The sequence below is a fragment of the Podarcis liolepis genome (assembly GCF_965112155.1).
Source record: "Podarcis liolepis genome assembly, chromosome: 2".
NCBI lineage: Eukaryota > Metazoa > Chordata > Lepidosauria > Squamata > Lacertidae > Podarcis > Podarcis liolepis.
The window spans coordinates 77,358,633-77,494,735 of NC_139555.1; the positions used below are offsets into that span (position 1 = coordinate 77,358,633).

Genomic DNA, 136,103 nt, shown 5'->3' on the forward strand with positions numbered 1-136,103 from the left:
GCTGTTTTTTCAGGGGTTTGGGAAGTGGGGAGCAAATGCCTTTTAATTGTACAAGCTAAATTTACTGCTGTATGTTAGAATTCCATCCATTAAATAGTGACAGTGGGGAAGCAATCTAAGCAGAAGACCCGAGATAATTAATAATGCTGAATTGGTGCCTGGTTCTCTTTGTATGCCACATAAATAAAGGAGGGTAGTAAATAGAGAAAAATAATTAAATCACTACTGTAGTAGAGGGCATATTTTTAAAATTCTACTATAGGCCAGGAAGGTTGTTGTTACACTTTCACTGCAGTCTGTTCCGCAATTGCCCCCCCTCCCCCAGTCTAAAACTTTGAGTACTTCACTTTTTACTCTCTCCCTCTGTGTGCAGCCTAGCTGAATTAGGATATCACAGCTGGAGACCTTTCTCTTCCAAAGTGCTACAATATGCAGTCTAAAGGAAATTATAGGGTAAGAAGTCCCAGCTGATTTCCCCCCTCTTCCTTCTGCTAGCTTTCACAAGGAGGAACACCACTGGAAGCCAGTGAAATTTAAAATAGACTGCAACTTTTCCTTCTTCGGTTTTGCGCTTTGGGGGACAGTTTCTGAAAAATACAATTTGAAGTACGCAGCAGCAAACTCTCTTTCTTCTGCCACCTATGCCACATTGGGAGGTAGGCTGCCAATTGAACTTCCTGCTCCTTTTGAAGCACATCACTGCTACGCTTGTATCAACTCCATCATTTGCTCCTGTTGTACACAGTGCTGTCTCCTCATGGGAGTGTCAGTGTCAGTGAAGAGAGGTAAAACGAGCTATTGGATCACACCAAAAGTCCTTCAAAATTCCACAGAATTTGGTGAGCAAAGAATATAATTGTTAGAAGAAGTCAGACAGATATTAGCAAGATACTTGTATGCAGGAAGAAAAGAGAAGGAAATTCTAGTTTTAAATTACAGCATGATAAAACTGCTTTAACAAAATATGGGTACATACAGTTTTAAAGCATTTGGGGTGCAATCCTAGACACGCTTACCAGGGAGTAATCCCCATTGAACCCAATGTTCAATGGATATACTTAGAATGGTCCTCTTAATATAGTCTTTTTGCCTTCATCTTCAGCCTAAGCTGAGAAAAAGTTCACATTTTAGGGTTTTCTGACAATACCTGGTGTGAGCCTCTGGTCCTAATATAACTACATGTTCGGGTTCATTGAACACATTATACCCTATGTCTTATTTTGTGCATTTGGTCATAAATTTAGCTAAGCCTTGGCAATGCCAATACAAATCTAAAGAAGTGGGGGTATGTTTTTGTAAAAGCTGGATTTGATGGCATTTTTATTACTACTTTATTTAAATGACAGACATGCTAACAAGAACAGAAGCTTCCAAACTAATCACTGAAGTAAATCATATTTGGTTCTCCTTGCAGTGGAAATAAAGTACTGTATTTTTCGCCCTATAGGATGTACTTTTTCCCCTCCAAAAATGAAGGGGAAATCTGGGTGTGTCCTATGGGGCGAATGCAGGCTTTCGCTGAAGCCTGGAGAGCGAGAGGGGTTTAGGGGGTTTGGGGAGAAAGGGCCTGCAACCAATTCCCAGGCAAAAAACTAGAGATGCTTAAAACTGCCCTCCAAACAGGCACAAATTCTGAGTGGTGATTGGACTTTTGTCATCTTGCCAAGAGAGTATTGCTCTGACACCCTTGGCGAACTGCTGTAACAACTTTGCAAGGGCACTTTAGGGACAAAACCACTCAGATGCAGACAGAGCTGGATGCAGCAATTAGAGAAAACCCAATAGAGGTGTCTAGAGCACTGTCTGTTCCATCTATACTGGATCAGTTTAGATTATTGTTGCCTAAGGATGTGAACAAGCTGATTGAAGAAGTACAGCCAACCACCTGCCCCCTTGACCATTGCCCATCTTGGCTTCTTAGAGTTAGCCATAAAGAGTTGATGGGGTGGGTCCTGGAAATGACCAGTGCTTCATTGTAGGAGGGGGAATACCACCTGCTTTGAAGGAGGTGGCAAGGTGTTCCCTCCTGGCCCAAGACACATTACGAAACTATTGTCCAATGGCAAATATCGCCTTTAGGGGCAAGATACCTGAGAAGGTGGTAGCAGTGCAGCTTCAGGGATGCTTGGAAACTAATTACCTGGATCCATTCTAGTCCTGCTTCAGACTTGTCCATGGCACTGTAACTACTTTTGGTCACCCTGGTAGAAAACATTTTAGCAAAATGTGACCCTGCTCATTTCTCCTTGATCTCTCAGCAGCTTTCAATACAGTTGACCGTAGTATTGTTCTGACATACGATAATTTAGATCTCATATAACCCATGTTTTAAAACAGCTGCACTGGTTGCAAATTTGTTTTCAGGCTTAATTTAAGGTGCTTAAAGTAATCAATGATCGAGGCCCAAATGTTTGAAAGACCACTTCCATACCTACAGACCCCCATGTGTGTTATGATCAGCAGAGGGGGCTTTCTTGGTACTTTTGTTGCCCTCAAAAGCTTGGGTGATGGCGCTGGCCAGGGAGAGGGCATTATCTGTGGCAGCTGGTAACAATACAGTTTTGGGCATATGTTGGAGACACACATCTTTACCTGGGCCTTTGACAACTGAGATGCATATTTTCAGGACAAATTCCCCCCCCCCCATTTTTGTGATTACATTTTTGTAATGATAAGGTTTACTATTTTTAAGAAACCTATTTTTAACATTGTATTTTAAATTGCAACCCACCCTGGGACCTTAGAGTGAAGCATGGGTAATAAATTAAAATAACAGTAATAGTAATACTCAGAAGTAAGCCCTAATGCATTCTTCCAAGTATGTAAAGTTAGGGTTGTAGATTATGTGTCTCATAAATATTACAGTATAACCTTATTAACTATTTTGTTGCTGACCAGGGCAATAAGTATCCAAGCTAAGCTCTTGTCAATTGAGCCCTGTTTTTTTGCCATTACACTTGCCTAGATTTGCAAGGCACATGAATTGTGCTCAGATCCAGAGCTCTTTCTTTTTCAGATGAAAATACCCTTCTCATCTTGCATCACTTGCTATGAAGGAGTTGTGTAGGTTCCCTTCAAAGCATGGTGCCATACTGAGACTATGGAGTCAGCATAAAATAAATTGACTTTGACACTCAAATAAATTAAATGAAAGGAACTATGTTTCATTGTACTTCATTGTACTAATTTTCTTATCTAGGCATTTCAGCTGAGCTCTGTGAAGTTTATTACGAATTTTCTCATGCTAGTACAAGACAGACGGAAAGATCATCCTCACCACTTTGCACATTTAGCAAGATTCTGGTAAAATGCACATTTAAAAATAAATATCAGAATTTAAAAAGAGCTCTGAACAGCTGCCTAGGGGAATAAATTGTAGCTCTATTCCTAGAAGAATAAGCAGAATTAGTAGAATAAGGCCTGCTATAGATTTATGAACTAATTCTTAATAGTTTTGGTATTTTAGTACTACAATAAGTTCATGAAAATGTATAATCTGTTTTATTTGTTTTATTATGCTGGACAAATTCTCTTAAATTACTTAGAGCAAAATTGTCTACTTCCTGATGTCATCCATTCTTATGATTGCATTCCCCCTCATTTCTGTTGTTGTTGTTGTTGGCATGTGGTCCAAAGGAAAGCAGAGCTATACATTTGGCAACAACTTGGCTGCAGGGGTTGCCAGCAGAAGACCTATAATATGTCATCCAACTGTCTTAGGGACCCCATTCCAGATATGTTTACTCCTTAACCTCCTTAGAAGAAGAAGAAGAAGAGTTTGGATTTGATATCCCGCCTTTCACTCCCTTTAAGGAGTCTCAAAGCGGCTAACATTCTCCTTTCCCTTCCTCCCCCACAACAAACACTCTGTGAGGCGAGTGGGGCTGAGAGACTTCAAAGAAGTGTGACTGGCCCAAGGTCACCCAGCAGCTGCATGTGGAGGAGCGGAGACGCGAACCCGGTTCCCCAGATTACGAGACTACCGCTCTTAACCACTACACCACACTGGCAGGGGGTATGGATTATTCCTCGGGGTTTACTGCTGAAGCTTTCTCACAAATGATAGCATGCGCGTGCACACACATTCACCACACCTACACACACATGCAGACAGACAGCTGCATATTCAGACAGCCCTTCCACTAGACTACCAATCAGCAGAAGGAGTAGAATTATTCCCCATCACAGCACTTTGGTGGGGTGGAAACAAAGGGCGGAAAGAGAAGCCTTCTTCTCACTCTGGACACTGGCATTGCAAGAAGGTCTTAGGAATCAGGAAGGGGCCCTCATTCCTGTTTCCTGAGTTTTAAAATCCTGTAGTAGTGATAGCTCTTTTAAAACACTAAGAAGAGATGGCCAATTTGGACGCTGAATGCATTTTAGAAACCCCAAAATGCCTTAAAAAACTAGAAAAAAATTGCATGGACAAGGAGCAAATGGAAAAGGGGTTTGTTTGGTTTTAAATTAAAGACATTTTTCTATTTTGGAGAGGTGTGTCTTTGAGGCAACCCAAATGACCTATGGTTATGGACTGTGAACCAGTTTAGCCACCCCTGAACAACCGCAATTCCAGTCTTCCTTCTCAGATGTGAGTCCAATTAAATAACATTATTTTTTGACTTTTTGAAATAAAGTCAAGAATCCCAGTAGAGTGGGTTTTTTTTAAAGTGTATTTCAGTATTAATTGTTTTAATTGTTCAGCTAGTATTGTTTCTAAGAAATTCTAGGATGTAAAATATGATGGAATGTTATGAATGTACATTTATGCTATAGAAACTGCTGTAATGATCTCATTAATTTGTTTGTTAATCTCTTATTAAGGCTAAATCCTGACTTGCATTCAGCCCATTATGGCTAGACTCCAGTGCCATATTCATTTGGACACTAATCCAAACGTCCATCAGAGTCCTCAATTAGGTCTTCTTTTCTATCTAAAAATATTACTCAGTGCCTAGTAAAGCCAAAATTCTGCTCCAGCCAGGCTTTACTTTTGCAAAAGTTTCTGCAACTTCTGGTAAAAAGACAGTCATAGCAGCATCAGCCCAGTATCCTCAGAATCACCCTGAAGTTTCACCCTTTGCTTGATGTTACCTTTATAAATTTATTACCAGGAAACATGGAGTGGATACAGAGGATCATTTTACCACATGTGCTATACAACATTTGGCCCCATGTTTGCACATGAAGCATAGTAATACATCCTTAGCACTTGGCACGAGGAGACAGATTATCAAGTTATCCTGGAGTGTAAAAGACAGTGGATAATGTCATCATACCTACATGGGATTCCTGCCTAACCCTTATGTAGGAAAACATTGCATTGTGCACCTGAGGGTTTGAAAGGTACTTATTCATCGAATTTATACTTCATTTTTTAATCTAGCTGTCGTAAATATATGTCTTATATCATCTATATCTTATACTATTTTCTAAAAATGAAGCTGATGCCAGATCTCAAATACCTTGATGTTTAATACTAAAGGCAAAATAAAGTTAACTCTTCTTACCAGAGAGCCATGGTTCAAAACTTGGCAGAGGAGGGGTTATACAGCAACAAGGAATTTGCACTCTAACATTAATAGAAAAACTAAACATCCCAGTTCAAAAACAAAACTGATTTGCTATAAAGCCTTTTCTTTAAGTATTATAATTTATGTATATTATTACTTCTGAAGTGGCAAGACAAACTTCAATGGTGACCTATATTCATCATTTCTTAATCATAAGGAAATTAATCACAAAATAAATAGTGTCTTATCTCTAGGGATCCCCAAACCTTTTTTTTAAAAAAAATAATTCAGGCCAAATGCTGCCTTTCATTATATTCTACCAAATGCCAAATTAAAAATTACCCAAAAACACACAAACTAAGTTTTTGCTTCGTGTTACTATGATGCATCAGCATTTAGGCAGTAGTGTATGAGATAATTCTGGGTTACAGTATGTCCCACCCTGAATAAAAATGGATGCTGCTTAGGAAATGACTGCAAATACTCTTATTGTGCAACTTTATTTATGTGTCAAGAACTATCTGATCACACTGAAAGTTAGGGGAATTATCCTTGGATTCTTCAACAATGCCTTGGTGCCTTGAGGGTAAGCCTGCAATCCTATATACCAGAGGTGAGACATCTTTGGCACTTCAGAGGTTGTTGGACTCGCATCTACCACAGCAGCATGGCTAATGGTCATGGATGATGGAAGCTGTAGTACAACAACATCTGGAGGGTTTCCTAGTTCTGTTGTGAACCATATATATTCTACATGAATAAAGCTTAATGTTCTGAGTAGACCAATATATGATTGGATTATTAAATGATGCACACTGTGCTCTGTTTGGGGCTGCCTGTGGAAACTCTAGCTACTCTAGAATGTGGCAGACATATTATTAATAAGATCTGGTCCAATGATATCAGGAAAGATGTTGATTTGATCTTTAAAGGCCTGTAGGACCTCAATAAGTGCCTCATCCCAAATGTGCCCTTTCTCCAAATTGTGAGATTTTCAGATGAAGTGATGCTCTCTGGGCACTACTGCCAGCAAAGATAATGAGTAGTGTGCCTTCTATACAATGGTATACATCCTCATGGTTGCATTCCTATTTAGTAATTGGCCCATATGACCAATTCATAGGGGATATTTTAAAATGTTGTTAGCTGCCACAAAACCTATATTTTTGGCCAGTTAATGAGAATAAACAAGCGTCAGGTATGCTGCACACAAGACAATTTCCTACACATATACCTATTCCATGTGGGAAACATGTTTTATTTGTTTAATACATTTATATACCCTACCTTGCATCCATGGAACTCAAGGTGACATATAGGAGCATAAATATAGTGTTGAACTTCTCCCAGTACACTGCAAACATGAAATTGCTCTTGAATGTCATAAAAGTGTGGCAAGCTTTTAAGATCTCCAGAATTTGTCACTAGGCTGACAAGATGTTATTTAAAAAAATGGGGTGAGCGGTAAGAGGAAGAATTAAAAAACAACAACAACTAGAGCACCTAGGGATGATGGGAGTTGAAGTCCCAAAACATCTGGAGGGCCGAGTTTGCCTGTGCCTGAATTAGACTGAAACAGCAGCCATGAGTTCAGTTTGTAGACTCAGTTCCAGGATGGAGATTTCAGGTTAAGATCCTTGCAGGTGCTACAGATAACAGGTTACACACCTAGGACTCTGAGATGAAAGCACAATGACTTACCTACACCATCAGATGTTCAAACAAGCTGGAAGTATACAACACATGTTCTTTTTTCCTTATCAACTTAGAACAGCTAGGCTGGTATTATCTCTCTTATATGAACACATGCACCTGCCTGTGAAGGGTCAAGGACAATGCATACACCTCCTCTAGCAACTAGTTATGTCTCATTAGGAAGGCATTAACAATTTTGTGAGCCATTGCATTAATTTTTAGCACCCAAAACACTTTGTGCTTTGTAAATGGCAATGACCTCACAGTACAATCTCAAAAAAAGGGTTGCCATTCACTAAATGATAGCTCCTCAAAATGGACAGAACATGGTCCATTACTATTTATCAGTCTGGGGGACAACAGAATTTTTTGGCGGATTATGTATTGCATCACATGCCCTTACCTTCTGAAATCTATGAAATTGGATATGCAAATATGATGTCTATAACCCAAGGTACTATTTTGGCTAGTGGAACAGAACATATTCCTCTGAAATCTCAAATGATGACCAGCACAAATTATGATCATGCTTATAAGGACCATTTAGTGTTTACTAAAGCAACCTTCTCAGGGTTAAGTTGGTTACTAATCTTATGACTAATTATCAAAAGCTGTAACACCAATTCTGTCCATAGTGCTATCTTCTGACGGACTGTAATGGTTTGGAGTGATAATGCAGGCCAGCTTCATGGATAATCTGTGTCTGTATTGTTTGAGAACTGTGTTAGAAAACTGATTTTGTAGCCAGCAGTACTGAATGCTATGAAAAGCTGGTGTGAATGTAATGACATCAATTGTGCCAACACATATCAAAGCAAGTATTAATATTTGCTTTACACTTAATGCAACAGCTGACTTTTTGCCTCCAGGCCTCCAAAAAGCAGCCTGTTTTTAGATTGTTCACTTGGATATCACATATCTTGAATGTAACAAAAGTGTCAGCCAAAAACGAATTTCTCTGACATATTTCCTTCCTCTTACCTCTTTGGCATAAAAAGGAGTAAAGCTTTAAAATGAACATATGATTATACAACACATGCTCATTCATTTTCCAGTTTGAATGCCAATTTACCATGAGCAGCGTTCACAATTTAGAGGTCCAGTGTTCAAGCAGATAGGTATTCAGTCCATATTTTCAGCAATGGGAAAAGCACAGGCAGTCAATGTTGGGTTTGGGGTACAGCAATTTCTGCATCCAGGAAGATGCAGGTCTGGGTGGATGTCATAAGGCAAGGCATCTTAACTGTGTTGAAACTTAGGCTGTGGTTCATGTGCCTGTTAACTCTGCATCTAATGTGCTCCCCTGCTGGTTTAGGAAGTGGTGTACACATGACGTTAACCAAAATCCACATATATTCTATTATGTGTCTATCCTGTCATTTCATATGAAATGCCGCATTTTGATGCATTTCTCCCCAACCTAGTTTCTGTATCAACTGAGAACAAGAACAAATAAATAAAAGCCATGGGTGGTATCTTTACACTGTTGCTATAATGGAAAAGGAGGGGAGGAGATTATTGCCAATTTGGGGAAAGCCATGCGCTTAAAAGCATGGTATATATGCAGACATTTACTTGGAAATAGGTCACAGTGAATTCAATGGAACTTCCTCAGCTAAAGGTTGCAGCTTTAGACTAAGAGTAAGTCCCACAGTTCTTCTACGCAGGATTTATGTTTTGTTTGAATGATTGGGTTGCAATATAGGCAGCCCTATCAAACACAGTAGGAAGTAAGCTTCTAGTAAACAAGCAGTTATTTTTTAAAAAATATCATCCTCAGCACTTCACTGCCTAGAAACTGTGCCCAGGGAAGAGATGGGAGTACCAGCCACAACCTCTTCTTCCCTGCTATATTTGACCAGGCACAATCAAAAGGACTGGGCAAGAAATGGTTGCAAGGAGAGGCCACTGCTGCTTCTGATTGCTCACTTGCCACCTTGTTGGCAGAAGCTCTCTCTGCTCATTTACCCTTTCTCTTTCCACGGCATGGGTAGGAACGACTGGGACCCGAGTGAGTGAATGAGCGGGTGGGTGAGCAAAAACTTGCCACCATCTCAACTGGCCTTCTGTCCCTCTCTGGGTGGGAAGGATTTGCTGTGCACAGAGGAAGAGTGCAGGAGGCAACTAAATGTAATGCTTGCTCCTTGCGCAAGCAGCTGCCTTTACTTACTTGTACACCTGTTTTCTCCCTGTGGACAGAAGTGGCCAATGTGATGCCCTCAGCATCCTTCTTGGGGGCTTCGCATTGCTTGGCCACTGCAGGAACAGGGTACATGGGCCTTTGGCCTGATCCAGCAGGGTTCTTCTGATGTTCTGATGTCCTCCAGAGGTTGATGAATTTCAGCTCCCATGGAATGACTCAGTTGGTAGAGCACTAGTCTGAGGGTTGAGGGTTCGAGCCCCACATTGGACCAAAAGATTCCTGCAGTGCAGGGATTTGGTCCTCACAGTCCTTTCCAACTCCATAATTCGATGATTTGAAGACCATTGGCCATGCTGACTGCTGCCAAAAGAAACTGGAGTCCATGTTAGCCAGGCCCAACCTTCTCTCCAAGCTACCCAGAGAAACAGCAAGAAATCAGCTGATGTCTGCCCACTGCCTCACCTCTTTCTTGGTAGCACTGTGAGGTGAGCTGTCCTAGCTGGAGAGCATGGAGAAACTTTCTGGCCAAAGCATTTATTTATTTTTTGAGGGCGCAAAATGGCCTAGGAGTCCCTTCCCTCAGGTTGACTCATGGCCAACCTTCTCTCCCGCCTAAAACACTCCTTGTCATTGGCGTCGCCTGGCTGCACAGGAAGCTGCCTCAGAAAGAGGAGGGGCGGCCGGGGCAGGTCCTCAGCCAAGCGCCGCGTGCCAGACTTTCCACGCCGCTTCCCCGACCAGGGTCAGCAGCACCACCAGCACCGCTAGCGCCGCCCAGCTCTCTCTCGGCGGCTGGACGCGGCGGGCTCGGCTGCGCCTTAACTTTACCCCGGCGCGGGGCGGGCTTTGGCTACTTTGGCGGGAGAGGCGGAGTGGGGGGTACGGAGCCGCCCGGCGGCAGGTGCGGGTCTCTTCTGGCGGGGGCGGGGCCGCTTCGCCGGGCTCCTCGGAGCGGGCTCGCGAGCGCCTTTGTGTTGTGAGGGGAGAAAGGAAGAAGCCAGAGCCGGGAGACTACAGCGGAGCAGCAGCCACTGAGCAGCGGGCGCCGAGCTTTAAATGAGCATTCACACCGCGCGGGGAGAGCAGCGCGGGCTGGCTCGGACGGAGCGCGTGTGGAGGCAGCGAGCACGTCCCCTCGGCTCCAGCAGGTAGGTCGGGCGCCAGGAGGAACGCGAGGCTGGGGGAGAAGCAGCAGCAGCAGAAGAAGAAGAAGAAGAGGAAGGGGCAAAGCGGGAGGTTGTCTGAAGCAAGACAGCGAAGAAGAAAGGCTCTTTGGCGGGCAAGGGAGGAGGGGGGAGGCTCCGAAGAGCCAAAGGGAAATGCTGCTAGCGGGACAAGGCGACAAGGAAAGGAGGACACGGAGCCGAAGGGACCGCTATGGGAGTTGCTCGGAGGCTTGGGGAGATGAGGGTCCAGCCTGGGATGTCAGTGGTCAGGGTAGAATGAGAGGAACCAGAGGGGCTGGATCGAGCGCCAAATGGTGATTCTGATCTGGAATCCTCTGTTTAGTGTGCTCTGGACCATGTTTTGGAAAGGGTGGTTCTGCCGTGGTCACTATTTTGCATTGCCCCCTCCCCATCCACACCGTTTCTAATTTTCCACAGAGGGGGTGGAGAATACTAATGATTTGGTTTGCGTTGATGGTGCGCGTCTTTGGCGCCTCGAAAGGATGGGCAGGTAAACCCAGGCGCGCAGCTGTGGACACTTTCGTCCAAACGGAAGCAAGCGTTTTGCTGCCCATCCATATTTTTGTTTTATCTAGGTCGCCGTCTTTCTACCTGTGGAATCTACCTGTCCTGGACAGATAACACTGTGCTGTGCTTTAGTGTGCAAAGACTATCTCAGCAGCTCACAGTTCTGAACTTAATGATGTAAACTGAACTAGATGCCACAATTCCACGTTGTGGAAATGTGTGTGGTGAAATAACCATTGGTGTCTACTGGCACAGTTTGATACTGTGTACATAGAGCTTTCTGAAACAGCAACAAAATGATGTTTGAGGTTGTGTGTGTGTGTTTTTAAAAAAGTCTTGCACGAAACATTCACATTTGTATAGTTTGAGCAGATGGAAAAGCCTGATTAATACAAGAGGCTATATAATGTGAAGAAGGTGGATAATATGCACAGGTACCCAAGTGTAGGCTGTTAAAGCGTAGTAAGACTGTTGTAAACCATGTCTGCAATCCTATACACATTGTCCAGATAGTAAGCCCTATGGAACTGAATGGCGCACACTCTTGAGTAGAACCTATGGAATTGTACTATAGATGGAGCCAGCCTTTTCACAATATAATTGGATCTGGCATAAACCTTCATCAAATACCATTTTGATGACTATGTCTTAAGTTTAAACAAAATTAGGTTTTCTTAGCATGCAAAACTCTTATATTCTTGTGCTTGCCCTAGTATAAAAAATTATCAGACACACACTGAGACAATATTGTGTTGCCAGCTGTGCCCAAAGATTTGCCTTTTCTCTGTGCTGATTGTTGGCCACTTTGTGTTTGCTTCTCATTTGCACCCTGTCATGTTGCCTTCTGCACAGTGATATCAGCAGTGACACAGAATGCTTGAGATGCTCCTGAAAGCCAAGAGCTTTGGTAATGAAGGTCACTGAGCAGGCATTTACCTAATGTCAGCAGAGTCATTCTTGTTCCCAACTTATCCCTAGAGGCAGAGTTCTTTAAGGTACTGATCTCCAGCCTAACCTAAATTTACCTGTAGATTACTGAATTGCAGAACTCTCTGGACATAAACATACAAGCCCCTCAGCGGAACTGATGTACTGCATTTCCCCCTTTTCGTATAGGCTGCATTTATTCAATAGTCCCATGCTTAGTTGGGGCTACCTATCTAATTAAATTCAGTGAGAGTTCAGTGAGTAAACATGCAAAGAATTGCAGTGCATCGCAACTAAATAAAGCATTTTAAAAAACATTTAGATTGAAACCTTTCTGTTCTGTTGAAGTAGCCAGTCTGGGCAGATAAAAGCAACATTAATAAAATGGCAGCGTCAACTGGAACCATTAAATTTATATTCGAATGAGTTGATAAATGCATTTTAATGAACCTAGTCAATAAATCATTATAAACATCTGGCAATGATTCAGACAGCTCCACATTATTTCTGTTTGAATTTGGGACAGAAGAATGAGATAAGAAGTCAATGAAAATGTAATTACCAGTGGCATTAATATTTTTCTTAAATGGAATGTCAGGAATGTTAAAACGTTTTATGCGTTGATTCAGAAATTATCAGTGAAACAATAATGGATGTTGCATTGCATTTGTAAATGGAGTGGTATGTGTTTCTTTCATTCAGTGGAATATATTCATTATTTTTTCCCATTGATGTTGCCAGTCTTCCAAAATAAATGGAAATTTCAAATAGAATTGAATAAAAACAGTCAAATTTAGAACTTACATTAACAACCTTTGCTTTTATGTAATGTCTAATTGAAATAAGCAACTAATTTCAATTTCAACAGTGAAAGGACAGTGGAATTTGCCTCTCAGTAGACATGCATAGGATTGTATTGCCAATAGGTGAAGCATCACATATATTACCAACGTAACAAATGTTATAGGGAGTACAGAGACCTTTATTCCAATCTTTTCTGATAATTTTTCATTACAGCAGTCCATGTCATCTTCACCAATGAAGGCTTAAATAGGATGATGTGAAATTTAAAAATAACTTTTTCAAATAATTGAGATGTTTCAAACCAACATGGTTGAAGTTTGATGCAGAATTAGAATTCTGAATGATAAAATAAATATATAAAGCATTTATAAACCAGTTCATATTGTAGTTAAGAAGCTATATTTTTCTGTTCACTTTACATATTTGCTCTGCTGCAGTGAAATTTATTTAAACATCCTCATACGATGCAAGCAAACTTTAAAGGAAACCAGGTCAGGAATAGATTGCGGGCATACAATCTATGCAATTTATGTCCAGAAATAGCTACCAGATACAATATGACAAACTTCTTTTTCATGCACAGATCAGTTTTCTTTAGGGAAATATATCTTTAAATTTTGCTGTTGCAAGAGTCAATTGCAATATGGTTTGGGACCATTTTATATGAGAGTATATAGCTGTCTAGAGACCAATATTGATCTAGCCAGAGTTGAGCACTTTTGAATTCCACTTATTTCAGTGGCAGAGATTTAGGAAGGCATACTTTTAATTAATGGATCTTAAAACTGCTTAACTGTAGATTGATCGTGCTAATAGCTCATTAATTTTATAAGGCTTATTTCCAGTACAGAGCTCATATGTGAGTGAAAATATGATCCTGAGCTCAGATTGGTGCTTAAATAATACTGACTTCTGGATTCAAGCATACTGTTGACGGGATTACAACCAAAACAGTTTAGAAGATTAGTTTTTGGCAAATAAATCTATTGCTGATTTTATCATAGACAGCGAAGTAACTTGCCTTTGGATTGAAATGACATACAAAACAAATATCTGCAACTGCATAATAAACTTCAATGAGATATTCATTGAAAATTTTGAATAAGACCATGGTATGTCTTCAAAGACTGGAAAAAGACAAAAGATCTGAAAGAAATCTTTACCATAAAGTTAATAAGAACAGAACCTTTTCCCCTGGCTTTCTTTTATTCTTATTGGGTGGCTTCTGATAGCTAGAGGCAATGAATTACTAATCTTAAAGCAGATGATGTCATCACATTCTTCCACTTGATTGATCATCAAAATAGGACAATAATGGGTTCTGAAGTATATGCCCCATCCCCTTAAAATTACTCATTCCTTGCAGGGACTGCCTGTCCTGTAGTGCTAAATTTCAAGTAAAAAAGTCAACCTAATATGTACATAAATGTGTACATTCCTACATTTAAGAATAAAAGACACAATGGGATTTAAATGGACAGAAAACTGCATGACCGTTCCCCTATGTGTGTGTGCGTGTGTGCGTGCTGTAGATATGGCTTTCGGAGAATGAATTTTAAGTTCTAATTGAAAGAGGTATGAATGCATTGGGCATTCTCGTTACATTTTGAACCTATTTTTCAATAAATTATTTTAAACTGGTAGTTTTCACAAATGGTAAGCAATTCATTCTTGATCTTGTTAGCGCACCTAGGCTAACAGGAGATGACTCATTTTCTTATTGACAAAGCTAAATTAGTTTACAAAAATGATACATAGTCTTCAGAAAGGTTGAATGGTGAGCTGAATTAACATCCAATTACAATTATAAATAATATAAAATTACAAGAGATGTTACATCAGTTGTCTATTATGACATCTATAATTTCAAAAATAATGTTAATAATATTTTAGGCTGTGGCCTTAACCCATTTTGCTTTCTTGGGTGTAGATTTTAGCAAAAACTAGTGCTGGGTGATGATAACATTTTAAGTGTTATATTATGGGAGAATTAAAATGAGCCTTATTTTACGGATACAATATTAATTTGCAGAGCTTACAATGCATGGCAGCTGTTGATCTGATCCTTCCATATTGAAACAGTATCAGCAAATGTGGGATTATTCTGGAATGGAAAGAGAAAGGAAGGAGACTCAAAGTACGTAAGAGAGAAATTTTAAAGGCTCATTAGAAAATTATATTGTGGCGGTAGACTCTATTCTGGCCTGTCTATGAAATGCCTGGGACAGATTTGGTCTTTGCAATTCTCCATTTGAACTTTCTTGTTTTAATTTAATTTTTCATACTTTATGAGGATTCTGTTGTACAGCAAAACAGAAGATTATCAGGGGTTCATTTACCAAAATAAGCATAATGTGTAGACAATGATTGTAATGTAAATATTACCTTTTGAACTCAAGGAGGGTATATGAGAAGGAGGAGTCTATGAGAGAGAGAATAATGAGGAGGGTGTACTATAGACTCCTCCCACAGGCAATGGTCACAGTGACCAATAAATAGGTTTTTACTAAAGTAATACACATAGGCCTCTTTTCAGTTCAGTCATTTTTAGCAGAGATCATTGAAACACATGACGTCTCCAATGATCATTTGATGTTGTATGCACAAAGATAGCAGATTAGATGCAAGTTAAAGACATCTTAAATTGGAACTGACACACTATAAACAACTAGTACAGACATGTTCTTAGGCTCTGCTCTCGATGCTCTCTGCAACATCACCTCAGTTCACTTCACTGGAACTTGTGTTGAAGAGGGCTATGCATTTACACTGAAACAGGTTGACAACCTAGCACCCAGATTCAAAGCACTACGCATTGCACAAAGCAATTCTGAAATATGAACCTATTTTTGTACGACATTTTCCTTTGAGTCGAATTGGTAGCAAAAGGTCATTGTATTTCAGAACGGAATGATAAGCCAATAGCTTCAGAGTATTTTTTGAGATACGTCTTCCAGATAGATGACTATTTTAACACAGATCAGCATTTAAATCATTTTATGTCTTAGCAGACCTTGTTTGTTTAGAGGAATCCTTCAAAATCATAGAAAAGCAAAATACTTTTTTCCCCAGACTATTTTAGTAATGATAATTATTCAGTTATGAACATTAATAATATTAGAGAATTAAAATGGTTTGAAGGTGTGATCATTAAAGCTTGTGAATATTTTCGTATGGTAAATAGATAAGACTTTTTAGATTTTATTTGATTCATTCATTTAGAGACAGAAAACTCAGATGGCATAAAACTGGTACAAGCACCATTTGCAGAAAGGAGGATTGGTGTTCACATCCAATAAGATCAAGGTTAGGGTCAATATTTTGCATTCTTTAAATCTGATAAATGGCATGGTTTGTTGACGCAACATTTTAATTGAAGCCAATAATTTGAACCCTGTAGAGATTTACAGAAGAGATAGTCAGCTGAACTGAGAGCGTTGTCTCTTGTAATGTTAGTAGGTTCCTCAATCTGTAATTGTTATAATCTAGGAGAATTTAACAGGCACGCTTAACAAGCAATGGGTAATAGTGATACATGCTTAACCCTATACATGTAAACACTGACAAGTTGCACATAGTAAATTCTTAGTATAGTAATATTAAAGCCCCTCTGGAGCTAAAATTTGTATGCCATCATATATACTCTAAAACATAATTCTTCATGGAAAAAATCTCTTAAATATTGAATTAAATATTTAATTCAAATGCTCATTTAATATTTTTCCCTTGGAGTTATTTTTTTGTTCAGTTATTGAATTTAATAAGTGGTATAATTTTCTGGCTCTTGTCTGCATAATGCATTATGAAAATGCAAGTTGAAGGCAAAATGTGAATTTGAGTTCTGGGCCTTCTGGTGAATTTTAGGCAAGCACCAATGATATTGCTATAGTTAGTTATTCCTCGGTCACATAGGCATATCTGGTTGAATTTTAGAATCCCTAGTATGGTGAGAGTAATTCTGAGCCTGATTAATAAGCATTAATTCAGTTGTGGCTTCTTGACCTGGCAATGACTGCTTGAAGAATGACAATGAAAAAGTCATTATTGTGACAGAATTCATTTTGGAAAGACAAGGTCAGTTGTAGCCATGATTTAAGAAGCCAAAAGATGAGGTAATAATATCTTGTGGCACTGTAGTGATCTAATGATGGGAGACAAGACACACTGCTATTATATTATATAAACCTTTCAATATTCTAAGGAAGGCATACATGCAAAACTTGCTACAACTTTTTAGCCAAAAGAATACAACCTGTATCAGTAGATACTGGGGGGAGGGAATGTCCAAACCGTCTTAAATGTATGCTTCTGCCATACAATTACGAAAGCAAGAGATAAAACGAATCTAATTTCAGGCTAGTTGAGTAGGCTGAATGTCAAAATACAACTAAAATAAGTTAATAGGTCACCTAACATCTAGGGAAATGCTTATTATATCAGAATTCATTGCATTGGGTAAATAATTCCAAGCTATTTATGATCTATTGCTTTTCTGTTGATTTAATTTAAATGAAAACTTGCAGTTTCAAAGTGTTAGGTGTTTTTAAAGTCTTGATAAATCAAATAAGCATTTATTTCATTGGAAATCAGAAGCAAAAGTATATAATGGCTACGAGTAAAGTTGTATCCAGAGCCAGGAATGCCTTGAGTTAGTATAGTAAATTTCAGCTCCATACTATTAACTAATGTCATGTTAATTTCCTTTTTAAATATATGTACGTCAAACATAAGGTTAATTAAAGTTAATGGAGTTTTAATACTTACTTTTATGGGCCACTAATTTAACATGAATGCAAATATATTTATAAGTAGACGGGGGGGGGGGTGTCTATATACTGCAACAAACCATGGGGACCAAGAGCTGTCAGAAGCTACTCTGCGGAGTAGTGGCATCAGGTGGAGGCTATTTTGGAAATACTAAATTTAAGGATAAACTATAGACATTCATTTTTATGCTACATGCTTGATTATACTACAAACTTATAATCTCTTAATGGGGAGCATGTTCTGTTGAACTTAATTGTATTACTTTGGAGTAAAAAACTGAAGTACGCATACTTTAATGTCCTTCCCACTGATATTGTAAAATAACATTTTTCTTTATTAAGGTATGGTCTTTCCTCTTGATACTTTTTGATTTTAATTACCAGCTTTTGATATGAAGGGAAGTGCTGGTGTTCAATATGCACCAACACTGTTGAGAACAGATATGGTGCATTATTTCCTCGGACAGCTCTACTGGCAGTATCTGTTGAGAGAAATATTTTTGTTTTCCTTAGCAATTTAAGATGCTGAGAAGGCCTCCATTCATATGTAGAATGAACATGAAACACTATATACCTTTGTCGCTTTTATTGACAAATGCATTTTTCAGCTTTGCAGCTGAATTTTACTTTCACTAACAGTTTCATAATTTTAGTCCAAACTAAGTTTTCTTAATGTATTTTCATTTTCTCTACAGCTGTAAAAATAGAAAAACTAAAAAACAAAGAAAATAAAACTCAAAAGGACTTGAAATTCATTCTTATAGAAATTCAAACATGCTATTCTCTTTATATTTAATTTTTATAATAAAAAGGATAAATGTATAAAAGTGTTTTATAATATGTGCATTTATATGTAATAGAATATTTTAAAGAGGAGAAAAAACATGAGTTTTCCCTTTAAAGTGGCCAGTATGTTTTTGCTCTGGCAATGCTAATGTCTTCTTCGTAGTCTTTTCAAATGAAAATGTAGCAGGATTGGTGTATCTGTTCCATGCTTTTTCAGTTGATAATAATGCGAAGTTGCTAGTTTGTGAAATCACAGAAGTCTATTGCAATTTTAATGCTGAAATATAAGAACAGATTGAGGAGCATATTTTAAAGCAGTCACAAGTATGCAGTGACTTCCTTGCTAGTCCATCATTTTTTCAATTATAATACACCAACTCAATTTTCTTTCGACACAACTTGCAAACAAGCATGTAATGAGTAGATATTGTTGTTTTTATTACCAGAATAGTCTCCATTTGATTGAATGCAATTTTGCCACCAGTTTACTTTATCGTCTTTCCTTGCCCATCAAGTGAGGCTGAGAATAAAATGTTGTTACTCAGAACATGCTTGAATTGGTATTTTGATGGGTTTATATAGCAAAGGGACACCCTCTAACATTTCTGCTTCTCCTGAGTTCTTTAAGTCATTTTGAGATATTTTTGGGTGACACCATATTCTTCTGGATCCACTACTGTCACGTGAGGCAGAGATGGCATCAGTAGTACAGAGTGCTTTTCAGCAGTTGGTGGCCCAACTACAACCCTATCTGGACTGGGATAACTTGGCTACTCTAACCTATGCTCTGGAAACCTCAGTACTGAACTATGGCAATGCACTTTACCCAGCTGCCTTTGAAAATAGGTTGGGAACTTTAATTAATGCGGAAAGCAGCTGCCCAGCTGTTGACAGGTTTGAGACAAATAGATCACCAATTCTGTTCCCGTTACACAGGCTGCCCCTGTTCTTCTGAGCCCAGTTCAAAGTCCTGGATAGCTCAGGACCCCAGTATCTTATGGGATGCCTCTTCCAATATGAATCTATCCAGATCCTTAGATTGGCATTTGAGACTCTGCTGCTCCTCTGAATGAGGCTTGGAGGGTGATGACAAGGGAGAGGGTCTTTTCCATTGTGGTCTTGTCTGTGAAATGCTCTTCAGAGCTTGGGCTGCCTACTACCTTCCCAGGCTTTTGAAAGACAAAAGAGTGGAGTTTGTATCATTGTTAGTGTGTTGTGAAAGTTTCCTATTGCTGTTATGGGGACGATGTGTGCTTTTTTATGTTGTATATGGTATATTATATTTATGTCTATCTTTTTACATGTAAATTGCTTAGAGACTTTTAGGTAACAAGTAACTATTAAATAGATAATCATAATATTGTTCCAGTGTTGTGTGAGGAAGAAGTGGATAAAACACAACAACCATTTATCCATGTATTACGTAAATATCATCAAAAGATAGATGTTGCTTCAGTATTTTGAAATGATCATGAGGTTTGCTTTGCTGAAGAGGCTAGTACCAAATGAACTTTAAATTATATAAATGGTTTGAGTTACTGGAAGAACAATGAGCAAGTATGCATTTTTTATAATATTGTGCATTCCTCCTTTCCAGTTGCTCATAATTGTTGTTTTCCTGTTGTTATAAATACGTATCTGCATTTTCCTGTGTTCTGTTCATAATGCACAGTGGAGGGCTCCCATTGTACACCCTGACACTGTGGTAAATTAAAATCATCATCAAAATGAACGACAAAGAGTTATATATTCAAAAAGAAATGTAAATAGTAAAAACATTCCCTCTTTGTCTGCAAGGCTGATACATTTAATGGGTTCTTTTCAAATGGTTCAGCGTTACAAAGAGCACACTACTGCGAAGGAACTGGATTTGAACCAGATGCTATTCCCCCCCCCCCCAAAAAAAAGGTGCTTCACAATCTATGATGTTCTTTCCTCTGTGTTCTTTCTAGGAATACAAATTAATTCTCCTTTGTTCAGGTGCCCACTTAATCTGATTGGTTTGGCAGACAAAGGAAGTGGAGGTGTTGCCATTTCTTCAAGATCCTTAGTGGGATTCTCAGCCTCAACTGGGAACAGGGACAAAAAGAGAGAGGCTCAAAGCCTTCCCTTGTGTAGAGCAACTGGATTTTCCCTTTCACATTCTCTCTTCTTCTCTGTTCTTTCACATAAAGATCAAGGACATGTGTATCCGAATGTTCATGAGGCCCAGTTCTTGATACATTGATTTAAACAGAGAGAGAAGCTTGGCAAGATACAATGTTGAAAAACAGGGTCAAAATCTGAAGTGACTTACTGCTTCTATTTTTAAATAACTCAGTACACTTAAGTTCATGTGAGATAAGAAGTAAGATCCACATTTTCAGAAAACAACCTCCACTTGATCCACTTGGTGCTTAAAATGCATGCCATTTGGTCAGTTGTGCTCAAGAGTGCCATGATATTCAGCATTTCACGGATGAAAACATGGACACTGATATGACCCACTCCCATCCTCACACCAAGGATCACCGCCTATGGCAGCCCTCTCCTCCATACTGAAGGCTTTCCCCCATCAACTATATATTGTATTTATCTATCCCCCACAAGCTCCTGAAGGAGGTATTTTACTAATTTGGTCATAACACTTTCCCTTTACTATCAGAGTAGCCATTAGAAGGAGAACAACAGAATGGCAGTTCACATACTTTTAGATTGCTCTACACACGTGAGAATGAGGTGACAGAATTCTAAATCACTAGGTTACTCCAGGAAGTAGTTGGAATGTAGAATTTTCAAATGCCCTCCCCTACATAAACATTTGCTGCGAGAAAAGAACAAGCATACCAGCAAGAAAGTCTACAGAGCCCAAATCTCTGCCTGTTATTCTTGTTTCTGCTTACAAGAAGCTTTTGGGTCGAATTCAGCATCACACATTGCAGTTTGCCAGAGAAAACAATTCCCCTTCTCCTCCCATGTACTGTACTAGGGTTCTTTCAACCCCCCACAGAGCCAATTTGTTGTGCAAGTGGAAGCCGTCACAGAGTGCTTGTGCTGACAGGAATCATTAGGTGAATCCCACCCTTGGTTTCTTTATTTTCATTTTTTTAAAAAAAAAAAAGGTAATCCCCCACCCCCCACCCTCTGAAGCGGTACTGGCCATCTTCCCACTTCATTCTGTTGCATGGGGCATCGTATATTCATTTCACCCTCTCCCTAGATGTAATTTCCCCAGAAATGTGGCAAAGCAGGGCTGAAACCTAAGAAACTCTTAGTGCATGTATATGCACACCAATGACATTTTTAAAAGGTATCCCCAACATCTCCCCCAAAAGGCAAAATTGAGAAAAAAATGGGTAAGGGGACTAGAGAGAGGTACCAGAAATTGAGGATGGTTGCAGAGCGTGTTACACTAACATTTTAATAATTTGAGAAATAGTACAAATTACGTTTGCACATGGTTGTTGATTTGAAAAAAAGATCATGTGTGCAATTACTGCCAACATGGCATGAGCATATAAAATGTGAAACTTGAGGGCTTCTTTACACAATATGGCTGTGAATGCCAAACCTTATCAGTAACACATTTTTTTCATAGCATAGGGACAAAAGTTCTTTGGGGTTGTGGATGTGTAAGAATTAGAACAAGTCGAGCAAGTTCACGGCATGTGGCTTGAACTGCTGCCTTTATATAGCAGCTGTATCAGATGAAGCAGCCCTGAGGATGAGTTTGTAACCCATTCATAGCAGTTGCAACAGCTGATACTCTTTGATGAATTTACCTTTGCATGGCCACTTCGAATTTTATCTCCATTGTTTCTGAGGCTACGCAGGGCCTACTGGATTCAAGGGCAAAACACTGGTGTTTTGGAACTGTGTATGCTTCATAGGATAATCCAATACACATAAATTCTAGTGGGTTGGATCCAGACTTAGCAACAGTTAAAGAAGACCTAGTGAAATGACTTAAGTTATAATAACTAACCTGAACGGTCTATTTCAATGGCTCAATGCTAAGTATGCAATCCACAACCCGACTAGGTAGTGGGGTTCTTAACAGCAGTGGGGCCACACCAGTTGTCTTGCTGGTCAAGCTGTAATGGAATTGGGATAACTGTTGGACCCAGTGCCGTCATGTGAAAGCAAGAGCTAGCTTGGGTCAGCTTAGCTCCTTGTCCTACCTGCTGAGTTCAGTGAGGCTTGCTTCTAGGGAAATGGATATGCAGTTAAAGTAGAGTTGAAGTACCAGAGTACCCATACTATAGCAGCTTAGGTATGTTTTGGAAACAGACATTTGAAATGTGACATTTTGAATTTTATACATTTATTGACAATTTTTAAATGTTCAAGGGATAATATAATACTTTTTGGTTCCACCCCACCTCTCACTTGATTCTTTCCTATCCATACTGTGATAGCATTTCACTGGATAACTGTGAGAATGCCATGGAGTCTAGCAGCAGCTGCATACCAGCAAGAGTGCTATCACACAGAAATGGCCCAGGCATTTTTAATATCGGGCACTGCTGCTGGATTTGCTGTTGCTAAAACACAGTATGGGGAAATTCTAACATACCTCTTCCCATCTCAGTCATTCACATCCTAGACGGTTATTTCACAATGCAATTAGATCCTCCAAGACATTATCCACCTTCCCCCACCTCTCCGAGAGAAGAGGCAGAGATTTTGCAACATGCAATGGCATGTTGCTGTCAGCCTTATTGAATTCCATAATGGATTGAGGGTGGTGGCCTTGAAAAGTATTCCAAAATCATGTTTTCAAAAAAGGTTAAATTGGGTGTTTGGACCCAATGTCACTACAACATTGGGTTCAGCCATGGCCACCAACACTTACTGTGAGCCATTAATCTACTCCAAGCTGGACTAGCACTTTACGCAGCATAGGAGTACCACACAAACCCTTGCACAGCAAAGAAGCACCGTGCAGGGGGGCTTTCTTCAAGGTCGGGGGAAATTAGAGAGGACAGGGGGGATGCTGTTAGTTCTGAGCCTCATCCTTAAGGCTTACTGAGTAGGCTGAACTGCACAAGGTGGTGCTCAGAATGGCAGCTGCTGCTGTGCAAGCTTTTATTGTACCACAAAGCACCAGGAGTGGGCTGTTAGTTCCTAAATCCTGTTTAGTGTACAAAAATTGTTTTCCTTATAAAACATCCATCATTCTGCCTTCCCCATAACACTGAGTGCACTTGCAAGTGCGAGGATAAATCTAGTTCAGAAACCACTGGATGATTTGTCAACGGGTGCTTTTAAAAAAATAAATTGCACTATTTATTTTCTGCTTGAAATTCCCTAGTTGGTGGCTAAAGGAAATTCTCTGTTGATCCATATGGTGCATAATGAGTTTGTTGTAGTGCTTTGATGTGTGAATGCTTAGATATAACAGAAGGATATGGGCACTTACTGACTGGGAAAGCTTTCCGCAAATGTTAAAAGGATGGCTTGTGTCAGACAAATACAGATTGGATTGTAATGATTTTTAATTTAATAATGGCAACATCCACTTTCACAATTTGAGAGATAACATTGAAAAGGTAGAAATCTATCATTTCCTAGTTGTATCCTTTATGAATATATTCATCATTTACCTCTCAGAAAATACAATCTGATAGCTGCAGCAGTGGCTAATTAATTTTTCACTGCAATAGGTGTGCGATGAGATTTTTTCTTCCAGATAATTAGTAAGTACTGTAGCCCTGCTCTGCTATTAGATTCACTCAGACAGTTATTCATCACAGGAACTCAAGGTCTGCAGTGAACTGTCACTACACTTATCTGGCTTAATAAAGATAGTTATATAACAGTTGCTTCCCTCTAGCTGATTGAATTTAATTTCCCAAGCCGCCACTGGCTTATAATGCTGAGTGTCGATCTGCAAAAGTGTTTCTCCCCTCTCCTCTGTGCTTTTCTACTTGCATCTGTATTTGAGGGTTATTAGCACAAACCAGCTCAGAGTGATGGCTTGGACACCAGAGAGTCTAAAAGCCTCTAATAGCCATAATAATAGAGTTGGTTGAAGGATACTGGTTGCCTTGGCAACTGTGCACGTGCCATACAAGATAATATAACTGCGCTGGTAGCGAAATCTGCACTGCATTTCTATTCCAGGAGTTTTCTGCCATGTTGTGTTTTACACAGCATCCTAAATTTCTGAGCAGACAAATAATGTAGTTAGCTAAGTTAACAGATTCCTTTTTACATAAACAAGAAGCCTTGTGTTGTTTTCCTGAGTCCATAATGTTTGCCAGTGTGGCGCACAATCCAAAAGCTCACATCTGTCTCTGCTTATGTGTCAGGAGAAGTTTCTTATTTTTCACCATAGCGTCCACAACTCAATCCACTAAACAAGGTGTTTTTAAAGCTCCCTAAATATTAGGCATGGGACTAAGAGAAATGGTGTTGTGTCAAGCGCGCGCACACACACACACACACACACATGTGTGACGTGCAATCTGTTTGTGCATGCAAATGAATTTGCTGAATTGTGGCCTCTAGATCTCATAGATTCCTGTTAAAATTATATTCTGTATAGGTCACAGCTTTGGCACAAAGTCACAGAGACAAATAAGAATGGTAAAATTCTTCATACACCAGAAATGGTTTTAAAAAAAGTATTAAAGTTCCTGTTTAAATAATAGCAATAATAAACACTCAGTGCCTTTTGAATGCTCAAATTGCATATTACAATAATCTTTGAAATATGACTCTATAAAAAGGGGTGCCAACTCTTTCCTGCCTGTGGGTACGTTTGCATTCCAGAGAAATCATCATGTTCCCCTGATGTGTTCTGCAAATCTCCTGTCTCCAGCTGTAACCCCATGCACTTTGATTTGGCTTGGGAGAAAGTATTTTATTGCCTTCTTCTCTCAAGACTAATGTCAGTGGTGGGGGCAGGACACTCAAGGAAAGGCCTCTGTGTGCAGTAATCCATTGGTGCCGTGTGCTCTGTAAGGTAGTATTTATTTGAAGATGATGGGAGAATTAAGGTAAAGAGATAGTGGCTTGCCAAAGGCAAAATTGTGACTTTGTCACTCAGGTGAGTTTTGAAGTAGTTACTTCACGGCTCACTCTCTTAACCACATTACAACAACTCTGTTCACAGCCTTAAAAATGATCTTAGATGCTACTTCACAACAACTCTATAAGACAGTTTAAAGACTGTGAGCTTAAAGACAGTGACTTGAAAGGCCGGTTATGGCTGTTTTCCGTCCTCCTGGTGAGCGGCGGTTGCGGCCTGACGCGGCACCTCCTCTTTTGCCCGGACGCGCCACCCCATCTTACCCGTTCCCCTTGGCCACCACAGAGGCTCACAGGTTCCCGCCAAACCCATCCATTCAAATAGACCAATCCGTGGCAGCTCCCCCCCCCCAGGGGGGGTGCTGACAGAATTCGAATCTGGATATCATTGCTGACATCAAAATCCAGCATTTCAGTGACTGTATAATTTGCTTGTTGGACATTTCTATCTGTACCAAGATAACAGAATTATGAGACTGTATAGCTACAAGTGCAGTGTAGGTGATGTGATAGACTGAAGTTGGCATGTGCATCCTCTATACCCCAAACAGATGCCTGGATCATACCCATAGCTGAGGTATCTCAAGGAAAAATAATAGGCATATGTTTTAAACAAGTCAACAGAGTCTCTGAGGCTGCACACCTTAAAAGTTGGTGATAATGTAAGAGCAGAATTGGTGATTACCTAGTTCTTAGTTCACACACTTACAGCCACAATGCTTTCATTCTGATGGTATGCTTTGATGGAGCACCTTTCTTTTTTAGAGCAACATTACAGTCCCATCTCTGTAATCACTCTTCAGCCATCCTCACTACGGTGTATGGGAGCTGAATTACTCCCATTTCAAAGGACCAACACAGCTGCCTTTCTGTACGCACCAGTAGTTCCCTTCTGCTGTTCTTATTTCCATGTGCTTGATTTGCTGATTATATTGTCCCTTTTCCCCTCAAGACTATATCATCAACACCATTATCCTCCTCCTCCTCATTATATGCATGCACTCTTTTTCTGTGTGTTGAGATTCCTGCATTGCAGGGGGTTGTACTAGATGACCCTAAGGATCCATTCCAACTCTACAATTCTATGACGGTGGCAATGGCACTCAGACTAAACTCTGCGTGGAATATCTTTATCTATCACCCCATGAAACATATATGACTTATTTGGCACTACAGAAAGGATGATGTGCGTCCACCAGCTAAGGCCTCATGATTTTTGATGCAAACTGATTCGTATATGTATATATTATTTAAAAGCAGCCACACTCCTTAGTTAGTGGCACATTTTCCATGCTTCCTTGGTGCTGCCCACATCTTCCATTCCTTCTCTAGAAGGAGAAATGTAGGGGAATTGCAGTGGTTTGGACTTCAGTAGAGAATATGACTCTTCCTATCATTTCCAGATGAATAGCAAAGTTTCATAATATGCTTAGTAACAGATTAAAAGCAACTGAGCATTGGTTTGGATCCTGACCAAGTTAGTTGAACTTAATTCCCATTAAAATCAAGTAATTGCTAAGTTGTCTCATGATTGCAGTGGGGACAGAGTTCAACTAACTTAATTTATATTCAACCCACTGGATTTATATATGGTTGCTGACTGCAGATGCCAATTTTTTGGGTTTAGCCACTGCACATGTTACTTGATTCTCAAACATTTGGTGAAGGATGAGCAAAAAAAGGCAATCTGTGAATCAGCAGGTGTATCTGCTTAGCTTCAAAATGTTGATAAATAGCAATGCCTCGCATGCTTTTCAAGTTCAGTTTTCAGATATATTTTATGCCACTTTTTAACTCTCAGGTTAAGAAGAATTGGAAACAGCAACACGGAAAAATGGGCTGAGAATAAAACTTCACTGAGGGAGTGTCACAGTCTTACAATGCGCTTGTTTATCCCCATTCTGTTCTGGGGTCCATGGTTTCCCAGGGCAGCCACTAGTTGAGCAGGAAGTAGGAAGTAGGCCACTGTCCAGTTCACAGCATGCTTGACAATGCATTGCAAACCATGACGAGGGGGATAAAAGAAACACTAGCTGCTGCCAGTTCTCCAGAGGAGACAACTGCTTACTATTTTGAAGGTCTCTAACATACTTCTGGCATTTCAGAACCTGTGTTTCCATGTCAAAATCTGGAATGGAATTCGTATTATCCTGTAAAGTATCAATCTAGCATTGGTTTGTGTATGTCTTGTTTGTGAGATGTTTCCTGCTGAAGATGAACGCTTATGAAAGGAAAGATTTAGAAATGCTTGTTCCTAACATTGTTATCTTCAGTGATTACCTGCAGGTTTCTTTTACTCTAGTCATCAGCTGTGGGTAATTTGGAATGCCATTTTCATATTCCCAGTGAGTTCTGTTTTTCTTCAACTTATTATCTTTCTTAAATCATCTTGTTGCAATTCAGAAAAGCATCTGGTTAATTTAATGGCAATCCATAACTCCCTTATATTATAACTTCCTTTTGGCTGCCCTGTCTCTTGATATCATTATTTTTTTATTTTATTTTTTGCATCCTTGGAGAGGAGGGTGTGTTTCATTCTGGCTGACTAAAGCTAATTGGGGGAAATAGTTGTAAGGTCTCCTTTCATTCAGAAACAAACTCATTTTCCATTAAAAAAAATCTTACTGAAGGAGCTGTTATTTGAGCCTGTGTGGTGCTGTATTACTTTTATGAGAATTTTAGTTTTCTTCAAGCTTCTATGGTGAATGGTACTAGTGAATTTTTATCTTTTTTATTGTGGAATTTACAACCCTAAAATTAGGAGTGTTAAGCACCCTGCTAGGCATGCTCATCCCTTTGATGCCCTTACACAGGGTCCAGTTTTAGCAGCCTGACAACTAAGCATATTACCTGAATATGTCCCATTATTTTAACAGACAGTGCTACCACACCAATTCAGGTGCTTACTGTGGATCATGGTATAAAGCACATTACAGAAAAATTGTGCCAGAATATAAGTGCTTAGGACTGAATGTGCCACTAGTGCCTTACCATAACCTGGCCTTCCATTTTCTGATATTTTTCTTCCACTGTGAAAGAAGCTTCTGTTTTTCTTCCTCATTCTTAGGGCATTTTAGAATTTCTTTATAATTTCAGTGGATTTGGAACTTACTTTCATCATGATGAGATGGCTGAGGGTGGTGTGTATGTTTTGCTTTCTATTAAAAATTGATCCAGTACTGAGTTGCCTTCCTAGCTACCCATGCTTCCTCATCTGGAGGCCCCATGGGAGGAGTAATGGCATGATGTCATCTCCTAGGCTTTAGCTGAAGCACTGGACACCCTGGGAGGCTGCAGAATACACACCAGAGATGTGGTTTGTAGAATGAAAGGACGCAGACGGCCATTTATTTTAGCATGCCCTCTTTACTATTCCACAGTACTGTCTGACTCCATCAGTAACTTAGAGAACTACAAGGACAGAACCAGTAGATAAAGACTGCTTATCCTTGGTGACAGCAGCGGTTTCAGCCTGGCATGGCCTTGGGTGAGCTGGGAGGAGAGAAAGCCTCTCATGCAGTTGGCTGGCTGGCGTTATCAGCCCAGCCAGCCATGGGGAGTATGGGGCTTCCCTACCTTAAACAGGCCAATTAGAGGCCAGGCAGCAGGATGGGAATTTGGAGACAGACCTGGGTAAACCTGTCTTCTCAGGTCCACCTCCAAAATTCAAAAGCAGGCTGTGCCACCTTCCTGCATTCCATCCACCACCCTGGTAGATATTTGGCCCTGCCTGAAGGTAAGCAAGCAGTGCATCCATATGTCCTTGCCGTGGAGTGAATCCGTCGCTGTATTTGGGGCCAGGGAAGAATTTTCTTTGCAGACCAATCGGGCCGGTCTGGGTTTTTTGCCTACCTTGCAGCAATTGTCACATCTTTTTGTCACAAAAAGGCATTGGGCTGGATCCTTTTTATAATCGGGGTGGGGGGCAGGAAGGAACCTTATTTCCCCTATCCTATGGATGAAAGTATCAGGATACCCTGGTAAGGGGGTCCCAAGGGGAAGGGTTATGTCCACATGGCCAGATGGAGGCTAATGGGCCATAGAACTTCCAAACTTGTCCTGGAGGGATTGTCCGTATCTGATGTGTGTCAAATGGGAAGCCCAACTGGCTGGTTCAGAGCAATAAACGGGGAGGAAAAAATCCCGAAGGGGTAGCAACCTGCATCCTATCAAACACAAATCCTCCTGAAGGGATTTGGGTCATCTTTAAAATTTCATAGAGCTTTATCAGCTCCCAGTGAAAGCTCTGAAATGGTGCTGCCTAGCTCTGCCTCATTGAGATCCTAGTTCAAGTTTTCACACATTGCCCAGTATGGGCTGGGGGAGTCTGTGAAATTTGAAGGGGCTTGCATGCTGTTGCTTGGGGGGGATTGGCATCCCACTTAACCCCCCACTTAACTTCAGCACCAACAAGCCTCCTTGGATCTTTACCTTACAGGGAGAAACTCTTTTTCTTCTTCCGCCATAAGGAGATACACCTCCCATGAAAGAGAAAATATGAAAGAGAAGGAGAGAACTTTCTGACCTTCTGTGCCATTTTTTCAAGAAGAGAAGGCATTTTATTTTTGAAAACCTCCATGCTGTGTGTGTTGCGGAGAGCGGTCTCTTCCTTTTCTCTTCATCTACCACTCCCCACGAGTGAGGCATCATCTTGTGAATGGAGGAAGAAAAAATAAACACTTCTTAGCTCACTTTTATTCTTCCCTGAAATGAGCTGGGGAGGAAATTTAGGGATTTTCTTTTTCAAATTTGTAGACTTTCATCCTCAAAATAAATTAAAAAACTAGGCTGATGATGGGGGAGACCCCAAAAAGGCTGCCACTTATCTAAAATAGGCACTTAATAATTTTAATTTTGTTACTTTTTGTTTTCTAGGTATTTTGAGCTCCCTTGTTTATTTATTTTACAAAGTGTTCACCAGTATCATACAGAACATTTTTATATGTGGCTAAACTACAAAGGGTTCAAATGCAAGGGACAAATTAAGGAAATCAGCAAAAACAAGGTTTATAATTAGAAAATGGGGTACCTTGGAATACAAAACATAAATATAAGATGCATTTCTAAAACAATCTGTATCCCATGGGAGTAGGGCATATAATTTATTGAGCTATCATTCTAAGATCAAAAATCCATTTTCCAAAGGTTGTGATGACGTTGACATATTGGCCATGACCAATAAAACAAAACAAAACAAAACAAAACCCAGAACTCACCGGTACTCAGTTCTGGCACCTCTCAGGTAGGCATCATTTCCATTCTAAGAGAACAAGGGAGTCATCACAACCTAGGATCATAATATTTTGCAGGTTTCAATTTGTACTTGCAAAATTAATTGTCACAAAATGATTAAAACCTAACACAGTAAACCACAATTTCAGGAAAAGAAAACTATTCAGTAGAAAAGCATGTTAATATATAGTGGGCCAGCTGAAGGTATTATTGGATGATGTAGACCGGGGGTCGGCAACCTGCGGCTCCAGAGCCGCATGCGGCTCTTTAAAGCCTTTGCTGCGGCTCCGGGGCGGTGGCGAGGGGAGGAGGCGAGGGGCGGAGGTGACCAGCCTGCCGCCCGGCGGGCGGGGCGCCCTAAAGCAGAGCGCCCCCCTCGCCAGGCAGACATCTGCAGCGTGGGGAGCCTTGCCGGAGGTCCCGGCAAGGCTCCCCACGCTGCGGATAGCAGCCTGCCGCCCGGCGGGCGGGGCGCCATAAAGAAGAGCGCCCCCCTCGCCAGGCAGACATCCGCAGCGTGGGGAGCCTTGCCGGAGGTCCCGGCAAGGCTCCCCATGCTGCGGATAGCAGCCTGCCGCCCGGCGGGTGGGGCGCCGTAAAGAAGAGCGCCCCCCTCGCCAGGCAGACATCCGCAGCGTGGGAACCTTGCTGGAGGTCCCGGCAAGGCTTCCCACGCTGCGGATAGCAGCCTGCTGCCCGGCGGGTGGGGCGCCGTAAAGCAGAGCGCCCCCCTTGCCAGGCAGACATCCGCAGCGTGGGGAGCCTTGCCGGACTTCCCGGCAAGGCTCCCCACGCTGCGGATAGCAGCCTGCCGCCCCACAGGCATCGGCCAGCCCCACAAGCTCGGGGGACAGCAGGGAGGCGAAGCGCCGCCATCCCGCTGTTCCTCGACCTGGTTCAGTTTCCCCGACCTGCTTTTGGGGGGGAAATAAAGGGAAATTTTTTTCCCTTTATTTCCCCCCCAAAAAACTAGGTGCATCCTATGGGACGGAGCGTCCTATGGGGCGAAAAATATGGTATTTTTATAATGACGAATGCCTCATTATTAATTATTATTTACATCAGGCACTGATTATGATTTATGGTACACTGGGGCCCTGATTAATTTTCTATGGCATTTTGGGGCATTGATTATTGGGCATAGCAAGTCGCGGTCGCGTGGAATTTGTGCTTTGTGACCGTTTGAAGTGGGGTTTTTTTCTTGGGAGGCTGGGCGGCACGAAGAGAGGGATTATTTTTATAATGATGAGGATGACATTGGGCCCTCATTATTAATTATTATTTACATCAGGCACTGATTATGATTTATGGTTCACTGGGGCCCTGGTTAATTTTCTTTGGCATTTTGTGGCATTGATTATGCAGTCGCGGTCGCGTGGAATTCCACGTGGAGTTAGTTGCCTGAAGCCCCTTTTTAGTTGCTTGAAGCCCCTTTTTAAACTTAAGCAGGTGAAAGTTTGGTGAATTGCTGCCAAGGAGTGTGGTGGAGTCTCCTTCTTTGGAGGTCTTTAAGCAGAGGCTTGACAACCATATGTCAGGAGTGCTTTGATGGTGTTTCCTGCTTGGCAGGGGGTTGGACTCGATGGCCCTTGTGGTCTCTTCCACATATGTATGTGAGCAGGTCTTCTCCAACATGAACTATATTAAAAACAAGCACCGATCACGCCTCACAGATGACAGCTTGCAAGCCTGTGTGAAAATGAAGGTGACGTCTTACAGCCCTGATGTGCAGACACTGAGCACTGAGGTTCAGGAGCAAAAGTCCCATTAACCTGGTTACCTGGTTGTAAATTAAATATTTTAATTAGCTATTAATTTGTCCTTTTTTCTTGAGATTGACAGCTGACTGCACGATCCTGTATATATAGCATTAAGGCCAGAAACAATATATGTAGTGTTATATTTGTTTTAAATATTGCAATGTTTTTGCGGCTCCCAGTTGTTGTTGTTTTTTCGGAAACGGGTCCAAGTGGCTCTTTTTGTCTTAAAGGTTGCAGACCCCTGATGTAGACTATCTGAACCCGTTCTAATCTGAGTTTAGGCATGACTGCCAAAGTCAATTATTGGCCTTGGTTGCCCTGATGGGTAGCCTTTACTGAGAGCGGGACAAGTGTGACCTTGCTCCTGCTTCTTATCTCTCAGCTGCTTTTGACCATGGTATCCTCCTGCTCTATGGGATGGGAATTGGGGGCCCTGTGCTAATGCAGTTTCAGTCCTATCTACATGGCCAAATTCAGAGAGTAGCATTTGGAGAGTTATACTATGGGGTGCCTCTGTGCACTTGTTGTATCCTCAGTTCTGTTATTCTATAAGAATAATATAAGAATAATGTTATATCTATAAGAAGCTGCTTGGAGCAGTCATTAGGTGATTTGAGGCAAAGCACCAAGGGTATTACAGCACTCAGCTCTATTACTGCATAGCATCTGCATCCGGTGAGGGCCTCCAAGCCCTGGACTGTTGTCAGGATGAAGAGTGGGAGGGATGAGGGAAAATAGGCTGAGCTTGAATCCAAGGAAGTCAGAGGGGCTGTGGGTGAGTAGTTCCCATTTCTGAGAAATTAGACAGGATGAAGTTCTGGACAGGATGTGGTTTGGGAGTTCTTCAGGATCCAAATTTGTCACTGATAGGAGAGCATAAGCACAGCAGTGCGGGTATTAGTGACTTCCAAGATTGTCTGGAAACTGCAGTTAGTGCAGAAATTTTCAGCATGGTTGTTGACAGGGATGAGATCCTTCCAGCACATAACACCACTGTTTAAAGGTCTGCACTGGCTACCAATTCATCACTGGCCAAGTTCAAGGTGTTAGGATTAGTACATAAAGCCTTTCGCATCTTGGGACCAGTTTACTTGCAGGATTGCCTTAGCCAATATATGCCCACTCAACCACTTTGTTTTATGGAACTTACACTTTTGCAGGTGCCATGCAATGCACATTCTGCATTTGTAAGGATCCAGTATTTTAGTGAGGCAGCTCCTACACTCTGGAACTCCCTGCCCATTGACATTAGGTAGGAGGTTTCACTGTATCCTTTTTCACATCTGCTAACACCTTTTTGTTGTTGTTGTTTAGGCAAGCCTACCCAGGCACCTATGTTTGATATGTATTTTAATATGTAATTTTAGCATACAATGCATGCATTTAATAGTTGGTTTTATTCATTTTGCTTTTTAAACCTTTTATATTCTTCCTAATCCACTTAGATGTTTTATTTGCAGTTGAGGCGCATACAAATTTTGTTAAATAAATAAATAAATGCTAGTTCACAACCCAAATTTCAGCTTAAAGAGGAAAATGTTCACATGCCTTCTAAGGACAAAGAGTCAGGCCTCAACTGCAAGAAAATTCCAGAGGGTAGAAGCCCTGATGGAAAAGGCTTTTCCCTGTGCTCCATCAAGCTTACATCATGGAAACATGAAATTCAAAGCCGCACCTCCTTTATGATCTAAAATGGGATCTGATGTGTGTATCTAAAGGATACACTCTTCTCCAGGCTGGTGTAAGGCTTTGTAGTTAACAATCAGGCTAAAACAGACACATGTGATAATTAATGTCACATATTTATGGGCTGTGTGCTCTTATTAGTATTTTGCCCTAGCTGTAACTTTTGGAGACTTGTCAAGGGCAGCCCACAATACACTCCGTGTCCTGGTGAGCTAGGCGATGCTAATTAAAGACAATAAAGGTAATGGGACCCCTGACCATTAGGTCCAGTCGTGGCCGACTCTGGGGTTGCGGTGCTCATCTCACTTTATTGGCCGAGGGAGTCGGCGCACAGCTTCCAGGTCATGTGGCCAGTATGACTAAGCCGCTTCTGGCGAACCAGAGCAGCACACGGAAACGCCGTTTACCTTCCCACCGGAGCGATACCTATTTATCTACTTGCACTTTGATGTGCTTTGAACTGCTAGGTTGGCGGGAGCAGGGACCGAGCAATGGGAGCTCACCCCGTCGCGGGGATTCAAACCGCCGACCTTCTGATCGGCAAGTCCTAGGCTCTGTGGTTTAACCCACAGCACCACCCATGTCCCATTAAAGACATTACAGTTCTTAGAATACAACAGTTAAGCTAGGCTGAAGCCAGGAGCACCCTCAGGTTAATAATAATATTCTAATAATAATTTATTATTTATACCCCGCCCATCTGTCTGGGTTTCTCCAACCACTCTGGGCGGCTCCCAACAGAATATTTAAAAAGCGATAAAATATCAAACATTAAAAACTTCCCAAAACAGGGCTGCCTTCAGATTTCTTCTAAAAGTCAGATAGTTGTTTACTTCCTTGACATCTGATGGGGGGGCATTCCACAGGGTAGGCGCCACCACCAAGAAGGCCCTCTGCCTGGTTCCCTGTAACTTGGCTTCTCGCAGTAAGGGAACTGCCAGAAGGCCCTCGGTGCTAGATCTCAGTGTCCGGGCTGAATGATGGGGGTGGAGACGCTCCTTCAGGTATACTGGGCCAAGGCAATTTAGGGCTTTAAAGGTCAGCACAAACACTTTCATTTATGCTGTGAAACGTACTGGGAGCCAAAAAAAACCCCAAAACAAACTCTTCATATTCATATTTGTTGCTTCATTTAGGTAGGTTCTTTATCTTGGTACTTCGGTGGCATATCTTGCTTTATTTTCTTCCCAATTCCTAGGGCCACTTTTATTTTTATTTTTAAAGGAAAAGCTTTATTTGCATTTCTCATTGATTTAAATGAGGAAGTCACAATGTACCCATCATGGTTACTTTTCTTCCCCAACAGAAGTGCATGAAATTTGCAAAAAATCCTGAAGAGATGAAGCTGGCTGAATGTCAGATAGGCACCTATAAAGCTGTTGGAGGTTTAAACCTGCTACCTTTTTTGTAGCAACAGTAGTCTCTCCCCCCTGACATGGATCCAGAAAATGGACCCCACCAGTTTCTACACTCTACTCTGTTATCTTTGCATTTAAAAAATAAAAAAAAAAATCGGTTGGTTAAGAGAAACAAAGAGATTGTTACTGTACGTAATGTTTCTTTGTATACAGATTGTCATTTCCGGAAATAATACACATTGTAACAGAATTGGTTACTATATGTATTCACACAACCCATATTGTTCTCTGCAGCTTAAAACTTTGCTGATAATTATATAACCAGCTGAGTCCCCTATGGGAGTCTGTATGTAGTAGGTAATCAGTCTTTCCTTCTATTAGTCCTTAGGTGCTTATTTATGCAAACACTGTTTTACAGACAATATCCTATGTTTCCTCGTTATTCCGCAATTTGGGTTTTTTGCACATGGTTGCTTATCGATGAAATATAATCAAACTGATAAAATAATCTCCCGGGCTTAATAGGCAAGATACAGCAACTAAGTGCTCAGCGAGAAGTAAATTCGCTAACTGTGCCTAAGGCCTTTAAGTGTGTATAGTTGTAATTCTATAATGCAGTGGTACCTCGGGTTAAGAACTTAATTCGTTCTGGAGGTCCGTTCTTAACCTGAAACTGTTCTTAACCTGAGGTACCACTTTAGCTAATGGGGCCTCCCGCTGCCGCCACGCCGCTGTCGTGCAATTTCTGTTCTCAGCCTGAAGCAAAGTTCTTAACCAGAGGTACTACTTCCGGGTTAGCGGAGTCTGTAACCTGAAGCGTCTGTAACCTGAAGCGTCTGTAACCTGAGGTACCACTGTATTGATTATTATAATGCATTTAATAATTACCGTATATCCCACCCTTCCGTGAATGATGCCCAAGGCGGCTCACAACAACAATACAATTAAAATAATTAAAACAGAAATACATCAAATTTAAAACAAAAAGACGAATAAATAAGTGGGGGTTAAACATGATAAAAGGGCAGTCAAATTACAGTAGCTATAACATAGAGCCTGTGTGGTGGGGTGACTTGAGTGGTGGGCTAGGGCCTGGGAGACCGTGGTTCAAAGCCCCACTCACCCATGAAGCTCACTGGGTGGGTGGCCAGTCACTCACTCTCAGCCTAACCTACCTCACAGTCCTGGTGTGAGGATGAAATGGGGAGGAGGAGAACTATCTATGCCAATGAATGAATGAATCTTTATTTGCGTCAGCCATAGCAATGAAACAAAAATACAGTGGTACCTCTGGTGATGTACTTAATTTGTTCCGGAGGTCCATTCTTAACCTAAAACTGTTCTTAACCTGAAGCACCACTTTAGCTAATGGGACCTCCCGCTGCTGCCGTGCCGCCGCCGCGCAATTTCTGTTCTCATCCTGAAGCAACGATGTATTATTTCTGGGTTAGCAGAGTCTGTAACCTGAAGCGTATGTAACCCGAGGTACCACTGTACAATATACAAAGAACAGAAATAAAAAGTCAGTTATATAAAGTACATTTTAGGGTTTTGAAACAATAGTCAAATGGTGGATCTTATTCTGAACTGCCCCAGCTAAAAACCTTGCAACCTTTGCTGTCCCCTGCTCATCTTGATCTGCCAAGAGAAAGGACACTGTGGCAGTGGTGGGGTGACGCAGAATGGACAGTAAAAGAGGGGTGATAATCTCATTCTTCAAGTCTTTATAAAGAGTGCAAGCCAAGTGGCCATCTATGCCACTTTGAGCTCTTTGGATGAAAGGTGGGATATAAATGTGTAAAGAGGATGGAGTAAATGGGGCAGCTGGCTTTTTGGATATCCCATGCCCATTTAGCTTCTCCATGCCCATTTCTGTACCACGTAAAAGTTTTGAACAGGCAGGATGTTGCCAGTAGAGTAACATTAACACATGCTGCTATCCTCCTGCTGGGTTGGACTTGATGGGTCACATCCACACCACAGATTTAAAACTATTTTAAAGCACATGACTTCTCTCCCCCAAATTCCTGAGAACTGTCATTTGTTAAGGGCGCCGGGAATTAAAGCTCTGTGGTGGGTAAACTACAGTTCCCAAGGTTCTTTGGGGGAAGTCATGCACTTTAAATGTATGATGTGGTTTGCACTGAGTCCTCTTTGCTTATTTGGCTGCACAGTGCCTCATTTACATCAAATCATAAGCTTTTTACTACTTTAGTTATTTGTTACATTTATATCCTGCTTTTTCCAGAAGGAGCCTCTGAGCAGTCTTTTTAGCTTTAAGACAGCCACATGTAAGAACTGAGAGATAGTGCTTTCACAAAGCCACCTAAGTCAGTTTAACATCTACTGTCAATGTAACAATGATATACTTGCGATAATTTAGGAAATACAAGAGGCTGCTGGGGAAGGGATCTGATCTATCTAGGAACATGTTGGGAAGCATTAAAATTTTAAATCAGAAAGTGCCACAGATCCAACAATGTTACTCACATGTGGGGAAAATCTGAGGATGTAGCCCTTTTTGCTTCCAAACTAAATTAAGTATTGGAAATTTCTTAGAAAATAAATCACTGAATAGTCCACTTTGAATATCTGGTACTGGGATTTGCTGTACAAAGGTTAAACCAGGTGTCCCATCTCAGACAAGGTCTCTGAGTTCAGGACAGCAATTTTATCTCTATCTAGCAAAACACTGAATGTTTACTTCTTGCTTCATTGCTTAAAAGCAATCTCTTTTTTTATTCCAATCAATTTCATATTCAGCTAGCAATGTATCTTATTGAATTGTTTCCTTTAATAATACTTAACTGACTATTCAATAAAATTACATCTCTTTCTATAACAGATAAGCAAATTTGATCCAGTCTACTGCTGAGATGACTGCTCCTCACCAGAGGATTTTCTTTTGAAACATTTCTACAGTTTGGCACCAGGTGTAAACATTTTTCATAATTCTATAATGGAGTCCACTGTTTATTTCATCCTTTAAGTTTTGTATCATTCCTTGGATCACGCTCCATTATATATATCCCCCGATGATGATCAGATCCAGTCAAGCAAGCAAATACCGCTTCACAAATAAGCTACTAAAGAATTAAGTAAATAAATAGTTAGGGAGGATAAAGCAGTTTGTGGCTACCTCTTTTGGGCTGTTGACATTGACTGGTTCTGTATTTTCACCTCTCTTTGTAAGCTGGTATCCCTGAATTTAAACCAGGCATAGGCAAACTCGGCCCTCCAGATGTTTTGAGACTACAATTCCCATCATCCCTGACCACTGGTCCTGTTAGCTAGGCATCATGGGAGTTGTGGACCCAAAACATCTGGAGGGCTGAGTTTGACTATGCCTGATTTAAACCCTATATCCTCATCCTGTGGTGCTTGGTTTTTCCATCTCCTGCACTTCATGACTTAATTTCAGTTTATGCCCAGGGTCTCTTAAGGATCATTACCTTCTGCCATTGTTGAAAGGGCTTGTTTCATGTCCAGCCACTAGGCCCACTGGCAGGAGGACCCCCAACACTACCTCCTTGCTGCTCCTGCTCATCTTCCCCTCCTGCCATGATACCACAGCACTATACCTTTCCTCTCCTTTTTGCATGTGAGGGGGCTCCTTTTCACCTGTCTGTCCACCAATAACAGACCTCTATAAAGGGGAAGTACCGGAGAATAAGAGAAGAGCTGGGATTTTGGTAATTTATCATGGGAAGGATAAACGGAAAGATTTGTTGGGGTGGAGGCTTAGTGGTGGCCAGGACAGTTTCAGTCCTTTATCTTAAAACACAGTTGTGTTGAGATTTAGAGCTCCTCTTGGCAGCCACTGGCTGACAGCTACATTTTCCTCTTTTCACAATGCCACATACATAGCTTTTTTTTCCTAAGGCATTTTTGGAAGGGGGAAGGGCAGTCACCACAATTTTTTTGTGGTAGGTGCCATTTTCTCCCAAAACGCCTCCAGTATTGCTACATCCAGGGCATTCATGGGAAAGAAAAGTCAGAAGCCAAACAGATGTTGGCAAGAGGAGTTCTGCTACTCCCTCCAGCAGCAGAGCTATTATTATTATTATTATTATTATTATTATTATTATTATTATTATTGAAAAAGTGAAAGAATGCGCATCTTTTTTCAATTGTTAGCAAATATGTGTGCCTGTACATACATACTTGCAAACCTGAATCTTCTTACACATGTGCTCATGGACCTGTTGTTATGGGGATCTTGACTAGGCTCAAGTATACATCACAGAGGTTGTCAGGCTATCAGGTCTCAGGCCTTTCTATGGATGCCCCAGCTGTGTGATGTGAAAGGGGCTTCTCAGTAGTGGCCTCACACTTGCTTGGCTCCTGTATAAATGTCAGTTCAGCATCAGACAAGCACCTTTTAAATTTCCCCCAATTATGGAGTGATTCTAAAATTTGCTTTAACACAGTGGGTTTTACTGTACTGTTCTGCTCTCTCACACATTAGTTTTGTCCTGCACACATACTTCTTGCTTTTTAGGGATGCATTTTGATCACTTGTGTGTTCTTCTTTAATTTGTTGACTTATATTGTTGCTGTAATTTTTGCTCTAGGGAACTTGTTCTTAGGCGGACATAAATGAATAAATAAATTTTGCAGTAAACTATAAATGGCTGAAAGCCGGAAATAAAACAAAGTGAGTAGTTTCAGTAGTTCGGTCCTAAAACCATTGGTTGCCAAGCTATTGCAGGCATAGGCAAACTTGGCCCTCTAGATGTTTTGAGACTACAATTCCAATCATCCCTGACCACTGGTCCTGTTAGCTAGGGATCATGAGAGTTGTAGTCCCAAAACATCTGGAGGGCCGAGTTTGCCTATGCCTGAGCTATTGACTGTCAAGCTATTTACAAGGAGGAAAGCAAGGGACTTATGTAGGCATTCTCATATGGCCCTGGACAGTTCTCTGAACGGAGAAGTATAGAACGTGGAGTCCCCTAAGGGGCCTGTGTTTTTTTTTACTTTTAACTTATAAACACTCCAGAATTAGGGATGAGCAGTGAAGTGGCCAGGTTTGCTCATTAAAATACACAGATATTTTGAAGGGCTTGAAAAGGACCTCTTCAGATTCAGTTGAATGAGCAATAAAATGCTAAATTCAGTTGAAACATAAAGTGATGCATGTCATGGAAAAATAATCTGAATCACACATTTACAATCATGGGGTCTAAACTAGCTGCGACTGACCACAGGTGAAATATTGGGGTCATAGTGGGTAGCTTGATGAAATGTTGTCCCTGTGTGCAGCAGCTGTGAAAAAGACAAATTCCATGCTAGAAATCATTAGCAAAGGAGTTGAAAATAAAACTACTGATATCATAACGTTGTTACGCAAATCTACGATGCAGCCACATTTGGAATACTGTGTACAGTTTTGGTTGCCTCACCTCAAAAAAAGGTTATTGTAGAGTTGAAAAGGGTTCAGAAAAGGGTATCCAAAAGGATAAGGGGATGGGAAAACTCCCCTATGAGGAAAGGTTACAGCATTTGGGACTTTTTAGTTAGAGAAAAAGTGAGAGGAGGCCTGGCAGAAGTTCATAGCATAGAGGAAGTATAGAAAACCTCCCCCCCCCAATAACACTAGAATTCATGGACATTTAGTGAAGCTGAATGTGGAAATATTCAAGACAGACAAAAGGAAGCAATTCTTCATGCACCACGTTGTTGAACTATGGAACTCACTGCCACAGGATGCACTGATGGCCACCAAGTTAGATGGCTTTAAAAGATGATTAGACAAATTCATGGAGGGCGATGCTATCTATCTCTGTTATACATGATGGCTATGCTCTGCCTTCACAATCACAGGCAGTTGCCAGACACTGCCATGCTGTTGTGCCCAGGCCCTGCTTGCGGGTTTTCCACAGGCATCAGCTTGGCCACTGTTGGAACAGGATGTTGTTGGACTAGATGGGCCACTGGCCTTCTCCAGCAGGCTCTCCTCAAATTCTTAGAACAATTTAGCTTTGCTAAAACATTTGTTACCATCTGAAATAAATTTGTGCATGCTGATGTTCCCTTAATATTATTGGCTGCTAATGTGTTAATATACAGGTGCCATAACGCGTTGGGTCTTTACTGCTGTAGTGAAAATGGATTTGACTACTTATCTGGCTGCAGTGCACCTACTGCTAAAGGAAGCTACGTCTGCTTATTCTTAGTGACATGTATGCAGGGCCAGGCAATTTAAAGAAAATAACCTCTTATTAGCCAAAGAGGAACTGTCTTCAAGCTACAATAAAGCATTTTTTTCTTTTAAAAGCAAAGCAATAGCAGTTTGTCTTTAAAAAGTGAGCTGTAACTCTAGGGTAATCACAGGTTTGAAAGCCAGAAGAAGAATGCAATTCATACAAAAATCTGAAAGGTAATTATATGGTTGTAGGCAATGGATGGATATAACACACCAATTCCGCTTCACTAAGTCCTGGAGGAGGTCATTCTACTCCAACCAGAAAAAAGAGAGTGGGTGGACCCAGAATGGCTTTTACTGCCCATTTCAGACATGCCCACAGAAGCTTAACATGGCTGAGCATCTCTGTACACCACAAAGCCATTAAGTTAAAAAGTGGTTAAAATATTGGCCCCTTGCGGTATTGAGGAAGGCCATGAGGAAGTGATATGGGGACCTAGTCCCACATTCTGATAGTCTGGTATACAAGAAGAGTGTGCTATTCTTACAGACCCCTTGCCAGGATCCAAAGCCCTAGTGTTAAGACACATCATCCCAGCCCCATGGCATCTGATGTGGAAAGGGTACATGGATACAGCAAAGATATCACACCTGGGAGCACGGGGGCGCATTAATCTAAATTTTCTAATTGCACAAACTCCCCATCAGATATCCCACACTGAAAAATTAAGCCAAATGAACACAAAGCATGCTTTGCTTCTTGCTTGCGCCCAGTATAAGCAGCAGTTTCTCCATAACTCAGTCGGATTTTTTTATCTACTAACAAGATAATCAATGTAAATCCCAAGTCAATGACACTTACACTGGTGCAACAGCCACTGGATCATCCCAAGAGAGCCAGTGTGGTGTAGTGGTTAAGAGCGGTAGTCATGTAATCTGGGAAACCGGGTTCGTGTCTCCGCTCCTCCACATGCAGCTGCTGGGTGACCTTGGGCCAGTCACACTTCTGTGAAGTCTCTCAGCCCCACTCACCTCACAGAGTGTTTGTTGTGGGGGAGGAAGGGAAAGGAGAATGTTAGCCGCTTTGAGACTCCTGAAGGGGAGTGAAAGGCGGGATATCAAACCCAAACTCTTCTTCTTCTCCTTCTCTATCTATTCCTGTTGCCTCATCAAACTTGTGCTGGCACAGCTAGTACCTCTCAAACACTGGGCTTCTCCCTTTCTCACTAAGATTGCCTGTTCAGCACAACTCAGCTGGTGGCTTAGACTGATCCATTTATGGTGGAGAGAAGGTTTGGCATGGTGCCACACAGCATCATCATTATTCAGCTACTATTCCAGAATAATATACTTGAAAAGCCACATTTTCATCTACTGCAAAAAATTAACTTTCGTAAAAGATCTGGAATGGATCCTCAGCATCTTAATTTGTGTGATATGTGCACCATCCAAGTTTCTGAGTGGAAGGGTTGGAGGTTGGTGGGTGAGGTTTAGGAGAAGTCTCTTTTATGCCACTTCCTTCTGACTGCCTATGACAGCAATCATTAGCTGCAGACAAAATTTCATCGCAATAACCAGGTTTTCCATAGCTCAGGCAGACACGTAGTTCCTCTTCTAATTTGCTTCACACCCACAACGTCAACATTTCAGAATATTAGGCTTTAAATAGAAGAAAAGCTGCAAAAGGGCTATCCCTGTGCACATGCTAATAACTCCGACAATTACTTGATGGAGGAGCACAAGTGTCTGTAAGCGGTGTGACTACAATCACATAACTTTTCTTAATTTGGGCATAAACCATCATTAGTGTGGAAAGGAAATTGTACATCTGTGATGTTAAGTATCCTTAAAAAACTATTGTTCCCAAGATTTGGGGGGGGGGACGCCTTGATTGTAGGGAAAATGTATGCTATGGGTGTGATCTATGATACTTAGCCAAGCAAGAGATATATTTTTTTTATGCTGTACAAGAAATATGCTCCCAAAAGATGGTAATTTGCTCCAAGGCAGCAGTGGGCAACTGTGGCTTTGGCCTAATTTCATGCTGTTGGCAGAGTACCTGGAGGGAAAGAAGGGCGGAAGAAGACAAATGAAGAAGAACCAAAACAGATAGAACATAGGAGGGAGGAGGTGGGAAGCCCTCTGCAAGTCATCAGTTCAGACCTTTGGCAAGAGTGATATGTCCCTCCCACAACAGAGAGGAAAGACAGACAGAACCAGAAAGAAAGGACCCAACATTTAGCTCTGACCCCACCTACCACAAGCTTTAGTCCAGCCCCAGCTACTGCAGCTACACACCTCCTGCTGGATTACGCCTCTGTAGGATGCAGCTCTCTACAGAGAAAGAGAGTTCTTCACCTATGCATTAAGGAGAAGAAAGCCATGCAAAGTCAGAGAAGACTAGAAGAGAACGGGAAAGCAAGTCACAACTAGGATAGAGAACAACTATGGGCAGTTCCTCACTATACATTTAAAGCACATTCAATGTACACTTAGAGCACATGACTCTCCCCCCAAGAAACCCAAGAGCTAGTTTTCCCCTCTACAGAGCTACAGTTCCCAGCACCCGTAGCAAGTTACATTTGTATTCCTCTATTTTGAAGACTCCCCTCCATTTATTTTTGGATTTCTGCAAATGTGGGGATTTCACCAAACCCTCTGATACCTGCCTCTTGTGCCATTTTGTTTATGAGCAAAGATGCCTAAAGACTGAAAATAAGAGGAAATGTGTAAATCCTTGAGTTCCATCTGTAGAAGGCCTTTCACATAACCCTTAAATGTCATTTGTGGAGGTCCGGGGGGGGGGGCAACACAAGAACAGGTCTTTTCTGCAGTGGCTCCCCACTTGTGGAATGCTCTACCCAGGGAGTCTTGCCTGGCACCATCATTATATTTGTTTAGACTCCAGGCAAAAGCTTTCCTCTGTAGCCAGGCTTTTGGCCTTTTAACTATCTGGGGCCTTTTAGAAGTGGGTGGGATGTTCTCTTTCCTCTTGGTTTTAATATACCTATGTGGTGCGGGGTGTGTGTGGTTTGTGTTTTTTGTCTGTTTATTTGTTTGGTTGTTTGTAAGCTGCTTTGGGTTGCCCTGGGCAAGATAAAACAACTAACAAATTTAGTAAATAATAAATGATAATATATATTGTAAACTTCTACCATGAAAGTTATTTAGCTGTCATAACAGGGAAAGCAAAGCTAAAGGTATTTGATAGACAGCATACATGCTACAATTCACCTAAAAACATGAAACATTTTATTTATTAAATGTGTTAGTCACTTTTTATCTAAAAGGTGTCTTACGTTTAAAAACATAGACACAAATTCATTGTGCTATAGAGGGGGGAAAAAATCATATAAACATTAGCATTTCATGGACCAAAGTGTTATGGGCAAAAGTCCAAAGCTGGATGACAAAGAGGTTCATATTTTTTTTAAAAAAATACAGAAAGCATTTATAAAACAAAAATATCAACAACAGCAACAGTAAACCACTTTCATAATTCAAAAGATTTAAACTCTGATAGGTTAATAACCTATTAATGCTTATGTCCTTAGATAATCCTCTACCCTCTCTATCAACTAACGTTTTCACCTCCCAACATAACCATGAAAGACACTCACCCAGCTTTCTTAAAAATCTTCAGTGATTGAGGTTCCAAAATTTTCTCTGGCTTTACATTTAGAAGATTAAGCTGCTTGCTAAAGAAGCTTACCTTTGGTGGGAGAAAGTACATCTAAAATTAGTCCACCTTAGGCTATTGAGCTCCAGTGAATGTTTTTATAAGTGGAAAAAATCACAAAATCCATGACCAGCCACGGCAGCATTTCCTCCCCCCCTTTTAAAGCCCCAGACTTTTAATGCATGGTAGTTTTGTAGGATCAGAATGGAGAGCATTTATTTATTTATTTGTAGTTCCAGGTTTGGGCAGACATGGGGCAAATTGCGACCTTTCTGGTTTGGTTTTCAACATTGGCTGATGCCCTGACATATAGGCCAGCATCAGTCCCCCATAGCTGGCAGAACACAATGGATTGTGAAGTTGTGATGCTGCAAGCATCACATACCTTTGGGCAAAAGAATGTTGGGTCAAAGGACTAGTCACAAGGTTCAAGCTTTGTGAAATTTCTTTGAATTATACTATACAGAAGCCCAGTCAGAGCTCAGATTGGAAAACGGTACCAACACAATGAAACAACAACAGAGCAATAAAGTACTTGTGTGTAGGAAAAATTATATTAGGTCTGAACCAACAGGTTTTCACCTGAGAACCCTTAGCAAAATGGGACCTAAAATTGCAGTGGTGAAAGTTTGTAGGGATGATTTACCAAGTGTGCGGCAATGTACTTCCTCCGTGGTTACTTAAACGGGGTGGAGTGATACTGCATTTGTGGCACTGTTGAAGGCAATACCTTTTCCTGGCTATACTCCATGTTTACTTTTCCATAATACCCCTGGAATAGCACTGCATCACAGCAAAGGGACAGTTTCAAGGAGCATTATTGGGAATTGGGGAAGTGAAAGCATTTTTAAAAAAACAAAAACCAGAATATCCCTCAGAATGTTGCATTGTGATGTTCATTCCAGGGACATGGTGCCCAACTGACTCCATAAACCCACTACTACCAAAGGTCAGTCTAAAAAGCCAAGGTTCTACCAATAGTCAAGAAGTAACCTGTGCTTGATAACACCTCCAAGCACAATGGTCTTGGGAGGCCAACACCAGGTACATATACTTGAAACTGACTGGGAAAGGATACTTGGAAAATGAGATGCTCAAAAGCCATCTATTGCCAACATGGCAAACAAGGTACACTGAGATGGGAGAAATGTAAGGCAGCTCTGAGCTACTTAATTCTACTTCCTCTCATAGACTCCCAATGCAATATTTCCCACCCAAACACATGACAAACAAAAAACACACACTAAAAGTAAACATCAAAATGTTTCTACAAATATATATATATATATGAAAATGTGTTTTTCAGGGGCTACATACTTGCTATTTTACAGTCCAACCCATGCTTTTACCATAAATCTGGATATTTTCCCATATAGCTTAGAAATTAGGAGCTAAATAACTCAGGGCAAGATCTTGGCTCTAGAGATGATTACCATGAACTCCACCCTCGTCTTGGCAATGGATGCCAAGGATGCTATCACTCTCTTCTGCCCCAGAATAAAGCCCAGCCAGCTCTTGCATCATGGCCTTGCAATTCTCTTTTCCCAGCATATTGATTTAAATGTTAGGCTCTTGTCAAAATGTTTAGCAGGTTGGTCCACTCAAAGGTTCCATATAATTTGAGAATCTTCCATATTTCAGGTTTCTGTCTTGTTTTTAAAGAAAGTGTGTTCAGTTACTTTGCTGTTCAGATGTTCTTTGTTTTAGAAGGTCTATATTTAAAAAATAATAATTAATTAGACACTAAATGTTTTTAAGATTTTAAGCTCTCTTATGATCCTATACTGATTTATGGAATAAACATAGAAGCAAACGCTGTGCCATTTGGTTTATATGTTGCTAACTCTAGACTGTCCTTTAATTTCTTCATGACATCCCATTTGCTTTATTTTGGACAGTTCCTTTAAGGTGGAATGCAAGGAATGGTATCCTTAATTGCCATTTAATCAGGGAGCCTAATTAAGTCTTAGCACAAAACATTTCCATGGGAAAGCATCTACATATGGTTAATTGCAGCTGGAATAGCAATTATAGGCAGTCACTGCACAAACATGAATAGTTCATAAAAATTAGGAATGCTGAAAAAGAGAGCTCAGTTTTCTCAAAGCTCAGAAATTTCTGAAAAATTATCCTTAGTATGAACATAACATTGCTATGTGACTTTCCTGGCTGATGATTAATTGTAAATAGTTTATGAAATTATTTTTTAAAAACCTGGTTTTTCACTAGATTTTGTTTTTGATATTTTAATAAGTTAGATTGATATACGGTGTGATCATTTACCAAATACTGCTCATCTTTCAGTAGGATCAATGTGTAACTATTGAAGGCATATTATTATACTATACCGGAAATTTGGATAAATATTGCATGATAAGGCACAAACCACAAAGGACTTTTCCCCATGCTAATGTGCAAAAAAATTTTATATCCTAGGTTTAGGAATGGAGGAGGAATAATAATAATATTATAATAATTTATTATTTATACCCCACCCATCTGGCTGAGTTTCCCCAGACACTCTGGGCGGCTCCCAATCAAGTGTTAAAAACAATACAGCATTAAATATTAAAAACTTCCCTAAACAGGGCTGCCTTCAGATGTCTTTTGAAAATAGGATAGCTGCTTATTTCCTTGACTTCTGATGGGAGGGCGTTCCACAGCGCGGGCGCCACTACCGAGAAGGCCCTCTATCTGGTTCCCTGTAACCTCACTTCTCACAATGAGGGAACCGCCAGAAGGCCCTCAGCGCTGGATCTCAGTGTCTGGGCTGAATGATGGGGGTGGAGACGCTCCTTCAGGTATACAGGACCGAGGCCGTTTAGGTTGTTTAAACATCAGCACCAACACTTTGAATTGTGCTCGGAAATTTTAAACAGATTTATACCCTGAATTTGGCAGTTCTAACCCAATTGACGCTGGCCTGCATCTGACCACATCTTGTCTCAAGTTTGACCAAGCCATTCATGCATTGCTGAGTTCTCTTTTTTAAAATGTTGAACTAATTATACACAAGATTATGTGTACATATGTGTACATTTAATATACATTTAAAATGTATAAAAGAATCAAGATGAGTATTTTATGCAGTTATATGCATTGGTGCAGGTATCTGTTTATGTGCTGATTCCTTTGAGAAACATGGGGTATAATATCTGTATAATACATGTAATATACAAGAAGAGTTTTTAGAGGAACAGGTAAAAAATGACAGAATTGGGGGGGTGGATCATAGAGTTGGAAGAGACCACAAGGGCCATCGAGTCCAACCCCCCTGCCAAGCAGGAAACACCATCAGAGCACTCCTGACATATGGTTGTCAAGCCTCTGCTTAAAGACCTCCAAAGAAGGAGACTCCACCACACTCCTTGGCAGCAAATTCCACTGTCAAACAGCTCTTACTGTCAGGAAGTTCTTCCTAATGTTTAGGTGGAATCTTCTTTCTTGTAGTTTGGATCCATTCAAAAAATCCCTATCTAGAATCACAGAATTCTAGGGTGGGAAGTATACTGAAACATATTTTACTATGTTCTATATATGCTGCAACCTGCCCAGAGTGGCTGGCAAAACCCAGTCAGATGGGTGGTGTATAAATATTATCAATTAATTAATTAATCCCAATCCACAAGCCTGGAATGACCATCATCCAATCTTCCTCACTTCTAATAGATTATATATTTGTATTGCACCACAAAGAGAGAATATGAGGCATGGGGAGAAGCATTGCATAGACCAAAAATTGGGAGGTGCAAACCAAAGCAGTAATACTTTTAAGATAAAGAGCAAAGTTTAATTAGGACTGGAATAATCAAAGCAACTGGTCATTTAGTTATATGCTGGGGTATATGTTTCCCATTGCAGTTCTGATTTTCAAGTTGGAATTAGATGCATTTATTCACAGGCTAATTTATTATGCTAATTAGTTCATTCACAATTACTGCACCATAACAACCAAAGGCAACTGTCCTCCTCCAGAGAAAGCGCAAAATAATCCCTTTTTGAAAAATGCATTCAGTAATTTTCCGTGTGAATTTCTAGAGTGTAGGGAAAGGGCATGGATGAAAAAGGGTGAAAGGGATTAGAAAAAATATTATGCAAGTCCATTCTACCAAAGCTGGCCAAGTAATGTTCAGAAATACTGTGGAAGACTCCGAAAATAGTCAGAGTTGGAGAGTCTAGTAAAAATTCCTCTGATTTAAGATCTTGTCATCTTCAAAGTATCCTTTCTCTAGCCCAGTGTTAATTAATTCAGTGGAGCATACTCCCATTGAAGTGGGTATAGGATTGCTGCGTATTTCTGGCCTGTCTCTGTATTGCATGTGTTAATTGAAAAATCCTTCCTAATGCCATGTTAAACCCTAGGCTGTTGTTGTTGTTGTTGTTGTTTTAAATGTATCTTTAAATTCATATTTTACCCCCAAAATACATATTCAGTGTGTATTTTATATCAACATACACATCTCTAAACATATTTTACCCTAAAATTGTGAAAGCTTTTGCATGTTCTTGTACTGTTTTTGAGCCAAGAACTTTATTACAAAATTCGAAGAAGTGCAAAATCCTAAGGAAAATTACATGTGAATTAGGGCAGTAAATTAGTTCAGGAGGTGTAAATTAGGTTAAACCACTTAAAATGAGATTCTTCTCCGTGTCTACTAACAGCACCGTCTTAGACATATCTGTTCAGAATGGGGTTTATTCCAAGATAACCCTAAATGCATGTATATTAAAGAAAGAGTGAGTGTTGGGAGGACACAATCTAGATGAAGTTAAATGCTTTTAAACCCAGGGCAGTCCAACATTTCATACCAAATGGGCTGCAAGAGCACACAGAACCCAAGGGCTGCACACAACTTTGTTGCATGGGAGGTAGAGTGAGAGCAAAGTTTGACACACACACACACACACAAGCCCTTCACGCTGCCTTCCCAAAGCTGGCTAAGCTTTGAGTAGGAGCTGCAAGCATCTGGCAGAGCCCTAGAGCCTTCCTATTTCCTTTCCAAAGCTGGGAAAGTGCTAACTAGATTTGTGGAAGAAGACAGGAGACAGGAGGCCTTTAGGACCTTATCAGAGCCCTCATACCTCCTTCCCAAAGCCCAGCACCTTGCTTACCAGCACAAGGGCTGCAGGGAGCATCAAATCTTGTCGAGAACCACCAAAATAGGTCTTGAGAGTCACATGTCGCCATTGGACCACGTGCTGGACCACTCTGCTTTTGAATCCATTGATTCCAATGTAAGACGTTCAAATACAGGTATATGCTTAATGCTTCTGTAGAAATCAGTGGGACTTACAGTATTTTAAATCTGGAGTGGCATTCAAGTATTTCCATTATGCACAGAGAACCAACAACAAATAAACTCTGCCCTCTGTCTGTTGTTTGTTTTCACTAAAATTGAGAGTAGGAAAACATCATATAGACTGGTTTTGAACCAACATAAGGGCTGTGCAGCATTCCAACCATAGGAATGCAGAATCTACTGCATATGAAGGAAAATAATGATAACACCTTAGGGCTCACCTGTGAATCTCCAAATAAAATTCAGTGCAAGACATGATCCCAAGGAGAATGCACTGAAATTATCTGTAAGGTGCGCCAACCTTACAGATGTGAATAGTTAATTGCAGAAAGTATCAGCTGCTTGCTAGCATTAGCTACACCATCAAAGCTTTTATTTTTAAGTTTTACTTAAATAATCAGAATTGTTCTAAACATACTGGTAATAGCTTCCCTTCTAGTTAGTGGCCTATGGAGCTTGTGTTTTCTGTAGCGACTTCTCTGCTATCAAATGGTAGAATACAGCCTTACCTCTAGTATTGTCTTATTCATTTCAACACGGTTATTTTGGAGAAAGGCGTTTCAGAACTGCCATATTCAGTAATATATGTTTTATTTAAAATACCCTTTTATTACAGCAGCTTCATGGAGAAATTGTGGCAGCTGAAAGCTCTGTGAAAAATGGACGTAGTGTTGAAATAAATGGAGAAAAAAGGAACGTGTGTTGCTTTGTCAATATATTAATGAAATTCAATCAGCATGCAAAGCAAAAGAAGGCCAGTTTTCACCTATTGACCTCTTGCAAAATATATAAAAACTTATCTTGAGCTCCTACTTTTTGAAGTGAGATGAAAGGCACTGCTTCGGTTTATCTCTTACCTTCAGAGCAAGCTTACTGATTGTTTGTCCTTATCACTTCAAGCCAGAAACTTACCAAGATTGCTAGACACTTCAGCAGCACACAGTTTTAAATTCCCAATTTGGCAGGAGGTGGAGATTTCTTGTTTCCATTTAAACTGCTTTCATTTCAAAATGAAATCCCATTTAAACCCAAAGGTTTGGATTGAAGCCTGAGGATCAAAAGAAAAGGGGAGGAAAAAAAGAAATTTGGGTTTAACTTGAATTGGTAGCTGAAAAGGTAACAGTCACATTCAATTGCTTTTCAGCTCCAATTTCTTGCACTCAGGCCAAACAAAATCGTCCTCCCTCCCCTGTGTTTATAATAGGACTGTCATATGTTTTTAATTTATTGTCATAGCCTTGAGCCATCATAAAAGATTATACAAAACATATGAACAGACCACTCCCCGCCAGAAAATTGGATCGTATTAGTCCAATGTATCAAATAACAATCACAATCATTATGAAATTGTTGGTCTTACCTTAGCAGCTAGAAAAGGGATATAACATATAGTATATTGTTATGAGTTCAGGGATGCCAAACCCCTCTCAACTCTAGAATCCAGTAAGCGTTAGGATTTAATCAAGACTTGGGGTGTTAACCAGAGTGCTAGATACATCTAATCTCTGGAGCCAGCAAGTGTTAAAAGATAACCAAGTCAGGTTAGCCTCCTGGCAAAGTGTAAGGAGTAAGGAGAACAAAGGAATCAGCTCTGTGGGAGATGCAAATGGGGGGTTCCCTTCTCCCTCCCTCTACTTGCAGCTAGTGAGAAGGACCAAAACCAGAGTTTATAGCTGAAAGTGTGTGTAGTGTGACCTAGAAGGGGGGAAAGCAGCAAACTGGAGAAAGTGTCAGGGAACAATATTTGAGTATGTGACACAATGAGTCAGTTTGTCTGGCTGTTAACCAGTAGGTTGGTGGTTCAAACCTGCCCAGGGATCGCTGTGGGCAGAATTCCTGCATTGCAGGGCATTGGACTATATGAAATAGCCAAAAGAAACTTCTGCCAAATATTTGCAAATTTATCTGGAGTCACCATTTTTAGATAGCTCTTATTAGTTATGAGGGTCAAGAGGTCATGAGATCATGAGTGTGTGTGTCTGTGTCTGTATGTCTGTCCTTTTTATGGCATATATATATATCAAACCCTATTTCCAGAATGATAGTAATATGTTACATCCCCAAAGCATATGGCAAATGCCCTCTCCTGTAGCAGCAATTGTGGCAAGAGGCTAGGCCTTGAGTACACAAGCAGGCTGGTGTCCAATGCATTTGAAATATTTATTTGTTTGATTAACTTAAGTCTGGGACCCAGAGGAAACCTTCCCTGCAAACAATGCAGCCTTCCATTTGAGTGGCTGCATAAGCAAAGGGAGCTCTCCATTCTCTTGCTACCTAGGATGATCTAATGCAGGCTTTCTCAACCTCAGCCCTCCAGATGTTTTTGGCCTACAACTCCCATGATCCCTAGGCGGCAGGACCAGTGGTCAGGGATGATGGGAATTGTGGTCTCAAAACATCTGGAGGGCCGAGGTTGAGGAAGCCTGCATCACACAAGCACTAGCAAATATATTGGTAGCCGTGTTGGTCTGCCATAGTCAAAATAAAAAAATTCCTTCCAGTAGCACCTTAAAGACCAAGAACTAACTTAGTTGGTCTTTAAGGTGCTACTGGAAGGAATTTTTTTATTTTAGCAAATATATTGTTGAACATATATGGTTTTCAATGGTTCAAAGAAACGGGGGGGGGGGGATGACCCCAAACCAAAGGCAGCCGCTATTTCCAAGCATCTGTGCCAAATTAAGTCATGCTGCTTTTGCACCACTGCATATATTGCCACACTGCCAAACCAGTCTCATTCTGTAATTCAGCAAAGAGCTTAAAGGGCAAGACTTCTACTCTCTGTCCTGGAGCAGAGATATCTTTGCTGAAATGGCATTAGTCTCCTCTGACTAATCATAAACACTCCTATATCTGCTTAACAAGGGCCCAATTGCATGTTATGTTAGACACAACTATTAAAAACCATGTTTACGCTGGTCACTTTTATTTGGAAAAGAAGTCAGCTATGCATCTGGATCACACTCCCAGGCAAGACTGGGGGGCTCACACCCATTTTCCATCCCAAAACTATAGCTCTTATTTTACCCTGAAGGGTGCTGTACAAAATAAAACTGGCCAACTTAATCATGTCTTTTTTTGAAAAGGATGGTTAATTTAGCATGTAGTTTGGCTCCTAGTACAAGCTTTCCCTTAAAGTATGAACAGAAAGTTTCTGCTCTCAACCCTCCTGATCAGACTGGAACATATTTTGCAAGTGTGAGAAGTGATCTACATTCTTCCAAGGTTTAGTTTTTTTCATGCCTCAGAGTCTGAACTTAGATTTCAGCATTGGCAGTGCTGCTCCAAAAGCAGTTCTCAAAACTAAGGTGTCACTCTTCTAGTGGCTAGAAATGGAGCACAGCATCACAGTGCAGACAGGATAGCATGACTTCCCCAAATAGCAACTGCTAGCAGCAAAGCTAGATATGCTACAGTCTCCCCACTGTCAGAAGCAAAACATTTTGGTCTCTCTCCTTCGTATCTCTTCAGTAATTATTACTTATTGGATACTCACTCAGTTCAAAGTGTTAATTGACTTCGGTAGACTTGAAGACAATCAGTTATATGCTAGAAATCAGAGAATTCAGTGATTAAAGAGCATTGTAAAATGTATAAATTTACACTCATGCACATCCCTTAATCTTGAATATACAACCCACCACAACAGATTTTTCAGTACATTTTCTCCTCATACTCAACTTAAGCCGAATTTTCCAGATAAAACATTATTTCTTTTATCTGGAAAATTCAACTTAAGTTGAGACATGGGTCATCAGTTGACTAGCAACACAATCTCATTACCCAGAATCTTGCTGACACCAAGGCATCTATGAAAAGCGTCATCTTCAATAGGCATCTTGATCCTCATCCCACTATCTCCCTCGGTTTTCAGAACCATGGCGTAATGGATAGAGAGAACCCCTTAATCTTCACTCAACCACCCACACTTGGAAGTCAATGTTAAATATTCATTCCTTTCTTGGGTATAAGGTAGCTGAAGAGTTAGTTGGCCAAGGGCAGTATGTTCAGTGGTAGATAGGAGCACTACAGCTGGAAAACTATTTGAGAGATGGAAATTAAAAGGAGGAAATGTGTATTTTCAGGATCCCTAAGCATTAAATATTAATGCTGTTTGCTAAATAACTGTATATGAAACAAACTATCATTTCTGTGCTATAGAAGAATATTTGGCCCATTAATTCTCAGAAGAACCTGCAGTTTACAATCTGAGCATGTACTTTAACAGCATGTGGATCATTTGGCAGGTCAAAAAAAATTGAATTCTTTTGTATAATTAGCTTTCATTACCCCTTTTTACAAGGCAACTTCAGTTAAATCTCCTGAATTCTCATGTATCCATTTAAATCTCTGTACAACACCAGATTGTAATTCTGGAAGTCGTCTTCTTCTTCTTCTTCTTCTTCTTCTTCTTCTTCTTCTTCTTCTTCTTCTTCTTCTGTTGTATTCTGCAAAGGATTGCTGACACAAAATGAATGCATTCACATCTGAATGCTGGGTAGATTGTATGTGCACTTTGGGACCACTTAGCAAGCACTTGCCAGCCTGATAGCTCAGCTTGTGTTTAAAGCACTGTTCATAGCATCCAGCAAGCAACATCTGCAGAGTGCCTTGCAAGTTATACTGTCATCTGCATATAAATTAAACTGAGAATTTAAAGTGGAATGTTAGAAACTTCCTTAGGATACAGGCAGGGACTAATGGCAATCAAAGGTTCACACAGATTTCAAATTCAAAGTTCCTTCTCTGATGCAATTAAATGAAGCTGATTAGTAATTATCAGGGAAATAATTCACATTAAATATGATATTTATGCTCAAGCTGATAGCTAGATTTCACTCTCCACTTGCCATATCATTATTAATAGGATATGTATTATCAACATGGAAAATATACGGAAGATGCCCCAAATCAATATATATTATACAGTGGTACCTCGGGTTACAGACGCTTCAGGTTACAGACTCCGCTAACCCAGAAATAGTACCTCGAGTTAAGAATTTTGCTTCAGGATGAGAACAGAAATTGTGTAGCAGTGGCACGGTGGCACAAGAAGGCCCCATTAGCTAAATTGGTGCTTCAGGTTAAGAACAGTTTCAGGTTAAGAACGGAGCTCCAGAATGAATTAAGTTCTTAACCCGAGGTACCACTGTATAGGGATATACACAGGAAGCTTTGAACCTTTCTTCAGTCTCTAAGAAGCATGGGTAGCATTCAACTAAGTTTTACTCAGACTAGGTCTACTGATATAGGTTCATTAATTTCAGTGTGTCTTCTCTGAATAAAACTTAGTTGAATACTGCCACATGTAGAAGAAGGAGAGAAGGAAACAGAGTCAGAAGAAGAAAACATGTTCTGCTTGCTTGCTTCCGGTGGTAACATCACACAACAAAGTTGGGTGAGGATCGTTATATTCATTCAAGTTGTTTATATCCTGTTTTTCAGGTGAACATTCTAAAGCAGTTTACACAGAACTTCATATATGAAAACTATAATAAAAAGGCAGGAGACAAGCTACAGGGGGGGGAAAGGCCTTTTGAAAACTGTTCCCCTCAGGCAAAGATGGTTTGTGAGTAAACCTGTGATGGCAATTTAGGGTGCCAATAAAAAGTTGGCCATAGAAAGAGGAGGGATGGCTGGGCCAGGCCACTATTTAGGAGCTAAATAATGGGCTGCCTGTTCTGTCTTCTCTCTCTCATTCGTCAGGGCAATATTAGGTAGCTCTGTGGTGGCAGCTGGGAGAGGAGAAACATCCCATCTGAAACACAGGGAGCTAAAGGGTGGGCAGCTGTTCAAGCTTGTAAGATCTTTCCCCCTCAAAAACACGCCTGTTGCTGTTGCAGTTCAAGCTGGTGTGCATCAGGAGCCCTGTACAGTATTAAGGACACAAAACTCTTCTTAGCACTGCAAATTCTCTTTGCCCTCCTATAACCCAGACTGGGCCAAAGGGCAACCGTTAGGCAGGCTCCATCCACATGCTGCAAGCCTGTCCCCATTTTACATCTGCCAGACTCTGCAGGCTGCTGCATCCCTGCAGCCATAAAAGAGAGGAAGTTATCTTTTTAGTGCTTTGTACTCACCAGAGGGGATGCTCTGTACTATGGTCTAATTTTATTACGGCAATGTTGCCTCTGGAAGTACTGACTTTCTAACATGCTGTTAGGCTACAGGGTGCCATGTCTTGATACAACTTCTTTTTTGGGGGGGGGGAAGCCTAAGGTTTTGTCTTCCTCTTATAGGTGGTCAGCCAAGAATGAGCAGCTGTTTTATGACTCATTAATTCTCTCTTATCTCTCCTGTGTATTGGAGGGACAGAAATTATAAGTTCTGGTTTCCTCTTACTTCAGTAGAACAGTCCATCTGTGATTCCAGGCACTGTACATACATTATTGGCAATGGAGCTCTGCATCTTGGATGCCCATATGGGTGAGCCAGGGTCCTTCAAGGAACCACCCTGGGGAAAACAGTTCTTAATCCCCATCTTCCAGCAGTCACTAGTCATGAAATACAAGCTAAGCAATGTCTCTGTTGAGCTAGCCTTGTAAAAGCTGAATAAGAAAGCATCTAAAGACATACTAAAATATTATTATTGTTATTTAAATTTGTTAGTCATTTCTCCCCCACAAAACTGATCCAAGAGAACTAAGTGTTGGAGGGGCATTAAATCCAAGCATAATTAAAAGGGACCTGACTCATTGTTGACAGATAAAGTTGTTCCTCTGTAATCTCCTGTTTTCCTAACACAGGGAGGATGTGTAACTGGATTGAATGATGGGGAGGGTGGAAGAAACTGTAACCACCATCCTTTGGGGTGGGGGCAGGACATTAAACTAAAGGAAGGTTCTTTGGGCTGCAAGCTGGCAATCCTAAACAGACTGAGGGTAGAAAGAGTCACTTACGGTAATTTTAAAGGCAATGAATGCCTTTGTATCTCTAACTTACGAAGTGTTTCCTCCATATTTGTGAGAGACTGGACTAGCAATTCCCATTTAAAAGGACAGGGCAATATTAATCTAATACTGACAATAGTATTCCTCTGCAGATGCAAAGATGACCTTAATATGAAGAAAACATACAGGCTTTGACTCTCCGTCTTTATGCAAAGTCTTTGCCATTGCTCCTTCCGACCGTGCCTTTAGGCACCAGCTAGCCCAGCTGCAGCTAATATAAAGAGTCACTCGTGTAGCAGTAAAGCAGCCAACGGGAGTGGAAGCAGTAATTGAATTGCTGTAGAGAGACATGACAGTGAAGCCTGGGGTTTATTTCTGCTAGGAGCTGGAGAGAATCAGGGCAGTCTGAGACAAAGCGTTCATGTAGCCTCGGGAACTAAAGGCCTAGTTTTTCATGGTTCTCAAGACATGCAAAGGTAAAGACCATGTACATTTTTCTAATTCAGGATCTTCCTCATTTCCAACCTAAGATATTAAAAAAATATATATCTCATGGCTGTCACTAAAGTCTGAAATAGAATCATTTGTAGTTCTTTTTAATCAGTTCCTAGCACCTTGAGTGCTTCAGGTGGCCTCAAGCTTTTATGTTTGACTTGACTAATAAAAGAGTTCAGCTTTCAATGGAATTCCAAAACCAAATAATACCATTTAAGAAGCCAGTGTTTTGAGTATCTTCCACTTCTGTGCAATGTGCTGCAGTTATTAGAAATTTTAGTAATTCCTTAAATTTCACTTCCGAATTGTTACCTTCAAACACTTTTCTAAGAAGCAACTGAGGGGTAAATTAATTCACTTAAGATTGTCAGCATTTCTGGTCCAGCATTTCTTGTGTTAACAATCAAGCACTCCCTCCAAATATATACATGAGTTCTCCTACTCCTGCAATTTCTTCAATTTCTTGATAAATGCCTGCTTCCATATAACTAAGCTGTACTAGGTTTCTGAACTACCACGGCATTCTTTTAAGAGCATGGACCCTGACATGTGGACATGTTTGTTTCAGTGGTGCAAGTCTTTTCCCAAGCATTTTCATCTAATGTATGACCTAAGTCTGTCTCTCAATGCATCTAATGTTTCCATAGAAAGTCCTAGCAACCTAATGAGTATATTCAACACCATGTCTATATGACACTGTTCTGTGTCCAAAATTATGTGTTTGAAGGCTGTTGGATATGAGGGGAGACCACAGAAGATGAAACAACTGGTCTTCTGTAATCAACACAACAGGGAAGCAATTTCCATGCAGCTGAGGAAGTGTATGAAAGCTGACTCTGTTGTATAGTAACATCTTTGCTTATACTGGTCAACAGTAAACTACTATTTTAGTTACATTTTCCATCTTACCTTGACTTTTCATCATATTATAGACAGGGTTGTTTTAAGGTTTGGCAGCAGTGAATTTCTCAATTTTGTCGCCAATGTAGTTTAAGGTTATTTCACTTCCTGCACACTGGGTTGCTGGTTATTATTTATAAATGATTATTAACACATATTGTGCCAACAAAGGCCCATATAGGAGACAGCATCTTAAAAAGCAGAGGCATCACCTTGCCGACAAAGGTCCGTATAGTTAAGGCTATAGTTTTCCCAGTAGTGGTGTATGGAAGTGAGAGCTGGACCATAAAGAAGGCTGATCGCCGAAGAATTGATGCTTTTGAATTATGATGCTGGAGGAGACTCTTGAGAGTCCCATGGACTGCAAGAAGATCAAACCTATCCATTCTGAAGGAAATCAGCCCTGAGGGCTCACTGGAAGGACAGATCCTGAAGCTGAGGCTCCAATACTTTGGCCACCTCATGAGAAGAGAAGACTCCCTGGAAAAGACCCTGATGTTGGGAAAGATGGAGGGCACAAGGAGAAGGGGACGACAGAGGACGAGATGGTTGGACAGTGTTCTCGAAGCTACAAGCATGAGTTTGACCAAACTGCGGGAGGCAGTGGACGACAGGAGTGCCTGGCGTGCTCTGGTCCATGGGGGCATGAAGAGTTGGACACGACTAAACGACTAAACGACAACAACATTAACACATATATTACCAAATGTGTTTCCAGGGTGCCTCAAATAATAAAATAAATAAATAAATACCAAAAAACATGAAAATAGTACAGTTTAGAAGAGCAGCATAAAGCAGTAGAAGGGCATATTAAATGTTTTTATTTTTTTAATGGAGCTAAGTTCATAAATGCTAATCTATTATTTGGCTGTGCCTGCCTCTTAAATACATGAATGTGATGGCATAATTTATTTATTAAAGTTTCCCCTAACCTTGACAGGATTGTATGCCATTCATTCTTCCTTTTTAGAGCTTTCTGGTGCTTATTTCTCAAGCCCAGTGTTATTTTAACATTGCATATAGGGCTGAGTCAATACTAAATGTCCTGTTTTAGTTCTTTCTAGTTGTTGAAAAAGCTTGTGTTGTGTATGTCAACAACTCTAACCAAAATTTCACTGTTTTTGTCTAAATCCTGAATACAAAGTGCTACTCACAGGAACTGTGGTGGAAGCCCCAATAAATAACATCTTGGTTTGGTTAAAGATTTTGGTAATAGTGCCATTCTGGAACTAGAGCTTTATGCAAAGGAGTTGGACAAAGTTATGCAAAGGTTTTTGCATAATTCTCATACCTAATCAATTAAAAATATGATTTTGCATACTAAAAAATGTGATTTGGGAGATCTGAGCAAATATTGCACTTATATTGCACTTATTTTATACTGGAAAACAAAACTGGAAATCTTGATAACAATGTACTGATAAAAAGAAGAAACACCTCATTTGTCCTTCTAATTTTCATCAGTAGGTGGTGCTAGAAATTTGTGCACTGGCTATTTCAGGCACATTTCTATTATTCAATGATGCCATCAATCTTTCTCCCAGATAAAGAAACTCACATTCATTGTGGGTATTTTTTGCAGGTGTCTCAATATTCTGCACACACAAATCTACACTCCTTTTTGAATTAGATTGTTAGGTTAAAAAAATGAATTGGGGGCAGGACAGAATATTCTGAACTCAAATTTGAAAGAAAGGCCCTTAGGATGAATTTGGGAATGCAAATAATGTGTCATTGCCCCCGAGAATAGGGTAATGCTATTAGCAAATGTTGGTGCTCATGTGGATTCTGAGTACTATAACCCCTTTCCAACAACCCCTCTTTTTTAACATTTACAATTACAATAAAAAAAGTTAAGGAAGGTTATCTTCCCATGTCCTTTACTTCATCAGCAGACATAGGGAAATATAACAGTTCCCAAAGAACCGATTCCAACTTGAACTTGTGAATCAGCAATGTTTACGAACCCAGATGACTGCAAGACAAGTGATGCTCTTTAGAATGAAAAAAGAAAGAAATTCTTCCATTTCATCAGCTCATCTTTTCCTTTTCATCTTAATTGGCTCATCCTTCCATTTTTCTTTTTTGCCTGCTGTGTGATCAAATGAAATAAAGGCAAGAAATATCAATTTTTACAAGACAATAAAATAAAATGGAAGTTAGCCACAGTAAAGTGAAAATTTAATCTAGTGTGGATTATGATGAGCAAAGGAAGCCCAACACATTGAGGACTACAGAGACCCATGAAAATCTCGTAAAAATTTGAGCTGGTCCCAGTAAAATGCATGACTTGTCTTTACAAAGTCTTACTCTACCAGATTCTGTGTATAAAATGGATTTGATTGTGTAATATAATCACAACAAGCAGAGGGGCTTGTACTTCAAATGGAGGTACACACATTTCTAAAAATGCTGGATGCCAGTGACTGAATGCAGTGGTGGACAAAGTGCAGGCACGCTAAATTGTTCTTTACCCAGCAGATTCAAAAATATTGGTCTAAATGCAATGCTGCTTCTCTGAGATGCAACTGTAGAATAAAGGGGAGAACAGTTTAGCTAAGAATTTATAGAAAAGAGTTCTGATTACTGACATTTTGATTGGAAATAATGGCCAGAAGGCTGTAATTGAAAAGCTAATATATTTGGATTATAATTTATCACTGATGGGTTCCTCATCAGTCATACTGACAGTGCAACAATTGTCCATTAGGCATTCACTGAGCTATTTTTTTAAACCAAAGCTTGCATTCATTATATGCTTAATACTAAATATTCATTTTATCTTCTAGTTCTTTCAAACAATGAAAGTTGAAATGCATGGGTCCACTCAGAGTAGACCCATGCTGGTCCACTCAGAGTAGACCCATTGAAATTAATGGACAGAACTAACTTAAGTCTATTAAGTCCAACAGGGCTACTTTGAGTAGAGCTTAGTTGGATACTATCCTATGGATCCATGTTCTATTTAAAAAAGTTTTAGTTTCATTGCTATAAGCATAGGCAGCTACTGTGCAGTCCATTGTAAAATATAAATATTTGGTGGTTTGGTGTGTGTTGTTGTTGTTTTTTTTTTTTGCATGGGAGTTATCTGAAAGGGCAACAAAGTAAAATACCTTGGGAGGACTCTCCTTTGATGGAGGTTTCTAAGCAGACATTAGATGGTTATCTGCCAGGGATGCTTTAGTTGAGATTACTGCATTGTATGAGGTTGGACTAGATGACCCTTGGGCTCCCTTCCAACTCAACGATTCTGTGATTCCATTAGTACACAGTGTGACAAAGGTATCATAAAAATAATGTGATCATTATAAACCACTAGCTGAAATGATCACAACATTTGTGATCATTTCAGCTTCTGATTATGATGGTTCTCTCTGCCTTGTCTTGGTTCATTTACCTGAAATGTGTACTACAAAAGCAATTATTACTGCCATTAAACAATATTGTATTATCGTAACCATACTTGTATAATATACAACAAGTATACTTGTTGGCTTGCATATTGCCTGTTTGTTTTTCTTCAAAGAAATCCAGCAGCGATCGAGGGAAGTTAAGGTGCAAAGTTAGACCTGAATCCTAAGAAGGTTTCCCTTTGTTTCTTATGTTGTACAAGTAAGAATAGCATTATGACCAATTTGCAGAGCAAAATAATTGCACCCTGCATTCAGATACTTGAGACACACCTGAATGGTGTCCTAGCGGTATGGGAGCAGCTTTCCAGGGAGCGGTTCCCACAACCCCACAAGGAGACCAGTCATAGTTCAGTGGCAGAGCACAAGCTCTGCATACAAAGGATCCCAGGCTCAGTCCTTGGCATCTTCAGGTAGGCCCAAGAAAGACTCGATTTAAATCCTATTGAGCCACTGTCATTCATAGTAGATAATACTGATCTAAATCGGTCAAAGTTCTGACTCAGTATAAGACAGCTTCCTATGTTTAAATGCCTTAAACAGACCATAAAGTGTAATGATTTGCTAACCCTTTAAAATCCAACCTTTGAGAAAAGATTAAAGGTTTTATTGTTTATTTATTTGATTTATCAAGTATTTGATTTATTTTTTGTTTATATGGTTAAACCACCTAATTCATAAGAAAGCTATTGTGATGGTGGTGGTGGGCACCAAAAAAGTACAACCACTATTGATAAAATCATAACTAGAACCAAATGACTAACAATAAACAGAATTAATTATCTAAAACATTTGAGAAATTAAAATGTTTTCAACGGATGACAAAACATCAGAATTGTAGGTGTCCATCTAATTTCAATAAGATCAGTGCCACTACGCTGAAACCCTTGAATCAAGTAGAAGATAAAGGAATATGTGGCTTCTCTAGATGATCACAGTGATCTGGCTGGTGTATAAGGCAGTCTTTCAGGTAACCTGTTCCTTTAAACACAAATAATAATACCTTGAGCTTAGCCATTGCAGTTTCCAGTAATATGCTGATGCAGAGCTGTTCCAGGGTGCAGCATTCAGCAGCATCTGTAATTTCTGAACCAGCCTCAAGGGTAGGTCCATGTCGAGCACACAACAGTAGTCCCATCTAGAGGTTACTAAGGCCTGCAACACTATGGCCAAACTCTCCCTGCCCAGAAACAGCCAATGCTGGAAGGAAGCATTCCTGACCACTGAGGATACGTCTACCTCCCAAGCTATGTACATGCTCCTTCAGGAAGGGAGCAACCCCATTAAGAACAGGCAACTGGTCTATTTCCTGAACCTGGGAGCTCCTCACCCACAAGGCTTCTTCCTCTCGTCTTCATTTTATGATTGCTACTTCCTCGTGTATTTTTTTTTAATAACTTAAAAAAACCCTGAGTGTAATTTTGAAAAACATGGTGTTGTGCATTTATCCGTGCATCATTTGTTTTGTGAATTGTTGGGTGTTGACAAATGTCATGAGTTAAACTCCCACTCATTCTAAGAAGGACTCGTGTATTTAGATAAAAAGTACACTTTCATGGCTGGTTGTGATCAAGGGCACAATCTGAAAATACAAGTTACTGAAAGGATTTGAATTTAACTGTGATCGTTTCTGTGTAAGGCCCAATTTAAAAAATCTCCTGGTCTTGTTTTGCAGATCAATACGGACACCTATTACAAGATACCTGTTTGGATTTTAACACTCTCAAGCATCACCTCCACTGCTATTTTAACAATCCCATCAAGCTTTGGTTGGGTAGTCAACAGCCGCAAAGCTGCTGTCCACGTGGACTGGTGCTGACATTTCTCGTCCAGCTGCGAGAGCCTCTCCATCTAAACCTAGAGACATGGCAACAAATGGAACAAAAGTAGCTGATGGACAAATCTCCACAGAACTCAGTGATGCCTCAATCACCAATGACAAGCCTAAGACACTCGTGGTCAAGGTGCAGAAGAAAAAAGGAGATATTCCAGACAGAGACACCTGGAAGGGGAAATTTGACTTTCTTATGTCCTGTGTTGGCTATGCGATTGGCTTAGGAAATGTTTGGCGGTTTCCATACCTTTGTGGAAAAAATGGAGGAGGTACTTATTTCAGTTTATGTAATTAAGTGCTAAATATTTTTTATCAGAATCCACTACTTCCTGTTAAGCAGAGAAGGGAGAGCAGGCTGAAGTTCTTAACACAGGTCTTTCAAACTGCATGATAATGCTTTTTGGAAAGGCACGCTAAACAGATTTTACTACTTGCACACTGGATTCCTTGGCCATGATAGCCGATCACTTCAGTGAAGGATGACAATCGATGTATTTTGAGTTCCCATCTGGTTGGTTTGGAAGGCAGCAGAACACTTTCCCTATTCTTCATTTGGAGGAGAGCAAAGAGGCTCACAGGGACTGCTCTGCTGATTCTTTGCCTCGTCCCATTCAGAGTGCCACCATGATATACTATTATATTTGGCGACAGCCACAGCAGCTAGGTTTTAGGAAAAGGATATGCCTTGTGTACTATGAGAACATCTGCTTTTGCCTTTATCAGGAAAGCAGTCTCTTCCAGACTAATATGGCACCAAAAAGCCAGGTTCTGCAGCCAGGTCAAGGTTATGTCAGGGTGCTCAGTAGCAAGAGTAACTCATTCTTGCTGTGACACAAAGCAAGACCTTCGTGGTGGTATTAATTGCTGGTGAAGGCTGTCTGCTCCTATAATAAAAAAAGAGCAGAAACTCATCTGCAAACATTCTTTGTAACATGTGACTCAGCTCACACTGCAAAACAGCAAAGCATATCCCTAACCATGCATATGATTAGGGCAATAGTATCAGAGGAGACCTAGAGCAACTAGGTCACAAATAGTGTTCATTTGCTTTCTGCTGCATTTAAAGGAAAAAAATGAATGTTGAATTCTTGCTTAATGATACATATGTTGGTTTTCAGTATAATTGCTCATTTTTTGTATCCTTTCAGGAGCATTCCTGATTCCATATTTCCTTACTTTAATTTTTGCTGGAGTTCCCCTGTTTCTTTTGGAATGTTCACTTGGGCAATACACATCCATAGGAGGTCTTGGAGTTTGGAAGCTTGCTCCAATGTTCAAAGGTACAGTGTTGAGTTAAATACAATGCTATTAATACCATAGTAGGTGTTAACATTCAGGTCATTCTTTTACCAATTTAATATTGGCCCACTTTTTCTGGACTAAGAATTCAAAGTTATTTAAGTATATTAAAAGATGCACCAAACCAATAAATATTTATTGCAAAAGAAATAATAAAATGATAACATAACTCTGAAATTGCACTTTTACAACAAGCCAGTATAAACACTGTCTATATGAGAAAAATAGACCGAATAACCAGATAGTTCTGCAATTTAATCCCAGGCATCTCCACCTTTTATCCTATTTTTCTTTCCATACACATCTCTTGACTATGGCCAGTGTTGCAATGTGTTATCCTCAGTCTCAATTTCTCAGTATATTGTTTCCAGCTGTAGGCTGGCTAAACATTCAGAACCCTTATTTCATTTGGCAACAGAACACTGCTTTCTAATGAGGCACTCTCTTTCCTTTGCCCAACAACCCTAATTTGCTTACTTGTACAGTGGTGCCCCACAAGACGAAATTAATTCGTTCCGCAATTTTTGTTGTCTAGCGAATTTTTCGTCTTGCGAATCACGAAATCCCATAGGAATGCATTGAAAATCAATTAATGCGTTCCTATGGTCAAAAAAAGTCCAAACAAAGCCAAATTTGGTACAACAACAGTTTATTAACTGCTCTTTAAAGTCACACATACTGTAAAGAGCAGTTCAAAAATTTAAGGGAAAATAAATTAACTTTATAAACAAAACATGTCTTTGTTTTTAGACAAAGAAAAAAAAGTCGCGAGACGTTTTCGTCTTGCGAAGCAAGCCCATAGGGAAATTCGTCTTGCGAGGCAAATCGAAAAAGGAAAAACCTTTCGTCTAGCGAGTTTTTTGTCTTGCGAGGCATTCGTCTTGCAAGGTACCACTGTAGTGTACATTTCTTGTGATATCTCTTCCCCCTTCACGTGGTTGCTCCCTGCCCATAGCAAAAGGGTTATCTGACTTTGTAGAAACATAAACTGAAAGTGTAGTTTTTTTGTGTTACTCTTCAACCCTCATTAAGAAGACTGATACCTCAAACTGCAGTTCACGTAACCACTACTTTCTCATAACCATTTTCATCTTAGTATAAGTGCGCAAAAACACATAGCAATTTTGTCTTATTTAGGTTTACATCCCTCCAAATGTACTTATTATTGTTATATTCTGAAACTCTACTGCTAAGAATATGAGTCCTAAAATGCTCTGATATGCTTTTCTCCCTATAGGTGTGGGATTAGCTGCTGCTGTCCTGTCCTTCTGGCTTAATATTTACTACATTGTGATTATTTCCTGGGCCATATATTACTTATACAACTCTTTCACCACAGTAAGTGATCTTTCTTCTCATGTTTAAAAAACCCTCACTCCTCTCATCAATCCCTCACCAACTTCTTCACAAGTTACTTTACTTACCTAATGGACAAATCATTTCAGCTTCTCCTTTCTGTTGCATAGGGAAATGATTTAAATTGGATGAACTTGAAAACTGGAGAACAACAGTTGTGTATGGACATAGATTAGGACCTAATAGCGTTGCTAGGAAGTCATGCTGATTCCTTGACCACTAAAAGTTCCACCCATAGCATTTTGAGATTCTATTATTCCAACAGGTATTATAATGTTTTGGTCCATAAAACACATCATGGCAACATACTGGCGTAATATATAGCTTTAATTTCCAGAGGCAGCCAGAAGTTCATATAGCAATGGCCTTCCTCTATTCCACAGGTCCATATATTTATTTTTAACTATTTCTTTACTGTCTCTCACATCAACCTTGAGGTGGAATACATCTATTTCAAAACTTTAGGGCATGTTCACGTATAACCAACCACTCCACCCTGCCTACCGAATGATGGTGGCAAAGAAAGCTTACTTCTCCACTACCATTACATCTGCAAGTAGTCACCCAAAAGAGTTTTTTCAAGTGGTGAATGGTGTTGTGGTTTTTTTGTGTGTGTGTGGTTTTTTTGCTTAATCTGGACAAGCTTCTTGAAGAACTGCCCCCTTGACTCTTGCACATCTTATCTTCTTTGAGTGAGCCATAGAAGGTTAATTAGGTGGGCCTAGGGAGTGATTAATGCTTTACTGAAAGAGGCATTGGTTGGGTCCCTCCTTAAGAAGACCTCCCTGCACCCAGGGACCATACCCTTGATATGCTTGAGAAGGTAGTGGTGGTCCAACTTCAGGGATGCTAGGAGGAAACCGATTCCTTGGATCCATTCCAATCTGGCCTCAGGCCTAACCATGGCACTATAACTGCCTCGGTTGCCCTAGTTGATCACATTTTTGGAGAGAAAGATAGAGGGTGTGTGACCCTGCTAATTCTTAATCTTTTAGCAGCTTTTGATACTGTTGGCCACAGTATCACTCTGGAGCATCTCAGGGAGGTTGGGGGCACTGTACTTCAGTGGTTCCACTTCTACCTCCAGGACCATTTCCAGAAAGTCATTATGAGAGGCTACTATTTGGTGTCATGGAAGTTTTCTGTCGTTTCCCACAGGGTCCCATCTTGTCTCCCATGTTATTTAATGTCTACATGAAGTCTCTGGGAGTTGTCATCAGGAGATTTGGAGTGAAGTGTCCTTAATGTGTAGATGACACCCAGCACTATCTCTTTGTTCCAACTGAATCAGGAGAGACAGTTGAGATGTTAAACCTGTGCTTGGAGACAGTGACAGGCTGGATGTAATCCAATAAATTGAAGCTGAATTCAGAAAATACAGAGCTGTTATGCATCCTGAGTTCTCACATCCAGGAGCTGAGAAGGACAGCCTGTTCTGGATGGGTTGCACTTCCATGGAAGGAGCAGGTCCACAGTTTAAGGGTTCTTCTGGATTCTGCTTGTCAATGGAGGCTCAACTGGCCTAAGAGGCTAGGAGTGCCTTTTTACAGCTCTGGCTGGACCACAAGCTGCAGCTCCTTTTGGACAGAGATGATGATTTGGCTATGATATTCCAGGTTCTGGTAATTTTCAAACAAGGAACTCTTTATGCGACTGCCTTTGAAGATGGCTTGGAAACTTCAATTGGTCCAAAAATGCAACAGCCAGATGGCTGGCTGGGGTTCCATTTAGATTTCACACAACCCATGTTTTTAAACAGCTGCATAAGCCCAGTACAGCCATAGCCCAGCTGCATGGGCAGCAGGAATGGATGTGTCGGTCTTCTTAATTTATCTTTTGCATGTGTTCACCAATACATGTATTCTATCCAGTATCTGTGTGCATTTCCCCCTGCACAGATTTAATATTTTTACAATAAAAAGTGCCTCAAGTGCTGGCTTTAACACATTTTCTCCCTCTTTCTTTTTTAAACAGGTACTAGCTGTCTGCAGCAGCTAGAAAGCATAGCTGCTGCCATACCCATTGAAAATGTGGTCAGAGCTGTCCCTGGGATTGACAGCACATGATTGATGGCTTCCTCCATGGGTTCATAGGGGCAGCCATACATTTTTCATATGAAGTCCCTGGAATGGATGACACATAATCACATCCTGTCAGCCCAAGGGGCTTTTCTGACCCCCATCTTCAATGCAAGTGGTGTGAGTTGTGCTTTCTAGAGGCTCCAGGTGGCTAGCAGGCTAGCACCTGCTGTTATAAAGTGTGTTAAAGTCAGGCCTCAATCAACCTCACACAAATTGGTTGTGGTGCAGAATTCCTACAGAGACCTGCAATCTGATTGTTTCAGAATGCACTTGCCTAGGAATTCACAACCAACACATTTCTTATGGACCCATAAAGTGGTAGAGCTCTTTTTAGCAGGCTCCACCAGAATAACGTACAAAATGGGTCTGAGAGAAAAGGCTAGTAGGAAAAGAAACACTCAACTCAAGTTAAATTTTTGTTTCAGCTTTAAAAAAGAAAAAGAAAGCATGTTTAGTTCTTCCTAATTGTGAAGAGTAAATCAGAAATGCTGGGAAAAGATTAGATCAGTGCCACTCTTCATGTCCAATAATGTACTGTGTGTCTTCAGAAGTATGCATATATAATAATGTAAGTCAAGAACATTTAAGAGACAAAAGTTACAACAGAATATTGACAGGCATGAACTCTGTGGAAGCTTAATGCCCTGAAAAATTGGAACCAGCTTAGTTTTAACATTGGCTATCATTTCTAAGCGAGCATGATATACTAGCTGTTAGCTCTTAAGATGACTTTAAAACACTGATGTTTTTATCTTCTCTCCCCATTCTTTATCCTTGCCTTTTTAATTAGAATCTTCCATGGAGACACTGTAACAACCCCTGGAACACAGACCACTGTTTCTCAAATTATAGTATAGCAAATACCACCAACATGACAAGTGCTGTTTTGGAATTCTGGGAGTAAGTTGAGAAAAATCTTTTCCTCATCCTAATGAATATGCTCAGTTAATTTCTTACTAGATGTATAAGGTCAGCTAAGTTCAAGAAATTTATACATTTCCTCTTTGATTTTAGACGTAACATGCACCAAATGACAGATGGATTGGAAAAACCAGGCCAGATCCGTTGGCCATTAGCAATTACTCTAGCAATTGCCTGGGTTTTAGTGTATTTCTGCATCTGGAAGGGGGTAGGCTGGACAGGAAAGGTAAGAATATGTTCTAAAAGCCTGTACATTGTAATCAGAGTCAGCATAGAATTCTAAAGCTTCGAAATAGACTAGTCTTGCTGATACATCCTTCCATGAGATGTGAATGTTAATGCTCTTTTTTAAACTCTTTGGATACCCCTGTAAATTACTAGAGGGATAGTGGTGCTAGTCTGTTGCAGCAAAAAACATAAAGACTCTTCCAACACCATAAATATTAACAAATTTTATTATGGCACAAACTTTCATAAACTTGGATAAAACATGCAAGCTTTAAAGGCGCCACAAGATTATTGTTATCTGCTGTAAGTTGTATTTCAAGCATGCATATATATATTCCATTACTGTACAAATTGAACTTTTAAGTTTTTAAAAGTGAGTAGTAGGTAAAGGACCCCTGGACGGTTAAGCCCAGTCTATAGGGTTGTGGCACTCATGTCGCTTTCAGGCCGAGGGAGCCAGCATTTGTCCACAGACAGCTTTCTGGGTCATGTGGCCAGCATGACTAAAATGCTTCTGGTGCAACAGTACACCGTGACGTAAGCCAGAGCACATGGAAACACTGTTTACCTTCCCGCCAACCTAGCAGTTCAAAAGCACACCACTGCAAGTAGATAAATAGGTACTGCTGTGGCGGTAAAAGTGAGTAAGAGCAGACTTAACTATAAAAGGTGGAGGACGGCAATCCGTACAAGAGAACCAAGCATGGGCATGTCTAGCAAGGAGGGGATTGTGTAGCCCTGTGCTTAACATGCAATAAGAAAGAGCACCTGTCTCAGACGAGGGGCAGTGGAAACGTTTTCAGTTTGAGGGCCACATTTCCTTCTTAGTAACCTTTTTGGGGGGTGGCCACATGCTAATCGTGGGTGAGGCCAGAGGCAAAAGTAGGCAGAGCAACTAATATGAATTTTAACTTCTCTCAGTAAGCTAGTTTCTACACACACTGTTGCACACCTCTTCTGTCCTCCATCCAGGCAAGCAGTAAGTATTGCAGCCAGGCAAAAACACTCAAGGAGGGTGCAAAGCAGGGCTTACAAGAGGAGTGGCTGGGATGGGGTGTGTGGCCTAGGAAGAGTCATGAGGGCCTAGTATGAAAGTCTGAAGGACGGCACTTGGTCCCTAGGCCTGAACTTCCCATCCCTAGTCTTAGATTCAGATGTGTACAGCATCACCACATTTATTTCCCCTGTATTTCTTAAACCTCAGTGTTAAACTCATTGCTTCTAACACTACACACCCCATTCTTTGTTTCAGGTAGTGTACTTCTCTGCCACGTATCCATACGTCATGTTGATTATCTTGTTCTTCCGTGGAGTAACATTACCAGGAGCAAGAGAAGGCATTTTATTCTATGTAACTCCTAAGTTTGAGAAGCTCTCTGACTCTGAGGTAAGCATTCAGGCCTGGTAACCTAATAATCCTATGGGGAGGAGTTCAAGTGATGCACTCTTCTGATCATTCTGTTGGAGCAAGTGTTTCTGCATTCCAGATTAAATCAAACCCCCTCTGCTCTCCCCTCCATGTGGTGTTCTGGGGTTTCTCCAGTCCTACCAGGCATGTTGCACTAGCAGGAGCCCTTGTACTGATTTCTGGGCCATTTGTAGTAGTATTGCTCATATTGTCATTGCACGCTCATTATTTATTATCACCTGTTTGCAACTATATATAAACTACCAATCATAGCCATGTGGCCCTGTCTTTGTCCTTTATGACTAGGTATGGCTGGATGCTGCCACACAGATCTTTTTCTCCTATGGTCTGGGTCTTGGCTCATTGATTGCTCTTGGAAGTTACAACCCTTTCAACAACAACGTTTACAGGTAAAGCAGTTACCATTCTTTAGTAGCCTAGATTCCTAGATGCTGCAGATAGGGAATATTTGATACAATTCACAGGGCACAAACATAATCCCTCAGAAGCTGAAAGGGAACGATTCTCTCCTACTGCACACAGAGCACATGGTGTTTCCAGATTCCTCCCATACTGGAGGAGCAGCTGTATTGTTCAAGGAGAGATCCTCATGAGATGCAAAGTGGGCAACATCATTCCTTCTAATACGTCATTTGGATGCTTTGGTCCCTATCTGTTTTGGCAGCAAAATGGAGCCATTCAAAAGTACTAGTAGTGGTTTCCACCTTTTTAAAAAAGGTTCTCAGCAAGGACCTACATTCAGTGTGGCTTCCACCAAGACCTATGCTTCATTTGGGGTTAGAGAGGAATATGAAGAAATATCTTATGGAGACCCTAAATTGATCTGCTTCCAGCTCTCAGCATTTCTATGAGAGGATGACTAAACTATGTAACAATAAAGCAATGCAGATGGATCTGGCAACTTTTAGCATTATATAGAATAGCAGGGAGAGATTTCAGGTGAATAAGATAGATTTAAAGTATCTCTTTTCCTCCCCCCCCCCATCCTGACATCTTCCCTTCTTTCTGTCAATCCTGAATTGCTCAAACTCTGAACAGGAACACTTTTGTTAGGCGCTGCAACATATTGCTGCAGAGCCCCACTTTTAATGTCAGAATATCAAACTTCCCCTCTTTGCAGGCTCTTGGGGACTAGGATGGCTAGGGCAGTAAGGCTACCTTTGCATGTCCCAATATTCCCGAGCAAAAATCATTCAGCCAGCTCATATCAGTGTAATGTGAATTAGTACTTTCCCCTGCAAAACAGACACAGTGCTTAATAAGAGACGGACCAACGAAAGGCTTCTTTATCAAATGAAGAAAACTAGCTAGAGTGCACTGATAATTTTTGTATTTAAAAAGTTGGTCCTACATATACAGAGTTATAATCCAGTATCATAAGCCTTAAACAATTTTCCCTGTCAACAGGAATGTTGCTTGAAAGCCTGACTTTGGACAGTATTACTACCCTCTTCTCTCTCTGTCTCTTTTTTCAGGGATTCCATCATAGTGTGCTGCATAAATTCTTGCACAAGCATGTTTGCTGGTTTTGTTATCTTCTCCATTGTTGGATTCATGGCTCATGTCACCAAACGTCCTATTGAAGAAGTTGCAAAATCAGGTGTGCAACATCTTAACAGTTTGCAGTGTCTTATTGTTTCAGAAGATAGCAGGGAAGACAAGTTACACTATAATTGGGGAATCTGCACTTGAGAGAACACCCCCCAAAAGTTCATTAGTCCTAATGGCTGTCTAGGAAAATAGAGCGGCAGTCACTTGCATAAACGAGGCACTAATATGCTTGTGAGATCAGTAGCCATTACCCCAAAGTAATCTGAGAACTGCCTGCAAGCCTAGTGACCAACACACCTCACGCCAAAGGTTCAAGAATCAATGTAGACATGCATAAACAAGTAACTACCAGCACAGTTACTTGTTGGAAATACAACATAGCAGCTTCATATGTTTATACAGTGGTGCATCGCAAAACGAAAAGAATCCGTTCTGTGATTCTCTTCGTCTAGCGGTTTTTTCGTCTTGCGAAGCAAGCCCATTGACGGATTAGCGGATTAGTGCTATTAGCGGCTTTTAGCGGCTTTTAGCGGCTTATCAGCTTATCGGATCAACTGATAAGCGGCTTAGAAAAAGGGGGGGAGAAAGGGAAAAAAACCCGCAGGAACTCGCAAGACATTTTCGTCTTGCGAAGCAAGCCCATAGGAGATTCGTTTTGCGAAGCACCTCCAAAACGGAAAACTCTTTCGTCTAGCGAGTTTTCCATCTTGCGAGGCATTCGTCTTGCGGGGCACCACTGTACGAGATAACTTCATAATGCTTTAAGAGTTCAGAAGCTATTGTGTATATAGAAAAATATATTGTAATTGTTTTTCACAAAAATATAATTGTTTCTATATCCATAGATATATAGAGATAGATATTCATGTGCATATTTAAACCTACTTTCTAAGCTCCATTTCGTGTCTGTCTCAGTTTTTCCAGCTTTGTTATTATACAGTAGTATGAAATGAGATATTAGTACAGTAAAATGACTAAATTAGTTTATAATTAATAAATTGAGCTGCTAGATATTGCATTCATGGTAAGTGACAATAAATACATTTCCCCCATTACCAGGTCCTGGGCTTGCATTTTTAGCCTATCCAGAAGCAGTAACACAACTTCCTGTCTCACCTTTGTGGGCAATACTGTTCTTCTCCATGTTGCTTATGCTTGGAATTGACAGTCAGGTAAAACAAAGTGTTATTGTCGTTTTTTAAAACGCTATTACTGAAGACAAATGTCCAACAGTTCATTATATGTTTCTATCAATGCTAGCTGTATCTCTGTATCAGTCTTCACTGATACTAGCCAACTTCATGAACCACAGTTCAAAGCTGGCTTGTTTCTCTAAAAAAAATAATAATAATTAAGACCAGCCCATTTCTTGAGTTTCAAGCATAATACTGAACAAGTTAGTTTAAAAGGAAGTAAAGACTCCTGATCTCCTGGTTGTAGATGCAGAGGAGAAAAGGGAGGAGAGCACACAGGTCCAAGGCTCATTATGTCAGAATGAGGTCTATGGCTGAACTGGGCCATTAACACTAGTGAACATAATGGGTGGCTATTTAAATTTGTATGACACCTTTCGTCCAGTGATTCTAGGGTAGTTTACAGACAATAAAACAATACAAAAGAACCCAACTAATAAAACAGTAGATTGCAGAACTTTAACAAGTATTTAAATTAGCAAAATGTTAAATAATATACCTAGAATTTTTAAAATGTTTGCCTGGTTTCAAAAGCATTACATCAAAGAAGTTTCTTTGGAGAAGGCTTACCAGAGATGGGCCACCGCAGCCAATTAAATTTTTCTTTAAAATATGTCTGTGCACTGTGGCTTAGAATATGGAATCCGATAAAGTGAGCGTCCCCATTGTCTTGGTCCCTATAAGTGCCCTTGGTTCATGAAAGCAGCAGCCTTTGCTGATCTTTTTCTCAGTCACCGAGAGCAGGACTGAAGGTTCTCCACTCCTTGTGTCAAAGGAGCATTGGCAGAAGCATGCTAAACTATGCATTAAAAATGCCTCGTAAAACATTTTCCTATAATGTTTAATTCTAACTTTTGTGCATTTGTGAATTTGTGATTGTGTGTGTGTACAACTCACTTTCAGTACAATTTAGCCCCCCAAACAATTGTGCCTATTTTCTTAAACTAAGCAGCCAATTATTATCCTGTCTCATGAGATGATGCCTTTATAGTAGCATAAATTTCCTCACTCTAACTACTTTCAGGATATTGATCTTGCCCAACATTGTGAAGGCTTGACCCCCATGTCCCCCATTTACTGTTTCCTCAGAGGACACATTCCTGGTTTGGCTACATCCCTTGAGTGCCCTGGGTTCTCTCCCCCAATGTCCTATGCAAGAAGGGAAGGTACTCACCACATCATCAGCATCAGTTCCATTGGTCTACAGAGTCCTCACTCCTCCCTATTAGTAGTTCAGGTACTGGGCCCATTACATGGATGTTCCCTCAAGCCAGGCTATTATTGACAAGGCAGCTTCTATACTAGTGGAAGCTCGGCTACCATCTTTGGGTCCACGACCAAGTGTTTCCACTTCTCCAGTTCACTCTGGAATAAGCTTTTGGAGGGGATGCCAGCGTGTTGTCAGGATGTCCATGTGCCAGCACCAGTGACAGACCACTTTACTTCTGCCTGGGCAATTCACAAAATGGAGCCCCTGTACCCTATTGCTACAGCTCCAAACAAACAAGATTTCCATGCTTTTATAGAGTATTAAAATAATTTAGAGTGCCATTTTGTTTACACAAGGCTGACATGAAGACCTTTATTAGCATTGAACCAATGAAGCCAGAGCTGTTGCATTTTGAATGGGGGAGGCCCAATTTCATTTAACAGACAGTTCAGCCATGAAATTCAATGGGTGGCCTTAGAGCTAACCTGCATCATTGAGGCAGAATATAAAATATAGAACTGTAAATCCCCTTTACTCACTAATTCACCAAACAAGGTAAAGGTAAAGGGACCCCTGACCATTAGGTCCAGTCGTGACCGACTCTGGGGTTGTGGAGCTCATCTCGCTTTACTGGCCAAGGGAGCCGGCGTACAGCTTCCAGGTCATGTGGCCAGCATGAATAAGCCACTTCTCACAAACCAGAGCAGCGCACGGAAACGCTGTTTACCTTCCCGCTGGAGCGGTACCTGTTTATCTACTTGCACTTTGACGTGCTTTCGAACTGCTAGGTTGGCAGGAGCAGGGACTGAGCAACGGGAATTCACCCGGTCACAGGGATTCGAACCACTGACCTTCTGATCAGCAAGCCCTAGGCTCTGTGGTTTAACCCACAGTGCCACCCGTGTAAACAAACACAGTGGAATGTATGTACATACATGTCAACAAACCTTATTTTCCATAGTGCACCTTACTTTAACTTTTGGTGAAAGTACATACACAGTACATTAGCAACAGCAATAGCTATTCCATAATGGGATGGAAATAATGAAGAGTCCTTATTCATGAAGCCTAAAGTTCTTTTATAAAAGAAAATCAGCAAAATTAATAATTCATTTTGAAGAAACTGCTGTTAATTTAATTGAGTCAAACATATCCTTAACTAAGTTTAGCTTTAGGCTACTGAAATATAAAAAGTAGCCTAATATTCCCCCCACATCAAAAAAAAAACACAAAAAACTAGGCCTGTGTGTAAGAGCTTTCGGGCTTTCTTATTTTAGTTTTCTTTAACTTCTTCAACTTCTTCATCTGTAGTATAATATGAAATAGTTCCACTCTACTGTCACAACACAGATACCACCAAAAATGGCTCCTTGTCTCATATTATCCTTAGTCAATCTATAGTATGTTAAAACATTTACCATTGTGTCTTAACACACTTCTCAGTGGCTGTCAGAAATGTACACACTCATAGCTTGAGGGGAGAATGTCATGTGCTTAGTAGTTCTTTTGGCAGGTCAGCAAAAGTAATATTTGCTTACTGGAAAAAAAAATGTTTACTATGGCCTTAAGAAGAAACTTATATATCACTTTAAGCATGTACAGGAGCTCTGCATGTGCATCAAAATGCACAAAGCGATCTAAGTCAGTTTGACTATCTATTATGTTTCTAAACTGAGGTCTAGAGTCTCAGCAGGAACAAGTTAGCTTAATTATGATTAGTCCAGACAACCTGTCCCACATTTTGCCAGATTTTAAAAAGCATGAGTTTCCTATTTTTAATTTCCGGTATATTTTAATAGGTTCAGAAATGTTACCCTATAAATAACCCACCTGTGCTTTAACATGATTGCAGAAGCTGCACCACAACTCATGAAATGAGTCAACATTAGTCTGATCAAAGTATATCAGAACTGGGCATATTGGTTTGCCCTGTTCCAGATGTATCTTGACTATTGATCTGCATCACAACAGAATAGTTTGGGAGAAGAGAAATCGGAGAAGAGATAGGATAAAGCTGGATGTTGCTTTATCTCAAATCTAATGTTGCTAGTTTGGTTTGTGTGTAACCTCTCATTCCACTTTCAGTTCTGTACTGTTGAAGGATTCATAACAGCACTAGTGGATGAATTTCCAAGACTGTTACGCAGTCGGAGAGAAATCTTTATTGCTGGTGTGTGTGTCGTTTCCTATCTGATAGGACTGTCGAATATTACTCAGGTAAATACTATATTGGGAACTTTTTATCTCTAATTTGCTGTGGTCACATTTTCTACTAAACAGAATTATGAAGTAAGAGTCCTCTGTGGATTGCCTGTTAATTTAAGAAGGTGGGGAGACAGGAGAGATTCAGCTTTTCCTAAACCTTCAAATGTCAATATCCTCTAAGGATTTGAGATTAGTATAATGCATATATAATATATAATACCTATATTTACTGGCATGTTGTCAGGCTTAATGCTACTCTTAAAATCTTCAGCTTGTTCTATTAAATTGATTTACAACCACTGAGGATTCCATCTGTTTTGGTAACTCTTAGAAACCCTTGGATAGAAAAAAACACATAAAGGGTTGGTTATCATCAGCCAATGACATTGCTGCATTCAGGAACAATATTTGATGTAGTATGGAATGTAAGTAACACCAAAAAGCCATGGCAACATTTAAAACCAATACACAAATGGTATATTTAAGGAATCTTTCTTTGTACAAGAGCAAGACATTGACGTATTTATTATTCCTTCCCTATCCTATTGTGAGTCTGCTTTGAATTACAGAATTGTAGAATTGCAACTAACCCAACCCCCTGCAATGCAGGAATCTCAATTAAAGCATCCCTGAGAGATGGTCACCCAACCTCTGCTTAAAAAGCTCCAAGGAAGGAGAGTCCACCACCTTACAAGGGAGTTCATTCCACTGTCAAACAGCTCTTACCATCAGAATATTCTTCCTGATGCTAAGTTGGAATCTCCTTTCTTGTAACTTGACTCCACTGGTTCAGGTCCTACCCTCTGGAACTGGAGAACATCTTCCATGTGACAGAACCTCGAGCTCAACTATTTACTCTTATCAATAAATATGGAATTATCCCTATACCACCTGTGAGGGTTTGATTAGCTGCTTGTGCGTGAAAACGTGCTCCCTCAGAGTTTGTGCGACCCCACAAACCTCCGTGTGTGACGGAGCTCCTCAGACATGTCTGCTCTAGTCACTAGTAGAGTCCGACAGTGGCTGTCTGCGGAAACGTTTCCAGCAAAGAAGTTCCTTAACGGAAACGCGTCTCCTGGACTCACGGCGTGACAGTTTCCTGCGAGGTGTGGGTCTCCCTATGGGAGACTCCGATACCTCCCCACTGTTCTCGCTGGAAGCCTCCCTGAGCCCTCCCTCCTGCTCGCATTCCCTCAGAGACCCACTCCTCCCCCTGCTGGTCCCTGCTTCAGCAGTTGAGTCTCTTTCATCCTGCCTGAGTCCCTCCACCACCTGATGCTCTGATGGCAGTTCCCTGACATCCATCTCCCCTCCAGGGCCCCCCTCACCCCCTCCCAATTCCTCCCCCCTGGGAGGTGAAGGGCTAAAACCCCGAAACGAATCTTCCTCATCTTCTGACGTCTCGAACAATTCTCTCCATCGATCGTCGTCCTGGCCAGCTGAATCCTCCTCCTCTTCAGAATCTGGGAACCCCTCCAACTCCTCTTCCTCGTCGGTGGTGGCAAAGTATTCCCTTCGGAACCTCGCTACAGGCTGAGGTTTACGTGGGAACCTCTGATGAAAAGTCTCTATTAAAACCTCGTCATTGACATCCTCTGCCCTAACCCAGGTGTTTTCCGACTCCGGTTCCCCTTCCCACATTACCAAATACTCTACTTGATCTCCCTTCCACCTGGAATCGAGGATCTCCGCTACATGGTAGCTGTGTTCCTTCTCCTCCATTGCTGGTCCCCTAGTGACCCTCCCCTCACTGTCTCCTCTATACGGTGACAGCAACGACCTGTGAAAAACTGGGTGCAGCTTCATGTGGTTCGGTAACCGGAGCCTGAAAGCCACTGGATTGACCTGCTGTATGACTTCAAACGGACCCAGCCTTTTGGGTCTTAATTTCTTACACCCTCCTTTGAATGGCAACCCTTGGGTTGACAGCCACACCTGGTCCCCCACCCTGATGCTTTCACCTTCCCTTCTGTTTTTGTCTGCCTGCCTCTTATATTCCTCCTTAGCCCTGTTTAAATTGAGTTGGAGCTGGCGATGGATCGCTTCCATTTCTTCCACGAACTGTTCTGCAGCTGGAACGCTCCAGTTCTCCCCCTCCCCCCCTGGGAAGGCTCTGGGATGGCACCCGTGATTAGCCAAAAAGGGGCTCATCCCCGTGGACACGTTCTCTGCATTGTTGTAGGCAAATTCTGCCAACGCCAACTTCTCCACCCAATCATTCTCTCTGTCATTAACATAACACCTCAAATATTGTTGGAGAACCCCATTTGCTCTTTCCGCCTGCCCGTTGGTTTCAGGATGACGGGCCGTCGAGAAATTAACCTCTACATGCAGTAAGCTCATGAGCTTCCTCCAGAACCTGGAAGTAAATTGTTTCCCTCGGTCTGAAACCACCCTCAAGGGGGCGCCATGCAACCTAAACACATTCTCTACAAACAATTTGGCGGTTTCTTCTGCTGTAACCGCATGTGAGCAGGCTATGAAGTGGGCCATTTTAGTTAACAGGTCTACTACAACCATGATGGCTGTTTTCCCTCTAGACCTTGGCAGATCAGTCATGAAATCTATTGCCACTGCTTCCCACGGTCTCTCAGGTGTGGGCAGTGGTTCTAATAAACCAGCCGGCGCCTGCCTCTCCCCCTTGGCTCTTTGGCATTGTTCACACCCTCTCACATACTCCCGCACATCTTCCCTGACCTTGGGCCACCAAAATTCCCTGGTAACCAGCCACATGGTTTTGTGTTGCCCAAAGTGCCCTGCTGTGGGGCTATCGTGCAGCTGCTTGAGTACCTTCTCCCTCAATTCCCCTTCAGGTATATATAACGCTCCCTTATAATACAATGCCCCATTTCTCTCCTCAAAACCACCGGATTTGTCTTCCTCCCCTCTGAGATCCCTGAGTTTCCCCTGGGCGTATGCATCCTGCACCGTACCCTCTACCAATTCCCTTTGCCCCACCAAAGTCGCCCCACACACCCAGCGGTCCTCTGGAATGATATGGGTTTCTTCGGGTGCTCCCTCCCCCTCCAAATATTCAGGTTTGCGTGAGAGAGCGTCCGCCCTAACATTCTCTGGGCCTGGCACATAACAAATCTCAAAGTTAAATTTGGAGAACTCTTGGGCCCATCTCAACTGCCTTTGGTTGAGCACTCGCGCCGTTCTCCAGTACTCTAGATTTTTATGGTCCGTGCACACCTGCACTTTATGTTGTGCACCAACTAGCAGATGCCTCCATCTCCGGAACGCCTCATGAATAGCAAGCAGTTCTCGGTCGTACACCGTGTAGTTCCTCTCGGATTTGTTCAGCTTCCGCGAGAAGAAGGCACACGGACGCCACTCTGACTCCTCCTTCCCCGGCTGCAGAAGAAGCACCGCCCCTATGGCTCTGTCAGATGCGTCTGTTTCAACCCTTAGCTTCTTTCGTAAATCCACATGCAGAAGTTGTTCTTCAGAGGCGAAGGCCCTTTTCAGTTCCTCAAACGCTCGCTCCGCCTCCGCCGTCCATACAAACTTCTTTTTACTGCTGAGACAGTCAGTGATGGGCGCCGTCAGATGGGCGAAGTTGCGGATGAACTTACGATAAAAGTTTCCAAACCCTAGGAACCTCTGCACATCCTTCTTGGTTTTGGGTGTTTTCCATTCCAGCACTGCCTGTACCTTGCCGGGATCCATGGCCAATCCCTTGTCTGACAGGCGGTACCCCAGGAATTCCACCTCCTTGGTATGGAACCGACACTTCTCCAGTTTGACCCACAGCCTGTTGGCTTGCAGTCTGCTCAACACTTCTCTGACGTCTCTCACATGTTGCTCCTCATTCTCAGAATACACCAACACATCATCTAGAAAGGCAACGCAATTCTTGTAGAGCAAAGGGCCCAGCACGTGGTTCATAAAAGATTGAAAACACGCGGAGCCTGCTTGTAATCCAAATGGCATAACGAGGTATTCAAACGCCCCCAAAGGGGTAAACATGGTGGTTTTCCATTCATCCCCTTTCCTTATGCGTATCAGGTTGTACGCCCCCCTTAGATCCAGCTTTGTGAAAATCTTTCCCTTCCTCACCCTGGTCAAAATATCATCAATTCTGGGCATAGGGAACGCCACCGGTTCAGTCACTGCATTCAGCCGCCTAAAATCACATACAAGTCTCGGCTTGTCCGCATTTTTTTTGTCCACAAAGAACACTGGGCTCCCCCCTGCTGCTTTGGACTCTCTGATGAAGCCTCTCTTCAGGTTCTTGTCAATGAACCCTCGCAACTCCTGCATTTCCCTGTCTGACATGGCATACAACTTGCCCACGGGAAGCTGTGCTCCTGGGAGTAAATTGATCTGACAATCAAAGGGTCTATGAGGTGGTAGTTGGTCAGCTTCCTTCTCGCTGAACACGTCGCTGAGATCTGCATACTGTGGTGGTACCTTCACCTTCCCCATTACTTCAGTCCCTGCTAGGGTGGCTTGGGCCCCTGCTGAACCCTTCTCCCCTTTGCAGTGTTCTAGGCAATGTGCTGAACCAAAGGACACCACTCTTTGATGCCAGCCAACCAGCGGATCATGTAGAGCTAGCCAGCTCATTCCCAAAATAATGGGAGCGCCTCCCAGGGTGGCCACATTAAACGCTATCAGTTCTGTGTGCCTTGCCACCCTCATTATCATTGGGGCAGTCTGCAAGCGGACTCCTCCTCCCAACAACTCCCTGCCATCAATCGTGGTCACCTGCAGGGGGTTGCTTAAAGGGATGGTCTGTATCTGGTGTTCAGCAGCAAACTCCTTGCTCATAAAATTGCAGGAGCTGCCTGAGTCCAATAGCGCCTTTATTTTTAGGGGGTGCCCATTCTGCAGCTCTAGCGACACTTCAATCACTAGAGCAGGTCGAGGAGCTTCTGGCACGGGCACTTTCACTGCTCTTTGGCCTGGCTGCAGTGCCCCAATTGTGGCAACCAGGCGTTGGCTTTTACCTGCTCCGCTCCCCCTTCTTCTCCCCCCTCAACAGCTCCCACCATCCCTTGCCATTCCTTCCTCTGGGGGCAGACTCTGGCAAAGTGGCCTGGCTGTTGGCAGAGATAGCATTTCCGGGGGCCCTTTCCCTCCTTCTTAGCTCCCTCGCTGGTTTTTGAAAATGCGCGCGCGCGCGCTGTTCCGATTTCCATCGGCTCTGCCGGCGGGAAAGCTGGCTCAGGAATGTCTGGAATGCGGAACTCCTTCCAACGTTCCCCTCTTCCTTCCCGCCTCTCCAAGGCTCTTGCCTCCTGCCGCGCTCCTATGGTCAGCGCAGATTTGGTCAGCTGATCCTGGGGCTCCGTGCCAGCTCGTCTTTCACCCCCGAAGAAAGACCTTCTTCAAATAGCATTTGAACGGGTGCCGCCGATAAATCCCAACTCAGTCTGTGAATCAGCATGGTAAACTCAGTCCAATATTCACGGACAGATCGACTTCCCTGCTTACAAGCCATTAGCTGTCTGCGCACCACCCCTTCCTCAATATCGCTGGAAAACATGATATCCATTGCACGAAAGAACTTCATTGTGTCCTTTAGTATGTCATTGTGCGTTGCCATTAGGGGTCGAACCCAGTCTCTAGCCCCTTTCTCAAGATGCCCAATTACAAAAGCAACTCGCGATTCCTCATCAGGGAACTCATCGAACTGCACATTAAGGGCATATTGCATCTCTGTCCTAAAAGCATGGTAGTCCTTGGGGTCCCCCCCAAATTTCTGCACCAATCCTGGTACCTTTCTGGGGAATTGCGTGGCTCTCCCCTTCTTGTCTGCATCCTGAGCCCTTCTCTCCTCCAACCTCGCCGTCTGCAGGGCCAGTTGAACCTCCAACGCTCGGCATCTATCTTCCAAGCTTGGACCAGCTCCAGCCCCTGCTCCTCCGGTTCCGGTTGGTTCGCTCATGATGCCTTCTCTTGCACAGGCAGCGTACAAAGACTGTCGGACTGCTGTGAGGGTTTGATTAGCTGCTTGTGCGTGAAAACGTGCTCCCTCAGAGTTTGTGCGACCCCACAAACCTCCGTGTGTGACGGAGCTCCTCAGACATGTCTGCTCTAGTCACTAGTAGAGTCCGACAGTGGCTGTCTGCGGAAACGTTTCCAGCAAAGAAGTTCCTTAACGGAAACGCGTCTCCTGGACTCACGGCGTGACAGTTTCCTGCGAGGTGTGGGTCTCCCTATGGGAGACTCCGATACCTCCCCACTGTTCTCGCTGGAAGCCTCCCTGAGCCCTCCCTCCTGCTCGCATTCCCTCAGAGACCCACTCCTCCCCCTGCTGGTCCCTGCTTCAGCAGTTGAGTCTCTTTCATCCTGCCTGAGTCCCTCCACCACCTGATGCTCTGATGGCAGTTCCCTGACACCACCCTTCATCTGTGGATCACAGGGCAGTTTACAAAATAAAAATATTACACACCAAATTTATTGATACTGATACATAGCTGGGCAATTCACTGATTATTTTCAGTTGTATGGTCCAAAGGTCACAGTTATCCAGGGTAAGTGATCAATGAATAGTTATAAACCTAGAGAATCTTTCCAAGTAATAAAAACAGAACTGAAATAGGAAAGTAAAGCTAATATAAAAGTTAAACAAAACAGGAAAGAAAATCTCAGAAGTGTGATGAACTTAACACATTTTATATATTGCAGGGTGGACTATATGTGTTCAAGCTTTTCGACTATTATTCTGCAAGTGGAATGAGTCTCTTGTTTCTTGTGTTCTTTGAGTGTATCTCCATATCCTGGTGCTACGGTATGTGATGCTATAGTATTTTGAAATTTATGAAAACAAGCCAAAAGAATGTAAAATTTTTGTAAAGCAGTCCCCAGATGAAACAAAGTAATAATTTGAAATGTTATGTGTACTTAAAACTGAAATTGTTTTCTATAATTGCCACATTTATCTTAACAAAGTAATGCCATACCTAGAGGTAATTTGAGGCCATCCGAACTGTTTAAGTGAGGGAGATATGCTAGCTCACCATATGTATATTGCACTTAGGTGGGAGGAGAGAATTGGGGTTGTTTGATAGCATGTTAACATTTTCAACTGGAATTTAAGCATTTTTAGAAAAAGTAAGTAAGAACTGTAAGAACTCTAGCACTCGTCAAAGTACTACCATTCATATACGGTGCTATGGAAGAACTTTTCCTTGATTTGTTTTGTTTTAAACGTTTTATGAGCACTGCATTGCTTATGAAAAGCAGTATCACTTTATAAATGTACAAATAAATGTACAAATCCTTGAAAACACTTAAAATATCAACAAAATGATGGCTTGTCATTTGTGATGTTTCTGGCACTATCCAATAGGTGCTTAAAATATCAATGTAAGTACATTCCTCATGGTATTTCCAATCTCCATAGATGTGCTAGCTGGCAGAAGGCTTTAGAAAAGTTTACATCACATAATGCAGTCAGGAAATTTCCATGCCTAGAAAGGGTATGTTGCATTTGCAAAGTAAAGGAAGGATTGGACCCTGATTAAAAATCAAGACACGAGGCTTTGACCAGCAAGGCTCTCGGAGAAAAGTGCGCAAACCACACCCCTCGCCAGGCCATTTTATTAGCAAAAGAATCTTTTACACAGTGCTCGTAAGAACCAATCATATTTCCTCTGAGCATTTCCTCAAACCCCACGTGGGGAAAAAGTTACACTACAACACTAATTAGCATGCATATATTTTGGGGTAAATATGTTGAGAACTACAAAGAGGTAGTAAATAACTTGAGAACTACAAAGGTGTGGTAAATAAGTTGAGAACTACAAAGGGGTGCATCTGGCAACCCTAGAGCTGAGAAATAAACATGATAAGAAGGATGGCCAGAAAGCAGTGGCGTAGCGTGGGGGGTGCAGGGGGGGCCAGTCGCACCGGGTGCAACATCTGGGGGTTAGGGTTAGGGGGCGCAAATCCACGGGTTAGGAGGCGCAAATTACTTGCCTTGCCCCGGGTGCTGACAACCCACGCTACGCCACTGCCAGAAAGACCAGATCACTACCACCTTCATGTGAGATCTGTTTCCTGGCTCCAAGATTAACATCCTAAGATTAATATACATTAGAGAGCTACTTCAAATAAGCTTGCTCACTATCTTTATGGCCCAGGATGCCTGCCGGGCGAAGCAACTGCTGTGTACGTGACTTCAGGCAAGGAGAAATGGACAGTAGAGGCAAAAGGGCATGGAAAGGGCATGAATGTAGAATCTTATGGGATTTAATCAGAAATTATCGTCAATATATCAAACCCAGTCAACACAATGTCTTCATCGTGGACACGATGGCTTGATGTATATTTTATAATTCCTCATGGTAATCCCATCTGATCCCTACAGGGTATAAGGCCTAGAAAAAGACCAATAGAGTGAAATCATAGGCACAAAACATTTAGTGAAGATTAGATTCCCATTTTACCATTATTTTGCGGATCAGAAATGTTTCACCTATGCAAAGGGGGGGGGGAGGAATAAGTTTCTATCCAGGAAGTTAACAGAATTTGAAGATGCAATCAAACTACCAACGAAAAATACATTTTCCAGATTATAAATGAATAACATAATACCTATATATTTAGGATGAACTAGAACCATGGTTGCAGTCCTGTACACGAAACACTTAAATCCTATTAATGCAGCTTAGCTGTGCACACAAATTGCAACCCAAATAATAATAATGGATTGCTTAGTAGACTACAAAGAGGCAATATATTAGTCGAGATTCTATGGGATGCCCCTCAGATCCGGAGTTCCTATACACACGTATTGCAGCTCCCTAACTTAATGCTTTCAAATGAGCTTTTTCACACTAACCCTATAAGACCTTAATAAATCTCTTACATTTTAATGACTCTTTTGTTGACTTCTCTGATTTATTCTCTTCTTTGTTGAAGCATCTTACTGTAGATTATCGATTATATAAATCTAAGCATAAATTACTTCAACTTCACATGCTAGAATCTAGGCTTTTCCCTTAGGGGATTGCCATTTTCCTTCCTCTGTGCATTGTTTCTGCACAAGGAATGCAAATCTGGTAACAGTGCCTACTGCTAATGGTCCTGTTCCTGGGAAGTTACATTTCCCTGCACTCAACCCATAATGTTGAAAGAGCTTTCTCATGATGTGTGGTGTAGTGGTTAAGAGCGGTGGACTTGTAATCTGGTGAACCGAGTTCGCTTCCCACACAGAGTGTTTGTTGTGGGGGAGGAAGGGAAAGGAGAATGTGAGCCGCTTTGAGACTCCTGAAGGGGAGTGAAAGGCGGGATATCAAATCCAAACTTTTCTTCTTCTTGTAACCAGAACTAATGATGTATTGGCTGTTGTTTGGATTGTTGTTCATTTCCTCCCTTCCCCGTAGGCTGTGGGCTCCATTTTTCCAGCACTAAAACCTCCCCCACTCGGGTCTGATTATTTCCCTGCAGCTAGGCTAGTCCCTGGCTTCAAGGCCTTTTTGGAGCCACCAGTTCTGTAGAATCCAACACTGGCTTGTTAATGGGTTTGGTAGGTTATCTGGCAAGACTCTCTGATATATTTAAAAGCTTTTCTCTCTACTACCCATTCATTATTGGTTTCAACCAACTAACAATTTGTTTGTTTGTTTAGGTGTGAACAGATTTTACGACAATATCCAGGAGATGGTTGGCTATAGGCCCTGCATCTGGTGGAAGCTCTGCTGGTCTTTCTTTACTCCAATCATTGTGGCAGTAAGAAACAAAAATGTTAAAGATGTTAAATGCAATTAATGCAAGTCTACATTTTTTTTAAAGTTGAAATGAGCACAAATAATCAAGAATGCACAGTGATAAGGATGTCCAGTAAGGCTCTAAAACGCTGCAACTACACTTGGCCGTTTGATCATGCACACACACATTTGTGCTTTATTTTGATATAATAATGTACAATAATTTATAGAACTTACAATTCAAGCAAAATATTCACAAACTTTTTAAAAGACTACAATGCAAGCTGTGTTTTCTTCTGTTCTCTAAATACTTTGGTCTACTTCCATGCCTTCTGGAGAAATAGTAACTAAAATAATTTTAATTAAAGTATACTTAATGAAATTCTAATCTTCCAATAGTTAATGGAAGGACCATAACAACTGCTGACTCACCTCGAGACACATTATTTTAGAGAATCCAGTGTTTATTTTTAGTGCACAGGTGATGATAATCTAATATAAAAGCTGCCATCTTCTATTTTCTTCTTTCCAAAAACTTTCTACTTTTGTCTTTCTTAGCTGATTCCACTAGCAAAAATAGCTTTGGGCTATTTCTAGCAAAGGGCTAGAGCAATGGTCATAGTGGTGAATGCACATATCATTTTATGATACTGAGAAGCAAAAAGAAAACCACGTAAAGCAGGTTCAAACCTCAGTATAAATATTTGTTTTATTCTGTATATGAAAAATAAAATGTTTGAAAGGAGAAGCAACATAAGAAAATTAAAAATCTATGAAACTGTATGATTTCAAAATTTATAAATATATATGGTTCAAAATATCCTTTTGTATATCAAAATGCATGTCACACTGTTTAGGGCTTTTGCCAATTCAATTACAAGACAGGTCAGATGATTTAACATGCAGTTAGAGTTTACGAGCCAAATCTTGCAGGGCTCTTGGAAACAGACGCAAGAAGTTGGGGGCCTATGAGGAATCATAGTGTTATAGGAATAAATTAATGAGAAATGCTCGCATCCCCATCTCACAATACTAGGATACCAATAAGCTCTAGGCTGGCTTCCATAAACATCCAGTCCTGAACCAGCATTTTGGAACTATTGCATTAGCACATAACACTCACATTGCCACAGAATTAAGCAAGGAATAATAAAAAACACAAATACAAATTAGCTCGCAGAACTTTGGAGGAAAGAAAGGAAAAATGACACCATCTTCAATCATTCTTCTGAAGCCTTCCTCTGTTGCTATATAACACTAAAGGGCTATGCATCCAGCAGATGGGGAAATGTCTTTTAGAAAAAGGGGAAAGGAAGGTTGTTCTTTCTTCCCACCTGAAAACTCCATACACAGTGGAGAGAAAGGAGATTTTCAACTTCATGTTGGACATCTCGCTCACCTTAATCACCACTGCTAAGAACCCCACCTTTAAGATTCTTTAAACCTCTAGGAGCTTAAGCAAGCCTGTCTCCTCCCTACCCCCTGCTCCAATTTCCTCCACAACCCTTTGAACTGTCGCCAACATGTTGTGGCTCCTGGTGGGCAGGATGGATACTGAATCTTTGCATTGCATTGTTTTGTACAAAAGTTGTGCATTCCAGAGAATCTCCTGAGTATGCAGAAATTACTCCTTTGTCTATGAGGGGCAAATTCAGTATAATTCCTATAAATCTTATATCCGATGAGGGGGAACTAACTAAATGTCTGAAAATACCTAATACCCATAGTGTTACATAGTAATACCCATAGTGGCTCTCTCCAGGTGCACGTCATCCCTATCTCAGAGCATTGTGAGATTCCAGGGTTCTTTTGGAAATGAGGCACAGCGGAGACTGTGTTGTCTTTATGAGATATGGTTTATTTACACAGATATACAACCTGAGCCTGCAATGGAGGGGTTCACAGCATTAACACCCCGAAAGGGTCTTGTTTCTCCCGTAGCCGCAGCCTTGGGCTCAAATAGACATCAAACATGTTCTGACTGTCTCTCCAGCTCACTTCTTTTTCTCCCAGCTTCTGGCTTACATAACTCAACTCTCTACTGTGGCCTTTTGTCTTTCAAACTAGCTGCAAGCTGGGTGAGGGGTCCGACCCATTTGCCCCTTTCCTTTGTATCCCTTAATGGCTCATTGGCCAGGCTATCACCTCAGTGGCTTATATTTTAACACTTGCTGGATCCAGGGCTTAGAGGGGTCTTTGTATACAATCTACTTCCCCACCCTCACCCCAAACTCTTAACAGTACCATCAAAAATTGCATAGGTAAAATGGAAGATGTCTGGAATTTTAAAAAGGAAAATAACTTTTCACTTTAATTTTCCTATGCAGGCAAAGAACTAGCTGCAAAAGCAGCAGCAGCAACTACAACAAACCATAGCTGACTTTTTAAATGCTTTTACTTCCCCAGGGTGTGTTTATCTTCAGTGCCGTGCAAATGACTCCTCTCACTTTGGGTGATTACGTATTCCCGCCATGGGGCCAAGGTGTTGGCTGGTTTATGGCTCTATCATCCATGGTGCTGATTCCAGGCTACATGGCATACATGTTCCTTACATTAAAAGGCTCCTTGAAACAGGTAAATTATGTCTTTAGAACTGTGCCTACACTTGGCAAGATGCCAGTTTCAGAAAGCACAATCTGCTGTTGCGTTCTTACTTACAATATCAAAGTATACCTCTCTGCTACAGTAAATTATCCCTGGGTCAGTCTTTTCTTACAATTTGTCCAAATGTAAATCAGTAGCAATGGCACATATCTCTATATCTACTATATATCAATATGATAGTGAGCCCCTAGAGAACTTCCTAGCTGAAGGGTGGACTATAAAGCATTTAAATGAAATAAAGACAGGCAGCTAAGGTTCCAGAATATTGGAGCATAGGAAGGCCTCTCTGCACCAGTTGCCATTAAAAAATGTGACAGGATTACTCAGGTTCTCACCTTCCTTTCTCCTTTCCAAGTAAAAACATGGCTAAATGATTTTCCCACTTTGTGACTGTAAAGATGAGTTCTAGCTGTATGAGTGGGCTTCTCAGTTTCCTCTGCCAACTTCCACAATCTCTGGTCACTGGTTATGCTGCTTAGAACTAATGTCAGCGAAGACCCCAGCCCAGCAGGCTTCACCAACATCTCAGCTCAAATCTTTGTAGAGAATCTCAGCTGTTACACAGTGCATCAACTGAGAACGGCCACTTACTCAGTCTCTGGGTGGTGGCCCATTGTGGAAGGATCTCGGCTCCATGGAGAAAAGGGCCTCTCCATCATAGCCTGGCCTGTTGGGGAATTTCCCCAGCTGGCCGCAAAGGAGGGTGGGATAGCTCACCATGCACTGGAATTCAAATTGGCCAATCATTGGCCCAAGGGGGCAGTGCTTGGGTGATGGACCAGAATGAAGTAATAAAGTAGGCTGTCTGCTTTATCTCAGTTGTTACACAGTGCATAGACTGATAATAGGACAAACATTTTGATTAGGCAGGATTCACTGCTAGTTTACTATTTACTGATCTAAAAATGGTGTTATTGTCCCAAAAATTATTGATACCATACATTGGAAAGTCGTTCAGGAACTGTGGCCTCCTTCCCTCCTTCCTTCCTATTGCACCTTTCATGAATGATAACTACAGAACTGGAATATAAATTTAATGTAAGGGAAGCCATTCAGATTAAGAACAATGAAATGACTCTCTCTCTCTCTCTCTCTCTCTCTCTCTCTCTCTCTCTCTCTACTGTAGCGAATCCAGGTAATGATTCAGCCAAGTGAAGACATTACTCATCCTGAAAACGGACCTGAACAAGCCCAGCAGAGCAACTCTGCAAACAAAGAAGCATATATATAGTCTGGGTCATTGAAATGATACAAAGCTTCCTTTAGGGGGGCAAAAAAAAAGAAAAGAAAAACCATACACAAATGAAACATGGTTGAATATGACCACAAATTTATGTCTGAGAATAAAATTACCTACCTCTAGTGGCACAAAAGACCATCACCACTATAAGGGAAGCAATGTGGATACGATCAAACCATTTTGTGGGCTTAGTTGTTGACAATGTTTTGTGTTTCCTGGCAATCCATAGACTGTTAACATTTTTATTCTCTTTCAGTAAGAGCTGGATATCTTTGGGAATTTATAAAGACATGTAGGCCATTTTTAATCTACCTTTTAACACAACAATTTGAAGTTTTGTGCAGCTGATTTTTATTAATATATTTCATACTGTTTGAATCCCAAGACTGTTATTTCTGAGAACAGTTAAAACAGAAAGCTGTTTTGTATTCACCAGCAAAGTATTTTTTACCAAGAAAATTTACCAGTGAAAATACTGCCCTTAAAAATGTTGACCAACTTTATTCTGGAGTTGGTTTTTCTAATTTTCGTGGAAATCTTCTGATATACTACAATATACTGAATCATTCATATACAAATGCCATTAACAAGCTATTTTGGGATATACAGTACAGACTAAATTGCACCACTCCCACAACCCAACCTATTGAGATGCCAACATTTAATGTATTATTTTATAGCAATATATCTTTTAGAATATTTTCCATGTCAGCATCTTTCAAAGTACTGGGGTGGTTTTTTAAACAAAAAAACAAAAAGCCAGCCGCACAAGTGATAATATGACTACATACTTCAAACTGTGAAGAGTCCCTCCCAAAGGCTGCCATATTTAAAGCTGTACACTTTATCTTTCATTTAATCCAGGTTGTGCTTCACTTTTAAGTTGTGTCATTGGCAGGTATAGCACTTTCCCACAAATAGAGAACCAAACAAATAGCTTCTACATCGAGATGCTCCCCGCAGAATATAATTTAGGGCTTTAAAATTAGCACTGCTCTAGTCAGTCTGTTGAAGGTCTTATCAACAATAGAGGTTTTTGACTAGCAAGCATATTATAAAGCACTTTGAAGAAAGAATTTTATTTTTATGGTTTTATTTAGGTATGTATTTTTCATGGGAAAGATGGAGAAGTGAGGGAACGGTCTTGCCATAAACAGCTCCATTCTAGGCTATCGCTTGCATTTTCCACACAGGCACCTAAAGCTAATGAATTTCTTCCTGGGTGGAAAATGGCAAGACTCAAGAGTCCATAAAGGCAACTCTTGTTTGGCAGCTATGAGACAGAAAGTGAGAATCGTAAGAAAAGTGGTATGTGATGTTTGATTCTAAATGACTGTGACAGAACTGTGCAATGAAACATGCTTTTCAGCGAAACCTTGTGCAACGTACAATGTTAGATAGCACACACTTTATGTAGAACTACTATGTGAACAACATGTTAACTGTGAATGTTGGTTTTTTTGTTGTTTTTGTCTGAAGGTGACAAACATATGTTCTTGCAATAAGGTATTATTCTCAGAATGTCAAGCACATTATTGTAGAAAATATATATATACATATATTTCAACTTAACAAATAAAAAAACTCATAAAAAGAGTATTGTTTAGTAGGTTCTAAACCGTTTCATACAGTAGATCAACTGTAAAATATTCAGATATCTATGATACATGCTGAATATCTATAGATGAACTCACAAATAAATCCAAATGTCTTGTAGATTTTCAGGGTTTAGGGGGGGAAAGAAAAGAAAACATGTCATACTTCACTTGCTTCATATACATTATAACTGTGAATTTCATTAGACTTAAGATACAAAATTCAGACTTTCTCTTTATTGTTTATGTAACCAAGTCCCATGTTGTTCTAAGAAAAATGCAGTATTCAATGTTTGATTGTAAAACAATTATGGCAGATGTTTGACAGATTTGCTCTTTAGCAGAATCCTGTACAAACGTATCATATATAGCACAAAAATAGTGTCGTAGAACTACTGTGTGTAAGCTGTGAATAGCTGTATCTTTTTGTAGTATTTGCCCTTAAAAAAGAAAGAATATATGATCATATATGCTTTTTGCAATAATTAATTATTCTCTAAACACCAAGCAAATTTATCTCTATATAAAAATATATATGTAATATATACATATTCTAAAATATATATAGAGCCTGTTTTAAAAAGAGAGAGTACAGTATAATTTAGAAAACTGCAATGTTCTATGGACCAAATGTAAAATATTTATAAAGATGCATTTTAAATGTCTATAAATGGTGTCCTAACTAAAGCACGGTTGTTATGTAACTTTCCAAGAGCTTAGAAAAAAGAATAAAAGTTATATTATACATTCTATGAAGTGGCTTTAACTTAATTCTTTAAGCAGAAGATTTTGAATGACTCTTACGAAACAATTTTCAGTATTTGAGAGATCTCTATCACCCAGTTTAGGCATCATATTCCCATTCCCACAATCCATGGTTTTTTGGACTTGGAAATGTATGACCAGTTACACATTCCCTACCCCTTATCCCTTCTCTTATCAAGTTTCCTTTAGAGGAAACTTCCTGGTTTGTCAAATCACAGTTTCTCCATTGCATCTAAAACCCAAGGCTGGGTCAAATCCCACCTCCACCCCTGCCATTCACAATCCTCATACCACTATTCTTATCCCTCCATGATCAGCAGCACTGTCACCTCCTTGGTCACACTGCCCCTAATTGGCCTCATGCACTGCCTCCTTAGTAAATACATAGGACACCAGCAACAAGACTCATTGGCAGCTAGGAGGAAAGAAGTAAGGAAGTGGTTTATGGGAACTAGAATGGGACTGGGCTATATTCTAGACATTGATACATATTTTTTTTTAAAAAAAAATGGGAATTAGCATATTTGAGCCAAATCTTTGCTTTCAGGGGCTTGCAACCTTAAATTAGTGAGTTATCTCTAAGCTGCTGCTCTTTCTCAAGAGAGAAGAAACAGAGTCCCAAGTCTTCAGTTCTGGATTCAGTGCCAATCAATGCATCTCTATCTGCAAGCATGAATTTACAAATGCAGCCAAGTATGCATACTCTAATCAGCACAGGAGATATATAGATACACACACACACACTTACTTTTCCCACTTTATATAGATACATCATTTGTCACTAGTTCAGAACTATTAATCATTAATGCTTTGAAGCACTGAATTTACATTACAGATGCAAATATAATTCAGTGTAATCTGAAAACTGCTTGTTAATTTTTTCACATTGTGCTTGCAGCCAACTATAAATATATCTCATACATGCTTGTAATATATTTTATAATATGTATTAATCAGTTCAAAACCTACATAAATTATTGTGAAATAGAACGTTGATATTCCACTAAAGGAGGAATAATGATTTCTGCCAGCAAGCCTTATCTCAATGACGGTGGTGAGCAGAATCTAACCTTGGCTTGACATTTTAAGAGTTTTTTTCTTCCTGAGAAGAGCAAAGTTAGGTTCATTTATTTTGAAATTTTCTCTTTTTAGAATGTGATTTCCTTCTGCACGAAGATCCTCTTGCTAAATCATGTTCCCTGCATGCAAAAGGGTGCTGCTGCATGTTAGATCTCTGCATCCAGAATCTAAGTATACATGCATGCTGTCAGAAAATAATGTTGGCACAATCATCCTTGGCACCGGTCACCTTTCAGGGAAGCAGGAGTGTATTCAGACTCTACTTCCCCTCTTCCTTGTCCTTCCAGCAGCTGATGGTTGGAACATAGGATTGTTAATTAAAAACAATTAAAACATTCCAAAATTTAAAACCTACAAGCAGCTAAAAACACATCAGCATTCTACATGTCTGGGTAGGCTTCTCTAACAAAAAATATTTGTAGCAGCCACCAAAAAGAGTACAGTAAAGATGGCTGCCTGATGTCAGGAGCAGAGCTGGATACTGCCTAATCAGCCTTTCTCAACCTTGGGTCCCCAGACGTTATTGGACTACAACTCCCATAACCCCTGACCACTTGTCTTGCTAGCTAGGGATGATGGGAGTTGTAGTCCAACAACATCTGGGGACCCAAGGTCAAGAAAGGCTGGCTAATGCCAACACCATTTGTAAATAAATGTGAAAATGCCACATGTATCACAGAAGCTGAAAACAATGTTGTGCTTAGTGTCTGTGGAAGGAGCAAAATCAGCAGGGTGAGCCAGGCCAGATCTGGTCTCTCACCTTGTGTTGCTTCATTTATCCTACTGCTTCCAAAGTTTCCCATTCAAAACTTTCTAAACCTACCGCTACCTACTAACAGTTTTTATGTGTCTGGAACACATCAACATTGACTAGGTTGGAGCTAAGAAAGAGAATGACTGTGTTAGGATTGTGGTTTGTATACATTTTCTGCTTCCTTAGACAATACTCTTGCCCACTCAGCACACTGCCTCAGACAAGAGATGGGTTGTTTTAATCTTACTCTTCCAGTCTTTCTGCTGAGATCATCATCTGTCTGTGTACTCACGCTCTGCAAAACAGTAGGTGGCCATGTCACTACATTTAATTTTCTTTCCGTTTGGCAACAGCAACTCAGCAACAAAAGTAAGCCAAGATAAGTTGGTGGCAAGCTTTTTTCAGCGCAGACAGCAGGATGGTGGTGGCCAATGCAAATTCAGTCTTCACATTGTCATATCCATTCCCTGGCTGGTGAGTGGATAAAATAGTGCAGGCATAGGCAAACTCGGCCCTTCAGGTGTTTTGAGACTATAATTTTCATCATCCCTGACCACTGGTCCTGTTAGCTAGGGATGATGGGAGTTGTAGTCCCAAAACATCTGGAGGGCCGAGTTTGCCTATGCCTGGAGTAGTGGTTAGAGAAGTCAGTGGGCCCTTGGATTCAACTACCAGTATTATTTAATGATGGTTGAATGCTATTATGCTTCAGTGAAGCATGACCAAGAAAACAAAGTGTAGATGAATTAGAGCTAGTTAACACTATGATATTTCATATTTTTCTGGAGAACTGTCCTCCCTGTCTTGGAGATATCCCGATAGCAAATGGATGAGAAAACACAAAGAGGGTCACCTCTTCCCTGTGGAAGTGGGAGATATCCCTGAAGGAATGTATGTTCTCACTTATGTGGAACGTTAGTGGAGCTACTTGAGCCTTAATTCCAATATAATGATGACTCAAGAGGAGGGACAACACAGAAACCTCTAGGAGTGATGAAATTATTTCTGCCTTCAGTTGAATGGGAGCATAACAATATACCCACTTGGTGGTGTCCTAGTGTCCACTATAGAAAGCCTCTATGCATTGTGCTTCTGGTGCCCAGGGTACTTTCTCTCTACAGCCAATACTTTACAGCCTTCGACAACTTTCTCTGAGTTTGGCACCCAGTGCTGTACGGGTTTTTGGAAAGATCCTATGGTGGACCAACCCATTGGATCCACATTTGAAGTAGAACTTTGCAACCAATGTCCATGCAACTGGTTGCTGTTGACATCTGTCTGTCTAGAGTGTGCCTCCGGGGTGAAGCCAAACTGCTGTGTCAGCAGCACCAAAGCAGTGATCTCTTCAGAGTGCAAGCCTGGGAAGGATGTATGGAGGTCCTGGGCTGCCCAGACAAGACTCCCCTCTTGGCCTCACTGATGTGGTCCAAGCGAAAGCAGAGCAACATGTTTGGCACCAACTTAGCTGCAGGAGTTGCTGAAAGAAGACATACAAGGTGCCGCCCAACCATCTTAGGGACTCCACTCCAGATTTATGTAGGGTTTTGTTCTCTTAAAGCTATCCTGGAAGGCGGCACAGGTTTAGGATCAGAGTATTCCTTCTCCTAGGTGGTCTACCTTCCAGGTTGATGAGCCCCATTTGCCCCTCACTTCCCTCTACAGCATGTGCAGAAACCACCTTCTTGACCATTGGACTCACTATTGGTCTCATCCTCTCAATCCACTGGAGTTTGTTTTCACATGCAGGGGAAGTCCAAAACTCACTGAGGGTTTGAGACCCATTGGCTACACTCACCCGTGAGATTTGGCCTTCAGGTGCTACATACTGCTTTCTATACACATTCTTGAGGTCAATTTGGTATTTCTCATTTGACCCACGCTGCATGCAATGTCAGACTCTCCCTATAATTAGTGGGAACAACCTGCCATTATAAGCTGACTTTGTTGTGGCAAACCTTCCCGTGCTCTCTCATATAATGTTGTAAGTCCCCTCTCCTTTTCCTCTTTATTTGCATCTTTTTATAGCTATGATTTTGGGCTGGGTGGAAGGATATTTGCCTACAGGTCTTTAGTCATGGAATGATTCAGATACGCTCCCTTGGTCTCTAATGAAGAGGTCTGTGAATCTGAGCAGAGAGTGCACACAAAGTTCCTAACAATGTCAATCAATTAAGGGCGATTATGCTGAATAAGAAATCATCCGGAAGAATTTCACAAAAGAGAGTTTGGCATGCATTCCTTCATGATCAAACACGTTTATAGTACCGCATAAATCATGATGTTTGAGAAGATAGTGGCCACTGATGTAACTAAACACATAATTAATTTTGTACTGTCCAGTTCACTTGTTCCTAGAGGAAGAAATTACCATTCTGCCCAAGCAAGACGGGTCCTTGTGAGTCAGTGACAAAATGACAAACTAGCATTTTGATTTGAAGCCAAGTGTCCTCTAAGCATAAATTTCTCCAGAGGGCTTGTAGTGACTGTCTTAATTACTATAGGTCAAGAAACACAGTTATTAAGCTCAGTTTGGATCTATCAAGATTTGCCTCATGCATGGAGCTGTCCAATGCTTAATATTCTTTTGATCATGTAATTTTGATAACTTATTTCCTCCTAGAAACATTAAGAAGGCTGCTTCTTTTAGCTAAGGAGGAGCAATTAACAATCAAGGAAAAGTAAATCAAATTAGTCTAATGAATGATGAGATATTTCTCCTTCTGTTCATCTCTCTGCGGTTCCTTAGAAAGGGGAGATATCAAATAACTAGGAGAAATTAAAGTACTAAAGTTTTGGCTATGACCCACCACATAGTTAGGCCGCAGAGATTTAAGCCCACATTTCTAACATCCTGAAAACCCCTAGACTCCCAGCCTCCTTTGCCCTTCCATTTTTCAAAACTGCACTGTTGACTGCTTTAGGTTTGCTTGTTTGCTTGGCTTTTTAAGGTAATATATATAAAAGCAACAAAGTAATAAGCACTTATTTACAAAAATGTATTTCATTAATACAGTATTTTCCTTTCCCAATGGCTTGTGGTGTGTATAAAGTTCTTATTCATGCCCTGAAACTGGTGGCTGCAGCTGTTACAGTCACACTGTGTAGTATAACATCACACTCTCTGAGGTGTTATCTAATGGGGCATGCAAAGTTTGAGACCCAAAGGCAAAGGCCATTCTGGAAAATTGAATCCTGTTGCGTACATCTTGAGCAATGGAAATTTTTGTGTGTTTAGTCACTTACCAAGCCTAGAAATGTTCATGCATATATTATCTTTAAAGACAAATGATTAAGATCTTGGAGTATGACCAAACAACCCCTACTGACAAAACAGATTAACTTCTAGTTTCTCTGCTAGGACCTCCTCTTCCTCTAAGGCTGTTTTGGACACATTTAGCACCACCATCATCTTATGACTCACAAATAACTTTCCAAATTACCTCACAATAATAAGAACATGAATTTGTGATTAACCCAACAGATTTTGATAAACATGGCACACACATTGTAGTCTGAGAATCTACAGAAAACATATCCCCCCCCACAAAAAAATATAACATGCAGCTGAATATGAAAAGCTTTTCCAAAGAACATTTTACTTTTCGACTTAACATCTCAGTGGCCTGACCTGATGCCTGTTTACTCAGAATTAAGTCCAACCACTGTTCATTAGGGTTTTGTTGTTGTTTAGTCGTTTAGTCGTGTCCGACTCTTCGTGACCCCATGGATCAGAGCACGCCGGGCACTTCTGTCTTCTACTGCCTCCCGCAGTTTAGTCAAATTCATGCTGGTAGCTTCGAGAACACCATCCAACCATCTCGTCCTCTGTTGTCCCCTTCTCCTTGTGCCCTCCATCTTTCCCAACATCAGGGTCTTTTCCAGGGAGTCTTCTCTTCTCATGAGGTGGCCAAAGTATTGGAGCCTCAGCTTCACGATCTGTCCTTCCAGTGAGCACTCAGGGCTGATTTCCTTAAGAATGGATACGTTTGTTCTTCTTGCAGTCCATGGGGCTCTCAAAAGTCTCCTCCAGCACCATAATTCAAAAGCATCAATTCTTCGGCGATCAGCCTTCTTTATGGTCCAGCTCTCACTTCCACACATCACTACTGGGAAAACCATAGCTTTTACTATATGACCTTTGTTGGCAAGGTGATGTGTCTACTTTTTAAGATGCTGTCTAGGTTTGTCATTGCTTTTCTCCCAAGAAGCAGGCGTCTTTTAATTTCGTGGCTGCTGTCACCATCTGCAGTGATCATGGAGCCCAATTCTCATTAGGGTTTACTCCCAATTCTGTAGCCCAATTCTCATTAGGGTTTACTCCCAAGTAAGTAGCTATGGGTGGGATTGTGACTTTTAATATCCATGGTTGTCAGTGGAGAGAGAATTCCATAAGGTCAAAGCACCATCTGAAAAGCCTGCTTCTATCCTTTTTAGAAGATAGGTTTCTTACATGGGATTCTGAACAACCTCTTATCTATTTTTATGAATTTATTTAAGGCATTTGTGCACTTCCCCCAATCCACTCAACATCTTGATTGCTGATTATTTCAAATGACAGGAAGACTCATAAAGGGGAAAATGTTTCTTCCTGTAGACTGGATTTAAAAGTGAAAATCAGCAACCTGAAATGTACTCAGAAGCCAGTCAGTAGTCAATTCAAATCTCAGAATTAATGCTAAGAATGGCAACCTTGACCTAGAATCCTGATTGGGAAGGGAAAGGGAGTTAATAAAAGCCCTGTTCCAGGTTAGAATTAAGTGTCTGGAATGGTAGCGCACATGCTACGGTACCACTCATGTTGTGGTTCCTTTCTCCGCATCATAGTAACATTATATGGAGGAAGTAGGCATGAATGTACTTACTCTGCCCACTCCATTCCTCTCCATGAGTTGGAAAATGATTGTCTGCAGCAGAAAGTCTGCTCTGCTCAGGTAGACCCACTCCCTGAAAACCCAGGCCCTAAAGCACACAGGAAGAGCAGGCTTCCCACTACTGTAGAAAATCAACCTCTAATTTACAGAGGGCTATGGTGATGGAGGGGAATGCCCCTACTTCCTCCTCAATAAGATGTGGATCAAATGGAGGAAGAAATGCCTCAAGAACCTCTATGGTAAAAGAGGAAGGAAACACCTTTAATGAATAGAGGAGCAGTAAAGAATGGTGCTGTTGGTCAAGAATGGATCTGAGGAAGAAACTGAAATGAACCAATATACGCAATGGTCACTCTGCCAGAAGGACAGGAATGGAAGGAGATAATGAGCAGAAGACCTAGTTCTCACAGACAGGTGAGGAGAAAAGCTTTGTATGGGCATTATCACTTCGGCCTAAAGGCCCGGCTTCGATAAGGAAAATAATAAAAAATAATTGTAAATGTCAGGGACAAAACATCTAGCTTTGTATATTCAGGGATTTACAACAACTATAGAGAATCATTCAGTCATGCAAGTCCTCACCTGGCATCTGAAATGACATTGCTCCAGCTCAGCCTTCTCCCTGGCATGCTATGTGTGCTTTTGTGTGCATCATTCCATCAAGTCAATCTCCCTTTGCAGTCTGATATTGTTGCATTGAGTCACAGGTTTAGCACTGCACCTTTGATTAGTACCGGGACCTTATACAGTAGCAGAAGGAGAAACAAAAGGAGATTATAGCTGATCTGATGGTAGAGAGACTTCAACATTTTCACCCATGCCCTTAGGAATCTAGCACAAAGTGGCAAATTTTACAGATTACCACAAGCTATTGAAAACAGTTAAAATCAGTAAATTATTCTGTGAATAATCATAAACTTGTTCCGTTTCAGGATGGGTAAAATAATATTATTTTGAGTTAGAAGGAATGCCATTAAAATTTTAGAAACCAAGAAATACTGAAAAGGCTATGGTTATTTTTTACAAGCAAAACAGAGCCCAGAATTGGTTTTCTATTACTGGGAAGGAGAGTGTGTGTTTGGTCTGTGACAATTCCTGAAAAGCTTTACGTCTTTGCTTATACCACTCTCTGTTGCTAGGCAACACTGGGTTATTGATTTTTGTAAGCAAGAATTCATGCCCAGCCCCTGGAGGCTCTTGTTGAAAAGGTGATTGAATGTTACTGCATCTATCAGGCATGGTATGTAATCACACTCAAAGGTGACTCAGGTGTTTCGATATGAAAATCTACTATAAGTAAAATAATAAATATCTATCTGGAGTTAAACAGAAGTGTCAGGTTCTGCTAGGGAATTATTTCTAGGACATTACCATTCCCTGTACTCTGTCAAATATGTTTGCATGAATTAATGACCAAAATAATTAGTCAAAATACCAAGAAAGAATAGCAGCTCACAGGAGAGGTAATATACCATTTTTGGCTCTGGAAATCTTCAGCATAGTTCTTAGTGGACACAATCCATAATTCATTAACGTACAGAGTAGTCCTATTATATTCAAAGGAATTAATATGAAGGCTCCAGACTGAAATGTTTCGGCAAATAGTCATATATTAACAAGCGGGAGCAGTTTAATCTTCCTATGCAGATGCATATATTTAGAATTATGCCTGGCATTTCCTGCATGTTTCCACCTCTGTTCATAAAATTATTGTGCAGTGGAAAGACCACAGGCTAATGCTTTTCCATGTCCCACAAGAACATGATGATTAAATCTCTATTCCAGATGGTAGCATGAGTTGAGGCAATCCTAAACCCTCCAGAAAATACATGGGCTGGTCTTCAAACTCCTGTCCTCTGGAATTTGAAATAGCAAAGGTGCAATCCAATCCTGATGTAGCGCCACATACTCATGCAAATCCTCATAGATATTGCTGAACTAAGGGTTACTTTGCTCATAAGCTTTCCTGAACTAAAGACACTGAGGAAGGTTTGGTAGCATTCATTTAAATGAAGGCTACTTTACTTGGGAGCTGGAAACTGTTCCAATGGACCCATTTATTTTACTTCCTGGAAACATTTATGGGACTCAAACTGATAGAAAACCGTGTGGAAATAACAAGCTGGCATAAATTCTTGTTCCTGATGTCCCTAGAGCACTGAGCTGGGAGGGGGGGGGCACTTTACCGCAATAGCCACATTTGAAATTACTACATTTATATCACCCATCCAGAGTGAGGGCAAGGAGGGCAGGCAAAAACATTCACATGCCTGGGAGATGGATGGGAAGCTTCTCCCGTGTTTGATCTGCAGCAGTAGTGGGGGGCCAATTTTGCTAACCCTAGATACATCTCTGAAGAAGGACCATCTGGTCAGTTGTGGGGAAAGAAGATGGTTTGGTGAGCAGAAACACTTTACATTTTTATGCATGTAGGATATTGTCCATCATCCAAGAACTGGGAGGGCAGATTCTCATGACCTACAGTAGGGTTGCCACATTTCAAAAAGTAAAAACCAGGACACCCCAAAAGTTGTTGAGGTTTTTTTTTAGGAGGACCCCAAAACAGCTGACTTGTCAATTGTTTGATTGACTTGTCTGAGATCCAGGACAAAGCACTTTCGGAAATCCTCCCACCCCAGATGTCAATTCCCCCTTTGAAATCCCAGTAATGTCTGGGAAAATCCAGATGCATGGCAGCCATTCTAGTATGGTTTACTTTGTTAGCTTTTTTGCCACAAGATTTGACTCTAGGGAGAAACCCATACACACGTCCTGATCCTGATATGCTCTTCCTTTGATTAGTCACTATGCATTATTTTAATCCAGTGTGCATGATTTGCTCTTGACTTCTTAAAGCACTCCCTCCACAAAGTCTTCCTTTTGTAACGTTAATGACATTCGACTTAAATACCTGAGCACAATTGCCAAACAGGAGCACAGCAGCATGGTGTGTGCATGGAGGGGAGTTATACTGCTCGTTTGTGCCTAGATCTTAGTTTCAGAGCTCCCACTTAGGATACATTTAATTGAAAATGTCCCTTGTTAGATTAGTACATTAGAGACATTCAAATACACCCCCAATTAGCATCAGAATTAACATAAACATGCAAATTAACACAAAGCAAACAGAATCCTCTTATTTTCTTAGCATGTTACCCCAGAAAGTAAGCCATTCAAATCAAGGATATAAATTCCCAAATTAATCTGCATTTTTTCCTTGGTACTTTTATCTATTTTTTTTATTAGAATCTTTATTATATGTGAATTGAATAGAAGGATGTGCTTATCTCTGAGCAGGGAATATGTGGTGAAGGGGTTTCTTCCTTTGGAGGGGCTAAATGAATGTGGAACAAGAGCACTCGATGGTTCCTGTGGAGAGGATTGCTCCAGGAGGGGAGGGGCACGTCTTAGAGAGCAGCGTCATCACCAAAAGGAGGCAGAGAGAGAAACAGCAACACCCTCCATGGCACATTAACCAGATGAGTTTGAAGAACTAAGACTCTGTGACGTGTCACAACACCCTCTCCATACTGTGTTTTGTGCAGATGCCAGAAATGGTTGAGACTTCAGATAAACCATGTATGCAGCGGATGTTCAGTTCGCCTACATTTCTAAGAAAAACAAAAGGTGTATGTCTTGAGAACTGGATTTGACTTAGACGATGCTCAGTTTAGCTTTAACGCCTTGTTTACATTCAGAGGCTTTTTAACACAGCTTGGCAAAACGGTCCGCTGTTTGTGGGCTGGTGAACTTCTAAACAGAACAGCAGTTCCACCAGAAAGCAATTCAATAAGTGGGGCAGTGTTGCCAGGTGGGGTGTCCATGTTCAATGTTCCAGACAGCTAGCCATCTCCTCCACCTAAACAATCCATTCCATCCCCCTCTTCCAATATTCCATTTCTCCTGCTCCTCAGAACAGCCAGTTTGCATTCCATGTTGGTCTTCATTGGGCTATAATGGGGGAGGGGCTTCCATTTGCATTTGGAAGCAGGTTTGGTTGTGTCTACATACACTTTTTGCTTCGCTTTGTTTCTTACTGTACTGAGGGGAGTACACTACATTAAATTTAAAAATCTTCCATGTTCTCTCAAACGATATTGAAATAGATCCAACAAAAGATGTTCCCCTAGTGTTGCCTGATAAATATATGTTTATAATCCTCTAGAATCGACAAGGAAGTCACTCTGTGAGCTGAATTGTTCACCTAAAATATTTTGGTTTCCTTCATTCTGTATTACACTAAATGTCAAATGGATAACTTGTCATAAGACGCTCTTTCCACAAAAGGAGATTCAACAAAATAAGACAGTAGAAACAAATGCAAATATGAAATTATGTGCCTTCTAGCCATATGTAACCTTTATTTAGTCCTTTAGCTTCTCCAAATGACCCTGTGATATTTTCTGCTGTTTCATCATCTCTTGTTTGTACCAAGCCAACCACATAACTCAGGCTTCATCGGGGAAATTGGCATAATTTAGTTTAGCACGTTAAAAGTGGCATCTTAACCTTTCTACTCCTGCCCCATTACTGAAAATGATTTCAGAATAAGATGAAATGGCTGACCAAGAGTTTAAATAATCCCGTGTGAAGAATGCTGAACATGAAACCACTAATTTCTAACCCCTCAAAGACATATTTTATATTGAGTTTCAGAAATGATGGTGCACCTGCTCACCTGAAAATGCCTGCAAAAGGAACCTTTAGTTCTGTAGTCTTTGTCCCTCCAGATGCTGCTGAAGAACAACTCCCATCAGCATGAGCAAGCATGGTCAATGGCCAGGGATAAGAGTTGTTCCCCATGCCAGATGCAAAGGACAGGGCTTCTTCACCAATAATGCCACAAAATGAGTTTTCTCCATACCTGCGCAACAGGTTGCAACTAGGGCTGGGAGAGATCAATATATCGTCCAAAACCAGTCTGAAGTTCACATCGTGATAATTGTTTCATAATATTTGAGCTGGCAATATATTGCGAATCACAATGTGTGTAAGGGCTAGGCAATATCTGGTTTCTCAACATCGTGGTAGCTCACCAGCTAAATGTTATCACCAACTAAAGCTCACAACATCACCAACTAAACATTGCAATGTTATCACAAGCTAAAGCTCACAGTATCACAATATTGCTAAACATTGCAATCTACCAGAATGTATACAGAGGCGAACAGGACATACCACCACGCATTGGAACTTTCCATTACTGGTATGACAATCATATTATACAATGCGGAAATGATGTAACTCAAAGTGAAATACTTGGCATGTTTCTTTCTCAAATCAAGGATATTTTTTTTAATAGGCAAAGACTGGACAATAATTCTTTTTAAAACAATGTAAATGTGTTTTCATTATGTTTGGCACGTATACATGTTTATATTATGTTCTGATGAGCTAGCCCCCACGATGACAAAATGCCTTCTGGGAAAGCAAAAAGCTTTTTCAAGTGACATGTGGCATACTTTCACCGCATAAGTGGATGCAACAGCTGCATCGTGCCACGGGGTAAGTAACAGAATTCCCCCAGTATAACAGTCCTCAAAGACATCTGATTATGTTTAATACAGCTATACTATTCTGCTGAACTTAGGGCAGATATAAACATGACAGCTTCCACTCAGAGGCAAAAGAAAACCACTTGTCCATGTTGACACTCCACAGTGGTGGGGATGTCTAAAAGGCACTGTGCCAGCCAATGTGTTCACAAAATCATTTATCCCAGATAATGCATACATTTGGGTATGGAAATTTTGGATACTAACATTTTTAAGAGCATTCTCATTGCATGAAGCACTACTGCATGGCTAAGTGTTGTTGCTTTTTAAAGCATCTACAAATATCATTATTTATTCAGTCCTTTCCATCTATGAATGAAATACTCTTCAGGCACTTCATGCTTTAAAATAATAAGCAATACAAGGAAGGCCCCAGAAAGTACAGGAGCACAAGCCATATGGGCCAAGCTGGTGCAATTCTGACTGCACAGAGGAAAAAGGAAAAAATATCCCTCTAAAAGGATTGAGATCAGGGGTGCCCAAATTTAGGATTGAAGTTGTTGAGAGCTTTTTTTTTACTCCAAAGTTGCTGAGCTTTTTTTAGGATTTTACCCCAGGACATATACTGCCATAGGGATCGGATTAAATCAACCAGCAGGCCCAATTAGGGCCTCAAAACAGACTTTGTACATGCCTGGATTGAGATAAATATACCAAATTATATATAAAAGAACTTATTTTACTGGTCGCAACTGTTAAGGAATTAACATAACCACCATATGAAATCACTCTAAAAGAGCCCCAAAGCAGGATAATTATGTAATTGCAAGGTGATTTATAAAGTGTTCCACTTCCACTGCCAAGTGAAATGAGCTATGTCAATAACAAGTCTAAAGAGCAAGATGACTCTCTAACAGCAAAAAAAATTATGAAGTATTCTATCATGGGCTGGTTCTTCGGCCCATTTTGCTAAATAAAACACAGTTGGGTTAAACTCCACTCCAAAGTTCTATACTGAGTTAATTTCCCTTACATAAATGAAATACTCAGCCACTACAATTAGATGCACATCTCTCCCTCTGCAAATACATCTAAAGACCTTCTCTGTCTTCAAGTACTGAATCCAAACTGTTTGAATTCAGACTTTGAAGAGAGAGGTCTTTTTGTCCCCCCTTCTGTACTGAGATTGTAAAATGAATATTTAAGATATGATGTACCTATCTCTAACTACAGAGGCTCTGACTGTTCAGTGGTTCGGACAGCCCAGGAGCACATACCAGAACCCAGGAAAAAACATTAAGGAGCCATTTTCATTGGGAATGTGGAGGGCAGGAAAATGCTCAAGTGCCTCTCCTTGAGACCACTCAAAACTGCAGCTTCTGAAGACCAACTTCTCATTTAAAAAAAGAAAAACACAACCAGGACTCTGTTCCATGTACTCATATGTTACATATATTTACATGCAATGCATAGTTCGCCCCAAGGTGCTCTTCAGGACTTGATTTTCTAAAAACAGTTCAATGTAATTGCTTTCCCCTCAGGCAGCTTATTTGATTTTATGTAATCACAGCTTCTAAGCAGGGATTTTGTACTGAAAAAAGTAAATTATTCTGACAACGATCATTTTACCTTTAAACAATCTGGATCTGTTGTCTGTCTAAAACACAATATATGTTTGGATGTGCTTTAATGATACCTGACAGTGAACTGGAAAGGGGAAATTATAAAGAAAAAAAATGTTTTCAACAGAGTAGGGGAACAGTACACATTTAGCAATGTTCTTTCTTATTTCAAACAGGTGTTTTCTATCTAAAACTAATGGTGAAATCCTATACAGATGTATTTGGGAATAGGCACTATTGATTTTTACATTTTGTATTCCACACTATTTGTAATTGAAATTAGTTAACAACAAAATCAATAAAGCCATAAATGACCAACTACAAACATTAACAGCAAAAGCAGAATAATCAAATAACAGAATAACCTCAGCGGAATAAAAGTTAAAATCGGCAGTAAAAGCTTGGGCTTGTCAGAAGTGAAGGAAATGGAAGGGAAGCAACATAGAAATTAAGTGTGAACCAGCCACAAACTTCAGTTTGGACCCAGCTTCATAAAACATCCTGTCTTAGTACAAGGTGCTTCATAGGCTGAAAAACTTGGCACAGGGTCCGTCTGGGTCTTCTTCATTCTCCCTGACCTTAACTATTGGGAAATTAATAAAAAAAACCCAACCCAACCTTTTGACTAAGTAAATTCTCCAGAATGGCTAAACCTGCAAAATCACAGGCAAATAGGTCCAGAAACTTTTGTTCTGGGTATCTTTAAAGTTTGTTTTCTTTTTGAAGGAAACATCTCTATGTTTGGGGACAGAATTGAATCACATTTACAGGCAAGGCCACCCCTTCTGAAGCCAAGAAATCCACCAGATTACAAAAGTAAAGATTCAGTTGTTTTACCCAGAAAGATGGGTAAAGTTTGCATAATCTCCTCTAGTGCTTGGGAGCAACTGATCTGAAACTTGCACATATGAGAGAGGTGCTACTGGATAAGAACCCTGTAAAGTTGCAAGCAGGGAGTTTTCTCCTAAGCACTTTTACATTTGATTTTTGTGTGTGTGTGTGTGGTGGGAAAGCTGAAAGAGATTCACTTTCCAGGTAAAATACTCACCTTTGATTACAAGCTTGACCTGTCAATCACAATGGAGTTCACCCTCTCCTTTCTCTAATGTTTACTCTCCATCACTCCACCCTGGTGTCATTCCTTATAATATGGAAACTTAGAGACATTACTTTTAGTGGACATTTGTCTGCAGCATTTTTTTAAATTTCTGGATTGCCAAGGCACTTTGGGATCCCTGCTCTGAAACATAAATATCCTGTTTCACCTCTGACAAGCACAAAACCCCTTCAAGGTACCCACTTCAGCTGAAATCTGTTCCTCATTTTCATGAGAGTGGAAATGTTTGCAGTAAAAAAATTTTTTTATTATTTGGATTTCCAGGATCTAGACATTTAAGCCAGCAACCCAAACCATGTTATTTGGGTATGGAGAAACGTAGACATTCTGGGATATTTGGTCAATGAAAAAGTAGGCTATGGTCCTCAATTTGCCAAGTCTGCTCTTGCATATTTGCCAATGACAAGACAGCATTGTAAATGTCAAGGTCAGGATGATGATTATTCAGTCTGACATATTACATGCACATCCCAGGAAAATTAGATGGCTCTGAAGACGAATATTACTGCTGATGCCATTCCCCCACATTAGAGTTCACTACTGAGTTGATCTCCTTTGAGGAAACTCAGTCCTGTGTCAATAGCAATATTGCCACAATGTGCACGAGGCACTGCCATACCTAGCAAAGCAGAGAAGTCCCCCTCAAACCACAAAATATTATCAATAGAAAAAGGAAGCAATACATTTTAGAGTAGAACCTGCACATGGAAATCTAATAAATCACCATCATTGTCTCTTTCTGTGTGCTTTGCTACCTTATAGCCATGTGTAAGCTAACGTACTGTAGCTGAAGATGCTGACTGTGCAAGAAACAGGTGATAAATCTATGGAACTGACTGACATGGGCTATCATTCGCATCCTTTTCACTTTATTCAGGAACAACTTGAAAAGTTAAAGTGAAACCTCTGCTCTGATGCAATGCCATGGTGCTTTATGTTCTGGTCTGTTGGTTGAGTTTATATTCTTTGTCCATTTTCTACTCTTTGTACTATCTCCCCTGGCAGAGGCAGTAAGCCTCTGAATACCAGTTGCCATGAATCACAAGGTTTTGCTTGCAGGCTTCCCAGAGGCATCTGGATAGCCACTATGAAAACAGGACATGGAACTAGATGGGCCTTTGGTCTGATCCAGCAAGGCTGTTCTTCTATTTTATTTTTGTAAGGCACTTAAGGAACACTGAAATATTTAGAAAACATCTTAACTACCTTAAATCAGATCCAGAGGAACTTCCCCCAATGAATGTATTATTAGAGACTACTCTACTGGGCTCACTTCCTTCTAGCTTTAAAATATACAGTGGTACCTCAGGTTACATACGCTTCAGGTTACAGACTCCGCTAACCCAGAAATATTATCTCAGGTTAAGAACTTTGCTTCAGGATGAGAACAGAAATCGTGCAGCGGCAGCAGGAGGCCCCATTAGCTAAAGTGGTGCTTCAGGTTAAGAACAGTTTCAGGTTAAGAACAGACCTCCAGAACGAATTAAGTTCTTAACCTGAGGTACCACTGTATTGCCATCTCTTAAACCAATCTGTAAATATTTTTCTTCTTCAAGAAGCCTTTTTGTAAATTACCAGGAAAGGTCATCAAAAGATGAATACATTAACAGAACTGTCTTTTATTGCCAAAAAGTAAGGATATTTAGATAAATGGATCTTGCTTTGTTGATTTTACATTTATGGTATTGTAATGTGAAGCATTGATAGAATTACTAGATCATGTATATGTATTTTCCCCCTTTCCCCCTTTTTTTTACCTGCTATAGATAACGTTAAATCTCAAAGATAGCTGTGAATGCATTACAAATTGCACAGTGTTTGCAGTGCTTGCAACTATAATAATCTTGCAATGTGTGATTCACATGTTTATTATAATTGGTCTATATCCTGGAAGCAAATTGAATTTGGCCTTTGGTGTTTCGCAACTATGATAGGAGCCTGAAAATAGCAGGCTTATTGCTTTCATTAAAAGTAATTTAAATCATGGGCAGGGGAAATGCTATATTGCTCTGCCTTCAAGAGTTTCAAACCTGGTGTGTGTCAATAATGCAGAAGCAGCCTAGGAGAAAGGGCCATGAGAAAATACAGACCTGTGTATTGTTGAACATCCCAGTCTTCTTCTGTACAAATAGCATCCGCCAATGCATGACATTATCAAGATATGAAGCAGCAAGGGAAACATTGTGAAAGCATAATTAAATCATGGATAATCATCTTAACCTCACACTGGATAATTATCAACCCTTTGTCAACATATGAGTGGAGTGAAGGCAAATATCATATAGTGCCCGTTTTTCCTTATAGAAGCACCACAAATGTCACTCTTTTAATTCTATGGCCACTGTTTGGGTGGCCTGTTTGGGTTTCGCTGCATGCCTATATTAGAAAGTGTCGTGTAAAATATAGCCATTGTAACAAAATGAATGACAGGGTATCGGATTCAAATGAAAAGTCCTGTTACAAAGGTATGACCTTTCAGTCAAATTGCATTCTTGGATCATTTATTTTATTGATTTTATTTATTCAATTTATATACCATCCTTTAGTCAATGATCCCAGGGTGACGTACAAAATTAAGAATAATAATTTATGCATTCTAATAATAAGAACATGATTCACAGCATACAGAGCATAATAATAAAAACTGGCGGAGGAAGAGGAGTGAGGGGGAAGCGCACTGCCCCTGGCAGAATGATTCCAGTGGGGTGCCATCGCGGCTGCCCGCCCCCAGGACGTGCGCCAGACCCTCCCCCGCCTGTTCTTCATCCCCCTGTGCCAGAGCATGAAGTATTGTTATTGTTTCAAGTGGGAAAATGAAAATGATTTTTTAAAAATAAAATAAAAAAATAAGAACTTGCAGTCTGGGAGCCCTCAACACCATCACCGAGACCAGGTCTGCCAGTTTGGGCAGGGAGACTGCTGGGTATCAAGGCAGGTAATAAGTGATTGGCCATGCAAAACCTGGTTGGTCTGAGAAAGGAAGGAGAGAACAACAAAGGCCTTGTGACACACATATTGCTTGTAAATCTGATGACTGAGAGCAGTTAATTAGGAAAAATGTGTTTTGAATAAATTATACTGGATGACAGGCATTCCTTTTAATGTGTTAATGACTTAAACCGTACATGCTTTTCTTGAAGAAATGGATTAAATAATGTTTTAATCCACATAAATTAAGTTGGGAAGTTAAAAGCAACTTCGCTTACAAACAAACCTCTTTCATTGTTGAACTTATTATAATGTCTAGTGGCCTGTGACATTGCTTTGCCATCAATTTTCCTGCTTTGCTGCTAGAATGGGTGCTAACAGTTAACTGCTTTTCCTTTTAATTAAATGAAAATCTTAGGATTGAACTGCCTATTACAGAAGTCCCATTGTAAATGTAACTTGGCAACCGTCTGGTACCCTTAGAATAAACTATAGCTGCATAGCATACCTGGTCACACATAACACTAAGCCAAGGTTTTTAAATAAAAACAAACCATAGCTTATGACTGTGGTTTGTGTTTAATACCGGTAAACCATTGCTAAGCTGGCTAAGTTTGGATGAATCAAATTAAACCGTGGTTGATGAACTAAGTCTTAGTGTCATGTTTGAACCAGGTCTATGTGTCCAACTGGCCCAGTATATGCTGCCAAGATACATCAGGGATTGGACCTGAGATCTTCTACACACAAACAGTAAGAGCTGTTCGACAGTGGAATGTGGTGTGGACAGCCAAGGAGTGTGGTGGAGTCTCCTTCTTTGGAGGTCTTTAAGCAGAGGCTTGACAACCATATGTCAGGAGTGCTCTGATGGTGTTTCCTGCTTGGCAGGGGGTTGGACTCGATGGCCCTTGTGGTCTCTTCCAACTCTATGATTCTATGATTCCTTTCCAGTTATGCTATCAGGTTGTATACCTAAAATGCATTGGCAGCTCAAGATCAGTCATCAGACTGGGTCTGAACAGGATCAGTGAAATACGGGTTTCTGAAAAGGTGAATCAGAGTCTGCAGGGATCCTACCACTCAACTGAGCAGCAGGATGCAGGAGTTCTCCATTCAAACTTCCATGTCATGTCACTCATCTTCCTTCTCCCATCTGTCTGCTCAGTTTTTTCAGTAGATGCTCACCAGTTGTGTTTACGTCATCACTTTCATATATGGAGAGTATGATGAACATGCAAAGGACGGCACAATTGCCTAGCCTCCGATCTGCATTTAGGGGAAGGAGAATTTACATTGAGGAAAGGCCACAGGAGAAAATGGATTAAACACCCGCTCCTGCAGTCCTTGATCTGAGTTAGCCCTGTAGGAGTGCTAATTTATAGACGTACACACATGCAGGATAGCACCTTCATCTCTCCCTCCATTGGGGTGCTATTTTGATGAAAGGTGGTATATTAGAGGGGGTGGTGCTGGTGAAACATGTTTCCCAAGTCATCTTGCACCTGAGATATTGCTGTTGAAGCTTTCTCCTAGTCTATGACAATCTTCAATGCATCTCCCATCAAATCTATTTAGTTCTTCATGTCCTGCTCTTGAAATAATGCTTCAGCTTTTGATTGCACCAGCTTTTTCAGACTTGATGCCCTCCATATGTTGTTGGACTACAACATCCATCATCTCGGATGGAGTTCAACAACATCTCGAGGGCACCAAGATGGGGGAGATGAGGCTACACCTTCTATATGCTGAGTTCTTCCCACTTACAGAGACAATGGAAGTTTCCAGTTCCTTTTACGCATCTTTTTGAATAAATAAAAAAACAGATTCTTGAGTGTAACCATCTCAGCAACCAGAAACTAACAGGAACCATGGCTAAGTACATTCTGGAAACCAATCTGGAAAGGAGGTTATTTATCATAGTGGCCCTTTTCAGAGCTCCATAAACATTTGTTTCGCTCAAAAGTATTTTTAAACTCAGCCGGTAACACAATAATTTATCGCATTAAACTGTCCTTAAAACATCTCACTTTGCCTACCAATCAAGCTAATAGCCATGTCACATGAGCACTGCAGCTGGAACAAATTTGAGAGCTTAGGCACCAGCTGCATATTGAAAAACAAAACACCAGAGATGTGTTTGCTGGAAAAGTGGTTGCTTCACTGCCTAAAGCGTGCTCAGAGTCAGCGGCAAAACTCCCATAGATGGTTGCACCAGCATTAGTCCAGCGTTACTGAATAACAGTTGCAAAAATTAACCTTTTCTGTGGAAGGACAATATATTCTCTGACGTTTCTGCCCTGTCTTCCACTTGTTTTGCAGGTGACGAAGGAACTGCCACATGAAATACTGCCAACTCTAATTGCTGGAAATAAAATAACCCACCCTTCATCTTTCTCTAATCCTTCTCCAAGCCCACTACACACAAAAAAAACATCCGAAGTAAATAATCACATATTTTGGAGGCAGGGAGTGGAACCATGGTCTTGCACTTATCAGGAGTCACACATAGAGGATGTGAATAACCTGGATATTTAGTTTATATGTGTTTTAATTAATAATAATAGATCTTTTTTCAGAGTCCAGAAAACCCAAGCGTATTAGAATGCAGTTACTGTAACTGTCATGCAGAGAAACAGATACTAAATAGATAGCAATTGCAAGAGAGGAGCAATCACACTCACCAATATTAAATGCTCCACACACACTCTGCATATTCATATCCTTCCTATGGATCACTGCCAAGCATACAAGAGCAGCAGACTGTACACATCTCTGTAGTACTAATGGGCTCATGCCCCACACCCAGGACACTACCAATTATTCCCTGTGAGGGAGAGTGGGAGGAGACAGGCACTCAAGCAGCAAACTCTCTCACCCTCTTCAGAGGATAAGCACCAGCAATGAGTTTTATATGTAGAGTTATCAAATACTAGATCCAGTTATTTTTGCACACTAAAGCTGAACCAAAGTTGAAATATCACATTTCCCCCTCTCCAATTAGCAAAAAAGGTGTCCTGAACACAGTCAAGGATGATAGGGTGGGGTGGTGGAGCTTATCTGACCTCCTGGCAGCAATCGGGGGAAGGGGCAAGGGAGCAGGGAGTCGGTGCTGTGCAAGTGCACCAGCAGGAACAATTTGCTTTGCAAGTGCATTTGCACAGCACAAGCTCCCTGCAACCTTGTTCCCCATAAGCAGCAGCAGCAACTCTGCTACTGGGAGGTCGGATAAGCTCCACTGTCCTACCCTGCTGCCTCCTATTGAGATTCTGGAGGTCAAAACTCACCTTTGTCAGTTACTCAGTGGTCTTGGGCAAATCACCTTGCTTCAGCTCAAACCTGTGTAACTGACCTCACAGAGTTTAAAGGAATTGAACAAGATTTTAATATGTGTTTAATGAATATGTCCCGCTCTAGAAATGAGCCACAAATGCAAAATGAGTTTTCTGCAGCTAGTTAGGCTGTTTCTTCTCTCATAGCATTACATGAACAGGAACTGAAAATTGTGTTTTTAAATTTCAGCATTAGCTTTTAGCCTTAATGCTCGGTTTTCCTGGCAGCCCTGTTCCTCAAGCAAGAGAAAAACTAACCAAATGTTTATATTTAAATACTACCCGGTGCCACCCACCTTCTTAGTATAATGAGACCCCAAAAGCTCATAAGCAGAAGCTCTGCTGGTTGACTTTCCAGAGGTAAGGACTCTCTACTTAGGCATTTTCTATCAATCATCTACAAGGAAACCTGAAACAACGACAATACCTTCGACACCATAACTGTGAAGCAGGTGAAAATGATCACAAAAGGAAGCAGGAAATGAGAGAACAGGATGGGGATTAAAAACATGTGGACATTCAGGTGATGTTGGATTCCCATCATTCCCAGTCAGTGTGGCCAATGGTCATGGATGATGGGATTTGTAGTCCAGTAACATTTGGAGGGTATGCAAACAATGGATAATATCACTGGAGGAAGTGGGTAGGAAATTAATACTGAGTGTTTTAAATAGTTGTTTTTAACTGATAATTTCATGGTCTTGTTCTTTGAGGTTTTATTACAATTTTGTTAAATAAAAAAATAAATAAAACATACAGGCAGGAAATATGGGGGAAAGGGGCAGGAAGCCAAACAGAAAGAATAGGAGACATAAAGGAAAGTAAGAGGGCAAAGTATAAAAGAACATCTGAGGAAAGAGAAAATGGAGAGAGGGAAGGCTGTTTTGGCCATGGGGGATAATAAAGGAGAACAAAAGCAGAATAATGTAGTGCAGGGACTACAAATTCCCAACACACCTGTTCTCCAGTTCAGCCTACAGACTCCATTTTGACTCAAAACTAATCTGCCCAGTAGTCCATTTTCTCCCTCCTGATTAATTTTGCCTGTAATTTTTCTGTATGAAAATTGGAGCAGCTTGAGAGAGGGTAGGTTAGCTCTGCAGAAATGCTAATACTACAGCAATGATTAGCTGTAGCTGACAGAATGCTGACCCAGTCAAAGGTGTCTGCATCCAACAGAATCCGCTGAAGAAACGTCAAAACAGATTAATGCAGCAATGCATTCATTTGCTTTTCCCTACTTCTTTGCCATCATCATAAAATGGAGGTAGAGAAGGTTCAGTCAGCGTTAGAATCTGAATAATGAAGGGCTAAGCTACACAAGGGACACGGGTGGGATAAGAATCTGAATAATGAAGGGACTAAGCTACATAAGGGACGCGGGTGGCGCTGTGGGTAAAACCTCAGCGCCTAGGACTTGCCGATCGCATGGTTGGCAGTTCGAATCCCCGTGGCGGGGTGAGCTCCCGTCGTTCGGTCCCAGCTCCTGCCCACCTAGCAGTTCGAAAGCACCCTTAAGTGCAAGTAGATAAATAGGTACCGCTTTATAGCGGGAAGGTAAACAGCGTTTCCATGTGCTGCTCTGGTGCCAGTTCGCCGGAGCAGCTTCGTCACGCTGGCCACGTGACCCGGAAGTGTCTGCAGACAGCGCTGGCTCCTGGCCTCTAGAGTGAGATGAGCACACAACCCTAGAGTCTGTCAAGACTGGCCCGTACGGGCAGGGGTACCTTTACCTTTACCTTAAGCTACACATTAATAGTAGTAGTAAGTAGTATCGGGGAAGCTTCAAAAGGGAGAGATTTCCAGCCAAGGCACTCCATGGGACATATATGATTTTCACTTTCTCCCACCTGCTGCTTCTCACTAAACCCCCACAGCTCTCCATTTTTTCCACTGAAAGGTTCAAAACATGAAGCAGGCCCAGGGCAGGAGTCTTGTTAGAATAAAGTTATAAACTCAAACAAAAGAGCAGCCGCTCCCTTGCTCCAGACCTTAGCCATCCAAAGCCTGGAGCAAGTGCAGCTGGCTGCCCCCCACTCAGCACAGGCCTGCCATGAGGTATGTGTGATTTTAAGCAGAAAAGCAGCAGGTAGACAAAAGACGAAGCACTTTTATCAAGATTTTCTGTTCCAAGTTGACTCCTTCTAAAGTGGCTTTTCCTAGGAAAACAGGCCCAGTGCAAGATGTTTTGCTGCCTGAGGAGAAAGACAATGTTCCCCCTCCCCTGGTACAGAAGTTGACCAGTTTGGCAGTTGAATTTTACTCAGCGCTGGGAATGGGATAATGTCCTCCATTGCATTAGCTAGCTTAGGGGGTTCAGGGTTCGCCAAGTGGTGCACACAGCAGTTCCCACCCATCCCTCACAGCTTCTCCCACCTCAGGCTTCTGCCTCACTTTGCCTCATGGAAGGGCCGGCCCTGTTGGATAACCAGGTATTTGGTCTTTGTTCCATGTGTACTTAGGTCCTTAATCTGATGGCATATGCAGTAGGAATTGCAACTGTACTTTACTGGGGCAACTTTTTCTTGTTTCTTATCGCTTCCCATTTAGTATCAGATGTTATTAGCTTGCCAGTGCCATTTTGGAACTCTGCTTTATGATCCAGAAATCAAGATCCTTTGCTATAAATGAAAACATGTGAAAATGAAAGACTTGGGACTTCTCAGAAAAATCATACTTGATTTGACATTAAGTGACCTGAAAGATGTAGTTCACAGTATTCCAGGTATTAGACAATTACAGGTTTTGATGGGTTTTACTGTAGCCTTTGAAGTCACCATTGCCATCACAAGCTCTCTGCCTAAAACTGGGTTGTACTACTGCCAATAGCAGATTCATTTCCAGTATTTTTAAAATTGAAATATACTGTGAATTTTGATTCATAAGGTCCTGCAAGTAATGCAATATAATTGCCATGTACTAATATACATATTAAATTTACTGAAGCAGGATTTTAAAAACCTATCTCACATTTTCTGAATATACTTAGATCAAGGGTTTCCCAGGAAAAAATGAATGGGAAAGTCAGGTTGGAGTGATTATAAAATGGGGGCAAGAGGAAACCTGGCTGAAGTGTTGTTGGGTGGTTAGCAAGCCTCCCATATATGATGGGATTGGGCAAAAATTATTCCCCCATCTTCTAGCCTTTAATTAGGCCACTGCAACAAGTTAGATCTCAACTGTGCATTTGCAGATTTAAGCATCCTGATGTGCACTGAATTCTGGGGGCGGAATCTAACCAAGATGAAGCACTTTTAAATTCTACCTCAATCTCTCCCACTGAAATCAATTGTAAGTGAAATGCTTAACTTTGGGTGGATCATGCCTTGGGCATTTGTGGCCAAAATTCTGAAATCAACTTCAACAACTAGTTTTAAAATGCAGGCAATTCCCACACTAATAATTAAATTAATATGAAGCAACTGTGTGTTGATAATAACTTGCAGTACATTTATACACGGATTTTGAAGGCGAATGAGTGAGCATCACTGCACATCCAAACCCTGTTTTTTAATCGCTCACCTCTTGTTAATTTCCTACCTGTTTCTATCTGCTTGTTTGTGTGTGTGATAGTATTCTGCAGGCATTTCACTTTGGGACTATAAAGCTTCCGTCTGCCACCCCACCCCCCACCCCAGTTAACATGCTTTTATATTTCTGCATAAGTGCAAAACTCTAAAGGGTAAGTAGTTGTCAGCCCTGCCAGCGGAACTTCCTGCTTAATCCCTAAGAGCTGGCAATATGTCTGACTACTTGTGACTCTTGCCCTTTGCCTCCATTTTGTCACCAAGAAGAAAAGGTTGGGGTGGCATGTTCATTGCTCTCCCACCTTTTTCTTAAATAATGGCACAGATACAACTGAGAGCATTTGCAGATCAAAGGCAATTATATTTATTGACTAGCTTGAGGTTCTTAAGCCTCTTTTGAACTGAGGCCTTTAAAGCATTCACAGAATAATCACTGATATTTTGCACAGCAGTTCTCAGTTATTATACATAGTCAAAGCTGGTGGGAAATGCTGAGAACAGACTCGTGTAGGTTAAAAATGTCTAATGGAAGCAGGTTTCCAGAAAAAGAATTTACTATAATAATCTCCAGTAGGACTCCGCTGACTTTTGTGTGAAAAGAATAGCTGTTCTAATCTTTGGACTAATTTCCATCCCCTTGTGTTCAGCCTTTAGCAGGCTAATAGCCCTGATGCCATCAACTGCTTTTCAAAGCTTTCAGAACTCTTCAGCCAGATCGCCAGCTGTCATTCATATTTGTTCAAATGTTAAGCGCTAGTTTTGCAGCTTCAAGCAGGTAGATTGATCTGCTGAAGATGATGGCCCATTGTGTTGGCCTTTGTCAAGGAATCAACTCCTCCGTTTGCTTCCATGTGCACATCCAGCTGGGTTTTTTAAGTCCCTGCATGCCCCACTAAGAAAACTCTCTTATAAGCTTGGCTTTCGCCCATAAGAAGGTAACAGGGAGGATTTTGCTCATTGGTGGAAGAAACCAAGACCCTCAAATTGCCGTTACACTGAATAGTCAGACAAACTGGGTCAACTTCCCTTTCTCTAAAGGAAACTCAAGCTAATCAGCATAAGGTTTCAATTCTTTAATCTCCTACCTTCTTGAGGACAGAACAAAAAGCATTTTGCTAGGAAGATGGAAAGGCTGGGGGTTGATTTTTTCTCTCTCTCTGAGAGAAGCCAGACAGGATGGAATGTTTCACAGAGACTTTGCTTATTGATTGTTTGTTTGTTTGTTTGATTGATTGATTAATTAACTACCTTATATATGTCTCATTGCATTTACAATCAAAACATAACATAACACAATAGTTGGTGGGGCAGCACAGGTCGGGCAAGTTTGTTCACCTGCCTTGAAGACCGAGTATCTATGCTGGTTCCTCATTATTATCCATAATATGTTTCATTCAACAAGGTAATGGTTTGCAACATTGAGGCTGACATAATTAAATTGCATGCAGCAGAGTTCTAAGCATGTTTACTTAGAATTCAGTTCAATGGCTTATTCCGCAGTAACTATATTAACAGCACAGTCCTGTGCACAATTATTTAGAAATGAGCTTCAATTAGTTGATTGAATCTGTGACCTGGCCAAAGCATTTGGCTGATTAGGTGGTTTATTAATGTCAAAAATCCTATGTCTTTTTAAAATGTGGTGGGGTGTGTGTTATTTTTTTGGGGGGGGGGGTGTTATTGGGTGGTTGTTTTTATTTTGATTATGTATTTTGGGGTTTTATATTTTGATTTTATTCTGTTAACCGCCCTGAGACCTCTGAGTATAGGGCGGTATATAAATTCAATAAATAAAATGAAAATAAATAAGTAAATGAAAATGAAAACAAACTAATAAAATGTGCATGTTTGGTCAGATGTAAGTCTCATTGTGTTCAGTGGAGCTTACTCCTAAATAAGAGTGCACAGGATTTCAGCCTTAAATTAATAATATGTCACCGTACTTAAATTTCTGTTTAAGAGGGTCTGATCTGTGAAATGTGCCTGTGTTTAAGCCTTTATGAATAAAATCTTTTGCTGCTCCGATGTTGTGGATGACCTTGCTGTGTTCTTGAGCTTTGCTGCAGACCCTTTTTTGAATGGCTTGGACGCAAATTGACCAAGAAAATGAAAGGTGTGTTATCTATGATGTCACCTATATGCCACTGGGCTTGCTAGGTAGCTAGTACATAGGAGAGAAATGTAGATTTTGCAGCATTTGGTTGTGAGCGTTGGATAGTGGCAAGAGCAGCACATTTTAGCTATGCTGTTTGAGGGATGCCTGTGGAGAAGGAAGGCAAAGCAAGCAGGAAGGGAAGAACTGCGAAAGAAGGATCGAGTTTACATCTGTAGCATTTCTGTTCTGCGTTCAAACAATGAATGATGGAGAGATGCACAAACAGATTGGGTTTGTCATAAAAGACTGACCTGGAGGTGACATGGAAACACATGGTGGAATTTGCTAGCGAACAACACCACTCCTCCTCAAGTCCTCTAGTAAAGACGGACAGTTAAATCTAGTCAAAGGCGACTATGGGGTTGCGACGCACATCTCGCTTTCAGGCAGAGCACCCAGGGGAGGGGAAAGATCTTCCCCACACTTTACAGTGGGCTTTGAAGAAGGAAAGAAACTGGCATTAGTCTCTCTTGATTATTCAACATCTGGAGCAAAGTGAGCTTATCCCAGAAGATCCAGGGGGAAGTAGGGATCTTATGCTCACTTTGAAGAGTTCTCTTTAATGCATGGTGAACTTGGTGAGGCAACCTGCATGCTAGGCCTGCAAGTCTGGGGCTTTTGCCAGGCCAGAGTGGGTGGGTTGCCAGCAGTGACCTAGCAATAGGATTTATGGGCTGCTGCCATTCAAACTGTACAGTGGTACCTCTGGTTAAGTACTTAATTCGTTCTGGAGGTCCGTACTTAACCTGAAACCGTTCTTAATCTGAAGCACCACTTTAGCTAATGGGGCCTCCTGCCACCGCCGTGCCGCCAGAGCACGATTTCTGTTCTCATCCCGAAGCAAAGTTCTTAACCTGAAGCACTATTTCTGGGTTAGCGGAAGCGTATGTAACCTGAAGCGTAGGGAACCTGAAGCATATGTAACCCGAGGTACCACTGTATACCGTATATAACAAAAGTGCAGCACATGTGAAAATGTATTTCAGGCGCATATTATATATGCCAAACTGCTTGTGCTATACACATTATTTACTCATTATTAAATCAAGCAAAAATCCATCCACTTTCCCTTCTCTTCTAAATTCATTGTATGGTAAGGCAACTTTCCTCTGAGAACCTAAATAGCCACCCGCTCAGCAACTTTAGGCTGCACACCTGCACATATTTTTTCCTGAGGTTAAGCCCCATTGAACTCAGTGGAACTACTTCAGAGTAGACACAAAGAGAATTATGGCTAGTTTGACAGCTATAGCCATTCCTGGACCGGGACAGCCTGGCCACAGCAGTTCATGCATTGGTTACTTCCAGTGCTTTTCCCCCCCAGCAAAATATGTGCCGGTATTCACCATGAAGTTGTTACAGTAAGCGCCGCACTTTCCAACAACGAAAAAAGGGGTGCTGGTACTGCGTACCCTTGAGGCCCCCCTGGTGTGCTGTTTACTTCAAGGCTAGATTATTGCAATGCGCTCTGTGTGGGGCTTTGCTTGCGCTTGATCTGGAAGCTGCAGTTAGTGCAAGAAGGCTGCAGCTCAGTTGCTGAAAGGAGTGAGGCCTTGTCAGCATATAACAACTGCGCTCAGAGATCTGCACTGGTAGCTGACCTGCCAGGCAGAGTTCAAGGTGTTACTAGTATATAATGCCCTTAAGAAGTTTGGACCAGTTTACCTATGAGATCGCCTTACCTCACATATGCCCACCTGACTGTTTCAATCAGCGGAATTGGCACTACTACAGGTGCCACATAATACCCACTCCGCAACTGTAAGAACTCAATTGTGGCAGCAACGAGACTTTGGAACTCCCTGCCTATTGATATCAGGCAGACACATTCACTGTATTCCTTTCAGCACCTGCTAAAGGCATTCTTATTAAGACATGCCTAATCAGATATTTAGAAAGTTTGCAGGAGTTCTAATTTGTTTTACCCTAATTTATTGTGGTTTTAACCTTCTGCGTGTTTTAAATTACAGTTGTAATTTTGTTATGTACTGAGTTGAATAGGATCCAAAATGCAGCAGTCTGATTGGTCCTAGAACAATAGGATCCAAAATGCAGCAGTATGATTGGTCTGCAGGAGCCACCCAATCCATCTCCAGGTGGAAGTGAATCCACAACCTGATTGGCCTACAGAAGAATCCCAGAATTAGCCAATCACATGCAGCCCATTTTATAAATAATGTATATAAAGCAGATATTGTGGGGGAACTTCCATTCCTCCTCACCACTATGAGCTGAATAAAGAGCATGAAATCCACTCTCGACTCTGAGTATATTTCAAATTTGTTGTGATTTTGTTGTTGTTGTAAACTGGTTTAAGTTTTTGTTTTGCTTTTTACAATCAAGCAGAATACAAGTTTTTTGAAATAAATAAAGAAATAATTTGCGCTGACAGTTTCTGTGTCCATTTGTATGACTTCTTCACTCTGTGTGAGGGTAATTGTCTCCTAGAGTTTTCCAGGCCAAAAAAAGGTCACCTGTCTTGCAAAACAACCACAAGTATCATACATTTTAGATATGCTGTTTAGCAAGGCACTTCCTTGTTTTTATGAAGAAAGCATAACATTGAGGAAATTTTGGCTCAAAGCATCTTAATTCCTCCTTTGCCAGCCTTCGCTTCTCTAAACAGGTCTGTTCACTTCCAGTTGCTAGGAAACATATTTGCTTCACATGATCTGTGTTCTTCTAGAGCACAGACTCCAAGGGCAAAATTATGCTGACAAGAATAGAGCGCATTTTTTCTTTGTGGTGCCCAGTGTCTTTCATACCACATTAAATCTGAGTCCTCTGTACTGAAGCAAGCAGCGCTTCTTCTGCTCAACCAGGACATGCTTCTGGCCAGGATCTTAGAAAGAGCATTTTTAAAAGGGGAAATCAACAAACGAACTGAAAAGGCTAAATTTTTCTTATGATAGTTTCTTACCCTCCCCCCTTCCGCCGCCACCACAAAAAGAGGGTATTGCTGCATTTAAATCGTTCACATGCTGCTGTTATTTGAATTGGTCCATTGAGAGAGATTTGTGTGTTTTGTGCTGGGAATTCATTTCCTCAAAGTCACTAAATTTCTGGATTTTTACTTAACCATTTAGGAAGCAATTTTACCTCAGAATAGCTGAGACCACTCTCCCACAACAGACATATGAGGAAGAGGCAGCAGTGGTGCCCACTACAGTTTATTGGCTTCCCACAGAAGGCTAGAGACCCCTGCTCTAACCTCTACAGCACATAGGCTCTTGAAGATTTTCACCGCAAGATGTTCTCTTGCTTTCAGTCTGTGTTCCAGGCAGAGGGCTTACATTTCAAGCTCTACATGGCTTGAGACCCAGGTTTCTGAAGAAATGCCTATTCCTATATCAACCTGCTCATGTACTGAAATGATCTTTAGCAGTTCCCTTTCAGGTGCCCCTGTCATCTGAGCCATCCATAGACCAGGTGAGCGTTGGCAGGTAACAACTACAGAAAAGTATTCTCAGTAGTGCCAGCCTTCCCAGCAAATGCCAACATCATGCTTTAGCTGAGATTCCTGCTTGGCAGGGGGTTGAACTAGATGACCCTTGGGGTCCTTTCCAACTCTTAAGATTCTATCTGTGATTGTCTGCCAGGTAACAATGTTTTTTCAAGTTCCTGGCTTTTGACATTCTAACTGTTTTTTGCTGCTACTTTTCGTTAGATATCTGGTTCTGTGGTTTTAATTTGTATGCATCTTATTATTGTTACTGTTCTCATGTAAACTGCCCTGGTAGCACAGCTGAAGAGAAGCATGTAGAATTTAACAAACAATCTAGAACCTTGTACTGTTATGGACGGGATTGATATATCACCCTTAGGACAATACCACCCTCCTAGCTTCTATTTTCTGCGCAGCAATAAAGCAGGCATGTTTGTTGGCCCACAATGAAAGTTGAGCAACAGCTCGATTTGTGCTACAAAAAGGAACCTACACAAAAACAGCACCTGGAAAACCTGACTGTGGCATGTTGAGGGGGGGAATGGCATTTGAGTCAGAAAAAGAGGGTGACAGAAGTATACTGGAAATATTAGGCCACTATTTTCTAGCAAATGAGATCACAAATCAGAACAAACAGGAGGCAATTTTCTTCGGCGTTTGTTGGCAATAAAACATACCCCCTCTTAAAGGTGCTTGTTGCAACCTCAGAAGCCTGGAGGCGAAAGCTTATCAGACCTGCAAAAGATCTAAATGAAACATCATATATTAAAGTTAAAAATTATTATGGATTTATTTATTTCTAAAATGTGTACCCTGGCCATCAATGCTAATAAGCATTCCCATTCTAAATTCTGTAATAGAATGAGGGGATAAAAAGAAGTCTGTATCACAATATGTTGTTAAGCTAAAAATAAAATAAAATACAACTCATTCAGCAATTGCTGGTGCAAAGAAACCTGACCTGGTCCAAAACTGCAGAATTGGAGTGACCTGTTGTAACAGAAGAACTAGCTCCAGCCCCTCCCACTGCCCCACAACACAGTTTCTCATCAGTAACGCTCCTCCAGCAGATAGAAATGAATGACCCATGTACAGTCTCCACTTGGGCTAATTCACAAGACAAAGCTATGGTACTAAACTTGTCTAGCCCCAGGCAAGGAGCATCACACCTCAATTCTTGCATCGTTTCCAATACACAAAGTGATGTATGCAACTTTTCTGACAAGAAGCGAAGGCAACTGTTCTTTAGTTATACCTCTCATTTTTAATCTTAAGCACCTATCTCTGTCTAACGGGCAAACACCTCTTTACTGCTTTCAGTCTGATAACTACTCTCCTGCTGCTGCCATCGCCATGTTTGTCAATCTGGAAAATGAAATGAGGTAGATTTATATGTTGCTTGCCTGCCTAAGGATTTCCTGCCTGCAACTGATCCATACATCCTGTTGCACAGAGAAAGATGCTGGCCATCAAGTTAAGTGCCAAAAATCAACTTAGAAATGTGCAACTTAGAAATGTAGAAATCAGTGGGGTATTGTGGTTCATTTTATTTTTAATGCAATATCACCCACTCTGATCTTTAAATTATTCTTATCATTTAATTTATATACTGCTCATATGCCAAAATGGTCTCTGACTGGGAACTCTGGAGCTGATGAGCATCAACCCTGGCAGAAGATCTGGCTTCCCCCATTCTGGTTTTGCCACTCACCCATGCTTTAAGTTAAGGAGACCTACTGGGGAATATACGTACCTCCTTGGACTCTGGCTGCCTGTAAAATGTCAGTGGTTCGCATAGAGGACTTTTGCAGCTCTCAGACAACTATAAACGCTGCACATCTTGAATTTCTTCCTTGCCTGGTCTTAAGTAGTTTTAAAGCAGGAAGAAGATGTGGAACTACCCAGACGTGACTAGCATAAGTTGGATTCTCCACTGGGCCTCCCTTTAAGGGAGATGGCAGCACGTGGGCCATTGTCTACTGAGAAGTAAGTCCCACTGTGCTCCCAGCTTCATAGGTCTAGCACTGCAGTCTGGGAAGGATTTGCATCTAGAAAAAAGGAATCTGGTATGGACTTCCATCATTTATTTATTTAGCTGTCATCTTAAAATATTCAAGGCTAGTGTAGAAAAATGCAATACAGTGCTACCTCAGGTTACAGACGCTTCAGGTTACAGACACTTCAGGTTACAGATTCCGCTAACCCAGAAGTAGTACCTCGGGTTAAGAACTTTGCTTCAGGATGAGAACGGAAATCACGCGGCGGCGGCAGTAGGAGGCCCCTTTAACTAACGTGGTATCTCAGGTTAAGAACAGTTGTAGGTTAAGAACGGACCTCCAGAACGAATTAAGTTCTTAACCCGAGGTACCACTGTACAGGAAAATGGGTTTATAATAAAACCAGCTTAATACAACAGTAAAAATGAGGCAACAAATGCTGAAACTAAAAAGCAAACTGGGCCAAACAGTTCAAAATGCATGAGGAAATAGAATTGTCTTGACCTAGCACCAAAAAGATTGTTGTGTCGGTACCAGTCAAACTCCCTTACCTTACAGAAGATGTTCCAAAGGTAAGGCCCTCTCACTCTCTCCTCAGGCCAAGGGAGAGTTGTCTTATACATGGGTAGTGCAGAGGGGGGACGGGCGATTGGTTGGATCCGCGAGCAGGGTCTAGCGATTGGGTGGGTGAATGGTGTCTGCAGAAAGGGCTGTTTTGGATTGGCTGCTGCTTTGTCAATTGGGTGGGTTATTTGTGGATGCATAAAGGGTTGCTTTGGATTGACTGCTGCTTTGTCAAATGGGCAGGTTATCAGTGAATGCGGCAAGGGCGGCTTTGGATTGGCTGCCGCTTTGGCAATTTTGCTTGCGTCCCCCCATTTTCTTAAATTTGAGCCCCCCAAAATAGGGGGTGTCTTATACTTGGGGGTGTCTTATAGATGGAAAAGTACGGTAATTTGTAAGCATAAACCATCACCATAACTTAGATGAAGTAAAACACAGTGCAGACCTATGCCAAAAACCTTCCTTGGAAGTTTTTAAGCAGAGGTTGGATGGCCATGTGTCATGGATGCTTTAGCTGAGATTCCTGCTTGGCAGGGGGGTTGGACTAGATGACCCTCAAGGTCTCTTCCAACTCTAAGATTCTATGATTCCCTCTCCAGCAATGGTAAACCTCCTGGAATGAGAAGGGAGTAGGGCTGCCTTTGCCCTGGTGCCAGCTGGAAATGCTTCTTTTTTTGCTTTCATGCCAGCACAAGCTGTCATATAAATGGTATGTGTCAATTTAGCAGAGCAATTGGGAATTCAGCAAGAGGGGCTTTAAGAAAATAAAGCAGGAAATAGCTGGATTGCATTTATGAAGCTGAATCCACCCAGAAGCAGAGTACTATTGTCTACTCTGACTGACTCCAGGATATTGGGGAGAGGGGCTTTTTCCAACTGTACTATGCGAGATCCTTTTAACTATATTTGTATCATACAAGTAGTAAAGAACATGTTCAAACAAAAAACATATCCAGCCTTCAAATCATTTGAGCTGAACAGATACACCAAGGGCATTAATCATAAGTGAAACTGAAGTTTTCCGAACACTTTAAAGCTGTAATTTAATTTGGCATAAAATTGCTTTCTGGTCACATGGTATATGTGATCAAACAACTGTGTCAGGATTGTTTTCTAGTGTCTTTGTGTGCCTGCAGATAGGATTATTTTAATCTCTTCATTGTTGTGCCTGGCAGAGTTAATTTCCAGCACAGCAAGTATCGATTAACACTGACCATATTCCCTTCCTTACCCCCATGGTATTCCATGGGGTTTGTGCTTGCTTGATTTCCATCCCCACTCAGGTTCAGGACTGATATCCAAATTAGTTTCTGAGAGCATGTTTTCGCCACACACAAAATTCAATCCCAAGAATTATGTGGTGATGTTGCTGAACACCCCCTTGCTGTGCCAAGCAGAATGCCTCCCTTTCATCTTCCCTGGATGTTGCAATGGCTGTGTGAGTTCCTGTGATGTAAACAGATGCCCAAAGGCTGCTTACAAATCTCAGTCTGAATGCTCAAATGCCAGCTCCAAGTATAGCACAGAGTCTTATGAAATGGAAAGAGGGCAAAGTATTACAAAGAAAATGGCTTCATTTATTTCATGAAATAGCATTTGTGGCGATTCTACAGTGCTGTGTGTACTAAAATTGCCATCTTTTACTGGTTATAACCTCTCTCTTTCTGGTTATAACCTCACTCTGGACATTTCTGTCCTGACTGTGCTGTGACAGTGTCTCTTAAAGAAAAAGAAATAACAGAGTGCAGTTTTGAGTGAAGCAAAGACTGAGAACAACACACAGCTGCAAATAAAATGTTTAAAGTGTGTTTTAAGTGCAATATACAATGTGACACTAGATGGCGGTGGTGAGCCTTATGGAAAATTCAAAGCATTTTTAGAATGTTATTTATATGTGCGTAGATTCCACCACAGAGAGAGCAGAGCTGAGCTCTGTAAATTCTGTATCTTAGGGTCCTGCCTCCCTTTCTAGAGATCTGATGCAGGAACATTGGTCAGTGTTTCTCTGATGGAGTTTTGAAACGGTGCCTCTATCTACACAAAACTTGTATGTACGTAAATAAGCTCAAGTACTGTATTACAAAATGTTAATTAGTCTCCAGTAACCTTCTTCCATAGGAAACCAAGCCTCGGTAATCTCTGGATCTCTCTTGGGAGTTCTCAGCCCTCAGAAATGTGGGGTGGACATAACAACAAACTGGGCAGTGTATTTACAGTTGCATTATTTATTTTATTTAGGGTGGTTTTTCTAATGCGCCAGTTGCCTTCTGGTTTCCTTTTTCTACTGTTCTGTATGTTGCATTGTGTGATGCTGCAAGATGGCTTTTCTCTCTAATAAGAACCCAGGAAGCTGATTTCTACTGAGTCAGACACTGGTCCAGGTAGCACACAGTGCACACTGAGTGGCAGCAGCTCTCCAGGGCTTCAGACAATGAGTCTCTCCTAGTCCCACTTGGAGATGCCAGGAACTGAACCTCTTACCTTCTGCATGCAAAGCGGTTGCTCCATCAATCAGCTTCCTCCTAAAAAACAAACAAACCTCTATACAAGGTAGAATTCAAGACAGTGTTCAATCTATGTATACTGCCTAAGTCCTAACCTATGCCTCCACTGTGCCGATCTGAAACCCCGGCTGAGTAGCCCTAGAGCAAGCAGGTTTGTATGATGGATCGGAGCCCTTTAGCAAGTGCCTGTTGGGCCTCATCCTGAGAAGAACGTGAACATAAGAAGAGCCCTGTTAGATGAGACCAAAGGCCAACCAGGAGCCAAACAGGACATGAGGGCCACAGCGAGGGGTGGGGGCACCTGTCCATTTTTCTCAATACAGTGGTACCTCGGGTTACGAACTTAATTCGTTCCGGAGGTCAGTTCTTAACCTGAAGTACCACTTTAGCTAATGGGGCCGGCAGGCGATTTCCGTTCTCATCCTGGGGCAAAGTTATTAACCCGAGGTACTATTTCTGGGTTAGTGGAGTCTGTAACCTGAAGTGTTTGTAACCCGAAATATTTGTAACCTGAGGTACCACTGTATCTCATTTTTCCATTCTCCCCCCCCCCCATTCTTAAGTGCAACTATCTACATTTCCACGTTAGTTAGTTAGTTAGTTAGTTAGTTAGTTAGTTATAAAGAGTAAGTACAAACATTCATCCATGAATTTAACCTTAACAGACACATTTTGCCAAAGCATTTTTGCCCAATATACATATTTGTGTGCAATATATCACGCCAGAGAGGACGCTCAGGGGCAACTGTGTGGATATCCCTCCCTCATCTCACCATCTCAGTCAGAAGTCATCTCTCCAATGGCTTCATGAATTATTTCCTTGTTATGATATCCATGTCAAAATGCACAAAATTGTCCTTTTATGTTCATAACAATGCTTCCCTTGTTTTAAAGTCACCTTTGTGCATGGGGTGGCGGGGGTGGCGATGGCTGGACAGGATGGCTGTGTCTCAGCACTGCTCCAATGAGCCCATTGTAAATAAAATGGATAGGTCATCTTCTCTGCAGTCAACCATTCTTTTTTATTATCTTGACAGAACACATGTAGCTCTAATGATCTAAACTGGGTATATCTGAATAGACTGCAAAATGTTTTGCTGCTTACAATTTATTCATATAAGAGTGCCCCCAGAATGCTACTCAACCAGCCTATAAAAGGAGAGCCTTCTGTTTCTGAGGCATGGGAGGATTAGGTCCAAACCAGTCCAAGCATGCATTCATATGACCCTGGTGTGTTCATAGTCCGTTTTGTCTTCTTGGGAAGGCTCACTGAAAGTTTTCCTTTACGAAACTGAAAATCTTATGCAACCAACTTTACATAAAACAGGTTTAAGTGTCTTCCCAAAAGTGTAAGACTACTAGAAAAGGGCTTGTCTTCAAATATTGTTGCATGGCAGGTAGTCTTCTCAGATTTAAATAATTTCAGCACTTGTACTTTATATGCCAAGACTGTTTCTACAGAATTTTGTTGCTCCCGGAGTTTTCTCCAGTAACAAAACTCTACTTTTGAAAGTGGGTTCTCCTTTAAATGTGAACCAAATCCAGTATCTGCTCCACCGCAGTCCATGCCTGTTGTTTACCTTCTTGCTCTGGTGTGAGCTTGTTGTGGGCTTATGCTGGTGATTGGCTGGGCATGTGCACCTGGTGAGCAGGGTAGGGGTCGCCAGCAGTGGTGGCGTTGATATGAATGCCATGGAGGTATGTTTGTGGCTTTTGCTGACCTTGGGTGCTTTCTGCCAGCAAGTGCTCTTCCCAGACACCGACAGGGATTGATTTGGTCGAAGCATCTTTAGTTCTGGTGGATTGCAAAAGTGCAGGTTCCTATTTATTTATTATTTATTGAATTTATATACCGCCCTATACCCAGAGGTCTCAGGGCGGTTCACAGAAAAGATCACAATATATAAAATGAAAATAAAAACAATAACCCAATAACACCCCCCCAAGAGCCACATTTTCAATCAGGTCAATCAAAGGCCTGGTTAAAAAGGAACGTTTTTGCCTGGCGCCTAAAGGCATATAATGAACGTGCCAGGCAAAATGCCTGGGGAGAGCATTCCATAGACGGGGAGCCACTGAAGAGAAGGCCCATTCTCATGTTACCACCCTCTGGACCTCTCAAGGAGGAGGCACACGAAGGAGGGCCTCAGAAGGTGATCTTGGGGTCCGGGTAGGTTCATATAGAAACCTACTCGGGTTCAAATAGATTCATATCCTATCAGTGGCGTAGCGTGGGTTGTCAGCACCCGGGGCAAGGCAAGTAATTTGCGCCCCCTAACCCGTGGATTTGCGCCCCCTAACCCATGGATTTGCGCCCCCTAACCGTAACCCACAGATGTTGCACCCGGTGCGGCCGGGCCCCCCCTGCACCCCCCACGCTACGCCACTGTATCCTATAGTCTGGATTGCTCTGATCCCACCACATCCCAGATCATTTTTACTTTCACTATACAAACATGTGAATGATTACATATGTTCTTTCTAAATCAGCAATCATTATGATGTAATAAGGAAACGGGGGGGGGGACCCTCTTGAACATGAAGCATCATTTCTCTGGCAATAAATTCCAACAAGTTTGCACATGAACTCAGGACCATTGCTAGTTCCAACCCAGCCCTTGTATCATGACAGGATGGGTCATCCTGTCAGCTAAGGCAGATGCTGAGGAGAGCAAAAGGGATCGAAATGAATAAGAAAATGTCTTGCTCAATGTGGATAGAAGCATTCCAAAGTTATTTATAAGTATGCTCCATTAGAATTGCAGGCAAGTAAATTTAGTAATGAAGCCTCTTTTAATAGACTAAACTTAGCCTTTTTATACCCAAGCCAATCTTTCAAGTGTGTATAGTTGTGAAAGCAAGTTGAGGTAATTATGGAAGAGCTCCTGCCTGAGGCTGAAATCCTACTGCTGAATCTTTCAGGGAAGGTGATTTTCATGCGCTGTGCACTCTTTGCTTTGCCTTTAACGCCTGCCCTCTCGTCCAGATTGGAGCCATCAAACCTGGAATCACCAGTGCATTGCTTAATTACTCTAATGAATCGATTTGTGTCTAAAGTGTCTTGGAAAAAAAAATGAAGACAGCTCAAAAACAAAACAAAAAAATAGCATCTCAGCTCTCATTTATCACGGCTGGTGGTCAGCATGCTGATAGGAGGAGAATCTGGAATTCTGATATTGCAGATGTAGTTGAGAGGGCTTGATAGACAAATAAGAAATTGACTGTGAAATTGTTCTGTGCAAATGTTCTTCCTTGTAAGGAGGTGAATGGCATGTCATCCTGTGGAATGGTTTACATGAGCAACAGTGGCAGAGAGCCTCGTGAAACAAGAAAATATAGGCTCAGTTTGCTGGAATGACAATTTTGGTTCTTTGCTATTTTGATGTTTTGCTTTTTTATATTTCTTTTACATTGTTGGTTTTATGATTTTGTATAGATTTGTATATTTTTGATATCATTACGTTATAGCAGATTTGTAGAAGGCTGGCATGTGTTCTAACCTGTTTTTCAGTTTATTGTTGATTTTAATTATTTCTGAATGTTTTAAACTTTTTTTTACTGATAATGTCATTGTTTTACATTGTTTACCTTGTTCTCAAACTTAATCTGTTCCGGAAGTCTGTTCCAAAACCAGAGCGTTCTAAAACCAAGGCGTGCTTTCCCATAGAAAATAATGCAAAATGTATCGATCTGTTCCAGACTTTTAAAAACAACCCTTTAAACAGCAATTTAACATGAATTTTCCTATCACAAACCATTTCTGGGTTAGGGTTAGGCCTAATTTTAGGATTGGGTTAGTGTTAGTGTAAGGATTAGAATTAGAATTAGGGTTAGGGTCAGGGTTTGGGCCAGGGTTGTTTTATGTTTTCTTGTGATTTTGATTCATTCGCAGATGGTTTGCTTTTTCCAGTTTGTTGTATTGCTGCTTTTTCATGAGTTGCAAGTGTGTTGGCTTTGTGGTTTTCTGGATAGTTTCAGTTTTAATTTTGAATGCTCAGTTGGGGAGTGCTAAGCCTCCACTTCCCAGCTGAGTGATGCCCACCCAGCTCCTGCTTGCATGGGAAGTGGAAGCTTAGCACTCCCCAGCTGAGCTGCCCCACCCAGCTCCTACTCCCATGCAAGCAGGAATGGGGACACTCAAAACGGAATTGTGGCACTGAAAAAGGAAGTGTAACACTCAAAATGGACACATTCAGATTCCGAAAAAAGTTCACAAACCGGAATCCGGGTTTGCGTTTGTCAGAGTTGCTTCTAGATCCTAGCTCACAGAGGATCACGCTAGCCAGCGATCATTAAATAAAAGTCTTTATTGAGTTACAGTTTCCATTCTCAAGCTGCTGCGTGCAACTCTACGTCTTATGCTTAGATCGGCGAAGCTCCGTCTGAGTCTCCGCCCCTTGTGCACCAACTTAATATCCTAGCCCTGCTCCACCTTTTCCGCCTGACTGTTCTTCTCTGGGTCCCTCTGCCCCCCGGGGTCTCTTCCTTCCGGGATTCTTCTGACGCTGACCCCCCGGACCCTCCTGTCTCCTTGCGCCGGGCTTTAGGACCTGGCTCCCTTTCCGGGCTGCCTACTGCGCCACCTTCCTGTGTATTTGAACTTGGCGCGCGCGCCCAACCTTCCACCTTCCGTCTAACCGTCTCTTCGCTCCCCGATGGAGGTGTGGCCACTCCTGACTCGTGCCCTCCCTCCTGTTGTGAGCTGCCAGCGCTTGATCCCTGGCGCCCTTCCTCTTCCCTGCTCTCTGGCGGTGACGCTGGTCCCGATTTCCAACTGCTCCCCTCTGAGTCCCCTCTGGCTCTATCTTCCTGGGGTGTCCCCCTAGTCTCCCCCCTTGCCCTGGCTACTGGTGCTCCTTTCTGTGAATCTTCTGATTCACTGGAAAGACTCGGAGATCTCGGGTCGTCGTCATCACTCATCTTTTCTTCTGCCTCCTCCCCCTCGCTCTCTGTTTCCTCCCTAGCCCTCGCCTCTGCTCCTGAACCCCTGACAGCGTTGTTCACATTCCAAGTCGTTTGTGAACTAAGCTGTGTTGGGATACTGCCAGGGAGACAAAGTCCATCATGGCCCCACGTCGCCTCTGGACATCCATCAATCTCCTGTAGACACGCAATATCAGCAATTAGCGACACGAGCTCCAGAAATAGCTTGCCACATTCCAGAGCTGATGCACGCTCTTATCAGCAGATAATGTACAGCGAAAGATGCACGCAGGAGAGCATTATTTAAGTTTATTCAGCGTTGGTCAGAACAAAGAAAAAACATGACCGCCTGCTTCAGTGTTCAGGCACCGAGAGAGAGAAACGAAAGCAACAGAAAACATAAACTTACTGTGAACAGGAAATACGCAGACTCTGTGACTCACAAAGCCTGCTCCCTTTTAAGGTGGAACGGAAATATCCTAACAAGCTGTTCAAAAACCAAGGTACCACTGTATTCTTTTTTTAAAAACCACTTTGAAGTTTCTTTTACAATCAAGTGGCATATAAATTTTATGAAATAAAATAAGAAATATGTTGTTGAATGGTCTAATTAATGGTCTAATTAATAATAATAATAATAATCCAAATTTTAAAATAGCACTACTAACTACTAACTTGGAAGCATATCGAGACATACACCATTTAGAAATCAAGGAAATATATTTGGTTGCTTCTTTCAAACCCAGAAATTCTCATGAAACTCATCACCACTTGACTCGGAAATCTTCATTTGATTGTGTTAAATGTTCAGGATATGTGTGTGTGTGTGTGTGTGTGTGTGTGTGTGTGTGTGTACACGCACACACATTCATTTTAATTCCCCAAATTGTGTTACATATCCTGTATCATAGTTGTATTTGCATCTGCCTAGGAGATTTGACCAGCAGCTTTAACCTTCTCTCCCTCTGGGACACCAAGGAAATTTTTGGAAGGAAATCATTTTGGAAATTAGCTTGGAGATTTGCCCACTGTGTCTATGGGTAATATAAAATGGCAGGTGCAAGAAACGTAATATGGCACCTGGAACTGATATTCCTAATGTAAACTGCTGGGAACCCTAAATGTCATTGGAGCAGCATACATTTTTAGTACATTTGTGAGAAGAAGTACCTTGTATATGGGGTGGCAACTTTCATGTGAAGAAACTGTAGGAGAGAGAAACAGACACTTCTCTGAAAGTGATAGCTTTCCTGTTCTGACTGAGCACTAGTTAGATAGATCCACAGGACACTGAATGCAAGCCTGGGAATCTGGCTGGCGGTATTATCACAGCAAGTATTTGGGCCCTGGTGTTATGAACAGGTAGCAGGTTGCCGAGGGAATACATTTCAGAGTCGGAGGCATCAAGGCACATTTGGTTCTGGTAGCAAAGTGGTAACCAACTTGCACTAAAAACTCTTTAAAATGTGAGCAGTCAGTGTCATGCTGAAGCCATGAACACACTCAAGATAATGGTTCTTCTTTCTCTGAAAAGAAAAGTAATTGGGAAGTTTCAAGGAAGAGCAGCTGAGATTCTCTTTTATGAGTGGCACCTTAGGAGAGGATTCTCGGGGAAGGAGGCAGCCTTGAGAAGTTCTGCACAGCAGAACATTCTCAGATTGCCATTCCCCCTGTGCACCCCCTGAATCAGTTCTAGGGATTCCCTCAGCTTGCTGGAGAAGACCCAGGGAAGGGAAGGGATGTGTGCAGAGGAAGGAAAGGAGAGAAAGGTCCCATGGACCAGGAGAAGTCCTTGCAATGATTGAGTACAGTAGTTGAATACTGCCCAATGGGCTTAAGTTGTATGGCGATCAATTTTGTTTAAAAGTTAGAAGAAACTTCTTAATAGTAAAAGCAACTTGACAGTGAAACCACCTATCCAGCAGGATTGTGGGCTCTCCCTCACTACTCCAAGAAAGCCTGGACAGTCATCTGTTGGGTGGATGTCACGGACTGGCTGGATGCAGAAGAGGGGTGGGAGACACCAGTTGGGAAGCCCCCAGGGGAAGAAGGCTCAGAGCTAGGGGACTGGTGGTGGAATCATAGAATCATAGAATTATAGAGTTGGAAGAGACCACAAGGGCCATCGAGTCCAACCCCCTGCCAAGCAGGAAACACCATCAGAGCACTCCTGACATATGGTTGTCAAGCCTCTGCTTAAAGACCTCCAAAGTAGGAGACTCCACCACACTCCTTGGCAGCAAATTCCACTGTCGAACAGCTCTTACTGTCAGGAAGTTCTTCCTAATGTTTAGGTGGAATCTTCTTTCTTGTAGTTTGGATCCATTGCTCCGTGTCCGCTTCTCTGGAGCAGCAGAAAACAACCTTTCTCCCTCCTCTATATGACATCCTTTTATATATTTGAACATGGCTATCATAT

General features: G+C 41.2%; 1 protein-coding gene and 3 long non-coding RNA genes across 7 annotated transcripts; 1 reads left to right on the forward strand and 3 right to left on the reverse strand.

The window, feature by feature from the left end:
• The first annotated feature begins 10,044 nt into the window (after positions 1-10,044).
• Positions 10,045-91,719, forward strand: SLC6A1 (solute carrier family 6 member 1). 2 transcript variants are annotated; one of them, XM_083488994.1, is made up of 15 exons: positions 10,045-10,496; positions 63,873-64,300; positions 65,180-65,311; positions 66,568-66,668; positions 69,558-69,667; positions 69,782-69,914; positions 71,169-71,303; positions 71,631-71,734; positions 72,821-72,945; positions 73,956-74,068; positions 77,385-77,516; positions 84,144-84,246; positions 87,091-87,191; positions 89,576-89,743; positions 90,900-91,719. In XM_083488994.1, exons 2-15 carry the CDS (start codon positions 64,063-64,065, stop codon positions 91,002-91,004), a joined length of 1,800 nt encoding a protein of 599 aa, XP_083345120.1. In that variant the 5' UTR covers positions 10,045-10,496; positions 63,873-64,062; the 3' UTR covers positions 91,005-91,719. The 2 variants fall into 2 exon arrangements, with proteins under 2 accessions (XP_083345120.1, XP_083345121.1); XM_083488995.1 differs by lacking the exon at positions 10,045-10,496 and adding an exon at positions 16,058-16,079.
• On the reverse strand, positions 29,874-30,790 carry LOC310699230. Its single transcript, XR_014522016.1, has 2 exons — positions 30,556-30,790; positions 29,874-29,989 (listed from the first exon to the last, which is right to left on the reverse strand). It is a non-coding gene; the product is annotated as an uncharacterized lncRNA (long non-coding RNA).
• LOC310700123 lies at positions 33,769-52,266 on the reverse strand. Of its 3 annotated transcripts, none has more exons than XR_014522439.1 (6): positions 51,863-52,266; positions 51,415-51,550; positions 46,636-46,914; positions 45,144-45,235; positions 43,782-43,881; positions 33,769-34,098 (listed from the first exon to the last, which is right to left on the reverse strand). It is a non-coding gene; the product is annotated as an uncharacterized lncRNA (long non-coding RNA). The 3 variants fall into 3 exon arrangements; XR_014522441.1 differs by lacking the exon at positions 33,769-34,098 and adding an exon at positions 43,409-43,582; XR_014522440.1 differs by lacking the exons at positions 33,769-34,098; positions 45,144-45,235 and adding an exon at positions 43,409-43,582.
• LOC310700121 lies at positions 91,359-93,514 on the reverse strand. Its single transcript, XR_014522437.1, has 2 exons — positions 91,767-93,514; positions 91,359-91,728 (listed from the first exon to the last, which is right to left on the reverse strand). It is a non-coding gene; the product is annotated as an uncharacterized lncRNA (long non-coding RNA).
• Positions 93,515-136,103: the final 42,589 nt, after the last annotated feature.

Excerpts from the sequence above, each read along its gene's own strand:
- SLC6A1 (XM_083488994.1), top strand. The coding sequence starts at position 64,063 with ATGGCAACAAATGGAACAAAAGTAGCTGATGGACAAATCTCCACAGAA. Across the intron at positions 64,301-65,179 it reads TTGTGGAAAAAATGGAGGAG|GAGCATTCCTGATTCCATAT; the intron begins GTACTTATTTCA and ends GTATCCTTTCAG. Across the intron at positions 77,517-84,143 it reads GACTGTCGAATATTACTCAG|GGTGGACTATATGTGTTCAA; the intron begins GTAAATACTATA and ends TATATATTGCAG.